This window comes from Chelonia mydas, chromosome 2 (genome assembly GCF_015237465.2).
Source record: "Chelonia mydas isolate rCheMyd1 chromosome 2, rCheMyd1.pri.v2, whole genome shotgun sequence".
Taxonomy (NCBI): domain Eukaryota; kingdom Metazoa; phylum Chordata; order Testudines; family Cheloniidae; genus Chelonia; species Chelonia mydas.
In genome coordinates this window covers 244,343,918-244,488,096 of record NC_057850.1, presented here as the reverse complement: position 1 = coordinate 244,488,096, position 144,179 = coordinate 244,343,918, and the positions used below count along the sequence as shown (strand labels likewise).

Below are 144,179 nucleotides of genomic sequence, written 5' to 3'. Positions count from 1 at the left end.
TTGAGGAATTCCACCAGGATTTCAACAATTTCCACCCACCATCAACCTCAGTCTGGACCAGTCCATACAAGAGATCCACTTCCTAGACACTACAGTGCTAATAAGCGATGGTCACATAAACACCACCCTATACCGGAAACTTACTGACTGCTATACTTACCTGCATGCCTCCAGCTTTCATCCAGACCACATCACATGATCCACTGTCTACAGCCAAGCTCTAAGATACAATTGCATTTGTTCCAATCCCTCAGACTGAGACAAACACCTACAGGATCTCTATCAAGTGTTCTTAAAACTACAATACCCACCTGGTGAAGTGATGAAACAGATTGACAGAGCCAGAAGGGTACCCAGAAGTCACCTACTACAAGACAGGCCCAACAAAGAAAGTAACAGAACTCCACTAGCCATCACCCACAGCTCCCAACTAAAACCTCTCCAGCGCATCATCAAGGATCTACAACCTATCCTGAAGGACGATCCTTCTCTCTCACAGACCTTGGGAGACAGGCCAGTCCTCGCTTACAGACAGCCCCCCAACCTGAAGCAAATATTCACCAGCAACTACACACCACACAACAAAAACACTAACCCAGGAACCAAACCCTGCAACAAACCCTGGTGCCAACTCTGTCTGCATATCTAATCAAGGGACATCATCATAGGACCTAATCACATCAGCCACACCATCGGGGCTCATTCACCTGCACATCTACCAACGTGATATATGCCATCATGTGCCAGCAATGTCCCTCTGCCATGTACATTGGCCAAACCGGACAGTCTCTACGCAAAAGAATAAATTGACACAAATCTGACATTAGGAATTATAACATTCAAAAACCAGTAGAAGAACACTTCAACCTCCCTGGTGACTCAATAACAGACTTAAAAGTGGCAATTCTTCGACAACAAAAAAACTTCAAAAACAGATTCCAGTGAGAAACTGCAGAACTGGAATTAATTTGCAAACTGGACACCATCAAATTAGGCCTGAATAAAGACTGGGCGTGGATGGGTAACTACAAAAACTAATTTCCCCATACTAATTTCCCCCTACAGTTACTCACACCTTCTTGTCAACTGTTTGAAATGGGCCACCCTCATTACCACTACAAAAGTGATTTTTCCTCCCTTGGTATTCTACTGTTGAGAATAGCTTATTTCCACGTTAATTGAATGGTGTCATTAGCACTGACCCCCCACTTGGTAAGGCAACTCACATCTTTTCATGTACTGTGTATATATATACCTGCTACTGTATTTTTCACTCCATGCATCTGATGGGTTTTAGCCCATGAAAGCTTATGCCCAAATAAATTTGGTAGTCTCTAAGGTGCCACAAGGACTCCTTGTTGTTTTTATTAAAACCAGAACACTCTTAAAAGTTCCGGAACAGTTTTGCAGATAATGCTTTCAGTAGTACAAACAGTTAATAATCTGTTAAAAAAATAAATCAATGCACATTTTCGTCATTTAGGGAAGAAGTAGGCCTGAGCTGCAAAATTTGGGTGCACATCTAGATCTGAAACTCTCCAATGGTCTTTTTTTTCTTCTTTTTTCAGAGTGGAGTTGGAGGAGAGAAGAGAATTTGCTGAGTCCAGTTTGATGGATCTATGTAGTTTAATGGAAAAACATTTCTCTTTCTACGTATGTACTCATTACCATTGCACTCAGACTACACAGCTATCATTGCAGTATAATTGCCCATGCAAGTTCTAAAAGAAACACAAAGGTTCTCGGTTTCTCTTCATCTCCCTAATAGAGGGATTTTTTTAAACAAAATAATTATTGTGGGAAAGCAAATTAATATGGTCCCATATTAATGTACTGCTTATTAAACAGAAAGGAAAACCTTTTCATGGAAACCTCCTCAGACACACACAGCCACAATTATCTTTTAAAATTCTAAATCAAAGCAAATTAGCAGCCTAGTGCTGAGCAGTAAACTTGAATTGATTAGGCATTTCATAGGCAGGATGTGACAGAAGTTTTTGAAGAACTCAATTGCGATTTGTGAATCATGCTTTTTCTGTATTATAAAGAGCTCACAACACAATGATGACAGCTAATGCACACAGGGCCAAGGCTTCAAAGGGACCTCAACCGAGCATCGAGATTTAGCTTGGCACAGTTGGTCGAGCTGAAATGTTTAAACTCCATGTTACCAGCTCTCGTAGTTTTATCCCAAGTCTCATTATATTCGGTGTTTTAATTAAAGCCCCAGCTCCTGGAGGCCTTTGAATGCATCAAAATCTAAGCCTTCGGAATTTTCAGAAGTAAGGGTTCAACCTCAGGGTTCAAGAAAAAAGGCTTGAAAATGTGATACCTGAAATCTCAAAAGCCATTAAGTAAACCCAAACTGCTATTTTAAGTCTTCAATTTTTAAGCAAATCTCATTATTCTGGCCAGACCAACTCCTGATTTTCAGTGCTTCGGGTTGGCAATATTGTAAACTACCTGACTGGGAGAACAGTCTATCATCTGTGTCATCAATTGATTGTGGGCATAATTATATCTATAATATGGCAGGGTCAATTTGAGGCAGGCTGTGAAAATTCTGACCTAGAAAATCAACAGTTCAGTAATAGTTACCTGACCTGGGTGGCATTTATGTCACTTGGCCACAAAGCTTTAAGTCACACGAAGCTTCAAGTTTAAGCTTTCAGCCACGAAGCTTTAAGTTCAGCTGGAGCAAAGATGTCCTTCGGCACCGTGCTTGCAAGAGTGTAATGGAGGATCAGAGGGCACTTTACACTTACTCTACTCTTCATTAAAGTTGGGCAATTAATGGGCTTGCTGGGTTGCTCCGAAGCTGCTTGTGTTCATTCACAGCATGCTAAGGCCAAAGTTTTCAAGTGGGGCTCAGTTTGGCAGACGCCCATTTTAGCTCACAAGAGCATGCACCTGTCATCCATTGCAGGTGCACGTTTCGTAGTTGGAGTAGTTTTCAAAGGTAAAAGTGGCAATTTGGCACCTCGTTTCTCTTGGTTTTCAATGGAAGTTAAGGACCCAACTGCTATTTGTACTTTTGAAAATGTCCCTCTTGAGGCTAAGTAGCTCCCCATCTGCCAGTCCAAACAGTGTGAGGTCTAACTACTATTTGAGCCTGCAATCAAGTGTGGGTACAAAATTGAGCTTGGAGAGAAGAAAAGAAGCTTCTTTTCTGGTCCTAAATGTGCTAATCCAAGATGATGATTTTAAATGCCCAGAGCATGCTAGGTGTTTTCCAGACAAACAGAAGACATGATCCCTCCCCTGATAACCATGTGGGCTAAACAGACGTGACAAGAGACTGCAAAGCCAAAGGGAGTGGGATAGGACCAGGGTGAAATGACAAGGACATGACTTTATGTAACCTGGTCTATCAGCATCTTGGTGGTGCATTGTCATTAGAATATAAGCATCTTGGGAAGGGATCTCCATGTAGAGCTGCCAAACAAGCTTGCACACCTAACGGAGCTATAGATTATAAATAATAAATCTGAGCTAACAATAAACGGATGGAGAAATCTGGTTTCTCGTCAGCTCTTGATTTTCTCCAAGACCGAAGCAGGAACCGAACATCTGGAACATGCCGTTCTGACAGATTGTAAAGTATAAGAAAGTCAACGAACAAAATAAACCAGCATTAACAAGCTTGTCAAAGAGGAACTGAAACAGGGTGCTGTTGCCTTACCTAGGTCCTCAGAACATCCCCCTTTCCTTCTGCATCAAAGTAAAACTGTCAGTGCTCACCAGTTCCTTTGCACTGAGTCTTCAGGTCAGTGTAGTTGTAAGGAATTGTGTGCCAGAGAGCAACAGCGTCAGCCAAAGGTGACACAGGAGGTAGCTAATGGATTGCAGATAGGGACATGCACAAGTGGCAGACACACTACTACTAGTCATATATTACACCACACACAGAGTACACAGCCACAACAATCCACTGTGGTCACTTTTAGAATTCAGATTTCCCCACCCTCACCCTCAAAACCAACTTTGTAAGAAACAGAAGCCCAAAGGACATCTTCCAGAAGATTCACAGTAGCTAAGGGACTGCAAAAGCCCCGTGTGATGTGCCTGATGCTGCTATGCAGAGGCCAGTCAAATGGAAGGTGCATGTAGGTTTCCTACAAATTGTCCACAGATTAGCGGGCATGATGTTACAGGGCCATGAAACCAAAATCACTTTTCCTTTTCAATTGACTTGTGTGTCTATGTGCAGCTAATTCTCCCTGGGGCTCCCTTCCACTTGATTGTTGTTGGCTCCGCTCTCTTTGAATAGGCCTGGTAGCTATTTGCGTAGGAGGAATGGAGCCTTGAGGAGTTGCCAGGAATGATTACAATGGAAGCAATGCCACATCATCATGCCCCTGCTGACAATTTGTTCAAAGTGGCAGTCATGGATCTACAATAGGGGCGGACAAACTTTTTGACCTGAGGGCCACATCGGGTTTCCAAAATTGTATGGAGGGCCAGTTAGGGGAGGCTGTGTCTCCCCAAACAGCCAGGCGTGACCTGGCCGCCGCCTCCTATCTGACCCCCCCCCCACTTCTCGCCCCCTGACGGCTCCCCCGAGACTCCAGCCCCATCCAACTCCCCCTGCTTCCTGCCCCCTGACCACCCCCGGACCCTCCACCCCTGACTGCCCCCTGCTGCCCCATCCAACCCCCCCTCTCCTTCCTGACTGCCCCACTGGGATCCCTGCCCCATCCAACCCCCCTCTTCCCTGCCCTCTGACTGCCCCAACCCTTATCCATACCCCTGCCCCCGACCGCCCCCCCAACTCCCCTGCCCTCTATCCACCCCCCCTGCTCCCTGCCCCCGCTCCCTGACTGTGCTGCCTGGAGCACCGGTGGCTGGTTGCGCTACAGCCGCGCCGCCCAGAGCGCCAGGTCAGGCTGCGGCTCTGCAACTGCGCTGCCCGGCCGCCCAGAGTGTTGTGCCAGCAGTGCGGCGCGCTGCACTGAGGCTGCGGGGGAGGGGACTAGCCTCCTGGGCTAGGAGCTCAGGGGCCAGGCAGGAGGGTCCCGCGGGCTGTAGTTTGCCCATCTCTGGTCTATAAGGTTCTATACTATGAAACTTTTCAGTAAAGAATATGGGTTATTCCCCTGCCAATAAGCTGCCGATGTCAAGGAACTTTAGTGTTAGAAAAGTTGCCTGCAGTAAGATACATACAGTATATCTGTCAGTCACGGAGGCGTACACCCCATGAAGTCAAGATGAGCCACACCTACTAAAGATCCATCTGAGCCAATGAATTCTGCATGCAAAGTATGTTAGCCAAATAGGAAACAGCAGTGATACAGAGGAACACCACAGATTGTTCCAAAATCCATTATATTAATATTTTGATGTAACCGCCACAACACACCTGCCAGTTGAATGTGCTTCCCAATTTACAGATGGAAAAATGAAGGCAGAGATTAAGGGTCTGATAATTTTTTTTAAATGCATATACAATTGCTTGGCTAATTTGCAAGCAGAATTTCTGTGCTTACAAGCACAGACTGGATGATTGTTCATGCAAGTCAGAGGCAAAAATAGCTGTTTCCCTTTACGCATATTTGCAGCAATTTTTGTACATGTTGTTGCATGCGCTTTCCGGGGTGCGGTGGTGGGGAGGGGTTGGTGATTTGACAAGGCCACGGGGAAGGGAGTGTTAAAGCTGGGAGGTGGACTTGTGAGTTTCTAGCTCCCAGTCTCGCAATCATTAGGTAATGCCTCTGTCTACTGTGGGCTAGGTCTGCGATACAATTGGTATTCAGTTAGGCCCTGATTCAGCACTGCATTTAAATAGGTACTTTAAGCATGGAGGTAGTCCCAACAGAAGCTAATGCAACTCACGTGCTTAAGCTATTGGGGCCCAGTACAGTGGCACTTAGGTTAATAGGAGTCTCTCCATTGATTTCAGTAGGGGTTAGGTCAAGCCCTGGTTGAATACGGATAGGACTGTTCACATGATTTAATTGCTTTGCTTTGCTTAAATTCAATTCTTATGAATCAAAGATGGGGGTGATAGGTATTCCATGGAGCCCTCATTCATCTACTGGCTGTAACCAGCAAGGAAGCTGCCAAGGATGTCAGAGCTAATTCTCAGCTCTCATTGCTTCTCTGTTTGATAAGCAGCCAACCAGAAAAGGAGGCATGGCTACATATTGGTACGTTGCTATTTTTCCTAAGCAATCTAACATTATGCTAGTTTTAGTGCCTAGTTTGACAGGAGAGGGAAAGTCACTGAGGAACCCGAACTGTTTATCGAGCTGGGTAATTTGTGCCTTCTGTTTTTTCTGCATTCTGTGTTAAGCCTTTAGTGCTGCCAAGACAGATGGCCATTCTATCGTCAATTCAGTGCAGACTGCTGCAGAACATCCTCCCACCCTACACACAGTGGTCTCAAAGATGGCATCTTCACCTTCGTTCATTCTCGTTCTCAAGCTAACAGCCAGGTCAGTCTGGCTGGAAGTAGTGTTTGTGATTTGTGCACGGGGGATGCGGGGAAATAACTTCTGAAGAGTTAGGAGAATGAAGACTTGATGATTAAAAAGATTAGGTCAGTTTTTGGTAGACGACCAAAGAAAAGCCAAGGTGATGCATGAAGTTGTGCTAGTGATTCAAGTTGCAGTGGGGGAGGTTTAGGTTGGATATTAGGAAAAACGTTTTCAGTAGGAGGGTAGTGAAACACTGGAATGTGTTACCTAGGGAGGTGGTGGAATCTCCTTCCTTGGAAGTTTTTAAGGTCAGGCTTGACAAAGCCCTGGCTGTGATGATTTAGCTGGGGATTGGTCCTGCTTTGAGCAGGGGGTTGGACTAGATGACCTCCTGAGGTCCCTTCCAACCCTGATATTCTATGATTCTATGATTCAGGAGCTAGCTATTAAGTCAGTGCTAAGCCAATGCCCTGCACAGTGCTGGAAGCACAATGATGATTGAGCTTCTGTTTCTTGTGTTTGAGATCCTGCCCACTTGCTGTCACTAAGCTCCTACCATGTGGCATTTATCACCAAGATAAGTGTGTTAGACATTGCATCCTGGCAAAAGCCCATTGTGGATATTTACTGCCTGGCTACACTCCACCTGGAACTTTCATCTGGATCTTGATAAATTGGAGAACTGGTCTGAACTCAATAAGATGAGATTCAGTAAAGACAAGTGCAAAGTACTGGGGTTGCTTGTGATTTTGGGGGTAGGGGGGGGAGTAACAGAGCTCAACAGCCCAGAGGTTCACTTCCCGTTTATGTTTTGTGTTGCTAAAGCTCATGCTTCAGGGTTTCAGCCAGCCACCAGCAGGGGTCAGGAAGTGATTATCCCCCATCCCAATGTATTCTGGGAGGGTTTTTTAAAATCTTCTTCCTCTGAGGCATCAGGGATGGCCACAGCTGGAGATGGGACACTGGGGCAGGATGGGTCAGGGTTCTGAGGTGGCACCGAGTACTCTGTCTCTCAGCTGCTTAGGTCACTGGTTCTTGCTCACATGCTCAGGGTCCAACTCATCACCATATGTAGGGTCGGGAAGAAATTTTTCCTCGAGCTCAGATTGGCAGGAACCTTGGGGGTTTTCACCTTCCTTAGCAGCATGTGGGTGTGGATCACTTGCCAACATTATCTGGGTATAGCTCATTTAATCAATTCTATGCCATTGCAGTGTACTACGGCCACTGGTGCACTTGGGTCCCTCCTATTCTCTGTATGTGGCACAGAACAGTCCAGCCTCCTGTGGGCTGTAGTACTTGGTTTATTTTAGAGAAGAAAAGGCTGAGGGGAGATATGATGAGAGTCTTCAAATATGTAGAGGGTTTTATAAAGAGAAGAGTCATCCAATTGCTCTCATGTTCACCAAGGGCAGGACAAAAAGTAATCGGCTTAGTCTGCAGCATGGGGGAGTTAGGTTAGATATTAGGTCAAACTTTCTAATGATAAGACTAGTTAAGTACTAGAACCAGTTAGCTAGGGAGTTTGTGGAATCCCCATCACTGGAGGTTTTTAAGAACAGGTTGGACAAAAACCTGTCAGGGATAGTTAAGGTGTACTGGGCCCTGTCTCCGTGCAGGGGGAATAGACTAGATGACTTCCAGAGGACTCTTCCAGCCCTACATTTCTCTGACTCCATGACAGATGACTTCTCAGGTTTGAGACAATTCTAAATATTGCAGAATTAATCATCATAAATTAAAAATGCATTTTGAATGTGGCCAGCAGCCCTGCTACTCTGTACTGTGATCCTGTCCAAGCAAAGCAAGGACATATAGGTTTGGTTAGTACTGACTGGGAGACGTCTTTAAAATACACCATCAGGGTGATGCAGGAAGTGGTGTTGGTAACTCAGGAGCTATCAGTCAATCCTCTAACTAACGAGACAAAGCTCAAATATGTTGAGGGAGCTCTGGGCTGCTAGAGTTGCCATTTTTAAATTAAACTTATGATCTGAACACATGTGATGATCACCCTTATTCTTAATAAGGGTGTCCTGGCAAAATGCAAACTCCAATAATTTTGTTCAGTCCAAGGGTCTGATTCGTATTGAAGTCAAGAGGAGCCTTTCCATTGACTTCATGAGACTTCAGATCAGGTCCTGAGTGTTTCACTGTTGTACAGTATTCATCACCTCTTTTCTTAAACCATCTATGATTTTGGTGAGCTGTTACACAGCTGCTGCATTTCACCCCCAGCAGTAACTGCATTTCAGCAGGTGATTAAATTATCCTTGTGTAGGGCTGGTCAGGAACTGGAATTTCCATTCTAGAAGAAATTCTGACTTTTGTAGAGGGGGGAGGGAAGACTGAATCAGAACAAAAAGCCAAATTTTCAAAATTTCCCACGAAATGAAAATGTCATTCCAACTGTGTCAAAATGTTTTCCTTCTAGTTTATCATTTTGACCATGTATATAATATTTTAATATAATATAAAAAGTCTAAATGAAACATTTGGACTTTTTCCTTGCAAAAAAAAAATGCAATTTCATTGAAATCCGCATATTCCTGCAAAATGTTTACATTTTGACAGAACTGCATTTTGTGATGGAAAATGGTAAAAAAAATTCCAGCTGCCTATATCCTTGGGAAACAGTTTTGGGACTCAAGATGAAAAGGCACAATTCCAATATAATATCATAATTTAGCAAATACTACTTACAGAACATTTGAAAAAATGGAAGAAAATATTTGCCCATGGTCTTCTTGATGAAAGAGACCAAAAACACCCTACAAGGGAAAGAAGTGGAATGCTATTAAAAACAAGATTTTAATTGGGAAAAAATCCACAGCTTTGTTAATTAAAATTTTGGAAGAATGTCTGTTTAGAATATTAGACACATATGCTTGAAAATGAGTGCAATTCCCCTCTTGCAAATAATAGAGGATTATCTGCAGTGTGGATTGAAGAGAAGGGTTTTGCTCAGAGGATTCATGGTGCATTAAGTCAGAGGTTTCAATGGACAGAAAATGCTTATTCTGACTAAGGGAGGAGAGAGATTGCTCTTTAAAGCCACAACGCTTATGGTTCTGGGCCCTGATTCAGCTTAAAATTAAACATGTGCGTGCACGGGCACTGACTCTTGTTTCTGTTGGTGTCTGCTTCTCCCCGCCCCGTGAGCAGTGGGCGGGGCCCCAGGGGGAAGAGGCCAAGCAGGGACGGGGCCTCAGGGCAGAGCACGGGCGGAGCGGGAGGCTGGGCTACAGTCTGGGCCAGGGCCCACAAAAGATTAATATGGCCCTGCAGGTGCTGAGCTCCCCCTATTTTTTTGGTGGGTGCTTGAGCCCCAGAGCACCTACAGAACCAGCACCAATGTGTGCTTGAGTGTCGTACTGAACTGAGGCCCTGGTGACTGTTTGGCTGGCTCAGTGCCATAAACTTGAAGAAAACAAAATCACTAATATGTTTTCGAAGGGAGGAAAGGATTCGCTCTCTCTCTGTCTCTCTCAGCATATGCGCAGTGTGCCCAGCCATTTAATTGCATCGTCAGCAGCCAGGTGAAGCGCTGGTAGCCCATGGTCGAAGTCAGTCAGCAGACACTCATCAAGGGTGTGCAACGTGGTCTGAAGTTGACTGCATCTACATCGCGGGTCATTAGATAAACCCCATTTGAAGAGACTGACTGCACTATTGCCCTGTCCTGTTTGAAACTGTTTCAGGGATGACCACAGGTGCCGGGGTCGGTCTAAACCTGGTGGGGCAGATGGCTGGGTCGGTGACAAGAGAGTGATTAACAACTGTCATTGCTGACCACTCGTTACACCAGGAAAGGATTAAAAATGCCACACAAATACCAATGAAGTCTGTTCTATTCACAACAGGATTTGGTTACAATTCTCTGCCACCTGAGAGAAGCTCCCCTCAGTCTTCATCTAGGTTCCTGTACTGGCAGCCAGCAGCACAGCCTCTGAATGCCACACACTGGTGCCCTATTTGGGCGGCCCAGTCATGCACCTCTACCTGTGGCTGAAATCAATGGAACTCTTCACGTGACCAAGGGAGGACTACTCACACCAGTAAAGTTTGGATTGGATAATTTAACTTTCAATCCTATCACATGTTTATTAGATGGGGACAACCTCCCCCTCCCCAGTCAAAACTGAATAATTATCCCATTCTTCAACCTCCCAAAGATAGCACTTTTTTCTTTTTAAATCCTGTTTTAGAAACTAGAGATGTAGCGATCAACTGGATAGGGCACTGCTATGACCTGTTGTATGACCTGGCTCAAGACACTATACCTCACTGTCCTTCCGTTTCTTTCCCATCTGATGCCTCGCTTGTCTCTTTAGACTGTAAACACTTCAGGGAAAGGGCTGTCATACTATTCATTTGTACAACACCTAGCACAGTCGTGATTCGGTCACAGTGGAGACCTCCAAGTATACAAATAATAGCAACAGATAATGCCATTTGCACTTGGAGAGTTAAAGGAGAGGTATGGCTGGACAGGAGGCTATTTTGCTGCCGAGCTGAGGATTGTCATTTAAATAAGTTTTACAGGTAATTTTAAAACAACACATAAAAGGTTGCAAGGAAAGCAGTTTTTCCATCTCTAGCTGAGGATATTATTTGGACTTGGCCAGACCAAGCCAACATTGCACCCTGAACATTCCCTGTAAATAACAACTGGATATTTGGGGAATAAAATGGACTTCACTTCTGACCAGTTTTCCTTTAATGTGTTTTCTACTGTAAGACAAAAAATTAGCAGTTTCCACAGTAAACTGTTTTTTCCCTCTATTTAGGTTACAAATTGCTCTCTCAGAGAAAGACATTTAATTGCTAAACTTTATGAGCCGGTATATTCAAAGGAAGAAAACATAAATCATACTCACGTGCTTTACAAATTAAAAAAGCATGGTATGGCATGGTAAGACAGGAAATGAAGTCGTATCAGTCACTGCTAACTTTCAGATAGGGCATTAGACATTAGGAAGAAGTATGCTTTAAAATGTGAGGGAACCGGGAAATTTATCCTAATACATCACCCCAAAGCATCTTTTCTTGTCAGGCAGCACATCATGAAACGAAGTTGTGGAGAAGCTGCTCGTAAACAAGCTGCTTTATTTCCTTTCTGGAGAAAAAGCATTCGGCTGATGACCCCATGTACAGGAGAGGAACAGACTAGATCACAGGGAGGAGCCAGTATGCGAGCCGGAAATGAGAGCTGCTGGCGGCAATGCAAACCTGAATGATCCTGAAGGGGAAAAAAAACAACCAAACCATCAGCTGTTTTTGAGTTTAGATGGAGACAGCAGGCAACCAAACACTCCATCATTGAGGTCAATTGAAATTATTAACTTTTCACATACATAACTGGAGTGGGGCAGCTGCCCCACTCCTATGCCAGATTGGGCTACAGCAGGCCAGAGCAGCTGCGCAAGGTGGCAGCCAATCAGGGAGGGCCTGTTAGAGAGCCAATCAGGGCTGAGCAAGAGGCAGTCAATCAGGGCCAGGCTAGGCCCTATATAAAGGCTGCCAGGTGAGAGGCAGTCAGTCTTTCCCAGATCTTCAAAGGGGAAGGTCTGTCTCCTGAGTGAGGAGACCAGCACCTGGGCCAGTGCAGCACTGCGCAGGCTTGGGGGAGCAGAAGGGAACTCCAGCCCGGTACCTGCCAGACTGCAGGCCCTGACAGAAGGTGAAAGGGGGCCAAAGGAGAAGTGGCCCAGGGAGGAGAGGCAGACATGGGGAGTGAAGGAAGGCGGGGAGGCTGCTGCCAGAGGGTCCCTGGTTTGGGACCCAGAGTAGAGGGCAGGGCTGGGTCCCCCCCTTGTATTACACCTGGCTGTTAGAAGTGGCCATGGTGGACTGCACCTGACCTCTGACAAAAGGGGTTAGACTTTGGAGGTGTGGTTGGCCACTGCATCTGGGGCGAAGCGGAAAGACTGCTGTCAACCCACCCCCGGAAGGGGGTGAGTGTGGACTAGGGGGCACTGCCAGAGGGCAGTGAGAAGGAGCAACGGGGGTCCAGATGCCAACAGAGGGCGAGAGATGGATGGGACACCACCAGCGGAGGGCGTACCACATGGACTGAACTAATTCCTGGAAGAACCAACAGGAGGCGCTGTGGTGGTGAGTCCCAACCCTGTCACAATAACCCATAACATTAACCACCTGGAATTATTTGAATTTACCTCAGTGTTAACTGTACCAAGACTAAGAAATGAGAATATATGGATACCTTGCCCTTTGGGAGGTGATGAGAGAGGAGGAAGTAGAAAGAGTGAGGATGCATGAGTGACATGGAATAGGAGGTTGCAGAAATCTAACTGGCCTGATGTTCTGCAGCTGGATGAAACCACACATTGTCACACATGAGGACACTAACACAAACAAAGATTTCTGGAATTATATTTTACCCTTAACAAATCAGGCAGAATCAGAATGGTATTGACCAGAAAGAAAAAAAGTTATTTGTTTTTTTTTTTTTTAAAATGAGCCCCTAAGATTGAACAGATTTCCCTTAGATACTAAACTTCTAAAAGCAGGAACTGTCTTTTGGTCATATGTTTGTACAGCACCTAGCACCATGGAATCCTGGTTGGAGCCCTTCACTGTTACCATAATACAAATAAAATCCTCTTCAGAAAGTAAGTTCTAAGAGCTCACACTAAAACTCCCATGGACTCCCGCAGGAGAAGAATTTGGCCAGCACCTAATGCTTATGAAAATTCCACCCCTACACTAGATAAACACTTAGTAATAGCATTCTGTGGGTTAAGAGAGGAATAGAATTGATAATGGCAGTAGCAAGATTCAGCTACTCAACCAGAGTGAAACTGTCCCCTGTGTAGATGATCAGCTCAAGGCATATATATATTCCTCAAAATAGGTGTGGTGGGGTATACAAACGCCACACTGGGATGGAAAAAGTTAGAGCAGTACTGGGCCCAGCTAGCACCACCCCTCCAAGCCTGCAGAGCATGCTTAACTGGAGACAGGGTTAAAAACTGATCAACCCAGCTCAGAAGGCTGGAGAGGAGTGTAAACCTACCTTGAAGGCTACTGCCAAAAGGGGCTAGAGAGGCCTTCCTGAAGTACCAGGACTGTATGCTGAGCCTGGTTGGGGCTGATGGTTTGGTTTCCTTTTCCTTACCTGGGAGAGAAGCAGTGATGGGAAGTGGCCCAGGGAGGGTAACTCAGAGGGTCCCCCCAGGGGTCAAACACTACTGACCTTCCTAGGGCTCTGGGTCAGAGCCTGGTGGAGCGGGCAGGGTCCCCTACCACTGCCCCATGACTCAGTAGATGCTGACAACTGGGCCTCTGAGCCCCCTGAGGACATTATTGGAGGAGGACATTGGTGGAGAATGTGGGCAGCTTAGGGATCTAGGCCCAATAGTAGGCCAAAGAGAGAAAACGGCACAGACAGATACTGAGAATCTGCTAACGTGCATTCTTGAAAACCACCAGCAGCAGCAGACGGCCCAGCAGCAGCTACTGATTAGAGAGATGGCTGCCCATCAGCAGGAGCAACAAAAGCAACTCATCCAGCAAATGGTAACACTCCTACAAGCATCAGGAGCAAACTCAAGCCTAACCACTGGAGGAGGGAACACCAGTCCAACTTTGCCCATCCCAGTGAAGCTGACCAAAATGGAGCCCATGGATGTCCTTGATGCATTCCTGGTCACTTTCAAGCAGGTGGCTGTCGCAGCCCAATGGCCCAGAGAAAGCCATCCTATTGGGTTCTTACTTGACCAGACCGGCCCAGACCACCTATTGAGATCTCAACAAGATGACTGTCCTGGACTACACAGCTAAGCAGACGCCTTCAACAAATCTACCAACAACGGTTCCACCTTGAGAAATTCCCTGCAGTGCACGGCCATGAGCAGTTGCTCAAAGCCTGAAGTAACACCGCTGTCAGTGGCTCCAGCCAGAGGGGTATAGTGGGGTCCAGGTGGCAGAGAAGATCGTCATGGAGCAATTCACCCAAATCCTACCAACGGGAAGACGTGTGTGGGGTGAGACATTGGCTGGGGCAGTATCGTTGGCAGGGAACTACCTGATGTCAGTTGAACCAGAGGCTGAAACACTGAAAGTCCGTCTGGCTCACCTTGGATCCTGTTGGAGCACCAATACCTGAATACTGACAAGGTAACAGGGAGCTTGGGTGCACAACCCTACTGGGGGGGGGCACAAATCCACCCCACATTGACCAGAAGCCCCCACTTGGCCCTTTGAATGACCTCACCCAAGGGGATTCCCTTTCTTGGGAGAATCAGCCAAGAAACCAAATATTCCCAGTGGGAGTGCTTTGCATATGGTCAACAAGGACACTTCAGAAAGGACTGTCCATTCATGGACTGTAATTACAGGCATGACTGGCAGCCAATAGCCAGGCCTGAAAGAGGAGCCCTGGGAAGATGTGGGTCCCAGTACAAGTGAATGGGGTAGCCATATAAAGGCTGATGGACTCAGGCTATAGCCAGACCTTAGTCCAGGAGAGGCTGGTGGGGACCGGAGGTAAAGGTGGAGATATAATCTACCTCCAGTGTATCCATGGGCACATACGACCCTACCCAATGTGAGAAGTACAACTGACTGTACAAGATGACGTGGAAACAGTTCAGGCTGGAATGGCAACAGACCTGGCCTGCTCAGTCATACTTGGGGGCAACTGGAAGTTCCTCAAGGAAGTGGTCAAAGGGTGGTGGGACACCTCTATGGCGAAAGTGGAGCCAAGGCCTGGAGACCCAGGAAGGCAGGATATGGCCACAGTAGCTGAGGAGGAGCCACGGGAAAAACATGACTCAGGAAGACAAAGACCTAGGAGAAGGACCATCCACACGGGGAAAGGGCCCATCATCTGGACCCAACTAGGGCCATAGGAGTGCCCTACTGTCTGTCAACCTCAACCTGATGTCCAGCGATGCAGACTTTGTGGAATAAAGAAATGACCCCACCCTGAGCTGAGTTTGAGCATCTGGCCCATGCAGATGATGAGGTACTGGATCCCCAGAGTTGAAAGAGTGGCCCATTTTGAACTGATAGGGGAGAGGGCATACCACATGATGAAGGATCCCAAGACGGGGGAGGTAAAGATGCTGCTCCTAGTAGCAAGGAAGTACCGGGGGGGAAGGAGGGGTACTACAATTGGTCCATACAGCCCCATATGGGGGTCACTTGGGGAGGGAAAAGACATTTTGATAGGATGACCCTGAGATTATACTGGCCAGGTGTCCACCTGGAGGTGCAAGACTATTTTGCTGCATGCCTGGAATGCCAGAGGACCAGAAGGCGGTCCCAAAGGCCACTACCCATTGTGTGAATTGGAGTCAACATGGTGGGCCCATTAGAGAAATCCATTGCGGGCACAAATATATACCAGTAATCTTGGACTAAGCTACCAGATATCCCAAGACTGTCCCATCTGGTCTGCAACAGTGGCTGCCATTCCTAGTGAACTCATAAAACTATTTGCCAGGGTGGGAATCCCAAAAAGAAATATTGATGGACCAAGGGACAAATTTCACCTCCTAATTGATGAAGTAGCTATGTGACCTAATGAAGGTAAAATCCTTAAGGACATTGGTGTACCACCCCCAAATTGACAGGCTGGCCGAACAAGTTAACAAAACTTGTTTAACAAACAAAGAAATTCAAAGAAAATTCTGAGTTTGTAACCACTGGGACTGCCTGATCCCTCCTCTTTTGTTGGCAGCCTGTGAGGTGCCCCACTGGGTTCTCCCCATTTGAATTATTATATGGGAGACACCCAAGGGAGATCCTGGACCTCCTTTGGGAAACATGGGAAGAGCAAAGCACCAGGACAAGCAATGTAGTGAGGTATGAGATACAGCTGCAGGAGAAATTGAAGACAACCTACAGAAGGTGCAACACACCCAGGAACAAACCTATAACAAAGGGGACCAACTGCACGAGTTGCAGCAGAGAGACCAAGTGTTACTCCTGCTACCAACCCAAGTCCAAGTTGTTGATTAGGTGGCAAGGCCCCTTTGAGGTGATAAAAATGGTAGGGGCGATCAATTATGAGTAATGTTAAGATTTAGTCATGGGTAATTTTAGTAAAAGTTATGGATAGGTCACGGGCAATAAACAAAAATTCAAGGCCCCATGACCTGTACTATATACCCCTGACTCAATCTTGGGTATTCTGGGGGCACAGCTACTGCTCTGGAGGGGTGGCCTCCAGGCACCTGCTGGCCCTGTGCCGGCCTCCAGGGCACCCACTGGTGCTCAGGGTGGGCTGGGGTGGGCTTGAGGGTGCCCACTGGTGCTCGGGGTGGAGGGAGCTCCAGGACTGCCGCTGGGGGTGGAGGGTGGCCTGGGACCGCTGCTGTGGGGGGGCAGCCCAGGACCGCCGCAGGGGGCAGCCTGGGACCACCACTGTTACAGGGGAGGGCGGTGCTGCTCTGGCAGCCCTGGGGTCATTCTCATCTGCCAGCTGCAGAAGTCACAGAGATCCTGGAAAGTCACGGAATCTGACTTCCGTGACAGACTTGCAGCCTTAATTATGAGATCCAGAAACCCGGGAAAAGGAAGTCTGACCTGATACACCTGGATAATCTGTTGAAGGCCTGGAAAGGGCACGAGGGGCTCCCCATCACCCAATTTTCCCCTCCTCCAGTCCCAGAGCTCAGGCGTCAATCCCACAAGGCTATGTGACAGTGCCTGTAGGAAAGGGTCTGCAGCCCTCATAAGAGCGACAAGCATGCCAGCTGATTGAATTGTTCCCAGAGGTGTTTTCAGGTGTTTTCCCAGGTGGACCTACTTGATGTTATATCATATAGACACCAGACATGGGAGGAAGGTATGTGAGAGCCTAAGGAAGATGAGGGAGACAGTTCACCAAGTTATGATAGAACTGGGAGTCGTTGAAGAGTTGTGCAGTGAGTGGAGGAGCTCCATCATGCTTGTACCAAAACTGGAAGATAAATGCCATTTCAGGAAGGTGTTTGCAACACCTAACTTTGAGGCACTTAGAAAAATCACTGGAACAACAATGGGATCAACAGAGACTGAGTTGGCACCTACACTATACATGGAGCAGATGTGTATCCACATGTGGAATACACATCAGGATCAGCACTCCAAGTTTTTCTTTATTTGAGATGTACAGTAAGTTTCCCTTTTAGCATGTCTGTTTTCTTCTTCTTTCATCCATATGTGCTTCTTGTGAATTGTATCTAATTATTACTCTGTTATTCCTTTAGCCCGATTGGGTTGGTATTTCTTTACTCTTCCTGTGCATATACCTTGAATTTGAAGCTTGTGTGAGGAAGGATTTTTCCAGTGGTTAGGGCTCTAGCCTAGGACATGGGAGACTTACATTCAACTCCCTGCTCCACCAGACTTGTGACCTTGGGTGTTGAGGATAAAACCATTAAAGATTGCAAGGTGCACTGATGCTACAGTGATGGGGGACATATCAATACTCTAAAAGAGAGAGAACTGGATTCTCAACATATGTGAGGGATAAATGGATTCTCAGAACCAAAATGTTAGTATTAACACAGTCAGAATGAAGACTTTCTACAAAGAATACCCAGGAATGTTATGAGCTAAAAATGTCTGCTTCATGTTGCTGTTTACATTATTCTGGAAGGGAACAATCTGCTCACTTTGTCCTCAGAAGGAGAAGAGCCATTAGGATCAAGTCAGACACCAAGGGTATGTGTGCAATGCAAGCCCAGGGTTAGTGGAACTTGAGTTAGCAGACCCTAGTCTGTTAACCCAGGGCTTGAGTATCTACACTCATTTGTAACCCTAGATTAGGACTCGTTGAACCCTGGGCCTCAATCTGGAGCTCCAGTGTCTACACTGCATTATGCAGGCCTGAGTCCAACCACCTATATCCCAGACTTCCTAGTGCCATCCCAAAATGTGGTTCCTCTAGCCCTTTGTTTTTTGGTGTAGTGTGGGAAAACTGGACTGCCTACCAAACTTGACTGTCCAGAAGACAAAGTCAGTCTGTAGGATTGTGGAATACTGTTGCAGATTCCCAGAGCATGAGTCCAGTGGGGCTGTGTCTACACTGCAAAGCAATAGGGCTTGAACCCTAGGACCCAGCTTGACTCCGGCTCAGCTTCCACCCCCTTGGGATCCTAGGTCCCTGGTTCCAAGCCCTGGACTAGCATGATTTGTGTGTAGATGGAAGGGGGGTTAGGTTTGAGCCTGATTTCAAAAGCTGGGCTTACATTGCAGTATAGGTATCGCCCAAGTAACTAACTCCATAAAATGCACCATTCTTTGAAAATACTCTCTCAAAATCTAATATTGGAATCCTGCATCAAATCCTCCCTTGACCACCAATCATACACCCAACATCTGTGCAAGCCAGTTGGCTCTGGACAGCTCCTGTGGTTCTTGAAGGACTATTTCTTGGCAGATTTTTTTTCTTTTACTCTAATTGAAAGGTTAATCAAAATCCTTCATATTGTATGTTGGCTACATAAACACTGTCTCCACTGATGATGAAACAGATGCTTTACAGCTCACAGTTCTCAGGGGGTTCATTTGTTCCATCATTGCATTCACTTTTCTTCAAGCTACTCTATGCAATAACTGACAGTATTTTGGATAGCTTTCATGAAATGAAATTGTTACCTTTAAGAGGCTACAACATTCACCTCTTCTCACTGTTCTGTATTTCTGGTAAACAGTAATACATCAACATCATAGCTGCTGAAGAGAGAAGAAATTAATCTTAAAGGTCAGAACAGTTATAAAAAGATACAAGTAGGGCCAAATCCTATTTGTTCTATTTCAATCCCTAGGCAAAATTTCTATCCCATTCAATGCTACATTTCCCTGAGTAAATATGACAGGATTTGCACTGCAGTAGGTAGCTCTAACAATTTTAGCAGTAAGATCCCAGTCCTGCAAAGGCATATGCATGTGCTTAATTTTATGCACCGTGAGTAGTCCCACTGATTTTTGCCATGAGTAGTTACACACACATGAACAGAGGCAGCTAACAGGAGAGTTTCAGAGGGAGTAGCTCCAGCAGCAAATTCTGTGCTTGGAGGTAGTGGAACTTGGTGAATGGTCTGTCTGTGGGCTGCTGGTCTGTGTATACAGGTTGTGTAGCTGGGCCGTGGGCCTGAGTAAGCCCTTGGAGCTTTGATCACTGCCTTGCTAAGGCTGCAGGGCGCCAGCAGTGTCCTGTTCCCTTTCCTGCCTGAAACCAGAAGGAATTTCCTATGCCTGAAGCACAAACTGGTGGCTGTGCTGGAGGGAAAGACTCTTGAATGGGAGGACAAGCTGAGACACTGTTGAATTCCTGGGCAACCAAGTTCAGGAAACACCAGGAAGGAAGAATAGAGTTGGCTGTAAAGAAAAATCTGTGCGAGAGGGAGTCAGGCAGGAAGCCTGGCAGTTCATAACCACCAGAAGTGAGTATTTGGCACTGGTGTGATCGCTGCTGCAATACTGCGTCCACTGCTGGTGCCCACAATTCAGTTGATAAACTGAAGAGGGTTCAGAGAAGAGCCATGAGCATGATTAAAGAATTAGAAGACATGCCTTATAGTGATACTCTAGAAGCTCAAATCTAGTTAGCTTAACAAAGAGGTTAAGGGATCTTCTTCTTGTGTCCTCATACTGCTTCTTGCTACATCTGTGCACATATGATTGCCCAATCAATGCACTCCACCAGGCCATTGGAAGAGCATTCATGCTCAAGCAGATGGCACTGCAGGAGAGGCTTCATATTTTGAAGCTCTCTGCCAGAGTCACAGGCATTGGGGCCAGTGGCATAGCCCCACTTGATCATTGCATCTCTAGTCTGGCTAGCTCCAGTGTGGAGTTGATTAAGATAACACCATATAGTCCTCAACTGATCTGTAAAAAGTGGAAGGTGGGACTGATCTGTAGCAAGTGGGACCTAGAGCACACAGGCTATAGGGTCATTCTCTACTCTTTGCCATAACTGTCACCCAGACAAGGGTTCAATATTAGGTGTTTAATGGTGGCAAGAAAACTTCGTTGTGACTTCAGTCGACTAAGCATCCTGGTTATATAGTGGATGTCTTGGATCTGTGCATCACCTTGTGCGCTTGACTCTTAGCAAGTTTATGGAATATATAAGGAGCAATATCTGCAAGGATGTAGAGGCTGTTGAAGTGAGAGAGCCTAAGGCATCCTGCAATATAGTGGCCCGCAGTGTGAGGGGATCTGGCCCACACTGCACAGACTTATTCAGCAGAGAAGTAGAAAAGGGCCAGTGCTGTTCTGTTGATTGGAGAATGGACAGGTCAGCATCCCACTTTGATGTAATCAGCAAGCTGATTACGTTTCAGATGCCAACCTTGGCTTTAGTTTTCTCAATGTGGACTCTACAGGAGAATGCACAGTTGAGTAACTCTGAGTTATACAAGATTTATGGAGTTTGTGCTCAGTTTTTGAGCCAGAATGCACTGACTTGTGACTTTACTGGGTTGGCATGCAGTTTGTTGGCTGCCTAGTATTTGTCTAGGGTGCTAAGTGCATTCACCAGAGTACTCTCTAATATGCCAAACTTCTTAGGCTGTGTGTCACAGATCATCTGCGCAGATAAAGCATCTTGTGCAGGGTAGGTTGGCTGGTCATTTGTGCAGATGTTGAAAAACCTAGATGCTAAAACACTACCTTTCGGGGGGGGGGGGGGGGATGACCCATTCTTCTGTTGTTCCCATTGGCTGTGTTTTCCACAAGTTCATGAAGAATCTTCTGTTCTCCAGTATGGTCTGTATTAGCTTTGTGAAGTGGTGGCTCTTCATCACCATTGATACCTTGGCAAGGAGCCCGTGATTGACTGTATTGTAGGTGGCTGAGAAACCAACACACACTGCTTCCATAATCAATCCCTTTTCATATCCATCTTTGATATATGGTCACATTTGGAAGCTGTCCAGTATATAACTGACCTGGGTGAAAGCCAGCCTGTCGTATATAACAGTAGTTACATCAGTAGGTTAAGGGGTGACTTGATTAGTCTATCAGTACCGACATGGGTGTGATGGGGCTGTGGGTTGCAGCCCTGCCTTTACTAAAAGTACACTGAGACCTTCTTGTTTGTGAACACCACTGTGTAGTTTAGTGTTCTAATCCCTCCTCCCATACATAGTGGTGTCTCCACACCATTACACACTATATCTCAACTTTCTAACCCTTTTCCCAAAAGGGGTGTGTGGTAAGGTGTCACTGGTTCTCCAAGCCTTCTATTTCTCTCCTTCTCTTCCCCCCCGAAGCACTCCTTCCTGTGCCCTTTTATACGGCTTCCCTATTAATGGGCTAATTGACTCATTAGCCCCAATCTGGCCTGGTAATCAAGTACACCTCTGTCCAATTAGTATTAATTAGGTTCCCCTGGAGAAGACCTAAGAGTGACTAGGAGTGCTGACTTAAATGCTAGCCTTCAGCACTCTGCCACAATTGGGAACAAATATTTAGTAATGGGTTCTTCAGTCTAGCAGAGAAAGGTATAACAATCCAATGGCTGGAAGCTGAAGCAAGACAAATTCAAACTGGAAATAAGGTGTAAATACTAATTAACCATAGGAACAATTTACCAAAGGTCATGGTGGATTCTCCATCACCAACAACTTTTAAATAGAGTGGATAATTTATTTTTTTTCTAAAAGATCTGCTCTAGCAATTTTTTGGGGGAAGTTCTATGGCCTGTGTTATACAGGAGCTCAGACTAGATGATGATCATAATGGTCCCTTCTTGCTTATGAACCTATTAATTGCAGGATCAGGGCCTAAATTTGTTAGATTAATCTTTGTAGTGTACTGTGAAGACATGAAGTTTTCTAGAACTCAGACTGGCACAAATGATTATGCATTGAAAATATTTCTGCTTCAGAACAATTGCTTTAAATGCAAGGCCAGGAGCAACAAACGCAGGGTTTTTTGTTTTGTATAACAAAAAGCCTCTTAACCCCCACAAACTGATGCACAGCACAGAGAAAATGCTTTTTAAACAGCATACAACAGCTAGCCCATCAGTTTTAATTTTTACATCACAATCTGTGAAATTCATAAACATACCAAAAGGGAATATTACCCCATTCAATTTAAAAGTTTTTTTTTTTTATACAACCGTAGAATAACAGAAGTGTAGGACTGGAAGGGACCTCAATAGATCATCTAGACTAGTCCCCTGCACTCAAGGCAGGACTATAAAAACAAACCACTCAAATGGTCTAATCTAATCTTAAAAACCTCCCATGACCGAGATGCCACAACATCTCTGGGCAATTTGTTCCAATGCTTAACTACCCTGACCGTTAGGAGGCTTTCAGCCCATTGCTGCTTGTCCTACCCTCAGAAGTTAAGGAGAACAATTTTTCTCCCTCCTTGTAACAACTTTTTATGTACCTGAAAACAGTAACCATGTTCCCCCTCAATCTTCTCTTCTCCAGACTAAATAAACCCAGTTTTTTTTCAATCTTTCCTCAGAGTTCACCTTTTTTAGATCTTTAATAATTTTTGTTGCTTTCCTCTGGACTTTCTCCAATTTGTCCATATCTTTCCTGAAATGTGGTGCCCAGAACTGGACACAATACTTCAGCTAAGGCCTTCTCAGAGCAGAGCGGAGTGGAAGAATTACTTCTTGTGTCTTGCTTACAATGCTCCTGCTAATGCATCCCAGAATTATGTGGTGTGTTTGGTGTGGGTTTTTTTTTCCCCCCCAAGAGTGTTACACTATTGACTCATGTTTAACATGTGATCCACTATTAATCCCAGATCCTTTTCCACAGTACTCCTTCCTAGGCAGTCACTTCCCATTTTGTATGTTTGCAATTGATTGTTCCTTCCTAAGTGGAGTACTTTGCATTTGTCCTTACTGAATTTCATTCTGTTTACTTCAGACCATTTCTCTAGTTTGTCCAGATCATTTTGAATTATAATTCTAGCCTCCAAAGCATGTGCAACCCCTCCCACCTTGGTATTGTCCACAAAATTTACAAGTGTACTCTCTATGCCATTATCTAAATCATTGATGAAGATCTTGAACAGAACTGTAACCAGGACAGATTCCTGCAGGACTCCATTCGATATGCCCTTCCACATTGACTGTGAATCACTGATAACTAGTTTCTGGAAACAGTTTTCCAACCAGTTATGCACCCACCTTAGAGTAGCTCCATCTAGGCTTTATTTCCTAGTTTGTTGATGAGAAGATCACGTGAGACTTTATCAGAAGTCTTAGGCTGTCTACACTACAGCCTATGTTGCCAAAACGTATGTTGCTCGGGTGTGAATATTCCATCCCCTCAGACATGTTACACCGACATAAGCATTCATGTGGACAGCACTATGTCGGCGAGAGAGCTTCTCCCACCGACATAACTTACACCGCTCATGGAGGTGGGGGTTTTTATGGTCACAGAGCTCCCTCCCATTGGTACAGCTGCACCACTGAAGCACTGTATGTATAGACATATCCTTACTAAAGTCATGATACCACTTCCCCCATCCACCAGGCTTGTTACCCTGTGAAAAAAGCTATTAAGTTGGTTTGACATGATTTATTCTTGACTGTTTCTTATCACCTTATTATGTTCTAGGTGTTTGCAAACTGATTGCTTGATTTCCTCCATAATCTTTCTGGGTACTGAAGTTTAAACCGATTAGTCTGTAATTCCACAGGTTGTCCTTATTCCCTTTTTTATAGATTGACACTATTTGCCCTCTTCCGGTCCTCTGAAATCTCTCCCATTTTCCATGAGTTTTTGAAGATAATCACTAATGGCTCAGATATCTCCTCAGTCAGCTCCTTGAATATTCTAGGATGTATTTCATCAGGCCCTGGTGCCTTGAAGACATTTAACTTGTCTATAATTTTTATCTTGTTGTTTCCCTAATTTAGCCTCAGATCATACCTCATTTTCACTGCCTTTCACTATGTTAGACATCAGATTGCTGCTAACCTTTTTGGTAAAAACTGAAAACAAAGAAGTTGTTTAGTAATTCTGCCATTTTCAGATTTTCAGTTATTGCCTCTCCCCTTCCCCCCCCCCCCCGTCATTGAGCAATGGGCCTATCCTATCCCTGGTCCTCCTCTTTTTTCTAATTTGTAGAATGTTTTCTTGTTACCCTTTGTCTCTAGCTAGTTTAGTCTCATTCTGTGCCTTCACCTTTCTAATTTTGTCCCTACATGCTGCTTGTTTGTTTATATTCATCCTTTGTAATTTGTCAGTTTCTCCTTTATGTAGGACTCTCTTGAGTTTCAGATCATTGACAATCTCCTGGTTAAGCCAGTGTGGTTTATTGCCATACTTTCTATCTTTCCTACACAGTGGGATAGTTTGCTCTTGTGCCCTTATAATGGCTCTTTAAAAAACTGCTGATACACAGCAGAAATTCCTTCTGAATGAAAAAAATAACCCATCAGGAAATACCCAGCCACTTGACTCCAGCTGCATTTTCGCACCTCTTATGTGACTCCCAGAAGTATTAAAATTAAACAAATACTGTGACTGTTGATTTAAACATCAACAATGAGAATTATTTCACTGATTAAACCCTGCAAGAAAGAGATCATATTACGAAGAGTTGCACAACTTGCTGAGTGGCATCCAATTTTGGTGTCAAAGAGGTGGAAGCTTGGAGAGTCTTGGGTGTGTGTGTTTTTTTTTTTTTTTTTTTTTCCCCTGTTCTGATCCTGGCTAACGTCTGCTCCCTTTCAGCCTCTCTACCTACCCTGAAGCAAGAGACAACTTATTTCTCATGGCTTTGTCACTTGTTGATAGGACAGCCATAACAAAACTCATGCCGATAAAACCTTTGTCACCATCATTATTTTCTGTGCTCCCCACACACAAATCACTACTCAGAGTAAAAAGATACAAAGTGAAAACTACAATGCTAAAGAAAACTTAAGTGATAGTTCAGGGACCCATTTTCCATGGTGGTAAGAACCTAGGACAACAAGGCTGTTTCCTTAAATATCCTCACACTTAACTCTCAGATTCTAGAAGAGTGCAGTGTACCAACATTCACTGCTTTCTAAATAGTTTCAGAGCTCTTACTGACAATGTCCACATGCCCAAGAGTGAGACTCTGCAGAGGCAATTCTCAATGAAGAATCAATATTTATTTTGAATGATTCATGTTTCAACAACAAAAAATTTCAATAGATATCACTAGAACTGGCAAAAGTCATGAAATTTTTTTAGCAAAATTTTTAACTCAAAATTTTATCCAGCTCTAAGATCAGCAGTAAACAGACTGTATAGTTTGAAGATGTCATGTACTATAGTAACCCCAGGGAGGAGCAAAAAATGGTTAAGAAATCACATCAGAGCGCAGGACTCCAATTCAGCAAGGTACTTAACCATACGCCTAACTATAAACATTCCCAGAAGGGAAGCAACAGAGGTCAAATACCACAGAGATTTTATGTATTCTCTAATAAAGGAGGACTTGTGGCACCTTAGAGACTAACAAATTTATTTGAGCATAAGCTTTCGTGAGCTACAGCTCACTCTGATGAAGTGAGCTGTAGCTCACAAAAGCTTATCCTCAGATAAATTTGTTAGTCTATCTGAGGATAAGCTTTTGTGAGCTACAGCTCACTTCATCAGAGTGAGCTGTAGCTCACGAAAGCTTATGCTCAAATAAATTTGTTAGTCTCTAAGGTGCCACAAGTCCTCCTTTTCTTTTTGCGGATACAGACTAACACGGCTGCTACTCTGAAACCCATGTATTCTCTAAAACTATGTACTTTGTGTTTTAAATACTTATATAAATTAAATAGTATTTGCTTCACCAGCAAACATAGAAACTCTTCAGGGGAGAGGTAAACATAACTGCTTGTTGATTAAGCAAAATATAGGTGCTCTCAGACTGTTATCTATTTGTTGATAAGGATTAGGAATCTAAAGCAATAAATAAGATGTAATGGCATGTGTATTGCAAGAACAGTTCACTTTTGATAAAATAAGTGAAAATTGAGAGATTTTAAAAAATATTTATTTCATAAAATTGATTATACAGAAGAAAGTTATCACAACAGAGTTACGAGTGTGTGGGCTGTAGTCACTCCCTCCTCCAAGTTTATAAATGTGTTGGAAGGAACACATTTATACACTTACAAGAATTTCCCTTTAATTTACCTGGCTTTTATATATTAACATAATCTTACACCACTTGGAAAAATGATTCACTGTCTTTTACCAGAGTGCCATAACTGCACAATATTTAAAAAAACACCACTAAAATTTAGAGTAAAACACTTATAGTACATTTATTTAAAACTTGGGAAAAATACCAATATAAAAGAAAATAGAGTAAGAAATAAAGTACAAAACATTTTCAGTCTTCAAATCCATAACTTAAGAGACAGCAAGCCCTTTTTTAATTTTTATTTTCACATCCAAATTTTCCTTTAGGTTGAAGTACCATAGTTAAAATGTTTAAAAACTAGCAAACTAATTATGATATCTAAAACGGGATCTTTTAAAACAGTAGTATAATACAAAACATAGTAAATTATGTTTCCTCATAATAAAATTACACATCCTAAAAAAGATGCAGTTTATTTTTGCTTTCCTGCTTTGAACTGCTCATCATCCCAAGGAACACAGCTGGAAAACAGCACTCACAGGAAGTATTAGTTACTTTACACGGTGGCTGGAACAGCTAGATTTAATGCTCCAAGGACTCCGAAGCAATAAGGCATTTTACTATCCATCAAGTAAATTTATATGTAAGTTTGTTAAGGGAACACAACTTTGAAAAATCAGTGCAGAAAACATTTACATAAAACATTAACTCGAAGTATACTACTTGCTTTTCTTAGGTGAATATTACTGATAGCTCCAGGGTTTACAACATTCTGGACTAATGAGCTATTTGCTACTTCTAGAAACCACTGACAGATAACATTAAGCAAAAGTATAAATTCTATGTTCAATCTAATTTTTTTTGTGTTCAGAGTAATCTTTTCTAGAATATACTTCAAACAAGCCACAAATTTTTAGGATTCCCCCCACACCCCAATCAATTACATTGTATTTATGTAGTGCCTTCTTTATCCATCTTTGATACATTATTGCAATCCAAAAATGTTTAGTTTCAGTAATCCAGATAAAATCTGACATTTTAAAATTAATTATTCAGATCACTCCCCAACTCACCTACCTCAAAGTGTTCTCTGCTTTGGGGCATCGGAAGTAATCTGTCAAGTACTGGGAAAACAGCAAGTATGTTTTCCACAAATGCACCCAAGTCTTGAATTTAAGACAAAGCAGGCAGTGTCTAGATAGGTCTAACTGTGCAAAAAGGGAGGAGGATGAATATGACAGAGGAGATTACACATATGAGTGATTGTAATGCCTTCTGTGACTGGAAAAAAGTCACCAAATTCATTCCACTTTAAATTGAACCTACATCTCCAGAAACCACAGACTAACGTCGTAACTTACCTTGTCTCCTAGTATATAAATACATTTAGTAAAACCACAGAACCTTTCCCAACAATCACTGAAGCATTTCTTGGTTTTCATATAAAAAGGATATGATTCATAATCCAGTGTTTGAGTAAGTACTCCAGTCAGAACAAACTCAGCATTATGGACATCTAGAAATATTACAAAAAATATAAGATTAATATACTACAGAGAGAGCCTTCTTCATTCTACATCACAAGGAGCATGGGGGAATCAGCTGAGATATGTCCACTGACAGACCTAGAATTGAACACTGAAGAACTGGAAGATGGGCATTCTCTTAGGATTGTTTTACTGTGACTGTATTTCCTCTACCAGTGCAACACAGCTCAAGTCTACTGACTTGGCCTATCTGCTTGACCACTTGCCTGAAATGGACCCTGATCCTGCGCAAAGTTCTGTTTGAGGAAAAACCCTGTAAATCACTGAAGCACCACAGGAGTGCAGTTCTGTCAATGAAGAACTACAGGAGCACACAGGGAGAGGGGTCTGTCCACATGGAGTTCAGTGCAGGATCAAAGCTTTGGTTAGGAAGGTGTTATAGTTTTCTTCTTTTGTCTGAAGCGTGATTACGGTTGGTTATTGCACTGGGTCCGTATTTGTGGCTACTGCATGTAGATGTTCAAGTACTGTCTGTGTGGATCCCGCTATTGGTGTTTGGGCATCTCATGCAGGCAGGTTCAGAAAGTTTGGCCAGCAGTGTCAACTGGGTCCACACATGCACCCTGCATGTCCCAGTTTCCCAAACCCAAGGGCATAAAAGGGAGTGCAGCCCCAACTGCCTTCAGTTCCCTCTGACTGCCTATGGCAGCGAGCTGGAACTGCCTACAGTCCTCCCTGCTACACACAGCAGAGTCAGAACGTCTCTGTTTATCCCCTCTCCAGCGCAGGATTAGTGTGTGTTCTTCTGTCCTATTGACAAATTTATTTTCTTCAGATCCTTCACGATTGGTATCAAGGCAATTCCCCCACCTCACACCAAACACAGACCCAAGTGTTTAAGCCCTGCCCTTCAATGATGGCCTCATATAGTCATAGGTGGGTCTATGAAATGGTTTCTCACCCTGTGGTTCTTAGGGGGACACATCTCAATGGGTGCTCCACTCTCGGTGTACTTGTGCCCCCTGTGCCTTTGATCGGAGATTTCTCACAGCAGTGTCCGTTCAGCCTGCACATGCACTACGCTAGGGTGGCCAACCTGTGGCTCCGGAGCCACATGTGACTCTTCAGAAGTTAATATGCGGCTCCTTGGATAGGCACCGACTCCGGGGCTGGAGCTACAGGCACCAACTTTCCAATGTGCTGGGGGGGTGCTCGCTGCTCAACCCTGGCTCTGCCACAGGCCCTGCCCCCACTGCCACAGGCCCTGCCCCCACTCCACCCCTTCCCGCCCCCTCCCTTGAGCCTGCCGTGCCCTCGCTCCTTCCCCTACCCCCCCCCACCCCCCCTGCATGCCACAAAACAGCTAATCTGGATGTGGGGGTAGGCGCTGATCTGCAGAGCTGCTGGTGGGCAGGAGGTGCTGGGAGCGGGGTGGGGGGCTGCTGATTTATTACTAAAAAGAAAAGGAGGATTTGTGGCACCTTAGAGACTAACAAATTTATTTGAGCATGAGCTTTCGTGAGCTACAGCTCACTTCATTGGATGCAGCTGTAGCTCACGAAAGCTTATGCTCAAATAAATTTGTTAGTCTCTAAGGTGCCACAAGTCCTCCTTTTCCTTTTTGTGAATACAGACTAACACGGCTGCTACTCTGAAACCTGATTTATTACTGTGGCTCTTTGGCAATGTACACTGGTAAATTCAGGCTCAGGTTGGTCATCCCTGTGCTACGTAGTCTCATGCTCCACCCTGAGTGCAGCATATAGCGCTGTGCAGAACTGCCCTCAGTCCCTTCTCTGCTGTGAAGCTCCACAGCACACAGCTCCAAAGCAGAGGGGAAGGAGGGCAAACAGTGAAGCACCTGTAGGGAAACACCTCTCAAAGAGCCAGTTACTGCACTGAGTAACCATTTCTTCTTCTCGTTTGAGTAGTGTCTCTGTCTGTGCTCCATTCTAGGCGACGACTGAGCAGTTCCCCTTAAGGAGGAGGGGGCTTCAGAGTTAAGTCCATATTGAATAAAGTATAACAAAGCTAAACACAGCAGATGGGGGGGGGGCACAATTGAAAGGTTTGGGGGGGTGGGGGGAGGTGACCTCCCCACGTGTTGCCTCTGCTTCCACTCCCTGACTCACCTCAGAAGGTGGTCTACAAAGCTGGCAGTGGGAAGTGCTTGGACTCCAGCAGCAGGGATGGAGAAGCAGCCCCGTACACCGAGGGGGAAGGAGCTCAGCCTGCAGCCAGTCACCCTGCTTCTTCCTCCCTCCCCATGCTGCATGGACAGACAGCGAGTGCAGCCACCAGGGGAGCTGCTGCTGCTTTGCTGCTGGGCGCCCCAACAAATCGGGGCGGGGGGGGGGAGGGGAACGACACATGACCCCACATGCCCGCCCCTCCACACGTCATCTCTGAAACACAGCACCAGAAGCAGAGTTGTGAGGTTTTGCATAGTGCTCAGCAAAGGCATGTACAGGGGTCAAAGTTGCAGTGCTACATTTTCAGTAATGGGAACATTCTTCAGAAAGGCTTAGACAGACCACGCAGAATGAGTACGTATGTCCAAGAGTGCTTGGAACTTGCAAGACTGATAGCAACAACTAAAACAGCCGGATATCCATTTGGAAAGCCTTGAGACTGCAGACCTTTCTGATCTGTCTGCAATTGAGACAAACAATTTGGGACACTTTCTGAAAGATCTAGTCCCATCAAGACAGAAGGCCAGGGCTCTTCTCACGGGTAGAAATTCAGGAGATATTGTCATGTGACTATCTTTGAAAAATAAAGTGAAAGGGGGGGGCATGCCATAAGGGCCTCTATTTCCCCAACTCGTCGAGCTGACGTGATGGCTACCAAGAATGCCATTTTCATTGATAAATGGAGAAGTGTTCATGTAGCCACTGGTTTGAACAGAGCTCTCATAAGACATTTAAGAACCAAGCTAAGGTCCCAAATTGGAGTAGGGTTATTGACTTGCGGAAAGAGATTTTGGAATCCCCTGAGGAATCTCATTGTAACTGGGTAAGCAAGCATGGAATAATCCTTTATTGAGTAGTTGAAGGCTGTGATGACTGTAGCTGGACTCTACTGGAGCTCAGCAACAAAACCAAGTTTTTTTTTTTTTTTTTTGTTTTTTTTTTTACTTTCAGGATGTATTCCAGTGTATCTGACAGCAGTGAGGTTACTAGTGGAAAGGTCACACGAAGCAGTGATATTTTGTCCATTTCTGCAGTAAGTGTAGCACCCTGACTGCTTCCTGCTGCATAACTGTACTCTTTGTACTCCATCCGAACAGGTTGTCTCTGAACCTGTGAACAATCGACTAGCCATGCTTTGAGGCAAAGAACTTAAGAGATTGGGACAAAGGATATTCTCATGCTCTTGGGAGATAAGATAAAGAATGGTCCAGAGAATGATTGGTGAACAAGCGGCCAGCTGTATGAGGTAAGAAAACCATGTCTGTCTGGGCCATGTCTGTCTGGAACTCTTAGAATAACTCTGCCTTTGTCCTTTTCATCTTGAGCAGAATTTTGGATATTAGAGGAGTCAGAGGGAAGGCATACAACAGACCTGATGTCCACTGAAGATGAAAGGATTGGTGACCCTGCCTGCCTCTGGAGAGAAACTGAGCATATTTCTTGTTTCTGGCCATGGCGAACAGGTCTATCCAAAGGATGCCCCATTGCCAAAATATGTGGTGAAATGCAATGGAATCTATTTCTCACTCATGGTCCTGGGAAAAGTACTTGCTGAGTGTATCCACAGTCACAATCTGAGCACCTGGAAGGTAAGCTGCGGTGATGGTTAAAATAGAACATGCCTGATATGTTGTCCGTCATGACCTTTATGTGTTTGCCCCGATCAATGGTAGAAATTGGATCACAGGCATATGATGTCCCTGAGCTCTAGGAGGTTGTTGTGAAGAGAGGCCTCCTGAGGGGTCCACCTGCCCTGGGCTATGTGGGTGTCCAGATGTGCTCCCCAACCTAATAGGGATGCATCGGTCGTTATAACAATCATTGATGAATGGCAGGCGAAAAGGACTCCTGTGCAGACGTTGTGAGATTCCTTCAACAAAGGTGGGTATGGAAAATAATGTGGTTAGTCTGGGTCTGCCTGGTGAATAAACAGTCCTGAGCCACCCTTAAAGGCAATGCATTCACAGTCTTACATGGTCTATAAATGAAAGTGTCAGCTGCTATATGTCTCAACAGCTGTAGACAGTTCTTGACTGGAGTCTGTGGGCTCGTCTGGATTGTGCTATGTTGGATAGGGCCATGAATCTGTGCATTGGGAGGTAGGATCTTGCTGCTACTGAATCAAAATAAGCTCCTATGAATTCTAACCCTTGTACAGATCAAGGACTTTTGAATGTTCAATTGTAGGTCCAGGTCAAGGAAGAGGTTCATGGCCTTGCAAGTAGCCAGTGAAGTTTTGTCATGAGAACAAACTTTCAGAAGCCAATCATCTAGGTAAGGGAACACCAGAATTCTACTACTGATGTAACCTTTGGGGCAAATGAGAGACCAAAAGGGAACCCTGCTCTGAAAGTGGTCCTGACCAACAGTAAAACATAGGAATCTTTTGTGAAACAGGTGGATCGCTATATGGAAATATGCACCCTGAAGGTTGAGGACTCAGACTCAATCCCCTTGGTCCAGAGATGGCATTACTGCTGCAAGTGTCACCATTTTGAAATTCTGTGCCTTCACAAATGTGTTGAGTTGCCTTACATCTAGGATGGGTTTCCAACTGCAATTCTTATTTTTGGAACCAGGAAGAACCTGGAATAAAAACCCTTCCTTCTGTGCTGCATGAGAACAGGCTCTATAGCACCCAAGAGTAGGAGAGCGTCTTTCTTATCTTAGAAGAGGCTCACGAGAGGGTTCCCTGAAGAGGGATGGGGAAGGGGGATTGGCAGGAGGAAGAAAAGTGACCTCGATTGGAGTACTTGATGGAGATGATTTCCAAAACCCACTTGTCTGTAGCGATAGACTCCCAAGCCTGCCGAAAGTGGTAAAGGCAGTCTCTGAAGGGAGGAATGCAGGTGAATCATTGCAGTTGGTATGAATGGGGATGGGAGCTCAGTACCTTGACCACCCCGTCAAAACTGGTTTTCAAGGTGGAAGGGTGAGAGGTCAAAGGTTGGGAAATGAGTACTTTTCTCTCCTCTAGAACCTCTGTCTCTTGTGTTGAGGTTTATATGATCTCTGGGAGCTTGAAAATTGGACAGGGCGGGATCTCTGCACTGTGTGGGACTTACTAAACTTTCTCTCGTGGGTAGGTATATAAATCCCCAAAAAACACAAAGTAGTCCTAGAGTCATTTAACATGTGCAGAGATGTGTCTGTGCTGTCAGCAGTTTAGTGCCTTCAAACGGGAGGTCTTTGACCATATTCTGGACCTCCTTTGGAAATCCAGAGAGCTGCAGCCAGGAGGCCCTCTTCATAACTACTGCTGTAGAAACTGAACGAGTGGCAGTATCAGCAGCATCGACAGAGGCCTGCAGAAATGTTCTGGCAAGAAGCTGGCCTTCTGCAATAGTTGCTTGGAACTGCTCTTTGTTCTGTTGGTAGATGCTCAGTAAAGGAATTCAGCTTGGTATAATTTGTATAGTTGTACTTTGCCATCAATTGCTGGCAGTTGGCTATTCTGAACTGTAAAGTAGCTGACAAACAAGATTTTCTACTGAACAAGTTGAAACTCTTATGATTTCTATCATAGAACAGACATTTAGTGTGGTGCTGCCTTCTATGTACATTAACCACCTTGACCACCAGGGAGTTAGGAGAGGGATATGAAAATAAAGATTCTGAATACTTACAGGGGACATAATATTTCTTATCCGCTCTCTTGCACATGGATGGAATTGTGCACAGGGTGTGCCAGATACCCTTTGCAGGGTCTAGGAGACCTCATTAACAGGCAGGGCCACGTGGGCCGATTAAGCTGCATGAAGGATGTCAAGCAGCTTATGATATGGCTCTTTAACCACCTCATGAAGGATCTTCAAAGAATCCACGAGTCTCTTGATAAGGTTCTGGAACTGCCTGAAATTGTCAGCCAGGGATGGTGGAGGTAGCTTAACAGCTTCATCCGGGGATTAAGGAGAGATGTTGGCGGGTGGAAAGACCTCTTCATTAGCCCTAGCTTCCTGTTCCTCAAAGGCTTCTTCCTGAGGTTCTGGTCTCCAGAGAGAGAGAGAGAGAGAGGGTGATGAAGGCTACCTATCTCTCTGACAGGTGGTACTTGAGGCCCTAGAGAATTGCTGATGGTAGGCCACTTAGGGGCCCAGTATGGCCAATGGGGTGGTGCATATGGCATGGGTGGAGGCATCCATGGGTGCTTCTATCAGAGAGATGGTGGCTGTGGACATCTCTCATGAATGTGGTTAAATTCCTTAGAGGCCTCTGGAAAAGTGCCTTTATAAGGGTGGAGAGGGCAGCCTTGGACAGATATTTGAGAGACCGAGGCAAGATCTTCATCAGAATCCTCCTTTTCCAGATCACTCTGGAGTGGTGGAGCACTGGAAGAAACAGAAGGTAAAACTGTCTGTACTGGACGGGTGTCAGGAGAGCTGCAGGTCGTTGGTACTGAGAGCAGATCAGAGTCAAACAATGGCGAGTCAGGCATCTTGGAAACAGCGAGGTCTTGGGGAAAACAAAACTCTTGCAGTACCGAGAGTGTTGTCAGTACCACGTCCATGGCCTGAGCCGAAGTAATGGTGGCTGAGGGAGTTGAGGGGACTATGTGTCTCAAATGCTCTGAGGTGAGTCCAGATGGAGCCTGAGCGAGTACCAAGTGAGAAGAGGTAGAGCTCTTCTAGCTGCCTTGCTTTCCTGACTGTACCAATGGCCTACTGGAGCCCGACGATCTGGAGTCTTTAGGCTTAACCGTGTCCTTGGTACTGAGAAACCAGCAGCCTAGTGGATGCCAGGTTGGAGACCAATGGGTGCTGAACTAGCTGGTGTCCTTGGCCACTAAGGCTTCTCTGAGGTAGATTCCATTCCTGGAGAACTCAAGGCACTACCTTTGGAAGACTTTGAGAGGAACCGTGGGTTCTCCTCTCAGATGGGAGACAGTAGAGGTAGCCCACTTATTCAGATACCAGCATATAGCAAGGTGCAGCGAGGTTCAGAGACTGGGTGCAGCAAGTTCTCCATCATGAGGAGCTGAAATTTGATCCTGTTTTTTCTGGCTCTAGATTTTAATGCCAGGCAGAAGTTGCACTTTTGGGATATATGAGATTCCCTAAGGCAATGGATGCACTAGGAGTGTCTCTCACTCACCGGCACTGCCTCCCGGCATGATAGGCAGCATTTGAAATCAGGATAACCAGGCATGCCCATAATATATATATTTCTAGTTATTGTTAATGTGTAGTTATATATGAATAACTACACACTAACAACAACTATTATAAGAGCTATGGGGTCCCAGTTGAGGTAAACATCAACATGGATGGCTGCTAAGGCTCTGTCTCAGACTGAGGCAGTTAAGAAGAAACTGAGGGTGGTTCGCCCACAGAGTGCTATATAACCACGGTGTGGAGCATGAGACTGGGTAACACACATGCACAGGCCAAATGGGCACTTATCTGAAATCTCTAAACGCGCAGAAGGAGCAAGAACACCTAGAATAAAGTACCCAGAGGGACACTACTTGAAGAAAAATTGATTACTCTGCCTTGGAGACACTGACAACTTCAAAATCACATTTCTATCTGAAAATGCTGTACCTACTATTTAAATTATGAGGATTTTAGGAGATATACTGAGATCAGAAAATAAACCTAAAACAGAGAAAGATATGCAGTTTGTACATTTGTTGCTAGTCAACTGCATTTTCTGTCTTATGAATTGGTATGATGACATTACTCAAGCACTACTGAGTTGGGAAGGACTAACATGCAGTCTTTTTGGTCCTGGAAGAGTATTCTGCAGTAGCAGAGCTGAAACTGAAAGGCAGCAGAAAATTTGCACATAAAGGTGGCAGGAAGGAGAAGGTAGGGGTCTGACCTATTGGGGGACAGTAATGGGTCTGCTCAAGCATCAGCAGGTGAACAGGAAAACCCCTATATATTCTATTTTAGAACCGAGGACATAATATTAAAAAGGTGCTTCGTCATATTTGATTTTTTTTTTTTTTTTTTTTTTTTTGAAGTAGACCGTATTCCTTTAGCTGCATTTTAATCTAGGACTGTTCCCAGTAATAGGTGCATGTACTTAAACAATGAAAAATAAATACAGTCAGCAAATTTATGATTTGGAATTCTATTAGCAGTTCACACGTACCTATGCCTCTGGCAAAATATTCTCGACATAAGTGAAGATCATTTTCACAGGATATCAAGATTATCGCTGACAAACTCTACATTAAAAAAAAATACTAAATATGAGTTCAAATAAGAGAACAATATATTTTATACATAATAGTTAGAAAGCCAAGCGATACTGTACTCACTTTGTTCTGTTTGTGTTCCATAAGTTTTCGAAAAGAAGGTTGTTTGGATAATACTTTCCCTCCTGCACATTCCACAATTGCCTTCATGGTGGAAAGACTAGGACAAATTCCAGGCGTAATGTAAAAATATTTTCCCTAAAAACAAACAATGTTTTAAAAAACATACACATACACCTATCAATAAGATGTAAAAAAAGGGGAAAGTAAAGAGTACAACTTTTGATCCTTTAGCACCTAATGTGTTGTATAGTGCTGACATCCACTATAATGCAAGGGTCATTTTATAAATTATGAAGCAGATCTTCAGCTGGTGTAAACTGTCACAGCTCCATTAAGAGCTATGACAATTTACATGAGATAAAGATCTGCCCCTATTTACCTAAAATCTTTCTGTGAAACTTACAATAATGATCATAAAACCTTCAAATGGTAAATATTTTCTGAATGAATATTAAACAGCAATTAGGTAAGGATGTAAAAAGAAACACCCCTATTTCAACTGTGTGGTTGCCCAATGGCTTGCAAAAGGACTTCTACAAAGAAAAGGTAAGTCTTATTGTCCAATTTATAACCACTAAATTTCTATTTCTATATAATTTCTGTATCTAGCTATCTAATTTCATAGACAATTTCTTACTGTCCAATTTATAACCACTAATTTCTATTGTCTGCCAACAAAACTACAACTAGTTTTCTGCCTGCTTGAGACTCTTAATACAGGGGATCATATACAGCGTATTTTATCTGTTCCTACTTGCTAGAGGGAAGATGTGTTCTTGCCATCTGAACTGGTGAAGAGATGCTATTTTAACTTCTTTGATCCTCCAGCCAACTTTACTTCCAGAAAAAAACTGAAGTTTTATATTATTTTTGGCTTCTGAATTTCTGACTGAAGTATGCCAGGTGCAAAAGGTTTTATGCTAGATCCCTCACGAGTTATTTTGACATGCCTAAAGTGACAGATTTAAAAAAAAAAATGTCTAGGTAAATTGGTCTCTGTTAAAACAACACTTCCACTCCAAATCTCAAATTGTTTCGTATAATGCACAATCCTGGGGCAAAGTTCAGGAAAGTCATCTTTTAAATGAGATATGTCTCATTATGTATTGCTTTCAGGACAAAGGTGAATGTGTTTTCTTGTTTGCTGTGAAAACACAGCACAGAAAGGCCAACAGAAACAGTTTTTCTTTAAGTATAAGAATAAAACCAACAGTGAATAGATGTAGTGTATTCCAATAGCAATACTATCTGACATATGATTTTAGTAATTTCCAAGTTATTTTATTGTAAGTTTTTACATGAAATATTTAGAAATCTACCTATACAAATATTCTTAGAAGAATCATATCATTCTGCTCTTAACAGGAGTCTGAAAGTGAAGTGATTGTACAGATGAAACTAGTTTGCATATATGTTTTCTATTAAGAAGTCAGACTGCTTTAAAAGATTATGAAACTGCATTACAACTTTGGCTCTAAGTGGAACTTTAATTCAAAGCTAACAATAAAAATATCACACTTGTATCAGCATTGTGCAATAAACATATATATAAGATTGTTTCCCCTATAAGTGCATGTATAAATTTCAGCTATAAATAGCAATAACACATTCTAGAGAGTTCTTTCGTTTGGTTTTAGACACCCAAGTTTTTAGCCTTTTGTGTTACTCTGCCTTCTTGCAGAGGAAAGCTGTCTTATTACTTAAGCACATGTTTGGGAAAAGCATCGATAATTATCAGAAAAATGTACTTAAGATTGATCAAATGAGCGACCAAGCATGTTTTGTCCTTTATTGTAGCAATGAAACAAAAAATATGTATTTACGCATGTTATTAAAATGTGTGTACCTTAAAAAGCGGAGCCACTTGTGCTCTCTTTAGAGACTCCTCTAAACTGAAGCAGAAAAGCACCTCAGCTTCTGCATCTCGGAGCATGAAGTTCTGCTCATCTGAAAAAGAAAATATACACATTACAAATGTGACAAAGGAAGAAAAGATGTCAACGTAACTCTTTATCCAGATTCAAACCCTATTTCAAACTTAGTTATAAAAAACTAATGGTAAAAAAATTATTAAAAATCTCACTTGTTTTGATGTGACATGAACATAATCCTATTGTTTGTAAGAAAAAGCTGCCTTTTATTGAAGTCAAGCAACTAAAAAATGTTGTACATTTAAAAGTCACGACTCCTGTATAAAATGTGTTTTTATTATTATTTAATTTTACTATTATTATTGAGGATCAACCAAAATTACTGACTGACAAAAATTCTTAATATTTCTTTATTTTTGTTGTGTTTACTTTGTCCATTTGACAGCATTTTCTATCCTATATGGGCCCCACAATTTCTGTACTGGAGAGCTTCAAGCCACATTAATGCATTTATCCCCATTTATGAAAACAAAGGCACAAAGTGGTTAACTGAGTTGTGCCCAAGACACAAAGAAAATATGTGACAGCCCATGGAATTGACTCTCAGTCCACAGCCGTAGCCACCTGGCAATCTTTCCATTTGTTTCCCCTGCATAGTCAGTCAGCATTCCCTTTTGCTTGGGCGGGATTTTCTTCCCTCAGGTCTTTCACTCACACCCCATCCCTACCCTCATACCAAAATAGGAGAGGGAAATTATTTTTTTTTTTTAAAAAAAGCATAGTAAAATCAAAAAGACAGGTAGGGTGACTTGGGATAGATGTTGTACCTGAAAATACATAACTCCTTTTACTACAATCGATTAGATTTCAAATTGATAGTCTCCCTTCAGTTCTATACAGTGTGAAAATGTCAACTTCTCCTCACATTTTTTAGTTACACCTTTTAATAGCTTTCTTACGGTTTATTGTTTTGTTTGATATGGCTGGACAAAGCAAGATAAAACTCACGTTTATAAACAAGAAAATATTTCCTGCTTATTATCTATAGTTTTAAGTCTTTGCAGTGGTTTGGCAGCAACACCATGTGTTTAACTAACCAAATAAATAAAAAGTTCAAACACATATTATATATATTATACATACACACACAAGTACTGTGAGCTTTTACAGGTAGTCGTCGTACATGTAGGTAGCAATGACAAAGGGAAGGATAGAAGAAAGGTGCTGGAAGCCAAATTTAGGCTGGTAGATAAGCGATTGAAGTCCAGGACCTCCATGGTAGCATTTTCTGAAATGCTTCCAGTTCCACGCACAGGGCCAGTTAGACAGGTAGAACTGCAGGGTACCAATGTGTGGATGAGACAATGGTGTAGGGAGGTGGGGGTTTAGATTTATTAGGAACTGGGGAAACTTTTGGGAAAGGGGGAACCTATACAGGAAGGATGGGCTCCACCTAAACCAAAATGGAACCAGATGGCTGGCACTTAAAATTAAAAAGGTCATAGAGCAGTTTTTAAACTAAGGGCTGGGGGAAAGCTGACAGGTGCGGAGAAGTACATGGTTTGGACAGAGACATCCCTAAGGGGAGGATCTATAAATGGAGATTCTCTATGTCCTAGTAAGGAGGAGAGGATGGAAGATGATAAAATATGGGTAGGATATGATTAGAAACAGTTACATGAAAAAGAGTCCCATTCAATTACAACATGTCATGGCAGACAGCTAAAAAGTGACAAGTTTTTAAAATGCTTACATACCAATATTAGAAGTCTAAATACTAAGATGAGTGAACTAGAGTGCCTCATATTAAATGAGGACATTGATATAAAACAGGCATCACAGAAACTTGGTGGAACGAGGATAACTGATGGGACACAGTAATACCAGGGTACAAAATATGTCAGGAGGACAGAACAGGTCGTGCTGGTGGGGAAGTGGCACTGTATGTGAAAGAAAGGGTAGAATTAAATGAAGTAAAAAATCTTAAACAAACCAACCTGTCCCATAGAATCTCTATGGATAGTAATTTCATGCTCAAATAAGAAGAATATAGCAGTAGGGATATACTACTGACCATGTGACCAGGATGGTGACAGTGATTCCGAAATGCTCAGGGAGATTAGAGAGGCTATAAAAATAAACTCAATAATAACGGGGGATTTCAGCTATCCCCATATTGACTGGGTACATATCACCTCAGGACAGGATGCAGAGATAAAGTTTCTTGACACCTTAAATGACTGCTTCTTGGAGCGACTAGTCCTGGAACCCACAAGAGGAGAGACAATTCTTGATTTAGTCCTCAGTGGAGCACAGGATATGATTCAAGAGGTGAATATAGCTGGACTGCTTGATAATAGGACCACAATATAATTAAATTTAACATCCCCGTGGCAGGGAAATCATCACAGCAGCCCAACACGGTAGCATTTAATTTCAGAAAGGGGAACTACATAAAAATGAGGAAGTTAGTGAAACAGCAATTAAAAGGAACAGTGCCAAAAGTGAAATCCCTGCAAGCTGCATGGAAACTTTGTAAAGACACCACAATAGAGGCTCAACTTAAATGTATACCCAAATTTAAAAACATAATGAGAGAACCTAAAAAGTGCCACCGTGGCTAAACAACAAAGTAAAAGAAGCAGTGAGAGGCAAAAAGGCATCCCTTAAAAAGTGGAAATTAAATCTTAGTAAGGAAAATACAAAGGAGCACAAAAACTCTGGCAAGTGAAGTGTAAAAATATAATTAGGAAGGCCAAAAAAGAATTTGAAGAACAGCTAGCCAAAGACTCAAAAAGTAATAGCAAAAAATTTTTTAAGTACATCAGAAGCAGGAAGCCTGCTGAACAACCAGTGATGCCACTGTACGATCAATATATATATACACACAAGCACACACACTTCCAGTCCTAAATGCACTTTTATCCACAAGTGCATTGGACTCAAGCTTTCATCTTTACTTAAGAAAAATTCCTGTTAAGCACACCTCCTAATTTAATTTAATAAAAGGGGTGGATCAACATTAGTTATTTTTTCTTTGTCTACATTACAGTCATGCCTACCAACATAATGCATAAAATGTGCACTTTTGTTTTTGACAATTTTTCCAAATAAATAAATTAATAAATCCCCTCCCACCCCCCCAACCAACCTGGACACCTAAAAAGTAGCAGAAGTGCAAGTGGGTGAAGCACTCGTTAAAATTACGGTTGGCTATACCAAAAACAGAAATAAAGAAAAGGGAGGGAGGGTTATGAAGGCTTGAAGTAATATTAGTGCATACTATGCTATTTGATAATTCAGAAAGTTTAAAAAATAAGGAATAATGTTATTAACAGTTAAGAAAAAAGGAACTAGTTCTCTTTCCTTTGGGTAAAGTAATTGGTATTAAACCATGCGTAAAGCTGAACGCAGAGGGCTTTAATTGAAAGAGAAAAAGTTAATAGAAAACCAAAGTGAATTTTGTTCCTGTGATAGCACTAAACCGATAGCAGAACCCTTATTCAACCATGAAATATTTTTAAAAAATTAAACATTTTGTCAGTTCTAAAATACAAAACAGACTGCTAAAGTCTTAGCTGTCAACTATGTGGAGAATTATGTTTGAAGTTTTACATACAGTTTATTCAGACAATAACTGAATGCCTAATATCACATTCCAAAAAGGCTGTCTAAACAAAGTCAACCACCAAAACATATGTTTTGTTCAAATATAATTACCACCCTTGCATACTTTTTTTTTTTTTTAAAGTTCAGTTTATCGATAGTGAATGAGTGATTCTAGTATTCACTTACCAACAAATTTCTGGCATTTGAAACACTCTTCTAACCACTCCGGCGTTACTATGTGCTTGACTACTGAAATTGCTGTCAGGAACTTTACAGTACGGGTCACTTTGCTGGCAACTAAATGTGTACATTTCTGTGCAGATTCTGCTACTTCACCCCCAAGAATGTAGAGTTTCTGAAAGTTAGAATCATAGAATTATAGAAATGTAGGGCTGGAAGGGATCTTCAGAAGTCATCTAGTCCAGTCCTCTGTGCTGAGGCAGGACCAAATAAACCTAGATCATCTAGATTACCTAATCTGTTCTTAAAAACCTCCAATGATGAGGATCCCACAACCACCCTTGGAAAACTATTCCAGTGCTTAATTATCCTTATAGTTGGAAAGTTTTTCCTGCTATCTAACCTACATCTCCCTTGTTGCAGATTAAGCCCATTATTCTTGTCCTATCTTCAGCGGAGATGCACTACAATCGACCCCTTCATAACAGCTCTTAATATATTTGAAGACTATTAGGACCGCTCCCTCCCCTCCATCAACCAATTCTTCTTTTCTCAAGACTAAACATGCCAATTGTTTTTTAACCTTTGCTCACAGGTCAGATTTTTCTACTCCTTTTATCATTTCTGTTGCTCGCCTCAATTCCAACCAAACTAGGAACTGAATACTCACTAAAAACTAAATGTTATCTCATCCACAGCATCATTATGAAAAACAGCAATATTATGCAATACAAATAAGGTACCGATTAAATAAGAAACATAGGATATTGGTGGCTTGGTCTAAAATGCACATTAACAAGAGGTCCATCATAAACTCATTCCTGTATCTATTAGAACTGGTTGGAAAACTGAATTTCCATCAAATGGGAAATTCCACATTTTAAAATTGAAATTTCTTGCAGAAGAAAAATTAAAAAAAAAAAAAAAAAAAAAAAGATTTGGAATCATCAAAATATTCCAATTCACTAATGTCCAAACATTTTGATAATGTTAAAACAATAAAATATAAATAAAATACAGCTGAAACAAAACATTTCAATGTTCTCAAAATGAAATGGGAAAGTCAAAATGAATCATTTTGGACTTTACTGAAAATTTCATCAACATAGACATGTTTTGCAGTAATGTTTATTTTGACAAAACTGTACTTTTTGACAGAAAATTGTTTGGCCTAAATGTTTTGACCAGGTCTAGTAACTATTAAATGAAAATATATATTTTTGGAGACATGTATCCCATACTAATCACAAGAAAATTACAAATAGATTCTCACAAATGCAGTGAAATCTACCGTGGTACAGACTACTGTGAACACCACTATTTAACAAGGAACCAGAATTATTACTATCAAATATAGCTCAATCATGAGCATAGTTGTCCTCAATTCTTCCTGTTTGAACTAGAAATACTTCTCCCCAGCCTGAATTTACATTTTTAAGTTTACGTTAATAAAAACATTAAAAAGGATAGAGTGGGAAGCATAAAGCAGTCATCAACACTACTGCAGCCCAGAGGCTGCATTAGCTGCTATGTAGTTCTATAGTGATGCTCTGTTGATTGCTAGTGGTGGTGGTACTAAGGTAGGCAGACTCCGTGACACCCCAGCAAATCCTCCTCATATCATGCTTACTTGGGCGATGTTCAGGCAAAAGTATCTGGGCCTGAGGGAAGATGTGGAAGTTTCATTCCAAACCAATGAAACACCCCAATATTCACTTTCTGTAGAGCACATATATGCATCTTATAAATGCCAAACTGGTACATCTATGAAGTGTACACACTTCCTACATAAAATAAATAGGTGATTTTTAAAGTTTCAATAGGTTTACAAATCTATGCCATGTAAATATCAAAGACAAAACAATTGTACCAACTGTGAGCTTTTGTTTAGATAAACATTATACAGTGTAAATAGAGGTTACTGTTACTGGAGGTTCTTCGAGAAGTGTGGTCCCTATCTGTGTTTCACACATGGGGATGCATGCGCACCATGTGCCTGAGTCTGGAGATTTTTACTAAGCAGTGTCCATTGTTCTGCATATGTGCAGTTGTTCTCCTCATGCTCTGAACCTAGGGTATATGTGGGAGGCGGTGCAGAGTGGCGCCTCTCCAGTTCCTTCTCCTACCACAAATCCAGTTATGATCTACAGCAGAGGGGACGGAGGACAGGTAGTGGAATACAAATAGGAACCGCACATCTCAAAGAGCCTTTAGTTACAGGTTAGTACCCTCCTTTTCTTCTTCGAGTGGTGGTTCCTATGTGTATTCCACATGTGGGAGATGAGCAAGCAGTAGTCTAACAGGAGATGGGTGCACGGATGCAGAAATGATGGCTGACTGTAATACCTCTGTCCTCATAGTTGTATGTGTAGTAGAAGACTGGACCAAAGTGTAATGTTTTGTGAAGGTGTGAAAGGAGCTCCAGGTAGCTGCCCTATAGATCTCTAGTAGAGATGCAGTAGTCTAGTGTCACATACATGCAGTAGAGGTTGCTTGCACTCTGATGGAATAGGCCCTCACCCTCTCTGGGGCAGGGATGTGAGCTAGTTGATAACAAAGGATAATGCAACCAGAGATCTATTTAGGAAGTCTCTGTGCAGATATAGCTTGACCACTCAATCTCTCTGCTATAGTAACAAAAAGTCTGTGTGTCCTCTAATTACCGTTTTTCTTTGCAGATAAATGCCTGTGCTTTTAGGATGTCCAGAGATTGAAGCTTTCTCTCTCCTCATCAGAGGCATGCAGTTTTGGGGGAAAATATCTGGAAGTGGATGGTTTGATGAATGTGAAACTCTGGAATTATTTTGGTGATGCATTTTGGATGAGGGCAAAGAGAGACCTTTTATTTATAGAAGGTAGTATATGGTGGGTCTGCCATCAGTGCTCCCAGCTCGCTGACTCTCTTGGCTGATGTGATGGTGCCTAGGAAGGAAACCTTCATTGACAGATGAGATATAGAACATGTGGCTAAAGGTTCAAAAGGAGGTTTGGACAGAGAAGAAAGAATGAGGCTGTGGTCCCAATGAAGAATTAGCTTCACCAGCGGTGGGAAGGATCTAAGAAGTCCTTTCAGGAATCTAGTTGTCATGGGATGAGTGAAGATAATGTCAGACAATATGACAACCATACTATCAGGATATCCTGGGACCAGATGAGTGGGAGGAAAGCATTGCTGGCCGGGTGGACTGCTCTTAGTTCCAGTAAACTGATAGGCACCCTGGACTCCAAAGGGGTTTGGATGCCTTGTGCAGTATATTTGTCCAGATAAGCTCCCCAAACTAAGAGGGAGGCATTAGTAGTAATAGTTGCCTTAGTTGTGGGTGTGAGGAAAGGAGTCCCCACTCAAACTTTCTCCAGCTTTGTCTACCAGATAAGAGAGGCCAGAAAATTGGATGAACAGTTATTCTGGCATGGACATTGACTTTTTCTGGTGAGAAGATTGACTGAACCTAATTTTGCAGGCAAGAAAGATGAAGCCTGGCAAATGGTGTCATGTGTGTGCATAAGGCCATGTGACCAAAAAGGGAAAAAGGCAAGTTCTGACCGAAGTCAGAGGTCAGAGAATGACCTGTTTTATGAGAGGTTTCAGAGTAACAGCCGTGTTAGTCTGTATTCGCAAAAAGAAAAGGAGTACTTGTGGCACCTTAGAGACTAACCAATTTATTTGAGCATAAGCTTTCGTGAGTGAGCTGTAGCTCACGAAAGCTTATGCTCAAATAAATTGGTTAGTCTCTAAGGTGCCACAAGTACTCCTTTTCTTTTTTCTGTTTTATGAGCTCTTCCATCGCATGGAATATCTTGATAAGTAAATAGGCTCTTGCTGTAGTTATGTCCAAGGTGGCTCCCATGAAATCTATGGACCTTGTGGTAGTCAAAGTGGACTTTTCTTGGGTGACACTAATTCCGAAGGAAGATAATAAATGGAGCAGGAATTGGGTAGCCAACTGGACTTCCTTGTATGATCTGCCTGTCATAAGCCAGTTCTTAAGTTACAGGAAGATGGTAAACCAATTTCCTCTTATCCAAGCTGCCACCACTGAAGATTTTTGTAAAGACCCAGGGTTCCGTGGCTAGCCCAAACTGGGCTCTGTATTGGTAATTGTCTTCACCAAGAAGGAACCTGAGGAACCTTCTGTGGGATGGGTGAATGTCTATATGAAAATTAAAATTCAGCATGGTCACACTGGCATCAATAATTCCCTCCATGGAAGAGGGCAAACTATTTAACAAACGGTTTGCCCTCTTACAGAGAGGGAATTATTGATGCCAGTGTGACCATGCGGAATTTTAATTTTTGGATGAATAATGTATTTAGTTAGCACAGAATATGAGAATCAGACTCCATCTCCCATTCATTTTGTGGACTAACATGTATGAGGAGTAGACTCCTTTCCCTTGATGCTGAGATGGAACTCTTTCTATGGCTCCCTAGTGGAGAAGGGAGTCCACTTCTTATGCAGAATTTCCTCGTGTGACTAGTCCCAGCAAAGGAGCCGGGAAGGAAGTTTGTGGATAGGGATTGACAGAAACTTGATCAGATAGCCATAGTGAATAATTTCCATCACCCATTTGTCCGTTATGAAAGCCCTCCATTTGTGGGCAAACTGGATATGGTGGCCTCCAAAAAACTGAAGGGTAGGATGATGTGGCATCAATAAAGGGATACAGGTCTCAGCTGTCCCATCAAAAGAAATTCTTCTGGTGAGAGTAAGGTGTGGCAATTGATGATGCAGGAACTGTGTACCTTGGCCTTTGTATTGTCTGTTTGTGTGGTGGTTCCTGGGAGCGCTGGTGGTAAAATGACTGAAGAGGTGGTCTGTACCATTGCTTATGATGGTTCCTCTTAGGTTTATGAATAGATACCCAGACAACAAACCGTTGTCCTCAAGTCCTTGAGAGAGTGGAGAGATTCATCAGTCTTTTCATTGAACAGGTTGACTGTATTAAAGGGGAGATCTTGAATGGTACTCTGCTCCTCGCCAGGGAAACCCGAGGATTCTAACAGGAATCTCTCCTCAGGACAATGGCTACAGCCATCCCTCTGGACACAGTGTCTGCAGCATCTACTGCCACCTGGAGAGAAGTTTTGGGTATTAATTTTCCTTCATCAATTAAGGACTGGAACTGAACTCTATCTTCCTGAGGGAGCTTGTCCTGAAAATCCAACAAACTCTGCATAATTAGTGATGTTGTATTTAGGAGGAAGGGCCTCATAATTTGAAATTCTAAATTGGAGTGAGGCAAAGACCTTTCCTCCTAGAAGGACTAGTCACTTGGCACTCCAGTCCAAGGGTGTAGTTTTGGGGTGCTGCAGCCTGGATCTTTCAGTGGCTGCTTGTACCACCACAGAGTTGGATGATGGGTGAGAGAATAGAAACTCTGCCCCTTTAAATGGAACAAAGTAGCGCTTCTCAGCACTCTTTGGGGTGGGAGCGCAGGAAGCAGAAGTTCTAGCTGGATCCAGGATGGCCTTGTTGATAGGGAGGGCTGCTCAACTGGGACCCAAAGGTTGCAAGATATCCAGCAATCTATGTTGGGACTCCTGAACCTCTTCAAGCTGTATCTGGAGCTTGGACACCACGCTTTGTAGGAGCTACTGATATTGCCTCTAGTTGTCAGGCAGAAATGGTGAAGATGGGATAACTGCCTCATCTGGAAAAGACAATGAAATTGCTCCCAAAACCATCGGAACTGTCGGATCCAGTTCAGCTCAGTCTTCTACATATTCCGATGGGGCCAGTTGGTGTTGGCCAGGTTATGGCATGTAAGGTTCATGTACTGATCCTGGGTAATCCCAGTACGAAGGATAAACCAGCTGAGGTGAACCCCATGGCATTGGGTGCCACCTGTTTCTGAGAAATTCATAGTTTGATTACAGGATGAAACCCTGATCTCTCTAGGCCCGTTTCTGCATGATAGGGTGGGGCTCTTCTAGAACCTCTGACTCATCGGATGAAAAAACTGGATCCTGGCAGAACCAGTGATACAGTACCCAGGTTCAAGGGTGGGAGAGGAGAGAGACCCCATGACCGCAAAATAGCTTCCTCTTCTGCAGCAGTTATGTCTGTGAATAAAGGCGAACCTGAGAGTAGGGGGTAGTGAGGATAGGGGAGAACAAAGATGTCCTCCAGAGAGACGTAGGTCTCGGACCATCTAGGGGTATGGAGAGAATCAGCTGGTGGAACTGTCGGATCCAGTGTTTCCCTAGTCACATTGGAAGCTGGATCCCTCCAGGGCCGTGATGTTATTGGCAGAGTATGATCTGGATGTTAAAGGGAGTGGCAGTGAATGCTTTTCTGTCAGCATATCAGAACCAGTACTGGAACAAATGGATCCATTCTCCTTTGTGCCACTTTCTCCTGCTGAGGTGGTTTACTTTGGCCTTAATCTTTAGGACCAGGGGGAAAGAACTCTCCCAACTCGAAGGGGTTGGGGGTGTCTTTTTTTCTTTGGGGCAGCCTTGGAAGAATGTTGTCTCTGTGCTTGTGAATGCCCCTTACTCTCATGAGAAGCCTTCACCTTAGGCTTAGAAGTCTCAGTCTCGAGCCCTAAGCTTATGCTTGGAGGGACTCTTCCTGTTGACTAAAGGTGATGTCTAGGGGGTTGTCCTTAGCCCGGATCTGACTGAGATCTCATGGCCTTTTCTAAGTCTTGACTCGCACGAGTTCTGGGAGGGAAGGAGCAACAAATGTTGCATTTGGTCAAGATGTGAGCCTTGCCTAGGCTCTAAAAGCAGTGCTGGTGTTTGTCACTCACTGAAAAGGAGCGGGGGGCGAGAAACACAATTCTGTAACCCTGGGACTCTGGGCATAATCCTAGCCTCCCGTGGATGATTTCCCCAGGATGGGGAAAAACAACTAACTAACTATACTAGTACTTAACACTAAAAGAGTAAAGTAGTAAAACTATTTACAATATTTATACACAGACTGAGGCAGGCAAAGGACGAAGCTGTGGACACAGAAGATTCTGACTCAGGCCATGCGATGATACGAAGGAACTGCAGAGGCTCCAGTCCTCACTGCCCCTTATACCCTTGGTTCAGAGCACAAGAAAAACAATTGCGCATATGCAGATCAATGGGCGCGACTACTAAAAAGTCTCTGGACTCAGGCACGTATGTACCCATGTGTGGAATACACCTCATTGGGCTAAAAGTTATGAGGGAGGTCCTCCTCCCTGAGAGGGGTGGGGCTTAGGACATACCTCTCTGCTTGGCATCTCCCATTGGTTGGCTTAGGCAGAGATCCATTTAATGTGCTTGCTTTTGTGACTCCCATTCTGATGAGTCTATCTCTCCGCATGCATTGTATAAGGAGCCTGAGCACCTAATTCAGGCTTTGAGAATCCCAGGGATTTTCTAGGCATGGTTAGGCATGTTGAGGCTGAACATTGCTACACCTAAGTTCATTTCTGAATCTAGCTCCAAGTACATAGCAAGGTTCAAAGAGGGACTGGACTTTTATATGGGTAACAAGAATATCCAGAGTTTTAACAATTAGTAAGTTTTGGAATGGATATAAAGCCTCATGCTTTAAAATGTAAAACAATGTCTGTGAAGAAGCAGGATTAAACATTCATGGGAGACAGATAACTCGGAGTAGGCAGATGTGGGGTAATCTTGCGCCTTCCTCTGAAGCATCTGGTTCTGCACAGAGTCAGAGACAAGATACTGCACCAGATGGACCTTGGGTCTGATTCAGTATCGTAATTCATATGTTCCTCACCTGAACTTGGTCATTTAGTTTGCTATTGGAGGTACAGAAGGTACCCCCACCCCTTTGAAAATGAACACGAGGAAAGAAAAAATTAGACACAAGCATGAAGTACTTGAGTAAGGCTAACTTGGATAGAACTAGCAAATAAAACTCAATATACCGAAAACTATACTCTACTATTTTAAAACCATTCCCTACAATTTTCTCTCTTTATATCCATTAGGCCTGTTCTGCTAAAGTCTTGCAGACACAAATTAAACTTGATGTATTCGGGAAAATAATCTAAAGTTGCCGAACGTTCCAACATATTGTGCATAAGTGACAAATATGAAAGTCACCTTGATATACTGCTGGACTTGTGTAGGCTCAAATCCTGTGAAGAGCACCATTGGGGTCAATTCTGGTGAGAGCTTTTTAGTAGGTGGTGGTATGTCCTCAATTCTACAAAATAGAAAAATACAGGACATCATGAAGACTGGGACCAATGTTTTTATTTTAAAACCACTGAAGCACAATCTTGCAAACTTTTACTCATGGGACTACCTGCACAAGTAAAGGTTTTCAAGATTTATGACTTTTTGATAAAAGGTTGCCAACCTGAGAACAAGATGTGTTTAAGTTGGTTCAAGGCACAGACGGAGCACAGTCCTGACCCAGTGGAAGTCAGACTATCTCCAAAAAGGCTTCTTAAGCTGCAGCACTTTTCCAGAAACATATTGGATACCCTGTCTGCTTTCCTTATTTACACTTGTAGATAAAGTTAAACATTTCACCATTATAAAGGACTGTAGACTTTACACAGTGAATGGCAGAATGATTCCTTAGAGAAAAATCACCAATGTCAAACCAATCATCCAGCATGATTTTAATCTAGAGTTAAGCATTTACATTAACAGGCAACATATTGTTTGTGCCATGAATGCTAACCCTTTAGAAGTCTCTGCTCAATTGCTGGGCCCAGTTTTGGAGACAGAGTGAAGAAATCTTTCACAAGATGATGTAGTCTCGGATTCATGAAAGGCTCATGAGTTCACTTTTTAGTGTATTTAAAAAGAGGCCTTTGCAATTATTATGTTTTATATGAATATGGTGTTTCCATTTCACTTTCTTTTGTCCATTCTCTCTTCCCCTCCCAACCTTTTCTATGTTCTCTTTGTTCCTTTGCCTTTTTAAATCCTTTTTTCAGTTTTGCTTTCTATTTTTTACTTCCATGTTTTCCTCTCCACTTCTCATCCCGTTTCCTCTCACTGTCTCTGCTTTCTTCCCTTTACCTGCTTGTGAAGCCCCCAGTTCTCTGCCTCTCTAATTTCTCCCCCGCAATTTCTCCAAATCCTCTCCTCCCCTCTCTCTTCTAGTTCACTACCTGGGTGTACTCTCTTTTTTCCATCTCCTCCAGTGCATAGTTGGCAACTAGGGCTGTCAAGAGATTTAAAAAATGAGTCGCGATTAATCCCACTATTAAAAAAATGATTCGCGATTAATCCTGCTGTTAAACAATAATAGAATACCATGTATTTAAATATTTTTGGATGTTTTCTACATTTTCAAATATATTGATTTCAATTACAACACAGAATACAAAGTGTACAGTGCGCACTTTATATTTATTTTTGATTACAAATATTTGTACTGTAAAAAACAAAATTCACCTAATACAAGTATTGTAGTGTAATCTCTTTATCATGAAAGTTGAACATACAAATGTAGAATTATGTACAAAAAACCCTGCACTCAAAAATAAAACAATGTAAAACTTTAGAGCCTACAAGTCCAATCAGTCCTACTTCTTGTTCAGCCAATCGCTCAGACAAACAAGTTTGTTTACATTTGCAGAAGATAATGCTGCCTTGTTTACAATGTCACCTGAAAGTGAGAACAGGCACTTGCATGGCATTGTTGCAGCTGGCGTCGCAAGATATTTACGTGCCAGATGCGCTAAAGATTCATTTGTCCCTTCATGCTTCAACCACTAGAGGACATGCATCCATGCTGATGATGGGTTCTGCTCGATAACGATCCAAAGCAGTGTGCACCGACGCTTACTCATTTTCATCATCTGAGTCAGATGCCACCAGCAGAAGGCTGATTTTTGTTTTTGGTGGTTTGGGTTCTGTAGTTTTCGCATCAGTGTTCCCCTTTAAAGACTTCTGAAAGCATGCTCCAACACCTCATGCCTCTCAGATTTTGGAAGGCACTTCAGATTCTTAAATCTTGGGTCGAGTGCTGTAGCTATCTTTAGAAATTTCACATTGGTATCTTTGTTGCATTTTGTTAAATTTGCAGTGAAAGTGTTCTTAAAACGAACATGTGCTGGGTCATCTGAGACTGCTATAACATGAAATATATGGCAGAATGCTGGTAAAACAGAGCAGGGGACAAACAATTCTCCCCCAAGGAGTTCAGTCAAAATTTCATTAATGCATTATTTTTTTAACGAGTGTCATCAGCATGGAAGCATGTCCTCTGGAACGATGGCTGAAGCATGAAGAGGCACATGAATCTTTAGTGCATCTGGCACGTAAATATCTTGCGATGCCAGCTACAACAGTGCCATGCAATGCCTGTTCTCACTTTCAGGTGACATTGTAATTACGAAATGGGCAGCATTATCTCCTGTAAATGTAAACAAATTTGTTTCTCTTAGCGATTGGGTGAACAAGAAGTAGGACTGAGTGGACTTGTAGGCTCTAAAGTTCTACACTGTTTTGTTTTTGAGTGCCGTTATGTACCAAAAAACCCAACATTTGTAAGTTGCACTTTCATGATAAAAAAAGTGCACTACAGTACTTGTATAAGGTGAATTGAAAAATACGATTTCTTTTATCATTTTTACAGTACAAATATTTGTAATAAAAAATAATATAAAGCGAGCACTATACACTTTGTATTCTGTGTTGTAATTGAAATTGATATATTTGAAAGTGTAGAAAAACATCCAAAAATATTTAATAAATTTCAATTGGTATTCTATTGTTTAATAGTGCGATACTCGCAATTATTTTATTTTAATTGTGATTATTTTTTTGAGTTAATCGGGTGAGTTAACTGCGATTAATTGACAGCCCTAGTGGCAACATGTAGAAAATTTTTGCCAGATACAACCATCTTACTAAGTAAGGGCTTCGATGGTCCCAGGCGGACAATTAATGGACAGTTTTGTGGACATTCTCCTAAGTTTTTTAATAGCAAAGGAAACAGAAGCCTGTGCAAAAGGAAGTTAATGAGCTTTTGTCACTGGTTGCCAGTTATTCTTACCTTGCCCGTTTAGAAGAAGGCTGAAGACTTGATTCATTTTGCTTTGGTTTCAGGGGCAATCTCACACCCTGCAATTAGACCACCATACATTTGTGTCTGAAGTAAGCACAAACTTTCTGATTAGCCATCCTAGTTTTTCTGTTTCACAATAAAACATTTAACTCCTATATTTTAAAGCAGCTGTTCTCAACCAGGGCTCTGTGGACCCCTGGGGGGGCCACAAGCAGGTTTCAGGGGGTCTGCCAAGCAGGGCCGGTGTTAGACTCCCTGGGGCCTAGGGCAGAAAGCAAATCTGTGCGGTGCTGAAGCCTGGGGCCCCGAGCCCTACCACTGGGCCTGAAGCTTGAGCAAATCAGCTTTGCGGGGCCCCCTGTGACATGGGGCCTCAGGCAATTGCTCTGCTTGCGACCCCCTAACACCAGCCCAGGCTTTTATATATAGAAAAACAGTTGTTGTGGCACAGGCAGGCCGTGGAGTTTTTATAGCATGTTGGGTGGGGGGGGGGGGGGGGGGGGGCATCAGAAAGAAAAAGGTTGAGAACCCCTGTCTTAAAGTATATGAAGGCAACTAAATCTACATGTAGATGAAAAATATGTGCTAGCACAGGCTACATTTCAACTGGCAACCTAGAAATTGAAGGCTGCATATCCTATTGCTGCCTACTTAGTCAATCAGTCCCTCCATAAATATTGTGGTAAGTACCAAATAGTGCAGACACACAAGACCATATTCCTAAGTATCTAAAATCCATTTAAAAAACTGGAAGACGGCATCGGGCTTAAGGTCAGGTGTCAGGGATACTTTAGTACTGGTTTTGTCCACTGCTGAGTGCTTGAAAAAAAATGGAATTATTTAAAATATTTTGACAGCTAAAAAAAAAAGTTCAAATGAATTAGAGGTTAATCAGCTCTTGCTTACTAAAGAGTATGATAATAAAACTGACATAACAAATAATCCAGAACAGAAAAGATAAGGCAAGTATTTTGTGTGCAATGTGAAATTTTATCTAAATGCCATCTGTTGTACAACTGAACTGTATATTCATTGGTGCAAACTAGAATTAACATAAAATCGAGTCAAACATTGTGAAATTGTTAAAAGCTAGAGAAATGCTAGTCTAAAAGTTTTCAAGATCATAAAATAGGTTAATGTTATTATACATTGACAAAAAAGGAAATTCAGAGTGGAAGTTGTCACTTCAACCTTAATTTTTGTATTTACATTAGTCTAAATAAAATAAAAGAACTTTTACATAGTCTACAGTATGGACTGCACTATCAAGAAAACGTGAGGAAAATGTGGAACGGTCATTCTAAATTTCCTTGCTTTTGACAGTTTACACTACAGTCTTACCACATTTTTTTTATCAATACAACTTTTTAGAACATAATATTCTTAAATAAGATAACAAATGCCTTTCACTTGGTACCAAGTCCGTGATTTTGGGACTTGATATTGTGTACTCATAACAGTACTCAAAGCCATATGAATGGAACAATTCTGCCTTAATTTTGCGCAGTATAAATATTATGCATTAAGGCCAAGATTTTCAAAAGTGACTAATGATTTTGGTTGTCCAACCTGAAACGTATTAAAAGGGGCCTCAGGTTCAGAATGTGCTGAATACAGATCCTTTGAAAACCAGAATCCTTTAAGAGATTTCAAGTGGGCACCCAAAACTGCTTGGATTTTGCGAAATGATTTCTTTTCTTTTTCTGCTGAAGCATGACAATAAATTAACATGGAGAACGTTATCAAATATAGCAAGGAGGCTTTTTAAAAAAATATACTTTTATACCCATCCTGATTTTCACCTACTCTCTCATACATGGATACAACAAAGCCCTAGCAATAACTAGTTGAAAACACAACTGAAAGACTACGTCAACATACCATTAGTAGCTCTGATGATACCTTCAATGGCACTCTCCAAGCATCTACAAGAGGTGAAGAAAAAACATATAGGACTGTGTGAGTAATTTGTTACAAAAATAGAGATGACATAGTCCAATATGACTGAGTACAATTATAATTTTGTCCAGTAGGCTAATCTCTGTGGTATACAGGATATTGTGAATGGAAATTCCCACTTACCGAGGAGGTTTAAAATTAGATGCTGAGTAGGAGAAAGTGGATCCTGAAGATTGAACACTGTATATCGGCTATGCTGAATCTGCCGTAATGCTTCAAAATTTCCAAGCAATATATCGCAAAGCCACTGTGCGTTTACACATGGTATCCTCCATTCTTTGGCTTTCTCATACTTTAACCCAGTAGGCCTTATTGTGCGGAGGGGGGAAGGGGGGGGAAATATTCACATTAGTAAAAAGGTACTTCCTTCAGTAAGTTCTAGAATGCCAACATTCTCTTTTCAGCCTACCCTGTGGATATTTTTTATTGGTAGTTGCAGCCAAATACTGTTTTTCCTAAGAAATGTTTTTGCTATACATGTGAGTGGTTGGTGAGCTAGAATTTCTGCCCAGAACAGAAGATCTAAAATGGCTCTAGTTGAAGACCTCTTAACCAATCAGTATTAACCATTTACTTATAAATGGCCTAATAACTGTACCCTCTCTTTAAAAGAAATAACTTTACACTTAATGGCTCAAAAGTTAGCTTTCTAAAGTCAGAAGTAAAAAATTGTAATTACTGGAATATAACAGGACTTAGAAATATAATTAATAAAACTGGGCATCCATACTGCAGTTGTCTGGATCACTCCAGGAAAAAAATAATTAAAACATAAGTGCCTTTATTATGAAATAGCTATAAATGAATAACATAGCAAGGAAGTCACTAACATAATCAAGGATAGTTTTGTAGCTAGACTGGAAATAGGTTACTGAAGATTTGAATGCTGTTGAAATAAACCACTTACTCTTTACAGATGAGAACTGTGTTGCTGCGACACAGATAGCCTGTGTATTTGGCCCCTGCTAGGTAAGCCATTAGTTTGAGATCATCTCTGTCACTATCAACAAATCCGGTCACTGAGATAATCTATTGTAGAAAAGAACGAAAGTTACAAATAATAATAGTAATAATAAATAATAATAATAAAAGAACTAGGCAGTATTTACATAGATGCACACAAAGGTTGCAAATAGATAAGAGATTATTCTTCTCTAGCCTGGTGAACTTGTCAGCGTGTCTCAATGAAATGGAGATTACTTATTGTAAGTGGAAGTTCTTGGAGAGGAGTGATCCCTATCTGTATTCCACGTGTGGGTACACATGCACACCGTGCACGTGAATCCGGAGAGTTTAACAAGCAGTATCCGTTGGACTGCACCTGCACAGTAGGTCTCCTTGTGCTCCTGAGTGAGGGTATAAAAGGCAGTGAGGGTGGATGCCCCCCACCCAGTTCCTCTTCTTACCGCAAGTCTAACCAGATCCAAAGCAGGGGGATGGAGGACAGGTAGTGGCATGCAGATAGGGAATCACACATCTCAAAGAACTTGCAGGTACGGTAAGTAACCTCCATTTCTTCTTCGAGTGCTGGCTTCTATGTATATTCCACACGTGAGTGAGTGGCAAGCTGGAAGGGGGTGTGAGGAAGCCAGAAGCAAAGATGCTTTCAATACTGTAGATCCCACTGCTGTATCTGCAACAGAGGCCTGGACTTGTGCATGGTGTCTAGGAAACATGGATGGAGCTGGCAGCTGTATCTATATCCTGCATTGGGAGTTCCTGTACAGATCTGATAGTGGTGGCTTGTATTCTTGTGGAGTGGGCTGTGAGCTAGCCTGTAGCATTTGACAATGAAGCCAGAAACCCACTTAGAAATTCTTTGAGAAGATATGGCCTGACTTCAGGATCTCTCTGCAATTGCAATAGAGTGTTTTGGTGACTTTCTGATAGGTTTGGTTCTTTGCAGGCAAAAAGCCAGAGCATGTGGGATGCCAAGGGAGTGAAGTCTCTTCTCTTCAGGAGAAGCATGGGGTTTTTAGAAAAAAAAGACAGATAAGTGAATACACTGGGTGATGTGAAATTGAGAGATAACCATGGGGAGAAATTTAGGCTGGAGGCAAAAGGATACCTCTTCCTTCTGAAAGACCTCTGGGGAGGATCTGCCATGATGGTTCCCAGTTTGCTGACCCTTCTGGCCAAAGTGAGGGCCACTAGGAACACTACTTTCGTGGATAGGTGGGACATGAAGCACATTGCTAAGGGTTCCAATGGTGGTCTGGTGAATTTTGACAGCACGAGGTTAAGATCCCATAGCGATATAGGTTTAATAACTGGCAGGAAGGCATCAATGAGACCTTTCATGAATTGTGTCATAGCTGGGTGGGTAAAAAGAGAGTGCCCGGCTACTGGAGGGAAGAAGGCACTAATGGCTGCAAGGTGGGCTTATAACAAGCCGATCAAAAGACCAGACTTCTTTAGAGACAGGAGGTAATCTAAAACAATCAGGATGCTTGAAGTGACTGGGTAAGACTGATTGTGCTGTGCAAAGGTGGAGAAATGCTTCCATTTAGCTAAAGAGCAAGTCCTAGTCAAATCTTTTCTACTTTGGGTAAGTGTAGCTTGGACCAGGGGAAGAACAAGAACGTTCTACTTCCAACGGCCATTCAAACACAAGGCCTTGGGGTGGCGTGAGCTCAGGCAGGGGGTCTTTGATTCTGCCCCTGTCCTGCATTAGGAGTTCTGGGAAGGGGTGGAGCTTTACTGGAGGGTGGGCTGACATTGACAGCAGCTCTGGGAACCAAAACTGCACCAGTAGGGTGCTAGGAGAATGACGCTGGCCTTGCTGCACCTCTTTCTCAGGACCTGTGGAAGCAGGGGAATGGGAGGAAAGGCATACATGAAAATGTTTCTCCACAACAACAGGAGAACGTCATCTTGGAAGTCATGGCCTATGGCTCCCCTGAAGCAATACAGGGGAAGGGGTTTTTTGTTTGGGACGCAAAGAGGTCCCAGGAGATGTGCCCCATTGCATGAATATGTCTGTCAGAATAGGCTGTGGATTTCCTACTTGCAGTCTGCCTAGAAGTACCTGCTGAGGTTGTCTGCTAAGGAGCTGCGAATACCTGGGAGGTATGCTATCTGGATAGGAATGTTGAGCTTGATGGACCAGTTCCAAGCCTGACTGCTTCCAGACAAAGTGGGAGAAATCTTGCTTCTCCATTTGTTTACGTAGACGAGGCAGTGATATTGTCTGACATCACTTGGATATGGAAGGCACATATAAGTGGGAGGAAGGCCTTGCATATGAGGCGGAGTGCCCACAGTTGCAATTATGTTGATGTGTAGCCTAGCCTCCTGTGGGGTCCACGTGTCCCGTCAGTGTGACTGTTCAGGTGGGTGCCCTACCCCAGAAGGGAAACATCTGTTACAATGGTGTCAACAGGAGTGGGAGTAGAGAAGGGGGCTCCCATTCTCACCTTTTCTAGGTTCGACCGCCATATGAAGGAAGCAATGATCCTGGAAGGAATGATCATCTTGGCGTTGATGTGGTGCTTGTTGGGCAAGTAGACTGAATTGAACTGGGCCTATAGGCATCATAGATGAAGCCTGACAAAGGGTGTCACATGAGTGGCCTCACTGGGATAGGCACATTCTCACTGTAGTCTTTGGTCTGCAGGATATCAGAGAAATCAGGTTGCACATCATTTGAAATCTTTCTGCAGGGAGGAGGGAAGGCATTTGTAGAAAAAGAATCCAATGTTGCCCCAATAAAGTTGAGCATCCTCGTGAGGGATAAAATGGACTTTTCTCTGTTCAGACAAATCCCCAGGGATGCGAGAAACTGAATGAGGAATTGTGTAGCTGACCTGACCTCCCATCGAGAGCATCCTACCAGGAGCCAGTCTTCCAGATATGGAAAAACTGTACGGCCCTGAGGTCTCATCTGGGCTGTCACCACAGAGGCAGTAGTAGGGATTCCACATCCTGTTAAAGAATCACCTCGTAAGAGGGGTCCCTGAAGGGGTACCAGGAAGGGGGTTTGTAAAAACAGAAAGAGAGGAACTTTATAGAGGATGCCTGATGGATGAGCTTCAAAAGCCAACTGTCCATCATGATTAGCTCCCAACTGTGGGCAAAAAGAGTAAAATGGCCTACAAAAGTGGCAGGAGAAGGGGTATGTGGCAGCAGTGATGGTAAGCATGGATCTAGCGTGGATCCTATGAGGGGGCTGAGAATGGGTCACAATCATGGTGGTAGAGAGGGCTGAAAAGCAGAGCCTCTGAGTCTTCTGTTTGCATGGAGACTTGGCAGGACATTGGTAGTAGAATGCGTGAGGAGGGGGAGGCGGTCTTGGTTTATAGGTCTGACTCTGGTGCCTCCTCTTTGGAGCTGGTATGTAGATCCCCAGGAAATGAAGGGTTGACCTCAAGTCCTTTAACGAATGAAGAGTCTCATCGGTTTCCTCGTCAAAGGGAAGATCCTGGATACTATTCTTTTCCCTGGGAAAGATCAAGGATTGCAACCAAAAATCCCTTCTCATAACCATACCAGTGGCTAAATTTCTTGATGCTGTATCCACTACATCAACTGCAGTCTGAAGGACTGTTTTTGCCACTAACTTGCCTGCTTTAGAAGGGAGAGAAATTGGGGTCTGTCTTCAGGGGAAAGTTTGTCCTGAGAGGCTACCAGCCTAGAATAGTTGCTGAAGTTGTACTTAACTAGCAGGCCTGGGAACTGACAATGCAAAATTGCAAGCAGCAGAAGAGAAGACCTTTCTCCCCAGAAGGTAGAGTCTTTTGGAGTCCTTGTCTGATGGGGTGGTCCAAAAGTATTGTGACCTAGTCCTTTCTGTAGCAGCCTATATCACCAGGGAGTTGGGGGTAGAGTGGGAGAACATAAATTCGGCTCCCTTTGCCTGGACAAAATAGCCCCTCTTGGCCCTCTTAGGTGTGGGGGCGCAGAATACTGGAATATGCCAGAACAACCTCACTGGTTCCAATAAGGCTTCGTTAACTAGGAGAGCCAACTTACTTGGGCCCTGAGGCTGCAGAATGTTCAGCTGTTCATAGGGTGCCTCTTCAGCAGGTATAAGGGCTCTACATCAGCATTTCTCCCACTCCCACATGCCGCGGCTGTGGCACTGCAACTGTTCTCTCCTTCCTAGGGCCCTGAAGCTAGACTAGACTAATTTACACCAGGAGCACAGCAGGACCCTAGCTGCATCAGAATACGGGGAGCACAAAAGGTAACTTCAAGCTTATTTTGTTCCCTCAATATACTCCCGGCTCAAGTGCAGGACCACAGTAACTGAGATCTGGGACCAATGAGATCGGTTTCTATACTGCAATGAACTGAACAGTACTGACTGACTACTTGATTTCTTGCTGTCTGACCCCTACGAAGTCCTCATCAACCTTTCTTTATTGAGAATGCACTCAAGATTAAAGGAATATTTTAACACCCAAATTAATAGGTTGCTTTTGGCCTTTACAAATCCTGCTTCAGGCATCAATGCAAACATTAAATTCTGCTCACTGAAAAATTTTCCAGCCTTCATTGCCCAGTTAACAGAAAGCATCATCCTAATATAGCTATCTCCTATGCTACATGTCCCTCCTTACTTGAATTCAAAATCTTCTCATAAAAGTTACAGGAACTGAAACTACTGTTTTGGCCCCAATCATGCAAACATTATTCAGTGACTTCATACACAAATGTTTGAAGGATCAGGACCTGTATGGAGAAAGTTCAATGTCTTGTGGAGGGTTTTGCCGTTAGTGTTAATGAAAGTGGTGCAACTAAGACGCCATCCACTGTACTCAAAAAAATATCATTTCTCAACCTTAAGTGTCAAAATCCAATCTCTTGAGTTTGTGAATGGTTAGTTATCAATCAAAGAACAGGTTTCATTATTCTTTTTGGTCCTGCAAATTGGGATTTCCCAATGCTGAGCATTAAAAACAAAAACATAAAAACTGCTACAGTTGCAAGAACATTAGGATCTATGAAGTTAGAGAAAAGTGATCACAGTCTAGTGGTTAAAGAACAGGGGACCTAGATTCTAATCTCGATTCTTGCTGTGCCATCCTGGACAATTTGCTTAATCTCTGTGCCTTAATTTCTTCGTGTGTAAGAGGGAGAACTATTAAAGGGTGTTGTTGTGAGGCTTAAAACTCATTAATGCGTAAAACACTTCGAGATCAGTGGATGGTACATACCATAGAAGTGGAAAGTTCTAACTACCACTTGTAAGAACAAGAGAAAATCCTTTATTTACATGTATCTGAAGCCAATTCCACCACTGGGAAAAGGAGTCCACATTTTACTTCAATTAGGTATTTTCTGGATATGTACTGGATACTTAAATGCTGCCCCAATACAACAAATATTCAATACTCGGTGCAATTAAGCTTTTAAAGAAAATGCTAGTTGTTTTAACTTCAGGTTTTCTTACGTGCTGAGAGCATGGTTTTCCTCCTGGTGGGAATGCCACTGGAAAATGAAGGGCTCGATGTGGTGGTATCATTTTCTTCTTCTTCAAGATGGAGTTCAGCCAGTGTGCTGTGATGCACCTCTTCCTTTCTCTCACAGCCTACCAACACATGTATATACAGTTAGAAGTTGTTACTCTAGCTTTAACTTATATTAAAAACAGTGTGCTAGGACACCCATGTAACCCATTAAAAAGGCATGTTTTGCTCTTTTGAGCTCCCAGAGGATATACTACTTTTCCCCAGCCCTTTAGGTGCCGTCTTTCACACTACATCTCCTTCAGACATACTATGAACATGAGACCTGGGTGTTCCAGAATATACATTTTATTTCTCTTGTAATATTATGGAGGAGCTGGTCAAAGGAAACGGTTACCTATAGTAACTATAGCTCTTTGAGATGTGATGCAGATGTGTACTCTACTTAGGTATGTACACACCCAGAGCACCAGAGCCAGAGAATTTGCCTAGCAGTACTAGTTGGAGGGTGATGCTTGCGCCTCCTGGGTGTAACCCCTCCCCTGGCTTCACAAGGCAGCACCGCCGCGACCCTCCTCAGTTCCTTCACACCAAAAATCAAGAGTATAGACTCCAGTGCAGAGGGGATGGAGTGGATGTGGAATACACATTTATATCACATCTTGAAGAACCACAGTTACAGTAAGTAACTGTATCTTCTTTGAGCAGATTCAGACGTGTATTCCATTTAGGTGACTCACAAGCAGTACCTGCAGTAGGTGGGGCCTGGCATCTACTTAAACAAGGACTGCAGGACTGCTCTAACAAAGTTTGCATCTGTTCTGGATGCCGCAGGAATGGCATAATGGTTGGTAAATGTATGCACAGAAGACCAAGTGGCAAACCTGCAAACATCCAATTCTGAAACGTCACTTAAAAACAACATTGACATAGCCTGTGTCCTCAGAGTGAGCTTGCACCCACTGAGAGGGCATAGCTCGTGTTATTTCATATGCAATCTTCATGCAGGAAGTTATCGACCTGGAGACTGTCTGTGAAAAGACTGCTTGTCCCTTCATCCAGTCTGCATATGACATGAACTGAAAAGGCAAAGTATGAAAGGGTTTAGTCCTCTCCAGATAAAAGGAGAGAGAGCGTCTAACATCCAGCGAATGAAGACGCTGGTCCTCCAAGACTGAATGTAGCTTGGGACAGAAGACAGGTAGATACACTGGTTCAAGTGAAATTGAGACAACACTTCAGGTGTGGCCACAAGGTCACTTTGTCTTTAGAGAACTGCATGTAAGGAACGGACACCCCAGGGCCAGAACCAGAGACAACGGTACAGACACTCGCTAGTTTCTACGCAGTACCACTGAGAGCTCTGAAGAAACTGCTCCATTCTGTATGCTGGGAGTGGCACAGTGCCGGTCCATACTCTTCTTAGACAAAGAAGAATCTCTATAAAATCTGAAGCAGTCCCGACTGCTCTTATGAGACCTTTTCCTTGGCGAACTCGAGGAGGGCAAATGGCTTCTTCATCCCTTGGGAGAGATGCCAGCCCTAAAGCAGGGAGCGACATTACTCTCCAAGCCAAAGGGTGACCTCTGATCCAACATGGGCCTCAGTGCTGAAACAGGCCTCAAGGCCTGCTCAAGGAGGTGATGCTTAAAGGAAAGGTCTCTAGCCACCTGAGTCCTTTTAGTGAACAATTTACAAACTGAACACCGCTCCTTGGCGTGACCCTCACCCAAACAGAACAAGCACCTTGTGTGGGGATCGCTGATGGGGATTACCCCTCCCCCCAACAGATGGGCAGTGTTTGAACCCTGGTGAGGGTATCATCCAAGATAACTAACTACACTAACTTACTAACACTAATAGGATGCTAACTATACAACCATATACAGAGAAAGCTCTCAGTAACGGAGAGAGGATTGTGATGTGAAACCACGAAGAGCTCTGATTCCAACCCCCATGTGTTGAACTGAGGGGTCAGTGCAACCCCATTATTGGTGCTGCTAGGCAAAATTTTCTGGCTCTAGCGAGCCGGTTGCATGCACACCGAAATGGAATACAGTATGTGGCTGCATCTACTCAAAGAAGAACTCTGTAGTTAAGGTTTGTGTTCCATTCTTCACTTAAAGAGACAATCTATGAAAAATAGAGCATATCCTCCTCAAACTTACGGCACTTACTATTTGAGCACAGAATGATTTTTCTGAGAATGTACAGGTAAATCTATTAGTTAGCTTATGAGTTAAAATACTAAATTAAAAACCAGGTCCCTTGAAAATTTACCATTTGTATAAGTCTTTTCCTTGTCCCATGTGATTTTAATAATGGAACACAGACTCTTCAAACTTTCCCCATAAGAAAAATTAATTGAAATCTTATTCATGGATTCTGTTCCTAGACAAAAAGCTATGGTAAGATGCAGTTACGGCTGACAGGAAGCTAAGGATAACAAATATTACAAGTTATAATTATCCCCAAACCGAAAATTATAAACCCAGGAAATTCAGAGTGGAGGTTACACTTAAAGGAAATCCAAAACATGTTAAGATAAGAAATGCACAACGGAAGCGCTCGACCATATCCCATAGAGGCACCACACAATAACCATATGTAAGCATTTTACTGTTTGTGGTCCTAGATTGAACTAATATTAAAGGAACGTTACACTTTATTCATGTTTTTCCTCCCCTTAGGGTACCAGAACTAGTTGTTTAAAAATCATTTTTGAATTTTGATTAACCCCCCTTACTATTATTTTATTAATTAATGTGGAAGACCATTTCTTATAAAGCCTATTAAAAGGTGGATTGAGAGAAACAGTGCCAGTATACACTCTGATTTTCTCTTGTAGCCACTGTACCAAGTATTAGGGTTGTGTGCATTTTTTTTGATTAAAAATAGAATGTAAAATGTATGCGTTTCAATGCAAGTTAGGTGCAGCCCACGTCTCCTGACAAATATGCAACAAAGCCTACAAAGGTTTTACTGGTATAAAATTAGTTGCAATTTATATAATTTAAACATGTATGTGTATTTGAGGATAAATTGGTCTGGATTTTATGTACAAGTACAGTCTAATCGGTAGATTTTTTTTTTTTGTACAGTAATGGAGTTCCAAAAAGGAATATAAATTTTATACTGTATGGTTCCACTTTATCATTTATTTTCAATTGTATGTACAGATCATGTATCTGCTGAAATACTGAACATTGTAGTCTTACTTATAAAACAACTTCCATTTAAAAGGAAAATGGTGAATTAATGAGATCAGATCACAAGTTGTCAGAAAGACAAGCACACAGCAGGTTAAAAAAGAAATAATGAAAAAAATGTAAATATTTAACGTAGAACTACTCTAAAAATCTATTTTCTAGTCTTAAATTGCAGGGTCTCATAATTTCTCCAATTCTTTGTATTAATACTCCACACTGTGAATCTAATAACTGTGACAGTTTCACATATGCTGTCAACTTCTTTTCCCACTGGAGCTATGAAGTTATTAATACAGTGACAAATCTTGCACTCTTTACTGAGACAAATTCCCAGAAACAGCAATGGAATGTGTTCTGTGTTAGTGAAAACTGAAGAACTTGACCAATAGTGTGTTATTTATTCTGTACAATAAAACCTGCAAACACTGACATACTTCAATGATACTTCAGTACATGAGCATGTGTCAACTTATGTTATTAATTTTGCTTACCTGAACATACATATTACTGACTTGGCTTTCACAGAGAAGATGCGTACATCTGCTTGTAAGCGTAGGGTCCACAGTGCCGCCATGTGCTTGAATGATCTGGTAAACCATTAAAACCAAATTTTTAATTAAAATGTTCGTTAACCTAACAAGCCCACAGTTCCAAACAGATTCCTCTGCTTAACAGACTTCATGTTAGTGGAGTGTTTTTACATCTTAAGTGCTGGCCTCAGTTAAAAAACAATTGCATACTTGCAAGAAGCAAGAAAGTTTTGCAAACAAAGCCAAGTTCTTCATACATCAATCCATCAATATGACAAGTGTGTTCTCTTGCTTATTCATCTTTAAAAACACATTCATTCATAATGATTTAAAAATGCATTACTTGGGAACAGCTTCTCTTTGTATGAATTTAAAAATGACAGTTAACTGTTCCGTAATTGGTGTTCTTCGAGATGTGTTGCTCGTGTCCATTCCATATTAGGTGCTCGCCACATGCACCGGAAGTTTTTCCCTCAGTGCTATCTGTAGAGGACCGGCTTCGGCACCCTCTGGAGCGGTGCGCACAAGTCACGGTATAAAGGGCACCACCGGCTCCCCCCACACTCAATTCCTTCTTGCCGGAAACTCAGACAGTGGGGAAGGAGGGCGGATCATGGAATGGACTTGAGCAACACCTCGAAGACCACCGGTTATGGAACAGGTAACTGTCTTTTCTTCTTCAAGTGCTTGCTTATGTCCATTCCATTCTAGGTGACTCCCAAGCAGTACCAACGAAGGCATGTAGGAGTTCATGGACGTGTAGACTGCCACACAGCTCTGCTGAACCCAGCGTCATCTCTGGTCTGCTGAGTGATGGCATAATGCGCCATGAATGCGTGAACCGAAGACCACACTGCGGCTCTGCACGTGTCCTGGATGGGAATGTGCGCCAGGAAGGCGGCAGAGGATGCCTGGTCTTTGGCCGAATGGGCCCTCATGATTGGTGGTGGTAGGACCTGTGCCAGCTCATAACACAACGGTGGGCAACCTGCAACCCACACGCAGCTCATCAGGGTAAACCACTGGCGGGCCGCAAGACAGTTTGTTTACATTGACCGTCCGCAGGCACGGCTGCCCGTAGCTCTCAGTGGCAGCGGTTTGCCGTTCCTGGCCAATGGGAGCTGCGGGAAGAGGTGTGGGCTGGCCACCGCTTCCCGCAGCTCCCATTGGCCGGGAACAGTGAACTGCTGCCACTGAGAGCTACGGGTGGCCGTGCCTGCGGACGGTCAGTGTAAACAAACTGTCTAGCGGCCAGCCAGTGGATTACCCTGACGAGCTGCATGCAGCCCGCGGGCCACAACTTGCCCACCACTGTCGTAACAGGACCGGATACAGGAGATGATCCGGTTGGAAATCCTCTGCGAGGACACCAGAAGGCCCTTCATGCTGTCCGCTGTCGCGATGAAGAGCTGGGTCGACCTGTGGAAGGGCTTGGTACGCTCCAGGTAAAACCCCAAGGCACGTCTGCAGCCTCCTTTCCTCACTAGTGGTGTGTGGCTTGGGACAAAACACCAGGAGGAAGATCTCCTGGTTGACATAGAAGGAAGACACCACTTTCGGCAGAAAGGCCGGATGGGGTCACAGATTAACTCTGTCCTTGCAAAACACCGTATACGGCGGCTCCGATGTCAGGGCTTTCACTTCTGACACTCGTCTCGCTGATGTTATCGCCACAAGGAAACACCTTCCATGACAGGTGGGAAAGGGAGCAGGAGCCCATAGGCTCAAAGAACAGACCCATGAGCCTAGAAAGAACCAAGCTAAGATCCCACGGTAGCACAGGAGCCCAGACTGGCGGGAAGAGCCTCTCGAGGCTTCTCAGAAATCTGATTGACACGTCGTGCGAGAACACCATCTGACCCTGGATAGGTGGGTGGAAAAAGGAGATGGCCGCAAGATGCGCCATGATGGAAGAGAGGGCCAGTCCCTGGTTCTTAAGATGAAGCAGGTAATGTAAGACAGATTGTAAGGAGCACGACAGAGACAGGTTATACTCAGGTGCCCAGTGGGAGAACCTCGTCCATTTGGTCAGGTTGGTTGCTCTGGTGGAAGGCTTCCTGCTTTCCAGGAGGACTTGCTGGACCTCATCAGAGCAGGCCTGCTCCTCCGGGTTCAACCATCCAGCATCCATGCCGTGAGGTGGAGGGAGGTGAGGTTGGGATGGAGGAGGTGCCCATGATCTTGCGAAATCAGACACGGTCGGTCAGGAAGGGGCTAGGGAGTGATTGCTGTTGGGTTCATCAGTGTGCTGAACCAATGATGGCGTGGCCACGCCATGATGACTGATCATGATGACTTGGGCCTTGTCTCTCTTGATCTTTTGACAGGACTCTGCTAATGAGCAGGATCGGTGGGAACGCATACATCAGACCCCCCATCCCCTGCTCTCCAACCATGACAGGAGGAAGGCGTCGGAGAGAGAGCCCTTGCCCAGACCCTGCAGGGAACAGAATTGATGACATTTTCTGTTCTGTCTGGTGGCGAACAGGTCCACTTGCAGAGTTCCCCACCTCTGGAAGAGCATTTGGGCTACCTCCGGATGCAGCAACCATTTGTGGGGAGAGAAAAAAGACCCACTGAAGTGATCTGGTCATGTTGGGGAGGTGACAGGCCTCCAGGTGCATCATGTGCTTGATGCAGAAATCCCAGAGTCAGAGAAGCCTCTTGACAGAGCTGACTAGCATACTCCCCCTTGTCTGCTGATGTAAAACATCGAGGCCGTATTGTGGGTCAATACTCTCACCACCTTGCCTGACAGATGTGTCAGGAAGATCCCGCAGGCCAAATGTACTACTCTGAGCTCCATGATGTTTATGTGCAACATCATCTCCTCCGGGGACCATGTCCCTTGGGTCTGTAGCTCGCCTAGATGTGCTCCTCAACCGATGTCCGAAGCGTCCGATATCAGTTCGACAGAGTGGAGCAGGCTGTCGAATGGAACTCCTTCCAGGACTGCCTTGGGATTGGTCCACCATTGCAGGGAGGTAAGTATCACTGGTGGGACAGTAACAACCTTGTCCAGGTGATCTTTGGACTGGAAATAGACTGTCACCAGCCACTGCTGCAAGGGTTGCATTCTGGGTGGACAACATATGGACATGCTGCCTTGTGGCCCAGCACATGCAGACATACCCTGGCTGTGGTTAGAGGGAACGCAGAGACCCCCCGCGATGAGGTCCAACATCGTCTGGAACCTCTCCTGCAGCAGGAAAGCTCTGGTGCAGGAGGAGTCAAGCACCGCTCCAATTACCTCTATCCTTTGCATCGGAAATAACATTGACTGACTTCTTGTCATTCACCAACAGGTCCATGGACTGGCATGTGACCTGTAGCATCGCGATGTCCCTTTGGACTGGAGATCTGGAGTGGCCTTTGACCAGACAGTCATCGAGATATGGGTATATTTGAATACCCTGATGCCGGAGGTAAACTGCTGCAACCAACATGCACCTGGTAAACATCCTCGGTGCTGTTGCTAGGCCAAAAGGGAGAACGGCAAACTGGTAGTGGTCCAATCCCACTGTGAAGCACAGGAAGCTTGTGTGTCCTTGGAAGATCACAATATGAAAGTATGCATCCTTCAAGTCGAGGGCAGCATACCAGTCTCCCAGATCCAGGGAGGGGACGATGGAGGCCAGGGAGACCATGCAGAACTTCAACTTCTTTAGATATTTGTTGAGGTCTCGCAGGTCCACGATGGGTCTTAGAAAGTACCACGAACAGAATCCCTTGTTCCTGTACTCACGAGGAACTTCTTCCACCACTCCCAGCTGCAACAGGCCCTTCACCTCCTATGTGGAGAGACTTTCACGAGAAGCGTCCCTGAAGAGGGACAGGGAAGGGATTGGGGGTGGGGAAGAAAGAAACTGGAGGGTATAGCCCTGGGCCTCTGCGTTGAGGACCCAGCAGTCTGAAGTTATCACGGTCCATGCAGGGAGGAAAAAAGAAAGGCGGTTGCAGAAACATAGGGAGGATGGATTTGGGGTACAGTCTGGTAGGTCGCCCTCAGATGCACCCTCAAAAAGCCTGCTTGCCACCCTGCCTGTTGTGATAGGCGCCCAATTGCGTAGAGGGCGGAGGTTGGTGGCTCTGGAGACGTTTGTGGCCTCTGCTCTTCTCATGAGCTATCTCCTGCCTGGGTTGGCTCCTTTGGCCCTGGGGTATTGCAGCTTGAACCGCTTATGGGCTGGGCCTGGGATGTAGAGCCCTAGGATTTTCAATGTAGCACAGGAGTCGTTCAACCTATGTAATTTATTGTCTGTCTACTCATCAAACAGAGCTTGGCCATCAAAGGGAAGGTCCTGTATGGACTGCTGGGTCTCCGTCAACAAACCCAAGAGAAGGAGCCAGGAAGCCCGACACATGGAGATGGCTGAGGCCATGGTGCGTGCCGCGGAGTCCGCCACGTCCGAGGCTGCTTGCAGGGCTGCTCTGGCTGCAGCCTTGCCCTCATCGAGAATCGCCCGGAACTCCTTCCTGGTGTCCTCGGGAAGCGAATCCTCAAACTTGGCCATGGCTTGCCACATATTGAAGTCATAACAGCCAAGGAGGGCTTGGTGGTTGGCCACCCTCAAATGGAGGATGAATAAACTTTGCGTCCGAACAAATCTAGCCTCTTTGAGTCTTTATTCTTAGGAGTAGCTTCTGGTTGGCCTTGTCTCTCCCGCTCATTAACGGTCACTACTACCAGGAAGCTTGGGGCCGGGTCGGTATATAAGGACTCATGATCCTTAGCCAGCACAAAGTACTTCCTTTCTGCCCTCTTGGAGATGTGGGGCAGGGATGAGGGGGTCTGCCACAGGGCGTTTGTGATCTTAGACACCCCTTCATGGAGGGGCAGAGGCACCCTGGCCAGTGCAGTTGAGCAGAGGACATTGAATAGGGAGTCCAACAGTTCCTCCAGCTCCTCCGCCTGGAGCCCCAAGTTAGAGGCAACTCTTTTCAACAGTTCTTGATGAGCCTTAGCATCATCCTGAGGAACTGGGTGAGAGGCCCCTGCAATTGCCTCAACAGGTGAAGATGAAGAGGAAGCTGGTGCCATGGGGTCTGCGTGAGACTGAGGGGTTCCCTCTTCAGAAATGGCTGATTCTGGGGGAGGGCGGGATACCGAGGCCGATGGTTTGTTCAAGGCCCCCGCCACCGCCCTGAGCCCTTGTGAAGGCTGGGTAAAGCCCCATGGGTTACATGGGTACCAGGCAGCTGGCCACTGGCTCTGGGGTAGTTGGCAGTACCGCCGATGTTTTGGTCCACCAGCAATGACTCCTGTCCGGTGCTGGAGCTCAAGGCCGAGTGGTTGCTCTCAGGTGACCACGAGCGAGTAGATCGGTGATTCCGATCGCTGTGGTGCCAATTGCTGTGCCTGGAAGGGAAGCTCGCCACTCGGGACGAGTCTGTTCTGTGGGTCCTCAGAGACCAGTGATGTTCAGTGAATCAGCCACGGCCTTCCAGCAATCTAAGCCTCATGCTGCTCAACCAGCACCAAGATCTGGAGCGGGACCGGGAGCTGCATTGGGTCAGTCTCCAGAAAGACCTTCCTCCCGACCTAGGGGATCTGTGTTGCAAGGACGCGTACCGACAACTCCACTCCTGTGACAGACTGTCTTGGGCCCGTGACCAGAGATGAGCCATGGGTGAAGCACTGGGCGGATTTCTATAGACCTGTGCCAGGTCACCGGCGAGGTGCCTCTTGAGTCCTGCAGGCGGTGCCGTCAGTCTGGACACTGGTAAGGGCTTTGCCGAGCTTGCCTCTCTGCCTTCAAGGCCTGGTGGTTCCGTCTCCCACGATGGGGAGTAGTGCCGCTGAGTCAGGGAGTTATAGGAAGGACCCAAAGCGAGTTTACCCTTAGACCGGGGTACTACTGTAGCCGGTGTGGGCAGCACCAGTAGCACCAGGATATCCTGTGCTGTCTGCAGGGCCTCGGGCATCGACAGGACCTTTAACTGACAAAGGCCCTCATCACTGTCCAGAGTGGCAGGCCTGGGTTGGGCGGGCTGGACCACTCAACCTGAGCTGGGGCCCAACTCCCGGTAGGAGGTATTAAGTCGCCCTCCTCGGGCCTCGGCTCCCCTCTTACCCTCTCCTTCCCCTTGTGGGACGTAGGAGATCTTCCTCTCCCGGTCTTCTTTTGCTGGGGAGGGGGATTAGCGCTGGTCCATCGACGGCGCCGGTGGGGAGCTCTGCACCGACACTGTGGTGCTCGGGGCAGAGTCGGACCTCGACTGCTCTGGTGCCAGAGTTAGAGCCAACTCCATTAGGAGCACTTTGAGATGGATGTCTCTCTTCTTCTTAGTCGGAGGTTTGAAGGACTTGCAGATATGGCACTTGTCACTGATACGCGACTTGCTGAGACACCTTAAACAACTATTATGCAGATCACTGACAGGCATTGGTTTCTTGCAGCGATCGCAGGGCTTAAGCCTGGGGACCGAACCTAGACTAACTCCCATTCAGGACTAACCAAGTAAATCACTCTAACACTAACACAGTATGGGAAACTTAACTATGTACAACTATTTTACAAGAAAAGTTTGAAACACTGAACGAAGTGAAAAAAGCTAGCCGAAGCCGCAGACGTTACAGAACCGTCACTGGTGACAAGAAGGAACTGAGGGTGGGGGGAGCTGGCGGCATCCCTGATACCGCAGCATGTGCACACCACTCCAGAGGCTGCCAGAGCTGGTCCCCTATGGAAACCACGGAGGGAAAAACTTCTGATACCAGTGCATGTGGCAAGCACACATACCTAATATGGAATGGACATGAGCAAGCACTCAAAGAAGAGCTATTAGTATTTGAATGAAAGGGAAGAAACGGACTATAGTTTACACTTTTTCGCTGAACGACAAAAGATGCATTCTCATCTTTAGAAGTATTAGAAAAACAAATATGTAACAACTATTAGTACTCTTTAGAAAACTGAGCAGGGCTTAGCTATAAAATTAGCTTACAAAATCATGCATTCAGCCTGGATAGTAAACACAAAGTCCATACAGAACATTCACTGTTAACTGTATTTTATTATGCAAAATTCGATGTGGATGATCTTGGCAACTTTGTCTACAACCTGTCCAGCAGAAGCTCCGAGAAGATCAGCCTCCTCTCAATTAGAAAAGAACAGGGTTAGGTTTTGCCAATATTTATTCATCAGCAAAGGTGAAAATACATCACTCTCCCATCTCATTCACCTCCATCAGATATGTGCTTCACAGCCTACTTAGGCCCATTTAACAGCTGAAGTTATTATGTGTGCACAACTTGCCAGAAAACGCTAAATCGAGCTGCCAATAGCAGCGTTAACTGAGCCATATTGCATATGTAGCATTTTCTATTCCTGTTTTGTCTGGTTAACTCTGTAGTTTAATATTACTGTTTATGTCATAAATTATATAACAAAACATCTGGAATGTGTAACACAAAGTCTGTAGTGTTTTAATACCACAATACTTGCAATCTTTGCATTATAATGATTTTACTTTATCATATTACATTAATTTGGTTCTTTTGAATACGGTGGAATCTTACCCGTTTCCAGGTTGCTAACAGCTGTTTGTCGGACATCTGTTCTGGATAATCAGCAATTGCAAAAACACAGCCCAACAGGAAATATTCTTCTGGAACTAGAACAGTTTGCAGATGAAAGAATAGCAAATTGTAAACTAAAGCAGTTTGGAGGCTACCATTTCAGACCACATTTGTTATATTAAAATTTCCCACTATCAGCTATGGAATAAATGAAATTTGAAGTTTCTTTCTTTCTTTTTAAAGAATTTAATGCTCAAAGGTTCTAGAACTGGACACCCCAGACACTGAAGTCCTGCTTATCAACAATTCAGCTCAAGAAGTGTATTTTCCCCCAATGTGAAATGAAAACTACGTCAACCAAGAATTATATGCTGTTAATTTCACATAAACCACTACCAGTCAGATGGAAAAACTTTTCAGCTGATACCAAGACGGGCAGGAGCTGAAACAGAAATCTAGAAGTGAACGGTAATAGAATATCAATTTCTCTCATGAGCCATCTGGTTTCCCCAGCCTTTTGAATATTCTTCCTCAACCTCTCTTCTTGAAAATTTCCCTCCCTGCCTCTCAAAAAATAAAATTGTGTTTTGCTTTTATATGTACAGTACACATGGACTAACACTGTAGTCACAGAACAATATATGCATTTAGATGGTAGTGGCGAAAAAAAAAAAACCCAGAAAATAAAAATATCTCAATGCGTTCACCTTTCATTGAGTACTGGATAGTCTCTAGTTATTATTATGTGTTTATAGTAGATTATATTTTTGATCAAGAACAAAATTTTAACCCAACAAACACTTCATATGACTGGCCATCACTTTCAGGATTATAAATCAATCGTTACTAACTCTCTAGGGCTGGATCATGTCCAAACAGCTGATGCTGTTGCAGCTGTGGCTGCTGTGGCGGCTGGTGATGTTGTTGCAGTTGCTGGGCGGGCACCTGATGTTGGAGTGGCTGAGATGTTTGAGTCAAATGTTGCGGCGCTTGAGTTTGCAGTTGCTGCTGTTGATGTTGCTGATGTAATCGCTGTAAATGCTGCTGCTGCAACTGCTGTTGCTGAATTTGCTGCTGTTGCTGCTGCAGTTGTTGCTGTTGAATGTTCTGCTGCTGTATTTGCTGTAACTGCTGCTGCTGCAACTGTTGTTGCTGTAACTGATGCAACTGCTGTTGCAAGGCATGCTGCTGTTGGAATTGCAGCTGTTGCTGAGGACGGTGAAGTTGTTGCTGAGGATGTAGCTGTTGCTGTGGAAACTGTAGCTGCTGTGCAAACTGGTGTTGCTGATGGACTTGCTGTTGCTGTTGTGAAAACTGATGAGGCTGTTGCTGTGGGAAAGGTTGTTGAGGAATCTGTGGTTGTTGCTGCTGCTGTTGCTGCTGTTGCTGCAACTGCATGAGTTGTTGAGGTTGAAGGTGTAAAAGAGGGTGGTGCTGTTGCTGCTGTGTTTGATGCTGTTGTTGTAATAAATGTGTTTCTGGAGTTAATTTCACTTGGCTAAACAACACGGCGTTTGTATGTCCCTGTTGGCTATGGTTTACTTGTTGTTCTAAACTTTTTGTAGGTGCTGAAAGGGATTGCAAGATCTAGAAAACAAAGATTAATGTTGTGACCTTTCAGACATAAAAATATAAACAACAAATTTGAAAAATATTTAGCTTTTAAAAAAATGAATATAATATGCCTATGTTTTACATACCTTTCAAAGTAAACAAAATCCTTCATTTATGTGTTATTATATCATCACTATTAGAGCATTCAAAAATGGAAAGAGCATATTTAAAGGAATAATTGCACTACAAATGGAATAGCTAAACTGTAAAGAAAACATGAAAGTGGAAATAACTCCAAAAATCTGTGCAGAAAGTCCCAACTGTCTAGGTTGTTTGGGAAGGGGAATTCAGCACAGGCCACCTTTTTCCCTCCAAAAATCTTTTTGTGGGCATCCCAAAATGGATCATGCTGTAACAGCACAAACGCTAGCAGTCGCAATGCAGTCAAAGGAAGTTGTGATGTTATGAAACTATCTATTCTGATATGGCCTTTACAAAAAAGTTTAAAAGTTGCTAAAATATGAGGGGGATTTCTTTTTAAACTTAGTCTGTCTATGTTAATGGCAACAGTCATATACTTCTGGGGCTTAATTTTCATTTTGTACTTTGCAGTTCACAATTAAGAAAGATTGCCTCACACTTAACAGAAGCTCAGATGCCATATATATTTAATTTTGTTAAAAAAAGGTACTCGATAACAGAAAAACTATGCAAACTGTCAATAATACCAAAATGTGTACTAAAACAGCAGATACTTTTCTAACATTAATAAATAATCAGCTTCAAAAAGCCACAGAAAGATACAGTAGTCTCCATGAACTACTAATCTACAAATTTCATAAAAGTCTTTCAAAACATGAAATATTCATGAAGAGGAATCTAGAAGTTATACTGAAACAATCAAAAACTGGTTTATTGGACTACTTCACTACACAAAATCTGAATTTACTGATGAAAAAAGACTAAAATAAATTGTATTTAAAGATGGCAAATTAAGATGATAAACTATCCTGTTCCCCCGGCTTTCTTGTTTAAAAAAAAAAAAAAAAGGAAGGTCAGGAAGCCCACTTTCATTTTTGTTTAATACATTTTCACTTTTGGCGCTTCTGTAACTTCAGTCTTCCCATACAATAGTAGACAGAAATGCCTTCTGTGCTGGCGCCAGCCATCTTACTCAATGCAGCACAGTATATGAGGGCCAGCAACCATCACAGTACCCACAAGCCAAAAGCAAACATCCCTTGTTAAAAGAGATGCCACTACTCAGGGTCGGTACTTCATTTGGTGTCAGGACTGATCAGCAGGCAGTGCAGAGCTGCCCATAAGAGACAGTTATGTGGGCCTATCACTTCAAGATTCTGAACATATCAACAGATAATGAATTAAATTAATGAATTTTGTCCTCCCAAATTCCCTGTTAGATACAAAAACACAATTACCCCATTTTACGGATGGGAAACTGAAACATAGAGGAATTAAATAATCGTCTCACGGATGCATGGGAAGCTTGTGCCAGAACCAAGCACTGAACCTAAATCTCCCGAGCCCCAGTTTTGTGTCTTAAGCACAGAACCATCCTTCTTTCTAGAAACAAATCCTTTTGAGATGACCTCCTGCACAAAGTCTTTACTACAGTAAATTTTATTATAAACATTTTTTAAAAAAATCTCTGAGATTGTACAGGATGCAGCGGGAAGAGGGAAAACAAGAATTCTAGTGGAAGGGAAATTAAAAGCACAGCCAGCATTAGATTTTCCGTTTCAAATCAAACAGAAAAACACAGAAAATCTTAAAGGTCTGATCCTCCTGTCTTACACAAGATCCCCATTAATATCAATGGTAGTTTTTGCATAAGGGCTGAATAACTGGTCCTAGTTGTGAAACACATATCAGCAACATCAGTTAAAATCTGACATAGACAGACAAATAGGTTAAAATGAAAGCTTAAGTGAAATTCGCATTAATTATACTTGGTTGTTCTACTGCTACAAAAGAGGGAAAAAACATCTATTTTAAAAGTTGCTCAGTGTCTTCAAAGGCCAAATTATTAAAAAGACCTGCTTGTACATGCATTGTTGTGTATGCATGTGCAATTGAAAGCCAGATACTGGCACAAGCAGAAAGCCAAGGAGACACCCAGTGATCTACACACACGTGTCTGATTTACTCAAGCAATCAACAGTTAAGCATGCACAAAAACTTAGGACTGCAACTTTGTGTGTGCATCTCATGCCTCTTTAAATATTATATATAGGTCTAATTTACCTTTGCAAATAAAAACAATTGAGAATTTAGCACGTCATTCCATTTTTCATTTTGTCTGATAGTGCGTAGGCAATGTTATGTGGTATGCACTGCTCTGCCCACCAATGGAAAGGCTGTCAGACATCGTAGGCCCCTTCTGATTCCATCTTAAAAGGAGAAGATGGGGCTAGGACATCGGTCCTCAATCGGGGTACCTGTACACCTGGGGGTACGCAGAGGTCTTTCAGGGGGTACATCAACTCATCTAAATCAGTGTTTCTCAACCTGGGGGGGCTGTGACCCCCCCTAAGGGTTGCGGGACAGGTTTAAACAGGTGGCAAGTGCAGGGCTGGCATTAGGGCATGGCAAGCAGGGCAACTGCCTGCAGCCCCACACCACAGGGGGCCCCACGAAGCTAAGTTACATGCTTCAGCCCAAGACTGCAGGGCTTGGACTTCAGCCCCACACAGCGGGGCTTGGGCTTCAGGGGTACGGTAGTTTGGAAAGACTGAGAACCACTGGGGTAGGATTTATTATACATTAAAAATATTACATTTGTTCCTCAATCCCTTCTCATTTGTTTCTCTTATCCACCTGTTATATCTTTTAAACTGTAAGCTCCTTGGGGCAGTGACTGTTGTGGTCTATGTTTGTGTAGCAGTTCGCAACAATGGATCCTGACCTCACGGAGGCCTCTAGAGGCTATAATATAAACATTACATAATAATAAACACACACAGAGAGGATAGCTTTGGAAGGATCCTAGTATGCAAGGAGATCTGTATATTGATTCCCACCTCATCCAAGCACAGAATCCAAAAGGTCCCATAGTCTGCAGGACACACAGCAAACAAAGGTTATATTTCAAGATGTGGGGCAAAACTCTCAGAAGTGCCTAAGTGACCTATGAGCCCTAGTCCCATTTTCTAAATTGACTTAGGTACACAGGAGCTTTCAATGTGATTTAGGTTCCTGAGTGATTCAGTCATTTCTGAATATGGGATGTACCTTCGTATGTCACTTGGGGTCTGTCTACCCTGTAATGCAAGCCCAGGGTTCAAACTCAGGTTCAAGGCAAAGCACCCATCTGTCCACATATAAATTGTGCTAACCCAAAGGTGAGACCCAGGGTCCCAGGACCCCATTGGGGTGGGAGAGTTCGAGCCTGAGTCAAACTGGGATCCAGGGTTCAAGCCCTATCACTCTGTAGTTTAGATGCAGCTCCACCGGACTTGTACTCTGGAAGACTACCAAAAGTATCCCATGATCCCATGGCCTGACTTTCTTTGCGTTCTAGATAGTCAAGTTTGATGGACAGTCAAGTTTTCCCACACTGCACCATGAGCAAAGGGCTAGAGCGGCCACATTTTGGGAGGGCACTATGAAGTCTGGGATATGGATGATCGGACTCAGTCCTGAATAATGCAGTGTATCCTCTAGAGCCCTAGTTTTGGAACCAGTTACAAATAAGCGTAGATGCTCAGGCCCTAGGTTAACAAACCCAGATCTGCTTACTTGAGTTCCACTAACCCTGGGCTTACACTGACGTGTAGACATACCCTTAGGCACTTTTGAAAGTTTTACCCTGGTCCAACTGTTGCATATTCAAGTACAATTATCTGAATAAAATTCACTGTCTATAAGAGTCAAATAAATTCACCAGCACCTTGCCTTTCCCCACTTCTATCCTTTCAACATGCATTCACTGAAATCTAGTAGTGTGTTTATTTCAATGCGTAATCACTCATTTCATAATCTAGTTCTTCTAGAAAAGAATAACCATAGCTATTTTACACCAAAACTATGTGGATTGCACTGGAGATAGAACTTATAAATTAGGACTTTTGCAACTGTACCTTGACTGTACTGCATAGCAATTTAACATTACTCAGTAGTACTAAACACTGAAAATGCACAATATGAATCAAACTGCAGCTCTTTGAGAGAACCATCAACTTTAAAATTTTCTGAGTATAGTACATGGCAATTTATTGCACTGAATAAAAGTATTGAAGGACACAAAGTTTGGTTTAATAAACAGGCTAACTAGCTTGAAGACTGTGAATCACTTTGTGCTCCTGCCAACACTGAAAGTGCCTAATATGAATCTTGGTATCAAATGCTGGAGTTAAATCCTGATTTTTGTAATATCACTATATTCCACCAGTCCACAAATTTTTCCTTTTGTAAAGCTAAAATACTAATGAATAGGTTTACTACTGGGGCAAAGTTTAATCTAGCTGTATGTAATCCCTATGTAACCTGGGAATATTTTACCCCCCTTCTCATATTTTGAGGATTTTGAAAGGAAACAAAGTTCTTTAAAATGTTAGCCCAATATTTTGTAAATTAAAAATCCAACACTTACATGTGCTACATTTGATGGTCTATTAATCTGCTGAATATCAGCACTATTAGTAATGTTTCTTAATGTCCGCACTGCTGGACTCCACGTAGTCATCATTTCTGGTCGTTCAGAGCCTTGGGTACCTTGAACGGAAGCCATAATATTACCTCTGATTTCCGGAGGCAAAATATTGCCTGGTACTGGTGGGACATTGGCACATAAATTAATTAACCCAGAATCCTTGCCTTGAGGCAACCTGCGCTTGGCTGCAGCTGTCTGTGGGACTTCAGCTGGTGTCCAGTTCAAATTCCTTTCTTGCTTTTCAGGAGAGGAATCTGAGGAATCATCAAACATCAATTCCCCTTTTGTTTTATCAGCACTAACAGATTTTGGTGAAAATGCCTGGTCACCCAAAGGCGATCCTTCTCGAGATGATGCTGGGCTTGATAATTTTTCATCAGTACTAGCTTCATTTTGAGAATCTTGTTCCTCATTTTCTGCGTCTTCCTCTTCCTCCTCCTCTTCCTCCTCATATATAATTAGACGTGGATGATAGGATATCTCTTCTTTTTTAGCTTTATCAGATATAGAATCTAGTACCCAATCAGGTGTCACAATTTTAATGCTCTCTCGTTTACAAGCGCATTCATATTTTTCCTGTGGACGAGGCATAAGAAAAGACTATAAATAAAATGTATTAGGTATCCCCTCCCACACATAACCAGACAAGATTTAATTATTTCTAGTGATATGAATAAATATTAGCTCTGAATACGATTTCATATACACTTAGCCGACACCATCACTATCCACTTTTATCTTGGTGTCACAGTGTACATGACTACACTGGAATCCGTAAAACAGCAACAACTGAACATTCACAAATTACACTTTAACAAAACCCAAACTAAGAACCAAGAAAGAAGTGATGAGACATATTAAGTCAAGTAAGGCAACTGCTTTCAAACAACCAACCCTTACCCTTTCAGTTGAAATCTATTAAAACTTATGTAATTATTCATTCACTTATGGATGCACTTTAACAACTGCCATGTCATTAGTTTGTTCTGCCACTAGCTTTAAAAATATGGTCAATAACCGTGACAGTGACATTTTTAAATAAAAGATCACTCTTGCTGAGAAGTGGTGCTGAATGGTTCTCATCCTGAGTAAAAGGATCCAAACTATTCAGAAGATATACCAATCTGTTGGATGATAACATCCAGTAACCTCTCTTACCATAGTGTGGCCTGCGTTACACTAAAATATTAGGTCGACCAAGCTATGTCACTGAGCGGTGTGAAAAATCCACATCCTGAGTGGAGTAGTTAAGTCAACCTAACGCCGGTGTAGACAGAGCTAGGTCAATGGAAGAATTCTTCCATCAACCTAGCTACTGCCTGTTGGGGAGATGGACTACCTATGCCGATGGGAGAACTCTTCCCTTGGACGTAGACAGTGTCGACACTGAAGTGTTACAGCAGCACAGCTACAGTTGTGCCATTGTAGTGTTTCAAGTGTAGACAGGCCCTAAAACTCAACAGTCACTGGTGGCATATATTAGTCATCAGATTTTAATATTAACTTAAAATAAAAAAGACAGTAAATTAGAACTTCATATGGCCACACATAATAAAAGTGTGTAACAAATTACAATATAATTTCTTCAAACAAGGGACTTGCATTAAGAACTAATTCAAAACCATATTTTAAAAACGAGCACCATTTTTATTTTTCAAAGCCCAACGATAATCTGAACAATTTTTTAAACAGTTCCATTCTTGACCAATCATAACTTGGCAAAAGACATTTTTCAAACTTAAAATATTTAGCCTCTGGATTGAAAGAAAGCATAAGAATTTTCAACTGCCAAAGGTAAATGTTTTTAAAAAGTTATAGGTAACTGCAGGTTCAGAGCACAAGTGCCTTCTCAAGCTTAATCGGAGCACTGCAATAATATAAAACAGCTCCTTAATTAGCTACTCCTGTCTGCTATTAAAGACATATTTCTCCTCTCTTGGAGTGGAGAATTTCTTTTGTTGTTCACAGTTCGATTTCTCTGTATCTAGTGAACGTTTAGGCTCTTCCAAATGGAAGAGAGAAAAACAGATCAAAACCAAAGTTGTGACAAGCACATTATGTTTTCCACAATGTTCTATAAAGCTGTACAGTGCAAAATCTGGAAACTAGTTTAATAAGTTTAATTTATAATGCATCAAGACCAAATATAACTGAAATAAATGTAATTTGAATCTAGTTCTCCATGAGATAAGTGAAACCAACACTGATCAGACTGTACCTGTTGATGTTTTAAAGTATTAACATCAGTATCACCATAAGAAAACATTGAAGAAAACCAAAATCTGGCATGTCTGTGAGTTGGAAATACCAATTACTCAATGTTCACTTTATTATTAATGGAAGAGTCCAATATATGAATCATAAGTGTGTTCATGCAAACTAAACTGTGAACTTAAACATTACATTTTAAATAAGACAGGTAAACGAATCACCAATATACAAGGGTTGTTAGGCTTTAAAAGCAATCCAGCACTGACATAATTGCTCTGTGTGTGCGTGCGCGCGCATATAAAAAAAAAATCTAGCACTGTCACATTCTAGATATTTTCAAAAGGGACCTAAATGAAGTTAGGCATTCAACTAGTGGGAGTTTGGTCCCTAGCATTCTTATACTCCTTTGAAAAACTCAGGCTAAAAGTATATTTTGCATTTCTTTCCTCCATTCTTTGGTGGTCTTGTATATTCAGACTGTATCTCTTCAAGGCAGGGGCTCTCTATTTCTACGTATTTTTAAAGCACCTGGTACATTCAAATTATGATCCTGACTGGGACCTTTGGATGCTACCGAAATAAAATAAAAATAACTATATTAAAAATCCTAAACATAATCTGAAAGATTTTTTTTTAAAATCAACTAATTGTGAGGTTAATATGCTAACTGTCCCAACCACCAGAAGTAAGAGGGCCACTCAACACTGATTTCAAACAAACATTTTCCCCACTTATTAGATCACAGATTGCTGTCTCCCATGCCAAATGATACCTGTACCATGAGACTGTTGACATCAGAGCCACAAAGGAACCTTAGTGGATCTTATAGCTAGCCTAAGAGGATCATAAGATGCTGGAAGGTGGCAGGTGCCCCATGCAGTCTAAAAGGAAGAAGAACAATAAATATATTGAAACAGACCCTCTGGTGTAGAGAATGCCGTCTCTTCTTTCGCATCTTTGGCAAGGGGAATCTGCCAGTATCCCTTTGTTAAATCAAGGGTGCTCAAAAATTGGGCATTGCCCAGGCAGCCAACTAACACATCGATACGGGGTATGCATCGAACTTGGATATCTCATTCAGCCAGCGAAAGTCATTACAAAACCTAGTGGTGCCATCGGGTTTGGGTACCAACACAATTGGGCTTGACCACTGACTGTGGGACTCTTCAATGACTCCCAGCTCCAACATCCTTTTTACCTCTGCCTTGATCTCCTCCCTTTTTGCCGCTGGGAGCCGATAGGGCCTTAAAGTTACCTTTGCCCCAGGGTCTGTGATAATGTGGTGATATGCTTCGGTGGTCCGACCTGGTTTGGTTGAAAACATGGTATCAGTTGATCATCTCAGTTACCTCCTTCTTCTGGTTTGGCGTCAGGATCAGGGTATATCCAGATCTGCTCCTGCATGTTATTTCCCTGGAGCGGGGTCTCTTGGGCCACTACACACGTCTCTCGTTGGTGCCAAGGCTTTAAGAGGTTAATGTGATAAATTTGTTCTTGTTTCCGGCGTCCTGGCTGCTGCACCTTGTAGGTTACTTCCCCCACGGGTTCAAACACCTCATAGGGCCCCTGTCATTGGGACAAAAGCTTGCTTTCTGTCGTGGGTACCAACACCATCACCCGATCCCCTGGTTGGAACTGTCGGACTTTTGCCTGGCGATTGTAATGGGTTCGCTGGGCCTCCTGCGCCTTTTCCAAATGTTCCCGTACAATAGGGGTGACCCGGGCTATCCGTTCTCGCATCTGCAACACATGGTCAATTATATTTCTCCCCTTGTCAGGTTCCTCTTCCCAGATTTCTTTTGCAATATCTAGTATGCCACAGGGGTGGTGTCAGTGTAATAATTTAAAGGGGGAAAACTCAGTTGAGGCCTGAGGTACCTCCCAGATTGCAAACATAAGGTAGGGTAGTAGGGTGTCCCAATCCTTCCCATCCCAACTTACCACTTTCCTTATCATTGCCTTGAGGGTTCGGATAAACCTTTCTACCAGCCCATCGGTCTACGGATGATAGACTGAAGTTCTCAGGGTATGTATATGGAGCAGCATACTGAGGTCCTTCATTAGCTTCAACATAAATGGGGTACCTTGGTCTGTTAAATTTCCTTTGGTAGCCCCACTCGGGCAAAGATCCCCACCAACTCTTTAGCTATCGTTTTAGAGGCCGTGTTCCGCAGGGGGACGGCTTCTGGGTAGCGAGTAGCATAATCCAGAATGACAAGTATATATTGGGGCCCCGGGCTGTCTTCTCCAGGGTCCCACTAGGTCCATGGCTATTCGCTCGAAGGGGACCTCTATGATGGGAAGGGGTACTAAAGATACCCTCAAGTAGGGATGGGAACAGTGCAGCTGACATTCCGGGCAGGATGCACAGCACCTCCGCACTTCATGTACTCCGGGCCAGAAGAATCATTGCAGGACTCGTGCCAGGGTCTTCTCTACCCCCAAATAGAGGACTATGGGCCAGACTTAATACAGCATTCTGGTGTTTTTGAGGTACTAGGATCTGCTGTACCTTCTGCCCCTGTACTGGTGCATCCCGGTATAAGAGATTCTTCTTCATTATGAAGTAGGGTCCTGGTCCATGGGTTTTCCCTTCCATGGGGACCCACATCTATTTCAGTCACTTCCTTCCTAATGTTGTCGTACCTTGGGTCTTCAGCCTGGTCCCGTCCAAAACTTCCTCTCCTGGGGCTAATCTGCCCGAGATCTAGGGAGCCAGTCTCTGTTGCCTCTACTGGTTCAGAGGCATTAGGGTCTGGGTCAGACTTGGGTGCTTCTCCCTCCTAGGTGGTGTCCTTTTCAGCTGCTTGGGTTCACCTACCTACAAGAGCGACCCTCTGGCTTTGGGCCAGTATTCTGGTTCCCAAGGCCTTAGCTGCCCTTCTTTCCCTTTTCGTCTTTCTACGCTGTCTGGGAGTGGAGAACAAATTTGGGGACATTTCAGAGAAGGTTGGGGGTTGACAGTCTACTGTGGATGCCTCACTACTTTCAGGGCTTCCCCGTTTCTCCAATTCCCCGACCGGGAGTAAGTCTTCAAACCCTGGGAAGTCCCTCCCTATGAGCACTGGGTATGGGAGTTTAGGGACTACACCTGCTGCTACCTCAGTAATGTTCCCCTGAATCTCGATTTTTACTGGGATGGTGGGATAATAACCAACTGTCCCATGGACACGTTATCCCTGTACGCTTAGCCCACAGCAGCTGACTACGCTTCACGAGGTTCCCTGAGACAAGCGTGATAGTACTCCCCGAATCAACCAGTGCTGTGGTCTCTACCCCATTTAGCTTTACTGGTCTGGTGTACATATGTGGGATTAGTGAGACCCCCACAAGGATGATTAAGGAGCATGGGTCTGCCCAGTTCCCCAGGTTACACTGCATAGGCTCCTTGGCATTGGGACACTGTGCAGCTATGTGTCCCCACTCCCCACAGGCGTAACATCTGTATGGAGCCCTAGGCATTCCCCGGTCTCTTGGTTTGGGCAGTCTAACATCACGATCCTCTTCCCCCTCAGTGCTCCGACTCTTTGTGGATTCTGGTGGGCCTTCAGCCCCTCTCTTTTTCCCCCTGGGCTCTCCTGGTGATCCAGTCACCTGAGCTCTAGGGCTTGGTGCTGCTAGTTTAACCCGGCGTGCTTCTTCCTTAACTGGTTGGGTCAGCTCCCTCGCCGTCCTTCGCCTTTCTACCAGCGTGACAACCTCATCGTAGGTGGAAGGTTCGTTCTGGCTTACCCAGGCACGAAGGTCTGGCAGTAGTCCTCTCATGTACCCGTCGATCACAAGAACCTCTACTACCTTCTCTGGACTCTGGGATTCAGTTCGTAACCACTTTCGTGCGAGATGGATGAGGTCAGATAATTGGGACCATGGGGTTTTGTTTTCCTGGTAGCTCCACTCATGATATCGCTGGGCCCGCACTGCGGTCGTTACCCCAGATCTGGCCAGGATTTCTGCTTTCAGCTGGGGGTAGTCTGCTGCAGCCTCTTCAGGCAAATCATAGTAGGCCTTCTGGGCCTCCCCACACAGGAATGGAGCAAGGATGCGAGACCACTGTTCTCGGGGCCAAGCCTCCCGCAGGGCTGTCCTCTCAAAGGCCAGGAGGTATGCCTCTACATCATCCTCCTGCGTCATTTTCTGCAGCAATTGCTGGCCTGCATGATCCGCGTCCCATCATGGCCGCGGTTCAGCTCTGTAAGGGCCTTTACCTGGTTTACCAGTTCCTGCAACATAGCCCGGTCTTGAGCAGCCTGATCCATCAGCAGGCGATTAGTCTCTTGCTGCAGCCGCACAGCCTCCTGTTGGGCGGCTGCCTGGACACGGGTAGCCTCCTGCTGGGCAGCCGTGGCTTGCATCAGTGCCTGCACTACATCCCCCATTGTGGTGACCTCCCCCCCCCCCAACATCCTCCTTCTTCCGCTGCGCTGTGCACATCAAATCCCATTCCTGACACCAGTTGTGACAAAGTTCCTCCTCTATCTTGGTGGGTCTTGTGCTTATTGGAGGATTTGCTAGCCTTGGAGCTTCATGGCAGCCCTCAGTTTGGCCATTTTTGTGAACCCACGGTCCAGGTTGACTCCTCCTGTGTCTGACCAGTAGTTGGGAGGTTTGGGGGGAACCCGGGCCCGCCCTCTACTCCGGGTTCCAGCCCAGGGCCCTGTGGAATGCAGCTGTCTAGAGTGCCTCCTGGAACAGCTGTGCAACAGCTACAACTCCCTGGGCTACTTCCCCATGGCCTCCTCCCAACACCTTCTTTATCCTCACCATAGGACCTTCCTCCTGGTGTCTGATAATGCTTGTACTCTTCAGTCCTCCAACAGTATGCATTCTCACTCTCAGCTCCTAGTGCCTCTTGCTCCCAGCTCCTTACACGCGTACCACAAACAGAAGTGAGCTCCTTTTTAAACCCAGGTGCCCCGATTAGCCTGCCTTAATTGATTCTAGTAGCTTCTTGATTGGTTGCAGGTGTTCTAATCAGCCTGTCTGTCTTAATTGTCTCCAGAAGGTTCCTGATTCTTCTGGAACCTTCCCTGTTAGCTTACCAGGGGAAAAGGGACCTACTTAACCTGGGGCTAATATATCTGCCTTCTATTACTCTCCTGTAGCCATCTGGCCTGACCCTGTCACAATATGCCTCTAACTCAAAACATAAAACATAGTGTTTATAAGCTTTTTAGGGCAGAACGTAGGGCTTAGATCCCGCAATACATAGCACGTACGCAGACCACTGTGCTATGTATTGCGGGATCTAAGCCCTACGTTCCATATCCATCTGTGATAGAAGACCAAAAATAATGAAGCCCTATAGCCCAAGGAAGGGGAAGGGGAGAGCAGCTAAATTCTCCTGTGAACAAGCACAATGGCTGCTTTACTAATAGCATATCATCCTGCCAGAGCAAAAACCAAAGTCTGGGAACACTATTAGTTTTTTCTGCACCATTTGATGAAAAAGTTAATGTGGCAGGTAAGCAGATGGAAGGAAAACTGAGAAATGACTACTGTATACCATACAGTGGAGTCGCATCTTACACAGGGGTTAGGTTCTAAAATCAGCACGTAAGGCGAAAATCGCATATAGTCAAAAACAGAGAGAGATGGAAGAATGAAAGAATAAAAAAGTGAGAAAGACTACTTCAATGTCGTTATGCGCAAACCAGAGTGCCTCAGGATGGCCAGGAGTTTTGTCTATGATCAGCAATGCTTTAAAGTCAAGTCCTTTCTCTTCAAGGTACCGCTTGACCTCCGGAACCAATCCAGAAATAATGCTGTTGTCACCCAAGCCTTTTTATTTGATTGCCAGAACACAGGCAGGAGATTTTTGTTCTTGCCTTTTAGGGCACGGGGATTTGCAGCCCTGTAGAGCAAGCCCGGCTTTATTAAATGCCCAGCCGCACTGCCACATAACAACACAGTCACATGGTCTTTAGCTGCTTTGAAGCCAGGGGCTTGTCTTTCTGATTTTGAAGTGTAAGTGCGGTTGGGCATTTTTTTTCTCAGAAGAGCCCAGTCTCGCCAGCATTAAAACTTGTTCCGGAAGATAGCCCTTTTCTTCTATGATTTTCTTTAAATGTTGGGGTAGGCTTTTGCTGCCTCTTCATTGGCAGATGCAGCTTCACCCGTAGTCTGAACGTTTCTGAGGTTGAAGCGGTTCCTAAAACTGTTAAGCCAACCTTGGCTGGCTTTGAATTCCTTCTCATCAGAAGGCTCTCCCTGTTTGGCAGGAGGTTTGAACAGTGTGTAGAGGCTAAGAGCCTTTTCTCACAACGTGTTGCCATCAACAGGCACACATTTATGGTTCATGTCTTCCAGCCATAAGTTTAATGCCTTTTCAGTCTTTACTAAAGTCTTACCATGCACTTGGCTCGTCACCTTAGCAGTTATTGGAGCACTTGATGCCACGGCTTGACGAATTTCTCTCTCGAATCCTGATGGCACGGATGCTACGTTCGTTGCGGACATATTTACGCGCCACGGAGACCGACATACCGTCTCTCGATAAGTCCAACACAGCCAGTTTTTCCTCCAGCGTTGGAACAGATCGCTGTTTCTGAGGTTGGGCACCAGATGAAGTAGTTGGCTTGCGTTTAGGGGCCATGTTGTACAAAAAATACGTATCTTTAAACACTAGAATTACACTCAGAGTGGCAAGATGCTCACCAGATTGGCGGGCAGCGATTGATCCAGCAGGGGTCGATTTATAAACCGACTCCCAAGCGCTCTCCTGTCGACTCCTGTACAGTACTCCACCGCCACGAGTTATTGTTATTTTTCTTTTTTTTTGCCGAGTGCATACAGTTGAATTCACATAAGTTAAATGCGCGTATGATGCGACTCCGCTGTGTTAAGATGAATCCTCTAGCAGCAGCAGGAGTATACTACATGTGTGGCATTAGACAGGAAGAGAAAGGGGAAAGAATTAAAGAAAAAAAGGGGATCATATGACATGCAAGGTGAAAACCCGTCCCACTTTCCACCCTCTCTCAGATTCTGACAAACATGCTCAGGTTCCCTGCCACAAAACAACAAGAAAACAATTTTTTCAAAAGTAAAATTTGCTTTCAGTGCTCATATAAGGTAAGGAGGGTATCAATAAGGAAGATGAGTTTCTGAATGGGTTTAGGTCCTTATGGCTAAGCACCAGATACATACTACACAAATTTACTAGACACAGAATACTATCATTCCTCTGACTATTCAGATGATCTACTGGAGGGAGCTAATAAGATTGTGGACAAATTTTAGAAGCCTACTTTGACAGTCTGTGTCAAGGAACCAGGAGATTTTTTAATGTGAGCAAAAAGCAGGTAACCTGTAAAACTTATAACTAAAAATAATGTAGTTATATCTGAACACTGAAGAAAACATAACAATGGGACAAATTAATTTCACTCACTATTGCACCAATGATCCTCGAATGAATTGTTCAATAAATATTTCTATTAGGCACTGAAGGGAATACTTATTTTGCTTAATCTAAAATAAACTTGTTAAATGCACCTAATATTTTTTAATACAAGACAGTTTATTTGCAAGTAAATGCAAATAAATCATATCTTCCACTCTGTTTCTGGTGCTTAGATATTACAGTGTAGATGTGATACTTCCTGGGGGGAACCAGGATTGTGAGACACTTCACTACCACCTGCCCTTAGGGTGAGAAGCCTTGTCTATGCCTGCCATGGGTCAGCTTCCTGACTCAACCAGCCACAGGCAACACAAGCTCTCCCCTAAGCCTATGCAGGCCCCCCCCCCTCTACCTGTTAGAGAAGGAGTGGGCAAATTACAGCCCTCCGGATGTTTTAATCTGGCCGTCGAGCTCCCGCTGAGGAGCGGGGTCAGGGGCTTGCCTCGCTCCACGCGGCTCCGAAGCAACAGCACGTCCCCCCCTCCGGCTCCTAAGCATAGGGGCAGCCAGGGGGCTCTACACACTGGCCCAGCCCAACTGCCAACCCGCAACTCCCACTGGCCGGGAACCATGGCCAATGGGAGCTACAGGGGGGCACCTGCAGACGTGGCAGCGCGCAGCTGCGCCTCTGTGTAGAAGCCAGAGGGGGGACATGCCACAGCTTCTGGGAGCTGCTTGAGGTAAGCGCACCCTACAGCTTACATCCCTGACCCCCTCCCGTGCCCCAATCCACAGCCCCACCCCTGATCGCCCTCCCAACCCCTCAGTCTCAGCCCAGAGCACCCTCCTGCACCCCCAACCCCTCATCCTCAGCCCCACCCCAGAGCCCTCACCCCCTCCTGCACCCCAACCCCCAATTTTCGTGAGCATTCATGGCCTGCCATACAATTTCTATACCCAGATGTGGCCCTCGGGCCAAAAAGTTTGCCCACCCCTGTGTTAGAGATAGGCAACTCCTGTGCCTTCCAAGCATCTCCCTGGAGTGTCTAGCCCCTGCTCAACAGGCCATTTGCAGTATTCACGGATTCATTTCTCTCAAAGAAGCAGTATATCCCAGCTTCTCAGTTACAACTTAGATCACCACTCCACTTAACATACAGCACTCAAACAAGTTTATAAATAAATACAAGCAACAGTTTTATTTAACAAAAGAATAGAGATTCAAGTGATAGCAAGTAGAAGTACTGGAAACAAATGGTTACATATAAAAGAGTCCTAACATGCATTCTAGAACCTATAAATACTTCATGTCTTATAGACCAGAAGTTCACCCCCAAAGCCCTTCTAGCATTTTTCATCCACGAAGGCTGTGATCCCTTTTTCATGAGACAAGCCATACTGTCAGCTTGTCTCCTTGGTGAAGGATGCTGGGTGTTTCTTGATACCCTTAGACCAGTGGTTCTCAACCTAGTTACTACTGTGGCCCGCAAATGCGGCCCACAATATGTTATGTGGGCTGCATCCAATACTACCTGTATGGCCCTGAGGATGTCACATGGGCTGCTGCTGTGTGTTGATCAGGCCGCAAGCTGACCATGGGCCGCAGATTGAGAACCACTGCCTTAGACATATTACTACAGTCTTTGTTCTTATTCATACACAAGACATTCCCTGCTGACTGTTTTTTCTTGTGGTCTCCCTTTCTCGTGGGCTTTGCAATCATTTAATTAGCATCTGGCTCCATATGTAAATAGGCTTCCATTATAAGACACACAATATATAATGACCAGATAGACAAATAAGTGTCTGCTACTTCTTGAAAGGAACCTGTTTAAGACAAGTCACCTTTTGGTTTCCTGCCTTAACTTCAAGGCTTTGAGAACATAATTTCCAGTACAGAGAAATAACTCCTTAAATACTATACTTACATACATTTCAAAATGATCATGGTGACCAGTGGGTTACTGCCTCTTGATAGACACCTCACATGCCACCCTTAGGTGAACTTAATATGCATATATCTGACCCAGAGGACCCCTGTAAAACCCTATGCATCCCCTTTACCCTCTGGCACTAAGAGGTTCCTGGGTCACAATAGACATATCAGTCATTTCAAGGCTTCTGAATCATTCAATGTATGCTTTGGATACCAGTACTATGTATGTACTGGAACCTATTAAACTGTACTGGTTGATATAGTGTTTTAGTTTTATTTATTTATTTTGGAGGGGGGAAGAGAGGGAGGAATACTAAGATTCCTGCACACAATCAATAGGAACACCTTTTCCTCCTCCCAACTCCAGGCCACAAGAGGCCCAAAGATTTCCCAGATTAATTTTATAGCTGTGAAAAAAAACAAATATCACACTGTTGATGGGATGGTAGTAAATTGAATCAATGTACTGCATACAGACACTATGTACTTTGCAAACATTTATAAAAAAATTTATTTCTCAATCAAAAATTTCCAAACTTGACAAAGGTCTACACAAGTTTAGAGTATATATTTTAGACCCCCAATTCAGCAAGCCTTCAGACACACGCTTAACGTCACAATTTTTTTAGACCATTCACATCCATAATGTCAAGCATGTGTTGAAGTACTTGCAGGATCAGTGCCTAAGTTACCAAAGCACAAAACAAAAACCAAGGAAAACCTTGCTGTATCAGGTAGCTAGAAATGTCTAAGTAGAATTTTTTGTGGTTTTTTTTTTTTTTAAATATTTAATTATGGTTTGAGAACAAACACACTAGGACTTTTTTTTTCCTGACATAAGTAATTATACTGGAACTGCCATAACTAGAGCATTACTAATAGGACACTATAAGACTCTGTACTGGTGTTGTCTCCATGTGCCATCTTTGGCAAATCCCTTAACCTCTGTTATTCAGTTTCCCCATCTGTATAAAGACAATACCACTTACTTAATCTGAAGGTTAGCTGGGGTTTGTGAAGAGCTCTGAATATTAAAAATTATGTATAAATGCTCAGTATTTTTCATCAAAATATGGTGCAGTAATTAGTGGGACAAAATAACCCTTCATCTTCCTCCAAGAGGAAAATCCTTTGGGGATTTTGTTATTTTGGGTTTCCTTTTGGATTCTTCTCCCCATACACATACACCCCTAAAACGTCAACAAAATGGAAGGCACTGCAAATCTTTTTTCAGTGCTGGTCCAGTAATAAGATTATAGAGTCAATATGTTGTTTTACAGTATTTCTACTCTAGCCTTGTAATTTTTCTTCAGGAATGCCACTCAGTCATTATAAAGGACATATACTAACTAATGCACATGCTCTACTGACTAGTGTATATGAGTAACTAGGAAGGCAACTGTAAAGCCAGTTATTTATCAAATAACTATTTGATGTCTAAAGTTTGTATGCAGCTACAAATCAGATTAGAAATACATAAATTGAAGCTGGGATACCTTTTGAATTAATCAAACTCAAAGCTTTAGGGAAAATAAATATGAGACAATTAGCTGCAAAGCATTAACATGACCGGTTCAGCTGTTCAAATCCAGCAAGCAATTTGAGACTCTAAAGAACTTCAGGAAAGGTGAAAATTGTTTGATTATTCAGAAGCAAATGAGAACTACACCAGGAAAGATTGTACATGTCATAAACTCTTACCCCCTTTGGCTCAGGCACAACCAAATGAGTACACTTATTATTGAGGCTCAGCTGGCAATCCCCTCCATAAAAAGTAATCAAAGCCCACAGCACACTTCGGTCTTCAGATGAAATCTAATAGGAAGTTAAAAATAAACCTTTTAGATCTATGCAACAATACTTCTTTTGCTTGAAGAGCATTATTATAGCTTGTAAAATATTGTTTAGCAATTTGAATAACGTTCTACTTCCTACCATTTTTAAATAGAGGATTAGTATGAAAGTTTACACAAAACACTGAAGGATAATTCCTTAACCCATACAATGAAAAGAAACTTTAGAGATGTTCCTCACTTTTGCTAACCTGAAATTAAGGTATTATTTTGGGGGGAGAAGGAGCAAGTAACAACTATAGTACTAAAATGCAAATATCAGGTTTTGTAGATTCATTTAAGACAGCCTGTTCATTTAACTTCAACCATTACCTTACAAAACTAGCTACTCGAAAAAAAACCTCTTGCAAGTAAAGTCCATAAAGCAGTCCTTTTTATCGTATCAGCATTCTCCAACCTAGGGAATGTCATTATTGAATAACAACCAAAAATCTGTTGTTTATCCAAGGCAATGGCTACCTAATTCCTAGGCATTTTATGTAATTGTAATGACCAAGACACCTGCAGCCTTAAACAAATCCCAATTTCAACATTCTTCAGATTTTTAACAATGAGGATAAATTCATTTGAAGTATTAATGTCTGTTACGGAGAAAGGCACTAACAAAGTAAAATAGAATTAAGACCAGGAGACCACATTTAACAACACAAGAAGACAATCAGAAGAGCCTGTTGCCTCTAACAGATTACGCTCTATTCTGCCTGACATGCCAGGTAAACCTGGACAATCATTCATATGCAACAGAAAATTAACATTTTCCTGAAAGCACCAGCAATAGCAGCAATATAAAAACCATAGGGCACCACCCTGTAAAGGTGACTGCACCTGTTCACACACTGATTTCAATAGGAATGCTCACAGTGTTCAGAGTTAATCAAATGAATACATCTTTCCCAGACTCTAGCCTAGCCTGTCTCAAATTTTAGATGTGGTACTTCCAGTAAAGTGTTAGTGCACGGAAGAATAGGTATAATCATAGTGATCAGTTATTCTGCTTAGTGCATGGATAACAAGCAAAACAAAAACAACCCAGAAATAAGAAGTTGTACAAAATTTACAAGTAAAAGACACTCAATTCCTGCATGCTGCTCTCTGCATACTATAGTTTCCCTTTATTGCTAAATGCCATATAAATCATTCCCCTTTTATGCTAAGTGTTGAATGATTCTTGGATCCCCATGTCTGATATCCAATTAAGTATTTAGTCATATGCTGCTCAGGTAGTGGTTCACCTATTGTACACCGAAAAAGAAAAGTCATGGTACATATAGAAAGATAAGGAAAACAAGAATCAGAATACAAAAGTATACAAATGTATTGTAATTATTCTAAGTTATATTTCTTTAAAATCGTTATATTCTCACCTGAGAGAGACAAGCAGTGACTCCAAAAAAAATCTGACATGATTCTGGAGAGAAACCATTCACCCTGGGAAACAGATGTCAAGGACATAACAAAACCAAAATGGAAATTTCTTTAGGGGTTTCAGAAGAGAATTAATGATATTATGCACAGCACTTTGCATAGATTTTATCATTAAAAAAGCCAAACCAATAAACAAACAAACAAAAGCTAGTCCTTCAAAGTGAGAGTTTTTTTTCTTCAAGTTGCAAGTTTCAGTGAAAATTCAAAAGTTTCTAGTCAAACTGATCCAGATTACTTCGAACTACTGTGGGGGCCCAAATGGCACTCCTCCTGGACAGCTTTCTCAGCACATTCTATCCCACTAAAAGAAAAAAAGAAAAACAACAAAAGATATGAAACCATCAACTTATTTTTCAGACATGTATCTTGTCTTTATAACCAGGGGCCCTCCATACTGGAGGATCACAATCACATAACTCTGCTTGACTTTTTGATATTTTATTCCTGCTTGTCTTATGATTTAGCTCCTGAACCTAACACTAACACACTCACTGGGACCACTCGTATGCGTCGAGTTAAGCATGTACAGAATAAGGACCTTAATTTTGACTTAGTTTTGTTCCTCCGCCCCCACCAAGTGTTTTGGAAGGGAAAGGGAATCATAAATATTATAAACAATACTAAGATTTCGTCTTTTGGATTTCATTGTCTTTTCAGAGTAGTTGAAACACAGCAGTGAAATGGTGCTTTTTTTGTAAAAAGTCCAACAAAATCTAATTAAAAATCTATTTGTACTTCACAATTTATACAGAAAGTGTGTGTACACTTCTTGCTGATATACTCCTGTTCTCTGCACAGTTGAGGGCACCAGTGAAACTCATGAGATGCTTGGAAGTTATTCACTGAGCTACTGCTGCTCAATATGCTATGAGCAGCTGCTAAGCCAGAGACTGGATCATCACACTTCATCCAAGCAGCAGAGGATTCTGCCTTAGCTCTTTTTTCTTTTTTAGCGATATCAAAGTGAAACTTATAAGAACTTTCACCAGAAAGGTATAACGTTCCTCATCTGACCACAGCTTAATAGTACTATACTAGAAACAAAACAAAAAAAACATATTCAAAGATGGCGATAGCATGCTCATTATTGTACATTTCTATTGGCTAAACCTGTAACAGGTAGTCTGGAAGAGCTCTTCTTCAAATGTTTACAACGTTCAGCAGAACTCTGAGGATAACAAACATTTACAGTCATTTTATGTAGTACTCTCATACGCCTCCATGGCTTCACTTTTTTCCCCCTTTAATATACACAGGAGAGCTTTTGCCTGGCCTTGGTTTCTGATTGAAAACACTGATTAGAGAATGCTGGAAACTGCCAGGCAACAGAAGGAAAATTCTTCAAATTAAATCAGCACCCCAGAATACACAGGACATAAACATATTAATAACACTATGCAAATTTTAACCACAACTTGCATGTTTAAGAAAAAACAGATATTGTTGAGACATTATTTTATACAGCTGATATAGATATAAATACACACACACTTATACTGTAACTGACATCACAAAATGCAAAAACTGCTATGATTACACCTTTAATTCCTACATTACCATAGAGTGCCATGAACATATACGGCACCTTGTAAATAATAACTAAACCACAGGGACTGAAGACCGTACATAGCAAGTGGAAAGCTGTCAATGACTGCCACAGCACACTAAAATTTACAAGAATATAACCAGTTTTACTGCTGTTACAGATAGTGTTCAAACAGCAATAAGACTAATGAAAAGTTTTTATACGTTTCACTTTAATACTGCTTAGAAACATATAAGGCAGAGGTTCTGCTACTTGGTGGAGGTCTATTCCCTGCATTAGCAGCTGCTCATAGCATACTCAGCAGCAATAGCTCAAGAGTTCGAGTTTCAATGGAGATCTCACTTGTATACCGAGCAAGAGTGAAACCGATCCTTTTCATTCTGCCTCTAAGAAAAATTACAAGAAGAACAAAGGTGTGAAAAGTGGGAATGGAAGACAAAAGAACGAAAGAGAAAGAAAGAACTGTAAAGCTCCCATTTATTTGCCAGTTGCAAAGAAGGAGAAGAGTGCAGACTATCTCCTACCATCTGTCAGAGCAGTAAGAAAGAGAGAAACTCCTCCCACTGCCTCTTCGGTTGCTAGTAGGAGAAAGTATAATTGCCCCTCTTTTCAGGATGGTAAAATAGGAAAAGTGATCTGTGCTTACCTGAATATTTCTTTTCTTTGAGTAATAAGAACAGCAGATCCATTACAAATGTGTATGTCAGCCTGCTTGCAGGTTGGGGACAGAACCAGATTTGTCAGATGCTGGCACCAGGGGAATGCCCTGCTCCCATAAGTTCCCTCCCACTAAGATAACTTCTACAGCCAGGATAATTCAATCTCAGTTCTGGTCACCCCATCTCAAAAAAGATACATTAGCACTGGAAAAGATACAGAGAAGGGCAACAACAACGATTAAGGGTATGGAAAAGCTTCTGTATGAGGAGTGATTAAAAAGACTGGAACTTTTCAGCTTTTCAGAAAAGAGACGACTAAGGGGGGATATGATAGAGGACTATAATATCATGACTGGTGTGGAGAAAGTGAATAAGTATTATTTACTCCACATAACACAATAACCAGACTCCCCTCCCCACCCCCCATGAAATTAACTGGCAGCAGGTTTAAAACAAAGGAAATATTTCTTCACACAACGCACAATCAACCTGTGGAACTCGTTGCAAGGGAATGTAGTGAAGGCCAAAACTATAACACTGTTCCAGATACATTCATGGAGGATAGGTCCATCAATGGCTATTAGCCAAGATGGTCAGGGATGCAACCCCATGCTTTGGGTGTCCCTAGCCTCTGACTGCCAGGAGCTGGGACTGGACGACGGAATGGATCACTCAAGATTGCCTGTCCTGTTCATTCCCTCTGAAGCACCTGGCACTGGCCACTGTCAAATGACAGGATGCTAGGATAGATGGGACCATTGGTCTGACCCAATATGGCTGTTCTTATGTAAATCTACCTTCCTAAATAGTAGGTTGTGTTAACTATATTTTCAGAAAAAAGCATAAGGGTTTCTCCTACTACAAAGCATGGTAAATTGCACTTAACAACAACAAACCCAAATCTTTGGATGTCCATTGCCATCTCTATTCTGTATGATCCATTTGTGTGCAGGATGGGCCAGATCTGGGGACCTTGTTACTCTAAGAAAATAAATTTCCATGTAATCACAGATAATTTTTCTATTCTTCATTCCAAGGGCCACAGAACTCTTACAATGGGATTTTTATAGCCATGTGCCACCAGGGTGAGAAGCAGGGCAATCCTTTTAATATGGATATCCAAAATGAGGTAGTGCATATATTATATCCTCCATCTTCCACTGGGCAGTAAGCATGGAAAAGACTTCTGCCAAAACTAAGGAAATGGCATTCACTAAGACTGGATGACCGGATGACCAATATGCAAAATTTGGTGAAATTATGTATTGAGGGCTATGTGGCAGTCTATCAGACCTCGATATTGTATAGGAGACATGATTACTCTGCCCTGAGACTGTCAGTGCTCCTAAGGACTGGACTTTGAAGTTTAACAGAACAAGTCTGTTATCTATGGAAGGAACAGTGCTCTGAGACCTCACTTAATCACTGTGTTCTACCTGGTGGATGCTGTACTCTCTCTTTCTGGAACCTTCCCTGAAAAGAATCAGGAGAATCTACAAACAAACAAAAAAGCAGAGAATATACAACTGGAGCTAGATCTCTGAAAACAGATAAGATTGGGTAAGAGGCAGAGGAGGAATCTATCCAGTAATTCCAGGTATCATATACACTTTAGAGCATAGAAGCATGCCTGTGAATGAGTTCAGAATTCATAACAGGCTCCAATAAGAACTGGATTTTTGTTTCTGATACTACTTGCTGCCCATTATGGCCATCTTCTGTTATTCTTCTAAGATGAAATCTTGTACTTGACAGTATTTATCCTCATCCCCAGTCAATGACTGACTTCCTTGCTACCATATGTGTGCGTTTGTCCTGAATCCAAGATAGTCCAGGAACCGTATCACTCGGTGTGTTTGCTTCAGCTTTGTCTTGGTACAGATTCCTCATCAGAAAAATTGTCTAGAAAAAGATACGCAAATTTCCTTCTTCCCTAAATCCAGTATTATTGATACCATGATCCTGGAGAGAGTCCGTAGGGAACACATTGAAACATCAAATGAAAATGATCCAAGTTGGGAAAAGATAAGAATTGTCTGAACATGGTAAAATGGGAATGCTCTGAAAACAAACCTCCTTTAGATGCTTCAGACAGGGCCCTGCTCTGCTTCTCCCTGGTTCTCTGAGGCTAAAAATAGGATGAGGAGCAGGCTGTAATCCATCACCAGATGCACATGACTGATGACTGAATTCATGCGATAGCTTTGCATGGGTTGCTGAGACTGGGAACCAGATAAAATTGTTTCTGTAATTCTTGCGTAGCTCCATAAGGTATGACCTCTGGACAGTGTCCTGTGACCACATTTGATTAAAGCTATAGATATCCCTATAGATGCTGGAAAAACCTCAGAAGGGTACGGGGAGTTCAGGGGAAGCTCCCAAAAATTAAAATGCAGCCCTGGGACACTAATCTGGTGTAATGAACCAAACTGTTAGTCTGAACATTTGAAACAAATTTTGTAATTTTCCTCAGAAAAGCTCTGCATCCAGGGGATCTGGTTGAGCCACCTGCTGCTGGGGAGGCAAAAAAGAAAACGGAAGGAACTTCAGAAGGCAGGGCATTTCCCTGCTACCAGTCTCTGACAGGTCTGGTTCTGCCCCTACTCTGCAAACAGACTGAAATACCAATCGTAACAGAGCTGTGGACCTCAGCATGAAGACGACATGCTCCAAAAGAACTTATCAGACAAGTCAAGAATGACATAAAATATAGGAGCCCAGCAGGAACAGATACAGGAATGATCCTCCCCATATGGGACATGCTCTTGCTGTCTCTGAATAAGTAAACAAACTCTGCAGTACAGCATTCAATGTGGAATTTCAAAAGTGATTAAGTGTTGGCCTAATTCTGCTGCCAGTGAAGTTGTGGAAGTAGTAAGGCCAATGCTGAGCACTTCTAAAAATCCTATCCTATCATAGGATGTTTTCAGATTATTACTTCTCACACTTTCTAGCAGCGTCCCCTGGACCCATAAGGGGAGCACCCTCAACAGCTATCAACTTTTTTATCAGATTCCGGCAAGTAGCTTTAGTCTACTGGCTAGTAGTTATCTGGTAAGTATTTCAAGCCCTTTTAAACATTCAAAGGGCAGAAAACGCGCACTGCATCTTTGGCAGTCAAAAAGAATTCTATCCTTTTACACCTTTAGAACCTGGTACAAAGGGAAGAAAAGGTAACACAAGAGTCTGAGCCCATCTGCCAGGCAATTCTCACGGAAGGAAAGCATCAGCCTGAATCACTGTCTGTTATAAAGGCTCTCCTAGGACCAAATTTTCAAACACGCTTCAAACTTCACCCTTGCAAGAAGGTTGCTTCATTACCCAATCTGCATCCCTGGACAAACAGGCTATGCACAAACTGGTGAGGTAGGCAACTACCTGGTTCTCTGTGCACACGCAGACTGCTTATGCACAAGTGTAGAGGCCTGTCTGAAAATCTGGCCACCAACATCCAGAAATTACAATGATAACATGGTATTTTTCTGGTTACCGGTGTCTCCACAGCTTGCATTTTACTAAATGTAGAGATTGTAAAAAAATTCTGAATTGATGTCCTAAAGACTGTGCTGTATCTGCAGGAGCTGCATGGCTTCCCCACACTGCCCTGCCAATGTGCAAATCCTTCCTTTTCACAAAGCTATTACTCTATATCTCACCTATCAGTACTCATCCTGCACAACATTTTCAAAAGACGAGCCTGGGAGCCTAAATTCATAATTTTGCTAGACCCTAAAAATCAGGAACAGACTAGAGACCCTGGATTTATGGTTTATTACAACATTCTATAACCGACAAACAACACCCCCTCACCAACCAGGCTGCTTTCCTCCCAATGACTGGAGAGGTGTTAATGGATCACTTCACTTGAATGGTCCCTTGAAATATGTAGTAACTACTTAAGCTAAACAATTTGTTCTACCTTGTATTTAGCTGTGACACTCAGAGTAAGTTTCCCAGACTTGAAGAAGAGCTCTGTGTAAGCTTGAAAGCTTGTCTCACTCACGAACTGCAGTTGGTCCAATAAAAGACATTACCTCACACACCTTTTCTCTCTACTATCCTGGCACTGACTTGGCTACAACACTGCATAAATCCTTCTCTGGACATCCCTATTGGCAAAAAAGTGTAAGAGCTTGTCTACACTTACCGGAGTTCAACACACAGCGATCGATGCATCGGCAGCGAATCGATCTCCCGCTGACTCCCGTACTCCACCGGAACAAGAAGCCCAAGGGGAGTCAACTGCACAGTGTGGACCCCCTGGTAAGTAGATGTAAGTACGTTGACTTCAGCTACGCTATTCACACAGCTGAAGTTGCTTAACTTAGATCGATCTCCCCGCCCAGTGTAGACAAGGCCTTAGTGTCCATGTCCATTCAATCTTTGCCTTAGCAGAAAAGCCAAAATGTTAAGTAACCTGTGGCCTTCAACTAAAACAACATCTAAGGATGGCATTGCTACAAACTGAAAAATACACTAAAATTTTAAAAATCTACACCTTAAATAAACAGTACATAGAAATAATATAGCATGGGGAATGCACTACCACATGCTCCAGTGTTATGAATGCTATTAAAGAAGTCACCTGGCAATATGGGCAGCAACCTGGCTGGGGGAGGCTAGTGCCCAGTCCTGCCCCTTCCACCCAAAGCCTCGCCCCGGAGAGCCGGGAGGGCGGGTGGCACAGCCCCAGCCCTGGAGCACTGGGAGGACAGTGCAGCCCCAGCGCCAGCCTGAGCCAGGGCCACGGTAGAGAGTCAGAGGAACTGGCAGGAGGTGTCTGGGGTTGGAGTGTAGGCGAGGCCATGCCTGCCTGTTTCGGGAGGCCTGGCAATAATCATTACAGATAAATTATACCACCATTTGTACATGTTCAGATCTTTAGAAATTCACTTATTTGACTGAAATTTCCATACTTTGCCTCTGCTGTAAGATTATTTGTTTTGAAAGTGTAAACTCTGAAAAAGTGAAAAAAAATCCCCACTTTTCATCATTTTAAAAGAATGTACTGCTTTTCCCTTCTTCCCAAATAATTCTCAAATGGCTCAGCTTTGAAACTTGCCCTGCTAATAGCCTTCACAAACCAGTATGTCCATGACCAAGCTTTTAAAACTTGGCAAAATAACGTGATTTAAAAAAAAAAAAAAAAATCACTCTTGGACATACTAAATCAATCATCTGCTAACCATTTCTGCAATACCTAATTAAGGCCTATCACTCTTTGTTACATTAATACTGCATGTTCTCCCCAACCAATCTGACATGCATAGGGGTCGCTACTCATGGGCTGCTGCTCGGAAAACTTGCTGCAGAGATACTGTACATAGTTCATTGAAAACAAAACCAAGTTACTGCAAAAGAACGGCCACAAATTGAGGGCATTAAAAAAATAAAGGGATAACCAATTTAGAGTATCTGGACCATGGACCAATATACTGCAAATTCAAAACTTTCATTAAAAAGAAATAATTCTGGCCCCTTTATACAAAAGATACAACCATCACAACATAAAGAGACATGCTGCTACTGAGTTAACCCAGACTTGAAGAAAACTGTCTCAAGGCAGTACTAGAACCAAATGCTGGGGAACTTGACACTTTATTCACCTTCACTGAAGGTTTAACTTAAAAGCCTGACTGAAACCACTGAATGCTGATAATGCTGAAGGTGTCTTTGCAAGTCATCCATGCAACTCCCACCCCCCCCACCCCCGTCTTCATTTTTTATTAAATGGAAATACAATACATTATAAAATACAACACTTAAGTCAGAAAAGGTTACAAAATTAAAGTAAGTCAAGAAAGTGAAAATTTATGGTTATACAGCAACACTGACTCAGCCAACCTGCACAGTGTCTTCTGATGCAGATTTTTATAGCATAAACACAGATGAAGCTACATTCTTAATCAGAAAGAACAGGAATAGATAATACTAGACATATGAAGTGTAGCTGAGTTACCATTTATTATTTGCATTGTGATGACACTATTATTAGACATTTTGGCCCTGATACTGCAAATGTGTACGCATGTGGTTTACATTTACTACCACAGGTAGTAACAGTGGGACCACCTGCATTAGTAAGGTTAACCACACGTGTAAATGCTTGCAGTATTACAGCCTTATCTTCTGTATTTCCTGATTTTTTGGCTTTAACAGTGTGCGCATATTGCTGCAACAGATTTTAACACTTAATATGCAAAATATATACTTTAATTTTTACATATTTTTCATACGTATGTTACAGTTTGAACAACTCAATAGGAAGGATACGGCAGAAGAGCTCCACACTGAACAGACAAAATCACCCAGGAAGGCTGCAAGACAAAATTAATGAAGTATATTTTTAGTGAAGTATCTGCAGCAACACACACAAATAATAGTTTGATTTCTGTCTGTATTCATTTTAAAACCACTCTTCAGTTCTACACCTTTCCTCTTAAGATCACCAAGTGCTTTATAAACAATTTACTTAATCCTCACAACAGCCCATGTGATATTACTAGCTTTTAAACACAGATAAACTGAAGCACAAAAAATTAGTGGTCACACAGCAAGTCAGCAGCAAAGACTGGAACAGAACCCAGGTTTCCTGACTTTCAGTCCCCGGCTTTAAACACCATATATTTGGACTCCCTTAAAGATATGAAGAATTCAAAATATATGTATTTATTTTGAGGATTTAATCCTCTCCCCGCTCCCAAAGATTCATTTTGTTTTTCCTTAAACTTTTTTCCAGCTTTACCTTTTCCATTTTCTCTATTTCTTTTCCCTATTTTAGCCACACACTATAACTACTTTTAGTCCCTTTGATTTCCCTCTCTCTTCATACTTAGGCTTATCTTCTTGATTTAAAAAAAGAAAAGGAGTACTTGTGGCACCTCAGAGACTAACAAATTTATTGGAGCATAAGCTTTCGTGAGCTACAGCTCACTTCATCGGATGCATTCAGTGGAAAATATAGTGGGGAGATTTATATTCACAGAGAACATGAAACAATGGGTGTTATACACACTGTAAGGAGAGTGATCACTTAAGATGAGCTAATACCAGCGGGGGGGGGGGGGGGGGGGGGGGGGGGGACCACGACCTTTTGTAGTGATAATCGGGGGGGACGGACGACCTTTTGTAGTGATAATCAAGGTGGGCCATTTCCATCAGTTGACAAGAACGTCGGGGGGGGGGGGGGGGGGGGAGGAGGGAAGAGAATAAACATGGGGAAATAGTTTTACTTTGTGTAATGACCCATCCACTCCCAGTCTCTATACAAGCCTAAATTAATTGTATCCAGATTGCAAATTAATTCCAATTCAGCAGTCTCTTGTTGGAGTCTGTTTTTGAAGTCTTTTTGTTGTAATATTGCGACTTTTAGATCTGTAATCGAGTGACCAGAGAGATTGAAGTGTTCTCCGACTGGTTTATGAATGTTATAATTCTTGACATCTGATTGGTGTCCATTTACGTAGAGACTGTCCAGTTTGACCAGTGTACATGGCAGAGGGGCATTGCTGGCACATGATGGCATATATCACATTGGTAGATGTGTAGGTGAACGAGCCTCTGATAGTGTGGCTGATGTGATTAGGCCCTATGATGGTGTCCCCTGAATAGATATGTGGACACAGTTGGCAACGGGCTTTGTTGCACGGATAGGTTCCTGGGTTAGTGCTTCTGTTGTGTGGTATGTGGTTGCTGGTGAGTATTTGCTTCAGGTTGGGGGGCTGTCTGTAAGCAAGGACTGGCCTTTTCTCCCCCCCACCCCTCCTGCTGGTATTAGCTCATCTTAAGTGATCACTCTCCTTACAGTGTGTATGATAACACCCATTGTTTCATGTTCTCTGTGTATATAAATCTCCCCACTGTATTTTCCACTAAATGCATCCGATGAAGTGAGCTGTAGCTCACAAAAGCTTATGCTCAAATAAATTGGTTAGTCTCTAAGGTGCCACAAGTCCTCCTTTTCTTTTTGCGAATACAGACTAACACGGCTGCTACTCTGAAACCTTCTTGATTTACAAGCTCACACTATGATGTTATCAGATCAGATTAAACAGCTTAGAAGTGCTGCCCTTCTACTTGATAAATGTTTTAAAAAAAAGTTGGTATTACTACATGAAATTAAATTATTTAAATTAAAGCCATTAGGAAGTGGAAAGCACTGTTAATGCTTCTAAGCCCTTCTTCTGCACCTAAGACTTACAGCAATCTCCTTGTTTGTGAATACACAAGTAAGCCACAGAGCATTCCATGCAAACAATCAGCCATAGCATACAATGTGTCTGCAAGTGCCCCAGCTGAACAGATCCATATCTACTGTATACAAAAGCAGGGGCACTGAGTTACCAGAAAAGATAAAAGTTAGAGAAGCACCATGGACAGGGGACCAGCAGTGGTGGATTAGCCACTGGGCCAATGGAATCTCTGCCCAGTGGCCCCGGCCAATTGAGGGTCCCCAGAAAAATGGGTGCCCCCGTGCCGCAACCTGCTTGGCGCTCCTGCTGGGGAGGGGGGAAGCCCACGCGCCCCGACCCTGCTCCCTGGCAGGAGTACTGGGCAGGGCAGGAGCCCTGGGTGGGCAGGGGATTTCCCCACATCAGTTCCCTGGCAGGAGCGGAGGGGGAACAGAGGACCCCCACTTGCTCTGGCCCAGGGTCCCACAAACCCCTAATCTGCCTCTTGGCACCAGAATGAGTAAGAATCTGGAACCTGGGGTCTGTTTCCCAGCTGTGTGTGTGAGACTGGCAGGGAAGTGTCTCAAGGCCACACAATTTTGTGCCAGTTTCCCCATCTATGAAGTGGGGTGTGTGACCAAATGCAACCCTGTATTTACACCCAACACACTAGTTTAATAATCATTGTATAACATACGCCTTTTGATGCATCATTTGAAATCTAACAACTCACTGGTCAATAATATCATGGTGAAATGTGAGTAGCAACATTACATGTAAAGTTATGAATATAAGCTGAAACTATGACTGAAATGTGTTTACCAGACAAGTCTGGGAGGAGTAAACTTGTTCCTTAAAGACAAAGGACAAGCTAACGCCTCTAGCCAGGTTCCATCAAAGCTAACTAGCAATCACTGGTCAAGTGGCCATTCTTTGGCACTGGCGGGGAGCAAGAACAGATCGATCTGCATTTTAAGAAGTAACATGGAACCTCTCACCATGAGACTCAATGTCTCCATCCTCAAAGTGAAAAGAAATTTTATCTAGGGGTAACCCTGAGGAAGATGCATTTCTAAGGGTGATTAGACTATAAGTTTCAGAGTAACAGCCGTGTTAGTCTGTATTCGCAAAAAGAAAAGGAGTACTTGTGGCACCTTAGAGACTAACCAATTTATTTGAGCATAAGCTTTCGTGAGCTACAGCTCACTTCATCGGATGCATACTGTGGAAAGTATAGAAGATCTTTTTATACACACAAAGCATGAAAAAATGGGTGTTTACCACTACAAAAGGTTTTCTCTCCCCCCACCCCACTCTCCTGCTGGTAATAGCTTATCTAAAGTGATCACTCTCCTTACAATGTGTATGATAATCAAGGTGGGCCATTTCCAGCACAAATCCAGGGTTTAACAAGAACGTCGGGGGGGGGGTGGGTAGGAAAAAACAAGGGGAAATAGGTTACCTTGCATAACGACTTAGCCACTCGCAGTCTCTACTCAAGCCTAAGTTAATTGACTCCAATTTGCAAATGAATTCCAATGCAACAGTCTCTCGCTGGAGTCTGGTTTTGAAGTTTTTTTGTTGTAATATCGCAACTTTCATGTCTGTAATCGCGTGACCAGAGAGATTGAAGTGTTCTCCGACTGGTTTATGAATGTTATAATTCTTGACATCTGATTGGTGTCCATTTATTCTTTTACGTAGAGACTGTCCAGTTTGACCAATGTACATGGCAGAGGGGCATTGCTGGCACATATCACATTGGTGGATGTGCAGGTGAACGCCCCCAGACGTTCTTGTTAAACCCTGGATTTGCGCTGGAAATGGCCCACCTGGATTATGTGTATAAAAAGATCTTCTATAATTTCCACAGTATGCATCCGATGAAGTGAGCTGTAGCTCACGAACGCTTATGCTCAAATAAATTGGTTAGTCTCTAAGGTGCCACAAGTACTCCTTTTCTTTAGGCTATAAGTGAGGGTCAAAAACAACCCAGGTATTCTAACTTTCTTTCTCTCCGTATCTGTCTCTCGCTCTCTTTCTCCTAAGACAACAAAGGAACCAGACTCTGGAATTTGAAAGGGTTCTGACCTGAGAATTTGGTCAGCCCCATTGCTGGGAACATGTGTAAGGATTTTACCTCGAACTAAGTCTTGTTTGCTAAGTTTTAGTTACCAGAAAACATTTTATCTTTATTTCTCTTTTAACCATTTCTGACTTTAATGCCTCATACTTGTACTCACTTAAAATCTCTCTTTGTAGTTAAAGATCAAAACTAATCCAGTGTTACCAAAAACAATGAGGAGTCCTTGTGGCACCTTAGAGACTAACAAATTTATTTGGGCATAAGCTTTCGTGGGCTAGAACCCACTTTATCGGACGCAAAGAGTGAAAATACAGGAGCAGGTACAAATACATGAAAGGATGGGGGGGTTGCTTTACCAAGTGTGAGGTCAGTCTAACAAGATAAATCAATTAACAGCAGGATACCAAGGGAGGAAAAATAACTTTTGAAGTGGTAAGAGAGTGGCCCATTACAGACAGTTGACAAGAAGGTGTGAGTAACAGTACGGACAAATTAGTATTGAGGAAATTAAGTTTAGGTTTTGTAATGACCCAACCACTCCCTGTCTCTATTCAGGTCAAAGCTGATGGCAACCAGTTTGCAAATTAATTCCAGTTATGCAGCTTCACATTGGAGTCTGTTTTTGAAGTTTTTGTTGTTGAAGAATTGCCACTTTTAGGTCTGTTATTGAGTGACCAGAGAGACTGAAGTGGGGGAGGGATAGCTCAGTGGTTTGAGCATTGGCCTGCTAAACCCACGGTTGTGAGTTCAATCCTTGAGGGGGCCATTTGGGATCTGGGGCAAAAATTGGGGACTGGTCCTGCTTTGAGCAGGGGGTTGGACTAGATGACCTCCTGAGGTCACTTCCAACCCTGATATTCTATGATTCTAAGTGTTCTCCAACTGGTTTTTGAATTATATGATTCCTGATGTCAGATTTCTGTCCATTTATTCTTTTGCATAGAGACTGTTTGGTTTGGCCAATGTACATGGCAGAGGGGCACTGCTGGCACACATTGGTAGATATATCACACTGGTAGATGTGCAGGTGAATGAGTGTTCTATTTAAATCCAGTGTTGTATTTAAGTTGAACTGTTTGGGTAGCTCCAGTTAAAAAGCAAACTGTTGGATACTGATCCCTTATAGGGGCAACAGACCTCTAACATCTGAACTGTCCAGGAGACAGCTGGACAGTGAAGAACACACGTTTGGGGGAAATTTTGGGACTGGGAGTGGGTTGGGGTCATCCTCCAAGTGGTACCCAAAGCTGGTGGAAGCCAGAGAGTGACTGGAGCGTGGCTGGCAGGCTGCAGCTATACAGATGCTCAGGGTGCGACCTGCATACTGTTTGACTGTTTGTTAAGGACCCAGGTTGGGAGCTACAGCAGCAAAGCATAGTGAGGCACCCAATGTTGAAGGCAGGTGGTAACACAACCCCCACTGATCTGGATTGCACCCCAGAATGTGATAGGGAGAAATGATACTCCCCTTCCACTGATCTCACAGATGAAAAGCATTGTAAAGAGAGCTGTATTAGTAAAAGTATTATCATCACTATTACTAAACTGAAGAGCCAAAATGGACTTGTTTGATTTGTGTTTAAATAGAAACCTGCTCCTAATGGTATTTCATTTTTGACTTCCACTATGTCCTGTTAGTTTTCTTGTATTTCTACAGTGTCATGTAAATCCATGTACTACAGTAGAACCTAAAAGTTACAAACACCTTGGGAATGGAGGTTGTTCGTAACTCTGAAATGTTCTTAACACTGAACAAAACAGTATGGTTTTTTTTTCAAAAGTTTGCAACTGAACATTGACTTAAGACAGCTTTTAAACTTTACTTTGCAGAAAAATGCTGCTTTCCCTTTTTTTTTTTTGGTGGGGCGGGGGGTACTTTATGTTTAACACAGTACTGTATTTGCCTTATTTTTTTTTTTTGTCTCTGCTGCTGCCTGACTGAAGACTTCCGATTCCAAATGAGGTGTGTGGTTGACTGGTCAGTTTGTAACTCTGGTGTGCGTAACTCTGAAGTTCTACTGTACAATATATTACGAGCCACCAGAATTCAGTATTGCCAACTTCTAGCATTAAAAAAAAATAATAAAAATCATGAGTCATGACCTCTCATCCCCAAACCATAAGATTTTTAAAATAATATATTCTAAGATCTTTATATTGACTTTCTGTCTCTTAAATAATTAGGTTCACATTTTCAAGCTTATTTCCACAAACATGAAATCAAGAAACATAGCTTTCATTAAAAAAAAAAAAAAAAGTGAGATTCTGGTATATTCACAAGACTCCTGCACTTTCAGAAAAAGCACCAAAAGACTCACAATAACATCACAAAAGCTGGCAACACTGAGATTTATATGGAATCTACTTAGGCTTTACTTTTTAAAAAAATGGGTCTCAGAATGTGCATGTGAAGAAATGTATATGCAGACTACTTTTTATAATAGTATTTTATTGCCAGCAACTGCAGACAGACTTTCCCAGGCCAAATAACTGTAAAGTGACTAGGACCACAACACCCTAGATAACGGAGGAAGAAGAAAGGCGAAGGTGATAAAAAAAATTGGGAAGGACAATGAGAACAAACAGGCAACTAATAACCAAAAAAAAGGGGAGAAGAGCACAGTGCTGGTAAAAGGGTTATACGAAGCTTTGAAAACCTAAAACAAGTTGGGCACCAAATTTAGAGCAGGTTAGACACCCCCTCCCCATTTTCTTCATACATCAGGTGAACGTGAATGATACTTTAAAAAAAAAAAACCCAAATTACAATGAATTACAGTGGAAAACAATTATATTAACATTTCTACTGTGTTATACAGTAGTTACTCACCTTTACCACAGGAAGATCGAAGACCTCACGAGATTCTCCAACCTCGGGATTGTCCCCATCTTCCGAAATAATGTGTGAAGCCAGTGCATTATAAGAAACCTCCTTTGCTTTCCCAGCTTTCAGAAGCTGAATAACCTAAAAACCAAAGAGCAAGACAAATCAAAAGGTCATCTGATAATTTTTGGTTTGAGAAAAATATTAATGTAGCAACACTAACAACTCTTGGGGGTTGGAGAAGTAATATTTCACTTAGTTCTCTTCTTATTTGCTTATAGAAATCATAATTATGTTGTAGGCAAGGCTGGTAGCACTGCCTAACATTAAGTTTGCTCCACACTGCCCATTAAAAGACCCTGTTTTCAGTTGCTTATAACTTTGCCAAACTTTAACCATTTGGCTGAAATTTTACATGCAGAATTATACTGAATTATTTTGGAAAATTTCATAAATACGTAAGAATGACCATACTGGGTCAGGCTAATGGTCCATCTAGCCCAGTATCCTGTCTTCTGACAGCAGCCACTGCCAGATGTTTCTAAGGGAATGAACAGAACAGGCCCTGTTGTCCAGTTCCAGCATCTGGCAGTCAGAAGCACAGGGACACCCAGGGCGTGGGGTTGCATCCCTGATCATCTTGGTTTATAATCACTGTTGGAACGATCCTACATGAACTTGTCTAGTTCTTTTTTGAGCCCAGTTATACTTTTGGCCTTCACGAACATCCCCTGGTAATGAGTTCCACAGGTAGACTGTGCATCATGTGAAAGTAGTACTTTCTTATGTATGCTTTAAACCTGCTACCTATTAATTTAATTGGGTGACCCCTAATTCTTCTGCTCTGCGAAGGGTTAAATAACTCCTCCCTGTACACAATTTCTCCACACCATTCATGATTTTAGAGACCTCTATCCTATCCCCCCTTATTAATCTCTTTTTCAAACTGAACAGTCCCAGTTTTTTTCCATCTCTCCTCATATGGGAGCTGTTCCATACCCCTAATCATTTTTGTTGGCTTTCTCTGTACCTTTTCCATTTCTAATATACCTTTTTTGAGACAGGATGACCAGAACTGCACGCTGTATTCAAGGTGTGGGCGTACCATGGATATATATAGTGGCACTATAATATTTTGTCTTATTATCTATCCCTGCCCTAATGGCTCCTAACATTCTGTTAGCTTTTCTGGCTACCTTGGCACAGTGAGTGGATGTTTTCAGAGAACTATCCTCAATGACTCCAAGATCTCTTTCTTGAGTGGTAATAGTTAATTTAGACCCCATCATTTTGTATGTATAGTTGGGATATTTTCCAATATGCATTACTTCGCATTTATCACCAATGAAATTCATCTGCCATTTTGTTGCCCAGTCACCCAGTTTTGTTAGATCCCTTTGTAACTCTTCAGTGTGCTTTGACTTAACCAGGGGTTCTCAAACTTCATTACACCATGACTCCCTTTGGACAATAAAAATTACTATCCAGGAGGGGGGACTGAAGCCTGAGCTTTGGTCCTGGGTCCCAGCAAGTCTAAGCCAGCCCTGGCGCCCCCATTAAAATGGGGTCGTGACCCACTTTGGGGTCCCAATCCACAATTTGAGAACCACTGGACTTAACTATCTTGAGTAATTTTGCATCATCTGAAAACTTTGCCACCTCACCTTTTATCCCCTTTTCCAGATTGTTTATGAATGTTGAACAGCAATGGCCCCAAAACAATTCAGTCGTTTACGAGAACCAGACTAGAAACTCATACATTGTTTTGTCCATGTTAAAAAATTCTGGCAACCTTTTTATTTGAACCGCTCTAGTGTCCCGATGCTTTGGAGCAGTCTGCTGAGATTGGGAGCTGGAGGGGAAGAGACAGCTGGTTGGGCAAGCAAACTGGGGTGGAGAGCTCATAAGGGATATGTTGGAGGAGGACTGGGACAGAGAGCCACATTGCTGGTGGAAGCAGGGGATTCACTGAGATTGGACAGCTGAGAGCAGAGTAGGACCAGTGTGTACACAGGGATGGGGCAAGGAGACAAATCTGACAAGGAGCTATGACGTGAGGGGAGAACTAGGATTGGCTGGGCAAAGAGATTGGGATAAGGAGCAGGGGGCAGGAGTGGGAAGATGGGAGACACAGATCAGATGAGGAGCTGGAAGAGGTGAATGGGGACTGGGTGTGGGAATGGGGAGAGACTGTGATGAGAATCCTGAAAAGGGCAGACTGGGGCTGAAAGGGTAAGAACAGTGGGAATGGGACAAGGAAGTAGGGGTGGGAAAGAGACAAAACTGAAAGAGGGTAGAAGGGCTCATGCTTGGGACGAATTGCCAGAGAGTCTGTGCCTAGTAGGGTACATTCCACTCCACAGGCTGGATTAGAACTTATGATTGCTGAGGCTAACTATCCCTCTGTTGTCAGCAAATATCTATGAAACCAACTGGCAAAGGTGCTGGTCCACACAGAGGATGACAAACTACTACTGCTATTAGTTACTCCATAATGGAGGTCTGTTCCAACAATAGCAGAGATCTCTTCACTGGATCTAAAGATTTCAACCCTGCTGATGACCACTGTGGGTGTCAATATAATACCACATGTTAGAATTTCTGTTTTTTAGTTTGCTTTTTTAAAAACCTAGAAAGTTACACATAAAAAGCTATACTGAAATACCACTATTAACATTGCCAGGTCAAGCACTCAAAAGTTAGGAAAAGACAAAATTAAGACTGCATTTGTAAAATGGGGATAATACCGTCCCCTCACCTCACAGCAGCATTGTGGAGATTTAATTAATATATGTTTGTGAAGCACTTTAATACTACAGTGAGGGGCACCACAGAAATACCCTTGAGAAAATTAATAATTCTGTCTCCACAGCAGAGTTTGAATAGTGTGCAGTAAACAAGGCATGGGGTCACACACATTGAACAATGAGGATAAAACAAAATACTGAATAGCTAGCCGCTTATTAAGTAAGCAACATCCATACTTGCAAGGAATGAGGCAGTGGTCTTATGGGAAAAATAATACATGATCATATAATTAAAAACTTTTCATAATGCATATGCATAAGGGAGCTGAATTTAGGTTGCACAGGCAACATTAATTCTGGCATTTCCTACCTTTTGGGTGCTTTACTTTGCTACTTTAATAATAAAAACATTTTTGGTGCGTGTGTTTAATAGTATTATAACTACAAAAACAGAACAAATCTAGGTAAATTGTCTCTGAAAACTCTGCCATTTTTTATTTTGTCTCTGATGCAAGTGCACCCTACCATTTAGAAACCTCCTACCCTGACACCACCACCTGCTCCCTCCATCCCTCCACATGTATCCCTGCAGGTGGTACTTCAAGTTCTGTTTTATTTTCACTCCTGGAATGTTTGTGATTTCTTAGAATGATCTGATTGGGGCCTTGTGTGCTACTTACTGACAATCAGCCAAAACTTTGTGAAGAAGTTAGACTGCAAGAATATTCTGATTTACTTTACTTTAAAAAGTAGAGAAAAGTTCTTTTAATCAACTCCAGCAGTTAGTTACGATAGGTTTTTTTTATACAATTCTAATACTTACAGAGATGAATGTTTCAAGTTTATCATATGAAACTATAACAAGTCCTAAAAAGCCCCCAAATCACATTTTTCACATGCAAAAAAGTAATAACTGCCTGCTTTAACAAAGTTATGTGCAAATATAGTAACTAAGTAGGCTGCTCACAGGCCTAGTCCACACATGTTAAAGTGTATTCATTTTCAATCCAAGAACACAATGACAAGGTTCTCTGTATGTTCTCCATCCCCCACAAGCTAACTTTCTGCATAAAAGCCAACATGACCAGTATGCTCTGGAGCTGGGGAGAGAGCTGCCACTGGGGTCAGTGCCCATGGTCAGGTGCTGCGGGGAGGAATTATCAGTGGATTCGGTGCCCATAGTTTGGAATTTGGTATGGGGGTGTGTGTGAAGGGGGTATGTCAATGGGGTCAATCCCTGCAACCTGGAGTTGGGCATGGAGGAGAGGGAGCAGTCAGTGCCCATGGCTCAGAGCTAGTCGGAAGGGTCTGTCAATGGGGTCAGTGCCTGCAGGCTGACTCCGAGCATACAGGGTGAGAAAGACTGCCAGTGGCTGTCACCTGGAACTGGGCATGGGGAGAAGGGGCCTGCCAGTGGGATCTGTATTGGCCGCCTGCTGATGGGCAAGGGGGAGGCTGCCTGGCAGCGGGGTCAGTGCCCACGGGCTGGCCTGGGGAGGGGCAGAAGGCGGCTGTCGGGGGGGGAGGGGCGGGGCTACAGGCTGGCCCCAGGGAAGGGAGGGCTGTGGGGGAGTCTGTATCCGCGGGTTGGCCCAGAGGACGGTGGGGGGCTGTCGGGGGAGGGGTGGAAGGGGCCGTGCCCACGGGCTCGCCCAGAGAGGGAGCTGCCGCCGTCGGAGGGGACCGGGGTCAGCGCTGCCCCAGCGGCCTGGGGCACTGGCTCGGCCCGGCGCAGCAACAGCAGCAGGCTCCCGGCCCGCCTCTGTTCCGCAGGAAGTCCCTCTCCCCAGCCCCGTCCCGGCAGCTCGGCGCAGGCTGCTGTGGGGCCTGCGCACCGGGGGGCGGGCGGCCGGCCGGTTCTACGGCGCGCGGGGTCGACAGAGGCTGCAGCCCATTCGCCCGCACCCCCCTCAGAGAGGGCGCGAGTCCCTCCCCACAGCTCCACCTTTGCGCGGCGCGAGCCTTAAAGCGGCGCGAGCTCCCACGGCTGTCACCGGCGCGAGCCGCGCGGGGAAGCGGTGGAAGAACCCACAGTGCCCAGCGGGGGAGGGGGGGGCGACCCGGTACCTTGGGGTCGATGTCTCCCACAGCGAAGAACTTGACATCTTTGAACATCTCCTCGGGCACTTTGAGCTCCTCCCCGCCCGCCGACATGGTCCCGTCCGTGCGGAGCCGCGGCCCGCGCTCCCTGGGACCAGCCTGGCGCTCACGTCCCCTCCCCCGTCAGAGCAGCCGAACCGCGGGAGCAAGGCGCGCGCTGCGGAAGGCACCATCCCCCGCCGGGACCCGGGGGGAGACTGAGCCGAGCTGTCCGATCAGCGTCCCCGACTGCCGCGGAGTCCGCTGGCTGCGCCTCCGGGCACGGGCTCTCCCGGAACCAGGGCCGAGCGCCTGCGTTCAACCACGCCGCGCAGCCCGCCACTCCCCCCTCTCGCCACGTTCAATGGACTCTCCTCCACAGCGAGCGGGGCAGGCGGGGGGGCTGCCTGGTCCCGCCCATTAACAAACAACAGGGAGGCTGGAAGCCGCTCCCCTCGCAGGCCCCGCCCCTCCCTCATGCTCTCCCTCCCCGTGTCCCCTGCTCCCCCGCCCGCCCCATGCCTCCCCCTGCTCCCCCCCCTTTCCTGCCTCGGCCCTTCTCCCCTCCCCCACCTCATGCCTGGCTCAGACCCACGCCGCCAGCTTTCTCCCCCATCCCCTCCCGTCAGCTCCCCCCCCCCCCGGGCACACGTGGGCACCTCCGGAAAGGAGCCTCCACTGCCCCGCCCCCGCCCCCGGCTGGGGGTTGCTCCGGCTCACACAGACCGGCCTGCTGTGGGGGAGGGGGAGGTGTCTGGCGCTGTCCCTCGGCCTCCCTCCCCGCTGTGCAGGCGGATGGCGCGGTCCCCTCGCCCCGGCAGGGAGCCGTCTGCGAAGGGAGCTGTCGCTCAGGGAAGCTTCTGCGCAAATAAATGTGTGGGTCTCTAAGGGGCTACAAGTCCTTAAGCGTACAGGGGCACACCCCTACCCGTGCTGCCGGAAGAGTGCTGGTGTAGCCGCCTGTTGTCGGGGTGGCGGGAGAGCTCTCCCGTCCACACACTAAAAGCAGCTCCCTGGGCATCTCCCACGGACATAGCTTTGGGCACACACGTGCTTATGCTGGCAAAAGGTACGTCACTTGGGATGTGACCATTCCCCCCCACCCCCCATACCTGAGACACAAAAGTTTTGCCAACATAAGTACTAGTGTAGACATGGACTAACTCAGGCCTTTCCAGTCCCCAGTGCTAGGAGGGAGCAAGCCCATCTATTGCCCTTCTCCCTGCCCTGTGCATTCCATGGCACCCAGTTACAACATGAGAGTGGAGCTGCTCTACTCCATTTTAAAACACTGGTGCATGCAAAGATTCAAGTCCTATATGTTACCTCTGGCTTCTTCATCACTCCAGGCTCCATTCTCTGTCCATGGGGACCTAATCAATATTCAGTGACTAATCATTGCCTGCTGTGATAGGTCAGGTACTATAGATAATGTCCTAATGAGTATTAATATTTGTACAGTTTTACATATGTCAAGCAATCCAGTAGTAAATGCCTCAGGAAACAAAGTATTCTCCTGGGTTCTTTTCCCAGGTCTCAGAGTAGCAGCCGTGTTAGTCTGTATCCGCAAAAAGAAAGGGAGTACTTGTGGCATATTAGAGACTAACAAATTTATTTGAGCATAAGCTTTGGTGAGATACAGGTCACTTCCCAGGTCTGCTACTCTCTGTTCCTGAACTTCAAGCCCTGATTCAGTAAAGCATTTCAGCACTTGCTTAACTCCCTGTGATGTCAATGGGACTTTAGACTTGTAAGTGCTTTGCTGAACTGGGACCTCAGTTTCCTCAGTTGTAAAATGTGAATAATTTCTACCTCACAGGGGTATTATGACAGTTAAGTATTTACGGCCAGATGCTGCTACCCTGACATTCGATATTACAGTAATTCACTCGGAGTAGTTTAATTGAAAAAGCTACTTGTGAATTAAAGGTGCTGCTCAATGAGAGTTAGTGGTGGCAGAATCTGGCTGCTAATGGTTGTAGGGTGCTTTGAGAATCTTGGATGAAAAGTCGGAGGAGAGTGAGTTGGGCGGGGGGGGGGCGGAGGGTGAGAAAACCTGGATTTGTGCTGGAAATGGCCCAACTTGATGATCACTTTAGATAAGCTATTACCAGCAGGAGAGTGCGGTGGGAGGAGGTATTGTTTCATGGTCTCTGTGTATATAATGTCTTCTGCAGTTTCCACAGTATGCGTCCGATGAAGTGAGCTGTAGCTCACGAAAGCTCATGCTCAAATAAACTGGTTAGTCTCTAAGGTGCCACAAGTACTCCTTTTCTTTTTGCGAATACAGACTAACATGGCTGTTACTCTGAAACCTGAAATGCTAGGATTATTACTTAGTCACAACATTTTATTAGGTTACGGAATACATGAACAAAAATTGCATACTATATAGCAGATATCAAATGCATGCTAATTTAAAACAACAAATTTACTACAGATAGTGACGGATTTATTAAACACATACTGGATACAACAGACAAGATACTAAAAAATATACCAGGCATAATATACAGTATACAACGTAAGGGCAACATAGAAGGAAGTAAGACAATTCATAGGACAGTTACAGGTAGAATTTTTTAAATTATCTTTAAATATTGAAGACCCAATTCTGCTCTCACTCACATTGAAAAGTATCTTACTCTGGGAGTAGCCCCATTGAATAAGAATAATATTCTCTCAAAATAAGCTACTACTCAATTTGAGTAAGTGAGGCAGAATTGGGTCCTAAATAATTAATGCTTAGATATGCTTACTTGCTGTTATACTCCAAGTTGTTTAATTGCTATTTGTATACAGGTCACCCCCAAATATTTCTATTAAAATTATTATTTAATTTCCTGATACATTTTTCTTCTTAAAATTCACATTTTCCATGGAATATTGTAACTACTTCAAAATTAGCAATCACATATGGTTTATGGCTATTATGGTCTAAGTCCTTTTAAACATCATTTAAAACAAATCTTAAAGAATAAGTATTTTAGCAGTTGTGTTGCTATTTGTAGATTTTGGCTTCTCTCCTCTCCACTCTTTTAGAATTGCTCTGACCAAACTTATTAACAATCTTCTCATGGCTAAGTCTAAACATTTATTTATCATCAGCACAGTTTATTGTTCTCTCTTCTTAAGCTTTCTCTATGCTGTTGGCTTATAAGTTTCTGTGCTAGTGTCTACTGCATCTCCTCCTATCTTCCTGATGGGTCTTTCTGCATCTTCAGTGGATCCTCATTCTTCCCTCTTCCCCAAATGTCTGTATCCATCAGGTTTCTGTCCTCAGTTCCATCATTTTTTATTCTGCATACTCTTCTCTTGGTGACCTCACTCACTCCCATGGCTTCATCTGCCGTCTCTCAAATCTAATTGCCAAATTTGTCTCTTTACCAATGACTCCTCCTCTATCATCCAGTGTTATATCTTCAAGTATCTTGTACTGAATGTTCCACTGTCATCAACCCCCACCAAAAATGAATTTCTTATCTTTCCTCCTGATTCCTCTCCTCTACCTATCTTCTCTATCGCTATTAACAGTTCCCCTTCTCCTTCCCATTCTCAGGCTCACAGTCTTGGTGTCATCTTCAGCTCTTCTCTCTCCTCTTCCTACATAGCCACTCTCTAAGCCCTGTCCTTCTTGTAGTGTCATCAAAATCCATCCTATCCTCACTAGCCACACTGCCCCACTGTATGGTCCACACCTTGGTTGCTGAAACCTCTCCTCTCCCTTTGTAACTGCTGAAGTCAAATTTCTCCCCCTCTGCTCTCCCTCCATCACACACTTCATTCCTTGAATCTGTTTGCTTACTTTGCCTCTTACTGGATCAAATTGAAATTCCTTGTCCTCTCTGTCAAGACCTTACACAATCTTGTTCCCTGCTCTCATTCCTTTCTATTCCTGCCTTTGCTCCCAATTCTTCTCCCAATCAATTCACTTTATCACTCCCTATATCTCTTTCACTCCTGTTTTTGTGCTTCCTATATACTGTCCCTCAAAGTCGACAACAGTTTACCACCACATCCATCAAGACCCCCCCCCCCTTTTTTTCAAATCCCTCCTTAAAACCTACTTGTTCCAGGAATCCTTTCTTCCAACTTCTCTTCAGCAATCTCTCATCACACTCCCTTCCCTGAACTGTTGACCTATGTCTTGCATTTCTTTCTTTTTGGGTATCTTAGGGCCCAGTTCTACAAAGCCTTACTCACATTTTCATTACTCATGGAAGAAATCATTGTGACTTGGATTTTCCTAGTACTAATCCTTTAGATTGCAAACTCTTCAAATCAGGCACTATGTTTTACACTGTTTAGAAAGCACATTGCAAATAGACAGCGCTATGTACATGATTTTTAATAATAAATACCCTTGCCCAGGCCTCTGCTTCAGTAATGCTAGGCAGAGGCAAGCTGGGCCGCTTTGATTTTCCAATACAATAGAATCTCAGAGTTATGAACACCAGAGTTACAAACTGACCAGTCAACCATACACCTCATTTGGAACAGGAAGTATGCAATCAGGCAGCAGCCGAGACAAAAAAAAAGGGGGGGTGGGGCGGGGCAAACAGTACAGTCATGTGTTAAACGTAAACTACTAAAAAAATAAAGGGAAAGCAGCATTTTTCTTTTGATTAGTAAAGTTTCAGTGCTGTATTAAGTCAATGTTCAGTTGTAAACTTTTGAAAGAACAACCATGTTTTGTTCAGAGTTACGAATATTTCAGAGTTACGAACAACCTCCATTCCTGAGGTGTTTGTAACTCTGAGGTTCTACTGTATTTATTCAGCAAGACAAATCAGGAGCATAAGAGAGCCACCTGATATTTAAAATCCCATCAATCTGACAGCCTCTTTAAAATATCAGATGTTAAGTATGCAAGGTCAGAGCCCTGCACATGTTTAAATCATTGAGACCTATCACTTAATGCCCATTAATAAGGTGTCAGTCTTAACCAAACTGTTTTTCCTGGCCAATTATGATAAAGATCTCAGGATGAAGTTTAATTCCATCTGGGCATGTTTAATGCAATGTGAATAAAAAGGGGGAAAGTCCATAAAACTGCACCACAGACAGAAATCCATTTTATAATCTTTAGTCTCTGAAAAGGGTGCATTTAAAAACAATGCCTTCCAGTTGTAAAGTTTTTCCCAATATGTAATTTACAGTTTCTCTACTGCAGCCTTTTTCTTTCAAAATATCTTCCTGATGGATTGGTACATTTGAAAAAACCCAAACTACTGGATATTTAGAATGAGGAACACTTCCCCGCCCCCCCCACCCCCCAAACAGGTTATAAAAACTAAACATAGATAAGATTTTAGGGACAAAAGCTTTAAGTTCTAAAATCGGAAGACTAAAACTCAGGTCCTTGATCCTGAGATTCATGACAAAACCGCCATTGTCATGGAGCAGGATCAGGCCCAAAGATTATACCAGTAGAGTATCACAAATTTTTCTCCCTGCCTTTTGCAACATCAATGATTGCTTCCATTTCCTCCCCATTTTTAATAAATTCTGTTTGAATGCGATCAATTTTAAAACAAAAAGGGGGGGGAGGAGGGAGAAAGTAGCAAACAGTAATACATTTTTTGCAAAGGGAAATAGTTTCCAATTTTCTCCATTTGTTTGAATTTGTCTTTTCCCAGTCAGCAGAGGCTCCTTTCTTTCCCCACAGTACATGAGTATCTGCCTTCCATTGAAGTCAATGAGAGTTACTTGTACCCTGAGGGGCAGAATCGTGCGATGAGATTGGGAACATTAGTGCTGGTCTTAATGTAGAAGGTAGTTCTTTTTCAATTCAAGATTCCTCGGGGCATTTCAAGAGACAGTTTTTAATAGCATGTGAGACTTTTTAAAAATTTCATTTATTAGTTGGGCTGGCCTGAGAGACTTATGGGAAGCCAATTTACAGAGTTGTGTAAATCCATTTCTGATATGACAGTCACAGTAGTCTCTGTCAGAGACTCTTAAAAATGAAATATATATGTAAAGTTCAGGAAGTTATTTAAGCCAGGTTCATAATTTTGCATGCATATAGAGATTTATAAACGTTTGAAATAAACTGAAATTTCTGTGGGATTTTTAGAGATTCTTGGCCTGATTTTTTCCTTTTACACCCGCGTAAGTCTGGAGTAATGCAACTGAAGCCAATTAGGAGACAGATCTAATAGCTCTGTGCTGCAGTAAAACTGCTTGTGAGGAAGAATTAGGCTCTCTCTGCCTTCACAACATAACTGAGACACAGTCTCTCTTTCCCACCCCACCCCCAAATTACTTTTTATTAGAGAAAAGAAATGTTATTCTCATACACATCCCATCCAGACAGTTAAGGACTTTATTTTGCTTTAGGTTTATTTTGTAGCTGATTTTTCTGCCAGAAATGGTGAAGTCAGAGAAGTCAACTGACAAATCTAGCTAAATCTTATATCCTGATATTCACATCTCTTTTTTCTAGCTTCCAACTTCAAATATAGGGCTTGATCTTGTAAATTATTACTCATAATGGGTGAGATTGATACCCTGACTGATGCAGAGTAGTATCTTATTCCATGAGCAGCCCCACTGATTTCAGTCTGACTACTTATGAATTAAGGTGCTACTCAATACAAGTAGGGCTATCAATCTGTCCACATATTAATATCTTATCTTTATCCACGTGAGTAGTCTGGTTGGCTTTAAGGTGACCACTCACGTGGTAAAGATTACTCATATGATTGGATATTCTTCTGAAACATCTGCTCTAGGAATTATTTTGGAGAAGTTCTAGCCTATGTTACACAGGAGGTCAGACTAGATGATCACAGTAGTGCCTTCTGGCCTTAGAATCTATGAATCTATGAGTAAGAATTTGCAGGCTCTGTCCCTTAATTAGTTTCTAAATTAGAGGGGGATTAAATTAACTAACCTATTTTTAATACTCTGTATATTTAATGAGTCATCTTCCAACAAGTTATTTTCCAGTTTATGGCAAAAAAAATTACATCAAGTTCTGTATTTATGTTTATAACCTATTTTATGATTAGAGAGAATAGAGAACTAGACTAAAAAATCCTGATGGTAAATATTATACCCTTCTCACGCCCCCCCCCCCCACAAATATTTACTACATATTAATTTCAAACTCTGTTTACAGGCCAACACCTGGACCAATGTCCAATCTGTGTCTCTAGCATGATGTCAATAACAGTTAGTGACAAACATTCTCTTTCCAGCACTGTTAGGGTTACAAGTTTCTTCAGCTGAAATGGGGGCAATTCTTCACAATAAGAGGATTCAGTGAAATCATCGTTAAATACTAATCTAGAGGAACAACTCTGGGGGTGAGTGCCCATTCACTCCTGTCTACTGGTGTCTGCTGCTAATGTACACAGGACTGGGTGGACAAGGCATAAAAATCTGGAGAGAAAAAGTTACACACGTATCAAGTCTAAAGGTTTTTGTTCTGTTTCATTTTTTAACTACAAACAAATCCCATCCCGATTTCCTTCTTCCCCAGGAACAGGCTTATCAGTTGTAGCATTTTGTAATTATTTATCTTTCCAGATTAAATAAATCATATTGTTGTATTTTATATTACTAATATATATTTACACATGCAATAGAATATACACTATATAATATGTTGTATATAATATTTTGCATATGTATTATATAAGCAAATAAACATACACCATAACAAGAAACTGTCCATGTAATAATACCAATTTTCATATATCTTCCCTCACTCACTTCAGACATCACTTCTATATGAATGCCAGGAGTGAACTCCAGGTCCATTGAAATCAATGGGAGTTTTGCCATTGATGTCAATGAAACCAGGATTTCACACAAGCTTAATATATATGGAATTAAGGAACATTTACAGGAAAAAGTCCTTTTGTATATTATATACTTTAAATCTGATTATTAGACAATAAGTATGGCTTTCCAGTATTCCTGTGTTGTACTAAATTTCCATTTGTAGACCCTGATCCTTCAAGGTGTCTGTATTATCAATCCCAACGTTCAAGACTCAGCCCCCCAAAATCAAATTGGTTTAAAAATCATGAGTTTGTTAAAAAGCAATAAATTTCAGGGGAAGGGGGGTTATTTGCCTTTGGGTTTTTGAGCCTTTAGGGTTTACATTTTCCAGCGTTTTTCCTCAACCATGAGGGCTAGAAACTTCGTTTTATTTATATGAGAATTTAGATTCTCATATCATTGCATGACTACGGCTGGGGCTTGTTAGGAAAAGCTGAAGCAAATGTTAGGAAGAGCTGAAGCAAACATCATAAGAGTTGGCAATGCTGAGTGGCTTCTTGTGAGGTACTGAGCTTCCTCAACTCCCATGGAGGTGCTCAGCACCTTACAGAACTGGGACCTTACTCTGTTGGAGAAACATATGAGACTTAGGCCCTGCCTATAGTGAGGTTTTTGCACTGATGGTGTAATATGCCCTCATAAATTACTAGAGTAAGTGACACCTGTGCAAATCCTGTTTTGCACTGGTGCGGTGTGTCTACATTGGAGTTTGCACCAATGTACCTGCATCAATGTAGTTACAACTGCACAAATTTCCAAAATCCACATGTGCCCTGAATAGCAAACTTGCTGCATAAGAAACATATCAAATCCCAGTGTAAAGTATGCATACATTTATGGCCACATTTTTAAAGGAGTTTCAACCTGACCTTCACTTTAGCACAGCGGTTTTCAACCTGTGGTCTGCAGACCCCTGGGGGTCCACAGACTATGGCTAAGATTTCCAAAGGGGTTGGCACTTCCATTTGAGATTTTTTTTTAGGGGTCCACGAATAAAAAAAAAAAAAAAAAAAGGTTGACCACCACTGCTTTAGCATGTACACAGAATCACTTTGTCATGACCTACAGCTCCCAAATCAGGGCTGCAGGGTTCCTGGAGGTCACCACACTTTACGCATCCACTGGACAGCTTACTGGCATCAACTAGAACTGAGACTCCATGAAGCCCAGCTTCAATAGACACCTCCACCCCCGGGGCCCTGACTGGTGGAACATTGAAGTGCCTGATTCGACTGCTCCCCTTACTTTAGCCTGAAGGAGGAGCAGAAAATTGTCTGGGCTCTACCCTGATTTGACCTGCTCATCCAATGCTACCTACTCCTGTCTCTGACCTGACTCCTGGTATCTGACTCTTGGTTCCTGATCTTTGATGTGTATCCTGATCCTGATCTCCTGGTTTCCTGACTCAGTCTGATTCCTGGTATCAGACTCTCAATTACCAACTCAGCTCCTGGTTCTGAACCCTGGCAAGTGGGGGACCCAGCCGCTACTCTAGGCTAACCACTAGGCCTGACAGCCCTGACACTTACATGTACAAGTGCTAGTGTGCAGACATACATGCAATTGGCAGGATTTGCATAAACACTTGCATGCCGTTCATATGTGCAAATGGCTTTGCTTGACTATATTATCTGTGTGCACAAATGATGGATCTCTCTTTCCCAATAAACTGTATTTTCACAAAAAGATATATTATCCAAGAGGTTTGTTAGTTTCAAGCTGTTGAGCTGTTTGTCAAAATAGGCATGCTTGCTATATTGTCAGCAAGCTAATTTTTTTCAGTGTGAGTTAACACTGATAAGAATCTTTTCTAATCATTTGAACCTAAATCTATAAAAATATGTACAGACAGGACTAAACTCTGGCTTGAGATGTACATGCACATTTCTATTGTCTTCAATGCACAGGCAAACATGATATAAAATTTAAAACTTGTCTTTCATCTGTGCTGTAACACTAGGGCTGTGTCTACACTGCCACTTTCAGTGCTAAAACTTCTGTCATCCAGGGGTGTGAAAAAACACCCCCCTGAGCGACAAAAGTTTTAGCGCTGAAAAGCACCAGTATAGACAGTGCTTTATTGCTGGGAGCCACGTTTCCGGTGATAAAGCTACCACCGCTCATTTGAGCTGGATTTTTTTTTTTTAAATCGTTGGGAGAGCTCTTCCACGGCGATAAAGCATGTCTACACTGCCCACGTCACAGCGTGTAGTGTAGACATACTCACTGAAAAGCATGTGAAACTGATGCTTTCACCCCCAATTGTTTGTCAGCTTCAGAGCTGCAGTGAGAATGGTTTGTCATGTGTTTGAGATTACAGAGGCTACAAAAATAGAATACTCAATAATAATGGGGGATTTCAACTATCCCCATATTGACTGGGAACATGTCACCTCAGGATGGGATGCAGAGATAGAATTTATGGACATCATTAATGACTGCTTCTTGGAGCAGCTGGATATGAAACCCACAAGAGAAGAAGTAATTCTTGATTTAGTCCTAACTGGCCCACAGCATCTGGTCCAAGAGATTAATACAAAACTACACAAAAATTAGGAAGCTAGTTATACAGAAATGAAAAGGAACAGTCAAAAGAGTGAAATGCCTGCAAGCTGCATGGAAACTCTTTAAAACCACCATAATAGATGCTCAAGTTAAACGTATACCTCAAATTAAAAAAACAAACAAACAGTAAAAGGACCAAAAAAATTCCACCATCACTATACAGAGTAAAAGAGGTGGCTAGAAGAAAAAAGGCAAACTTTAAAAATTGGAAGTCAAATCCTACTGCGGAAAATAGAAAAGAGCATAAACTCTGGCAAGTCAAGTGTGCAAGTATAATTAGGCAGACTGTAAAAGAATTTGAAGAGCAACTAGCAAAAGACACAAAAACGAACAGCAAATTCTTTTTAAGTACATCAGGAGCAGGAAGACTGCCAAAACATCAGTTAGGGCCAGTGGACAATCGAGGTGCTGAAGGAGCACTCAAGGAAGATGAGGCCATTGCAGGGATGCTAAATGAATCTGAGGAAGTGCCCCAGATTGAGGTGTCACTAGAGAAGATTTTGGAACAAATTGATAAATTAAACAGTAGTAAGTCACCAGGACCAGATGGTATTCACCCAAGACTTCTGAAGGAACTCAAATGTGAAACTGCAGAATTACTAACTGTGGTACGTAGCCTATCGCTTAAATCAGCCTTGTACCAGATGGCTGGAGAATAGCGAACATAATGCAGATTTAAAAAAAAAAAAAAAAGACTCCAGAGGTGATCCTGGCAGTTACAGGCTGGTAAGCCTAACTTCAGTACCAGTCAAACTGGTTGAAACTACAGTAAAGAACAGAATTATCAGACATATATATGAACACAATATGTTGGGGAAACGTCAACACAGATTTTGTAAAGGGAAATCATGCCTCACCAACCTATTAGAATTCTTTGAGGGGGTAAACAAACATGGAGTAGGGTGATCCAAAGGATATACTGTACTTGGACTTTCAAAAAACCTTTGCTTGAGAGCTTTTGGTTAGGGACCTTGTCAAAATAAGCAGTCACAGGATAAGAGGAAAGGTCCTCTCATGGATCAGTAACTCACTAACAGATAGGAAACAAGGGGTAGAAATAAATAGTCAGTTTTCACAACAAAGAGAGGTAAATAGATCTGTACTGGGATCTGTGCTGTTCAACATATTCTTAAGTGATCTGGAAAAAGGGGTAAACAGTAAGAAAGCAAAGTCTTCAGATGATACAAAATTTCTCAAGATAGTTAAGTCCAAAGCCGACTATAAAGAGTTACAAAGGGACCTCATAAAACTGGGCGACTAGGCAACAAAATGGCAGATGAAATTCAATGCTGCGTAGCCTTTTATTTTATTTAAAGTGAATTTTGTCATGTGGCATGACACCACCATGGTTCGGCTCTACAGTGGCTACTGTTTCAAGCTCAACAGAGTGAAAGTCACCTCTGTTACTTGCTTCAGATTTAGTCTCTAGGAACACAAGACCAAGGATAGTGACCACTCATACATTTACAAGTACAAGGTCTAGTCTGTTTTACAAGTGTTATTACAGTTACAATGAACGTTATGATTACACAAGCATATAGAAATTCTATAAAGACCCATGCACAAGTTACAAATATAGTTATACTCACATCCTTAACAATAGTATTAGGGTCTGATGGCTGCTTTGCCAATTGATCATCAGTAGAGGGATGGTTCCTGATGGAGTTTCCCATAGGAAGCTCAATTTTCCTAATCTGGGCACCCTCCTTTTATTATATGATTCTGACTATAGCTCATTAGCATTTATGCACATAGTGCACCCTGTGATTAGGGCATATGTTAGAAAAATGTGACTACCGGGTATCTTGTAAGCAAAAAATTAATTAATTTGCTGTTAATTTTTTACAATATCACCCATTGTTACATCTTTTCCCATAATCTTGTGGTATAGGGTCTGTGATGTTGCACCCCATAATGCTTTATAGAAATATGCTTATGAATGTAAATATGACATAACTGGAATATGCATTATGCTAGATACACCATGTAACATATCTCTGCAAAGGTTATGATCTACTGGATATACCTATCCTACTTCTATGCAGGTATCATTTTTGTATTTGAAGTTATGAATATTGGCTGTGTACTTGTTTGATTTTAAGTAGCCTTAGTAAGGCATTTGGTCAGCTTCTTAAGAAAGGAATTTGAAAGTTAAGTGCCCAATCAAGAAACACTGAATGAACAATGGACCTTGTAAGACTCCAATCTGCATAAGAAGTCTATCTGGGGACTTTCAAGGTAGCATGTGAGCAATGGCTGCCACCTGTAAAGTTCTGAGTCATGCATGGACATGACTTGCCCATGTGACTCCAAAACTCCATCTTGCAGCTGGATTCTGCATAGGAGAGAGGAAGCACTCTCCATCCACAAGAGAAAGTCTATTTAAGCCCCTGGGAGACCCCTCCATTTCGTCTTCAGCTGGCTCAAGAGATAGCCTCTCCACCCCCAAAGGATACCTGAAAGAAACTGGAACAAAGGACAGTAACCACAGGGGTGTGAGTGATTGCGGGACCCAGACTAGAAGGAGGCTAGTCTGTAAAAGAAGCTTGCTGGAACACCTCTGAGGGTGAGATTTAATCTGTAATCAGTTTCCTACGGCATTAGGCTTAGATTTGCATGTTTTATTTTATTCTGCTTGGTAATTCACTTTGGTCTGTCTGTTATTACTTGAAACCACTTAAATCCTACCTTTTGTATTTAATAAAATCACTTTTTACTTACTAATTAACCCAGCGTATGTATTAATACCTGGGGGGGTGGGGCAAACAACTGTGCATATCTCTCTATTAGTGTTATAGAGGGCGAACAATCTATGAGTTTATCTTGTATAAGCTTTATACAGGGTAAAACAGATTTATTTGGGGTTTGGACCCCATTGGGAGCTGGACATCTGAGTGTTGGAGACAGGAACACTTCTTAAGCTGTTTTCAGTTAAGCCTGCAGTTTTTGGGGAATGTTGTTCAGGCCTGGGGCTGTGTTTGTAGGAGGTTAGCATGTCTGGCTCAAACCAAGCAGCACATTGAAGTCCCAAGCTGCCAATGAAAATGGGCTTAGAGGTAGTCTCAGCACATCAGCTGGCAGTCCCAAGGGGGTTTCTGTGATCCAACCTGTCACAGGGTTATTCTTTGGTCACTTACTTATGTCAAGCATATCTTAAGCCTATGGCCTAGTATGGCGAAGCTAAAATCTTTCAGTCCTCAGCCTGCAGGCCTTGCGTTTTCCTACTTACTTAGATACACAATATAAAATTATCCCTTCTAACTACTAACCAATCTTATGTGTCTATAATCCTACAATTAACTCTATTTAGCATACAATGATTATATATGACATAACGTGTTAGTTAATCATAACATCAAACAATAAATGAACAATAAACTAGTCATTGGCTACAGTTCACAAATGCAAAGTAAAGGACATTGGAAAACAATCTCAACTATACATACAAAATGATGGAGTCTATAGTACCTGTTAAAACACACACAAAAAGAGATTTTGGAGTCATTGTGGGTAGTTCTCTGAAAACATCTGCTCAGTGTGCAGTGTCAGTCAAAAAACCTAACAATGTTAGGAACCATTAGGAAAGGGATAGATAATAAGACAAAATATAATGCTACTTCATAAATCCATAGTATGTCCACAGTTTTGAGGTCACCCCATCTCAAAAAAGATATAATAGAATTGGAAAAGGTACAGAGAAGGGAAACAAAGATAATTATGGGTATGGAACAGCTTCCATACAAGGAGAGATTAAAAAGACTGACTGTTCATCTTAGAAAAAATGACTGAGGGGATATGATAGAGGTCTGTACAATCATGAATGGTGTGGAGAAAGTGTATAGGGAAGTGTTATTTATCCCTTCACATAACACAAGAACCAGGGATAACCTGATTAAATTAATAGGCAGCAGGTTTAAAACAAAGGAAGTAGTAGTTCACACAATGCATAGCCAACCTGTGGAACTCATTGCCAGATGATATTGTGAAGGCCAAACATATAATTGGGTTGAAAAAAGAATTAGATAAGTTCATGAAGGAGCGGTCCAACAGTGGCTATTAGCCAAGATGGTCAGGGATGCAACCCCATGCTCTGAGTATCCTTAAGCCTCTGACTGCCAGAAGCTGGGACTGGACAAGAGTGGATGGATCACTCAAAACTGCCCTTGGTCTGTTCATTCCCTCTGAAGCATCTGGCACCAGCCACTGTTGGAAGACAGGATACTGGGCTAGATGGACCATTGGTCTGAGCCAATATGGTCATTCTTATGTTCTTATGACAGGTTTTTTTGTTTTGTTTTTTTAAGTACAACACAAAATTACTTGTGAATGTCAAAGAACAAGGAGTACTCTTAACAGAACAATGTATAGTTGGGGGGGAAATGTTTTTATAAACACATCTAATATTACAAATATAAGCAGAATCACCCTTAGCAATTTTGGGTGGGCCTAGAAAATAATTCTTGCTCCCATTCCCCCCTTCCCAAATGTAACAAAAAGCACCATGCTACTGTAACCCACACACTTTCTGGGTAGGGTGTTCTGTCCAATTTAGTGGCACCGAGACCACTTAAAGAGAGAGATAAAATGAGTCTCCTCTACAGTCTTAGCTAACAGCCAGTTGGCTTTTAGCTCATGCAGTAGAGGCTCATGCACTAAGCTCCAGAGATCCCGGTTTGATCCTGTCCGCTAACGACCAGGGTCTGTCGGCGTTACGCTACTGTGCACAATGTTGGTTTGTGAACTTTAGGGAGGACTAGAGAGTTGATTTTTAGGTTATGACTTAAGTACCCTATATAGGATGCAGAGGCCTTGAAAGTCATAATACATTTAAAATGAATTCTGTCCCTGTTTTGAGTACAGGGCAAGAGAGGAGTGCAATTATGGTTTTAGGAATTCTCCCAATGCTGTGGTTGAGAACTGAGGTGCAGTGCATCTAAATTAACTTGTCACAATATTTGAGGCCATTATTCATAAGTTCCCCCCAGCCAAGACTGATTTTGCTCCCTTTTTCTAACAATACTACTACTACAATTATGAATTTCTACATATTCGTTAAGTTTCTCAGTGATAATACTCAGTGGAGGGAGATGTCTAATTTTTCATACAATCCTCTCTTTTTTCAGGTATGTGAAGACCTCATGCATTCAGAGATTTTGCAGACGGACAAACTAATATCCACAAAACAATACAGAGTACAGGATTGCTTTTAAGTTTGACTGCCATTTATACAGGCCTCAAAAATAAAATGAAACTTAGAAACAACAAAAGGGATTTATTGAGAAAAGAACTAACTCCGTTCCATTTGTGCATGTAACTTACTATGTGATCCAGATGATACCAACATCTCTGCTTATTGTTAAATTCTATTTATGTAAATCCAGAGAAACTCAATTAAAGATGGTGGAGTTACAGAATACATCGTAGTGTGGGGTGGATTTGATTTGGGTTGACCTGCATAGCTCATTCACAGCTTTGCCTCTTGTGAGTCATGTGAACATGCTGAACTCATGCTGATAAAACCTTTATATCACATTTGGTCTCTTGCATCGTTTTTCCTTATCATCCAGGCTACTTTCTTTGTTCTTCTCACAGTAAGGGAATGGGCAACAGCCACCCCACTCACAGTGCTGGTGCCACAACTAGACTCAAAGAGTTCTGACAAGATGTTTGTGATGGCCAGATTCTGCTCTCATTTACACAGGTGTAAATATGCAGTAACTTGATTATCTTCAATGCAGTTTCTCTAGATTTCATAGATTCTAAGGCCAGAAGGGACCATGATGATCATGGGATCTGACCTCCTACTAGCGTAACTGAGAGTAGAATTGTTCCTCTAAAATAGCCACAATGACAGGTTCACTACCCCTCTTTCCTCACCTCCCTCCCAACTATTGATGATGCAGTGACACGTACTGGGTGCTTAAAAGACTTTACTTCTTGCCTTTCATTTTTCTTACTGCAGGGGAAGTATGTCAAGAAATTAAAATGTGACACACTAGCAGTGATGCCTATGTAGATGTAAGCAGAGTCAGGATGAGCTCTACCCTGACATCTGGTGGTGAATTGTGGTGAGTTGCGGAAAAGAACTTCAGGGGCTGATCTTGTTTGCATAGGCACACCCACCACGCCAAGCATGAGCTTACAGCAGCCCAAATGGTCACTTTGGCTGCTGTGGGATCCCCAGTTTCTCTGTTATTGGGGCAGGAAGAATAAAGTGTTGTTACCCTGATTATGTGACTCAAGGACAGTGGAACGGTTTTATGACAGAGGGACTCACCATCAACGAAGTAGCACTCACTAGACAAGGGACATGGGTTCCAAAACCCAGTGAATTGAGAAAAGGTGGAGACAGGTATTTGTACTTGGGGATGTGGGCCTTTTTTGAGGGTCTGAAATACCAATTTGCGCCTCCTTCTCTCTCCACTATAGAATATCAGAGCTAATTTTGATTCCATTAGGAGTCTAGTTACAGGCTGCTGAGCTGAATTCACTTTAGGGCCAAAGGTGCACCAGCACTGAGGCTCCTCTACTACAAGCTGAAATCACTAACGAGCTAAAATTATTAAGAACTGAAATCACTGAGTGCTGTGTTAAGTAGTGAGGGGGGGGCCTGAAGATATATTGCTGAGCGGCTGGTGGAGCGGAGCAGAGTAGTTTGCGGGGCGGCTGATGGAGAGGATAGCAGGGTGGCTGGCGGAGAGGAGCAGTGGGCAGTGAAGACTTACGGCAGAGTCACATGGAGAGGCACAGCAATCGGCCGTTGACCCGAGCAGTGCAGCACGTGAGATGCCCCCGCTATATCTCCCCCCACTTCCACCCAGGCTGGGAAGTAAACTCTGCAGAGGAACTTCTAAACTCTGCAGAGGAAATTCTAAACTCTGGGGGCTGCACTGACCACGGTCAGAGAACTGTGGTTGGGGTGACTGGTGGCTTGCTGGAGTTAAGACTCTGAGGGGAAAAGGACACTGTCAAACTTACTTTGGGGGTGGGTCTTTTGCTCATGGTCTGTGTTATGAATCCTGTCTGCGGTGTTTCCCCAACATAATGCCGCATTGTTTCCCTCCTTTATTAAAAGGCTTTTGCTACACTCAGACTCCGTGCTTGCGAGAGGGGAAGTATTGCCTCAGACACCCAGGTGGGTAGTATGTAATTGTCCCAGGTCACTGGATGGGGGCTCAAGCCGGTTTTGCCTTCTGTTATTAAAACGGAACCCTTAGATACTGAACCTGGCCCTTGTTGCTGCCAACTCTGTTACACATACATAGATGAATATGCATGCACACACATGCACAGCTGTTTGTCCTCCTTCAGAATATTATGTGCACAGCTGTCCTCTACTGGACAGAATGTCAGCGCTGCTCATATCTGTCACCCCCTAGTGGCTGAAGCCTACAGAGGATATCTGAACTTACGCTACTGTACTACACAAACAAGAACGTTTCACGTTACCACAAATTATTTATAGTGGGGCAGAACAGAATTTCCATTGTTGTGGGGGATTCTCCTCTACCTCAAAGATTTTAAACCAAGAACATCTCAATTATTCAGCAGCATTATTACAAAATATTTACAGTACATAAGAATGGTCCTACTGGGTCAGACCAAAGGTCCATCTAGCCCAGGATCCTGTCTTACGACATCAGCCAGTGCCAGGTGCCCCAGAAGGAATGAACAAAACAGGTAATTATCAAGTGATCCATCTCCTGTTGCTCATCCCCAGCTTCTGGCAAACAGAGGCTAGGGACACCATTCCTGCCCATCCTGGCTAATAACCATTGATGGACCTATCCTCCATGAATGTATCTACTTCTTTTTTGAACCCTGTTATGGTCTTGGCCTTCACAACATCCTCTGGCAAGGAGTTCCACAGGTTGACTGTGCGTTGTGTGAAGAAATACTTCCTTTTATTTGTTTTAAACCTGCTGCCTATTAATTTCATTTAGTGACCCCTAGTTCTGGTGTTATGAGAAATACTAAACAACACTTCCTTATCTACTTTCTCTACACCAGCCATGATTTTATAGACCTCAATCATATCTCCCCTTAGCCATCTCTTTTCCAAGCTGAAAAGTCCCAGTCTTATTAGTCTCTCCTCATACGGAGGAGAAGTATATGGTATTGTATCTGGTTAAAATATACCACAAGCAAAATCAATAAATGCAACTTGACTTAGGAGCTGTATTTTAGCTTAATTAATTAGACTGAGGTCTAAAACTAACTGCCTTTTTATTATGTTGTAAGCAGAACACATTATACACTAGCATATTGGGCACTTAGCCACTAATTATCTGCTATGTCTCAATGCAAAAATTTGAATTATTGATTTTGTATCTAAAGTAAGTCTCGTTTAATGATCTCAAGTTCTTAGTATTAACCAAGAGAGATAGAATTGCTTTCTGGGACTCACTTCCACGATTTCAATTATTTTACACTTTTACAAGACATATGGGGGCAACAGATGTGATGAAAAAACGAAAGGGCCTGATTCTCAGTTCCTCCAGCCCTGCAATCAAGAAAGAAAGAGAGGGATGTAAGGGGAAGTTGACTTTAAATCACCTTTTTTCTCCCTAATGTCTTCAGGCTGGAATTCAAGGTTTTGAATTTAACCTATAAAACCCTCAGTGGTTTAGGACCAGGTTAGCTGAGAGATCAGCCCTCTCCTTGCAATATACTGCCACTGTTGAAATCAGCAGACACACTTGGGCAGGAGCTCGCCCATATAAGCAAGAAGGAGCTATTGGCAAGGAGTCATCTGTGAGGGTGCCTCAGTTTTGGAATTCCCTTCCTCCTCCCGTCTGGCAGAGCCTGGATGGATTTCTTTGCCTTAGGAACATGTTGCAACGTCCATCTTTTTTCCCCCCCTCTTTGTTAAGGTTGTTGAAGAGGGCATGGGTCAAGGTGGGCATATTTATGTGCAATCTTTGGTTTATGTGGTAATTTTTAAAGTAGGGGCAGAGCTATAGATGTATTTGAAAAATGTAAAAAAAACCAAATAAATAATTATTCTCGGGCTGTTCGAAATCTTAACCTGAATAAGTAAGAGTAGCCTCAGGGCCCCAGGACTTGTCTAATTTGCTACTGGATTCTCAAGAGTTCTGAATGGAAGAAATTGTAACATTTGGCAGAATGTGCCACTGCTGTAATAATCTTCCTTCTGGGTGTCAAATGTATTTGCAATTTGCCTCATGGCCCATGTAGGTGATTACAGTGTGAAGGTAAAATACATCTGCTTTAATGTATTCTTGAACTCTTACATTTTCACTCATTTTGCTATAGCCTTATCTTCAATTACACTCCTTTTCATAGGCCACAAGCTGCTATGTGCTATAAGACCAGTCTGACCCAGTGTATCCAAAATGTCAGTGAATTAAATCAAGTTTTTATACTTTTCAACCTCAACAGTTATCTCATGATGTACATAACAAATAGGTAATGAGATTTGCAATTTATTAGGCACTCTGGTGCTTATCAATGTTTAACGATTAGGCTAAACCACTTTGCTGCTCACAGTTGTAATTATATATTTTTTTCTCTGCAGCTGCAGGGCTGTCAATAGATTTAACTCATTCTAAAATTTGTGTACTTAGAGAACTGGATTCATTTATACTTTCTCCTCCAAAAGGGAAATTTCCATGTCCACATTTTCCCTACAATATAAGATTTTGCCTCCCACATAGCATGATAACTTTTTCACCCTTTGTCCCTGATTCAGGAAAGCACTAAAGCATGTTTTTAAACTTTAAACATCTACTTAACTCCTGTAGACTTCATTGGGATTTAAGCACATGCTTAAAGTTAAACACAGTGCTGTCCTGAATAAAGATGCTTTGCCGAATCAGGGCCTTAGAAAAACTGATCCATTTTGATTTATTTCTATTTGCAACATATGCATCTGTCCCAAGAGTTCTACCCATCATTTATACTGTGCCAGACAAACAAAGCTCACAAAATTAAATTATAACAATCCCAACTTGGATCAATACCTGTGTAAATAAATCAGATTAATCACGGAATACAAAAATATCCATCTTTCCTAGAAAAAGACCAGCCTCCACATGCCTCTTGAATACTCTGAAAAGTGTGCCTGGCACCTGATGGTCAAACATATTGTAGCTATCCAGCCTAGTCCCTGCAAGTCTGATTGGATAAAGGATATAAGCAGTGTAGCCTTTCCACCACAAGCCTACAATTCCACTAAAGGAAACAAAAATTAATTCACAGAAATATAGCAGGTTGAGATCTTCAAAGCAGTCTAGGGGATTTAGACATCTAGATCAGCTGATGAAAAGTGCCATACAAAAACTAGGCATTAAAATTATATAAATATGAGTCCCTATATTAATTTTTAATGTCTATTATTGATTTTAATGGAAGACATGTGTCCAAATCCCCTAGTCTGTTTTTTGCAAATCTCAGCCTTATTATTTTATTGATGATCACAGAGAACACCTACCTTGTACTTCTATAAAACAAAACAAGACACATTGCTGGTTAAAGTTTGTTCACATACATAACCAAAGCCTTAATACTAAATCTGACCTGAATAAAATAGTCCAGCTTTGTATGTATCAATAACTGTCCGTGAGATGCACCTTAACCATCTTTTTGTGGTTCTCCACAACCCATTATGCTCTTTTGTAATACTGTTGCCATTAATCCGTTATTATAATGCAGCGTTTGTGGGGCATGCCACCAGAGGGTGCTAAGGACTATCTGGGAGCACAGATAAATGTATTTATTATTCTCCAGTATCCGCTTTCATTTAAAAAAATAAATATTTAGCTGTTACGATTGCAAAGAAAACCTTCAAAACGATGAAGTGAGCATAACTGATACAGAGGTATCTGCTTGAGTTTGCAAAGGTCCTGAAACAATACTGCCCCATTCATTCCAGCAGGTGCTAACTGAGATACCCACAAAGTCAACAGTGTTAGCTATTTCACTGCTCATCAAAACATGGAAGAAAGGAAAGGAATATCTCAAAATATCCCAGCAATGCCAGTGTAATGGTTCACTTCATAAGTCACAAAGAGGTGTCAGGGGATCACAACCACCTTCCCAGATTGCTAAATGCGACATGCTGCTGGTTAGACCCCAGCTAGATGGGGGCTGGAGGTGGGGAGGTCCTGGTATGAAAGGTTGAGAAAAACTGGTTTACTTGAAGACATTTCCTGTTAAACTCACACGTCTCTGCTCACAGACAACAGGATTTTTCATGATCTCGGAGGAGGCAGATGACTGTTTACAAACCCTTGTGCAACCTCCTCAACAGCAGTCAGACTAAGAATTTAGGACTTTTTGTAAACACTGCATTGGGAGTTCCACTTCACGGCCGGTGGCAGGATACATTCCCAAATTATGCAAAACTATTCCATAGAATCATAGGATTGGAAGGGACTTGGAGGCCATCTAGTCCAGATTCCTGCAATCATGGCAGGACTAAGTATTATCTAGACCAGGGGTCGGCAACCTATGGCACGCACGCCAAAGACGGCACGCATGCCAAAGACGGCACGCTGCTGCCTGCCGGGTCCCAGCCGCCGGCCCCGCTCAGCCCGCTGCCGAACCCAGGCCAGCAGCAGGCTGAGTGGGGCTGGCGGCCGGGACCCCGGCAGGCAGCAGCATGCCATTAAAAATCCTGCCCACCCTGGCCCGCTCTTCTCTGCCCTTCCTTCCCTCCCCCCCCCCGTGGGGGCAGGGTGAAGAAGCTTGGTCCTGGCGGCTGCTGCTGCAGGACAGGCAAGCTCCCCCCTCCCCCGCCTCTTCCCTCAGCGTGCTGGGTTCCTGCCCCTCCCCCTCTCCCTCCCTGCCGCCCATCAGCTGATGGCCCTTGCGCGGGACGGGGAGAAGCGGAGCCACAGCGAGCTCACTACTCCGGGGAGGGGGAGGAGGCGGAGATGAGGTGGGGGCGGGGCTTTGCAGAAGGGGGGGGTGGAATCAGGGCATATCCCCTCCAGCCCCCTCCCGTGAGCCACTCTGGGCAGGGAGCACCCCCACAACCCTAGCCCACACCCCCAGCCCTCTGCCCTGACCCCTGCACCCCCTCACACCCCAGCCTCCTGCCCTGACCCTGCACCCTCCCACAACCCCAGCCCTGACTCCTGCACCCCCACACATGCCCCCAGCCCCCTGCCCTGACTCCTGCACCCCCACACATATGCAGCCCCCGCACACCCTATGCCCTGACTCTTGCACCCCCCACATTCCCACCCCCACCCTGAGCACCAAATGGGAGCACCTGCACCCCTCACACAAAATGGAAGCTGCCCAGGTAAGCACTCCACACCCGAACCTCCTGCCCCAACCCTGAGCCCCCTCCCTCATTCTAGCTCCTGGCCAGACCCTAGACTCAGTGCACTCCCACCCTCAGCCTGCTCCTTCACCCCCAGCCCTGTGCTCAGTGCAGAGAGAGAGAGAGGAAGAGAATGGGCTAGAACCAGGGAGAAGGTAGATACCCACTCTATGTGGGCAGGGCCGGGATCCCAGACCGGCAGCGGGCTGAGCGGGGCTGGCAGCCGGGACCCCAGACCGGCGGCGGGCTGAGTCGCAGTGGGCTGAGCCTCTCAGCCCACTGCTGGTCTGGGGTTCTGGCTGCCAGCCCCTTGCCAGCTGGGGTCCCGGCTGCAGGCCCCGCTCAGCCTGCTGCCGGCCTAGGTGAACGGAACCCCAGGCTGGCAGCGGGCTGAGCGGGGCAGCGGTGTAAGATCAGCATTTTAATTTAAATGAAGCTTCTTAAGCATTTTGAAAACCTTGTTTACTTTACATACAACAATAGTTTAGTTATATAATATATAGATTTATAGAGAGAGACCTTCTAAAAAACATTAAAATGTATTATTGGCACACAAAACCTTAAATTAGAGTGAATAAATGAAGACTCGGCACACCACTTCTGAAAGGTTGCCGACCCCTGATCTAGACCATCCCTGATAGGTGTTTGGAGATTTTTAAGAGCAGGTGAGACAATGATGGAGATTCAACAACCTCCCTAGCCAATTTATTCCAGTGCTTAACCACCCTGACAGTTAGGAAGTTTTTCCAAATGTGTAACTTAAACTGCCCTTGCTGCAATTTAAGCCCATTGCTTCTTATCCTATCCTTAGAGGTAAAGGAGAACAATTTTTCTCCCTCCTCCGGGTAACAACCTTTTATGTACTTGAAAAGTATTATCATGTCCCCTCTCAGTCTTCTCTTTTCCAGATGGAAAAAAAAACAATTTTTTTCAAATTTCCCTTATAGGTCATGTTTTCTAGATCTTTATTAATTTCTGTTGCCCTTCTCTGGACTTTCTCCAATTTGACCACTTCTTTCCTGAATAGTGGCACCTAGTACTGGACACATACTCCAGTTGAGGCCTAATCAGCAGAGAGTACTGCGGAAGAATTACATCTCATGTCTTGCTTATAACACTCCTGCTAATACATCCCAGGATGACGTTTGCTTTTTTTGCAACAGTGTTACACTGTTGACTCATATTTAGCTTGTGATCCACTATGACCCCCAGATCTCTTTCTGCGGTACCCCTTCCTAGGCAGTCATTTCCCATTTTGTATGTGTGCAGCTGATTGTGCCTTCCTTAGTGGAGTACTTTGCATTTGTCCTTATTGAATTTCATCCTATTTATTTCAGACCATTTCTCCAGTTTGTCCAGATCATTTTGAATTTTAATCCTATCCTCCAAAGCACTTGCAACTCCTTCCAGCTTAGTATCATCCACAAACTTTATAAATCATAGAATCATAGAATATCAGGGTTGGAAGGGACCTCAGGAGGTCATCTAGTCCAACCCCCTGCTCAAAGCAGGACCAATCCCCAATCAAATCATCCCAGCCAAGGCTTTGTCAAGCCTGACCTTAAAAACTTCCAAGGAAGGAGATTCTACCACCTCCCTAGGTAACGCATTCCAGTGTTTCACCACCCTCTTAGTGAAAAAGTTTTTCCTAATATCCAACCTAAACCTCCCCCACTGCAACTTGAGACCATTACTCCTTGTCCTGTCCTCTTCTACCACTGAGAATAGTCTAGAACCATCCTCTCTGGAACCACCTCTCAGGTAGTTGAAAGCAGCTATCAAATCCCCCCTCATTCTTCTCTTCTGCAGACTAAACAATCCCAGTTCCTTCAGCCTCTCCTCATAAGTCATGGGTTCCAGACCCCTAATCATTTTTGTTGCCCTTCGCTGGACTCTCTCCAATTTATCCACGTCCTTCTTGTAGTGTGGGGCCCAAAACTGGACACAGTACTCCAGATGAGGCCTCACCAATGTAGAATAGAGGGGAACGATCACGTCCCTCGATCTGCTCGCTATGCCCCTACTTATACATCCCAAAATGCCATTGGCCTTCTTGGCAACAAGGGCACACTGCTGACTCATATCCAGCTTCTCGTCCACTGTAACCCCTAGGTCCTTTTCCGCAGAACTGCTGCCTAGCCATTCGGTCCCTAGTCTGTAGCTGTGCATTGGGTTCTTCCGTCCTAAGTGCAGGACCCTGCACTTATCCTTATTGAACCTCATCAAATTTCTTTTGGCCCAATCCTCCAATTTGTCTAGGTCCCTCTGTATCCTATCCCTGCCCTCCAGCGTATCTACCACTCCTCCCAGTTTAGCATCATCTGCAAATTTGCTGAGAGTGCAATCCACACCATCCTCCAGATCATTTATGAAGATATTGAACAAAACCAGCCCCAGGACCGACCCCTGGGGCACTCCACTTGACACCGGCTGCCAACTAGACATGGAGCCATTGATCACTACCCGTTGAGCCCGACAATCTAGCCAATTTCTACCCACCTTATAGTGCATTCATCCAGCCCATACTTCTTTAACTTGCTGACAAGAATACTGTGGGAGACTGTGTCAAAAGCTTTGCTAAAGTCAAGAAACAATACATCCACTGCTTTCCCTTCATCCACAGAATCAGTAATTTCATCATAGAAGGCTATTAGATTAGTCAGGCATGACCTACCCTTGGTGAATCCATGCTGACTGTTCCTGATCACTTTCCTCTCATGTAAGTGCTTCAGGATTGATTCCTTGAGGACCTGCTCCATGATTTTTCCGGGGACTGAGGTGAGGCTGACTGGCCTGTACTTCCCAGGATCCTCCTTCTTCCCTTTTTTAAAGATTGGCACTACATTAGCCTTTTTCCAGTCATCCGGGACTTCCCCCGTTCGCCACGAGTTTTCAAAGATAATGGCCAATGGCTCTGCAATCACATCCGCCAATTCCTTTAGCACTCTCGGATGCAACTCGTCCGGCCCCATAGACTTGTGCACGTCCAGCTTTTCTAAATAGTCCCTAACCACCTCTTTCTCCACAGAGGGCTGGCCATCTACTCCCCATGTTGCGATGCCCAGCGCAGCAGTCTGGGAGCTGTCCTTGTTAGTGAAGACAGAGGCAAAAAAAGCATTGAGCACATTCGCTTTTTCCACATCCTCTGTCACTAGGTTGCCTCCCTCATTCAGTAAGGGGCCCACACTTTCCTTGGCTTTCTTCTTGTTGCCAACATACCTGAAGAAACCCTTCTTGTTACTCTTGACATCTCTTGCTACATAGAAATGTACTTTCTATGCCTTTATCTAAATCATTGATGAAGATATTGAACAGAACCGGACGCAAAACTGATTCCTGCAGGACCTCACTTGATATGTCCTTCCAGCTTGATTGTGAACCACTGATAACTACTCTCTGGGAACAGTTTTCCAACCAGTTATGCACCCACTTTACAGTAGCTCCATCTAGACTGTATTTCTCCAGTTTGTTTATGAGAAGGTCATGCAAGACAGTATCAAAAGCCTTACTAAAGTCAAAATATACCACATCTACTGCTTCCCTCATATGTACAAGTCTTGTTACACCCTGTCAAGGAAAGTTATTAGGTTGATTTGACAATTTATTCTTGACAAATCCATGCTGTTACTTATCACCTTATCTTTTAGATGTTTGCAAACTGATTGCTTATTTGCTCCATTATCTTTTTGGGTACCAAAGCTAAGCTGACTGGTCTGTAATTCCATGGGTTGTCCTTATTTCCCTTTTTATAGATGGGAACTATATTTGCCCTTTTCCAGTCCTCTGGAATCTCTCACATCTTCCATGAGTTTTCAGAGATGATCACTAATGGCTTATCTCCTCAGTCAGCTCCTTGAGTATTCTAGGCTGTATTTCATCTGGCTCTGGTGGCTTGAAGACAACTAACTTGTCTAAGTAATTTTTAACTTGTTCTTTCCCTATTTTAGCCTCTGATCCTACCTCATTTCCAGTGTCATTCACTATGTTAGTTAGCCAGTCACTGATAACCTTTTTGGTGAAAACAAACAAACAAAAGTTATTAAGCACTTCTGCCATTTCCACATTTTCTGTTATTGTTCCCCCCACCCTCCCATTGAGTAACGGGCCTACCCTGTCCTTGGTCTTCCTCTTGCTTCGAGTGTATTTGCATAACATTTTCTTGTTACCCTTTATGTCTATAGCTAATTTAACCTCATTTTGTACCTTGGCTGTTCTAATTTTGTACCTACATGCTTATGTTATTTGTTTCTATTCATCCTTTGAAATTTGACCTAGTTTCCACTTTTGGTCGGACTCTTTTTTTGAGTTTCAGATAATTGAAGATCTCCTGGTTAAGCCAGTATGGTCTCTTGCCATTCTACCTATCTTTCCTACACAGTGGGATAGTTTGCTTATGTGCCCTTAATAATGTCTCTCTGAAAAATTGCCAACTCTTTTGAATGTTTTCTCCTTAGACTTGCTTCCCATGGGATCTTACCTGTCAACTCCCTGAGTTTGCTAAAGTTTGCCTTCTTGAAATCCATTATCTTTATTCTGCTGTTTTACCTCCTACCTTTCCTTAAAATCATTAAGTCTGCCAATTCATGATTACTTTCACCTAAACTGCATTCCACTTTCAAATTCTCAACCAGTTCCTCCCTATTTGTCAAAATCAAAACTAGAACAGTCTCTCCCCTAGTAGCTTTCTCCACCTTCTGAAATAAAAAGTGGTCTTCAATATATTCCAAGAATTTGTGGGATAATCTATGCCCTGCTGTGCTATTTTCCCAACAGATGTCTAGGTAGTTGAAGTCCCCCATCACCACCAAGTCCTGTGCTTTGGTTGATTTTGTTAGTTAAGCCTCCTCCACCTCTTCTTCCTGGTTAGGCTGTCTGTAGTAGACCCTTACCATGACATCAACCTTGGTTTTTACCCCTTTTTTCCTTACGCAGAGACTTCCAACAAGTCTGTCTTCTGTTTCCATCTCAACCTCAGTCCAAATATACACATTTTTAATATATAAGACAACACCTCCTCCATTTTTCCCCTGCCTGTCCTTCCTGAGCAAGCTGTACCCTTCTATACCAATATTCCAGTCATCCATATTATCCCACCAAGTCTCTGTGATGCCAGCTATGTCATAGTTGTGTTTATTCACTAGCATTTCAAGTTCTTCCTGCTTATTCCCCATTCTTCTTGCGTTAGTATACAGATATCTAAGATACTGATTTGATTTCCCCCGTATTTTCTCTCTGGTCTCTCCCTTATCACTGCTAAACGACCAATGCTCCCTCCAGATTCCGACCCTTCTCCCAAGTCTCCATGTTTTTTACTTACCTGTGGGCTTTTGTAATCTGCCTCCATCGAACCACACATGTGCTTGTCTAATCTCCCAGAAATCTGTGTCTGGAGAAAGACCTCCCCATACACAGCCCCCCACCTTCCATGCAGAAGCAGGACAAAACCACCTCTGCAGCACTGTCCCCCCAACTGGCCCTACTTATTTGCCCCTCTTTGGGGGATCTGTGTAGAGGGGTGCTGGGGACAGGAGGAGCAGCAGCACAGGAGAGCGTACCATGGCACTAACCTCTGCTCTGCACCCAAAATTTCTGCAAAGGAATCCCGGTGGGTGCTGACACTTTGTATTATCTCCATTTAAGTCTCTTCCATAGCAGAACAGCTCGAGCGGGAATTGTGTTTCCAGCGGCCCACAAGGACGGCTCCAGGCTCCATGCAAAAGTGGGGATATCCTTCCTTGTGGATTCCTAAAATATGCAAGTTTGGAAGATTGGGGCTGGCCTCCAAAATCCATGCGCTGTCCCCTTCCCACTAGATGGGATACTGTGAGGAGAACCCTGTGATGGGAACCTTATGGAGTTTTCTTTCCCCCTACAGCTTTCCTGTTTTGTTTTTTTCTGTGCGAGAGGGAAATCTGTCTCATAGAACTTACATACAGAATGCATGGAAAAACACATCTTTACATGGACCTATTGATGGAATTAGCTGTAATGTACTGTCTATGAATGTGAGACACAGTCCTGCAAACCCTTACTTGTATAAGCAGTCCCTACTCACTAGTACACCCAATTATTACTCAGTGTGAGAGAGTCTGCATGATCAGACCCTACAGTTTAATATGTTGTTAGCTTAGGAATGACTGGTTTTAGTTGTAGAAGGCTCCCAGTTGCTTTTGTGGTGGGCACTGATCTAAATGTCTAAATAAATAGCTTCACAAAATATATCCAGGTATCACTTCACCCACTCATGAAATGCATCCATGAAGGTACTTCACCATGTCTCAGTACTATGGTTTCAGAACATGGAGTGTTTAACTTACTCAAATTAACAGCAATTTGCACAATATCAAAAGGCTGAAACAGAGAAATCTACAGGTTTCAGAATAGCAGCCGTGTTAGTCTGTATCCACAAAAAGAAAAGGAGGACTTGTAGCACCTTAGAGACTAACAAATTTATTTGAGCATAAGCTTTCGTGAGCTACAGCTCACTTCATTGGATGCATTCAGTGGAAAATACAGTGGGGAGATTTATATACACAGAGAACATGAAACAATGGGTGTTACCATACGCACTGTAACGAGAGTGCTCAGGTAAGGTCAGCTATTACCAGCAGGAGGGGGGGAAGGGAACCTTTTGTAGTGATAATCAAGGTGGGCCATTTCCAGCAGTCGACAAGAACTGAGAACGTTCCACCCCCTCCCCTGACGTTCCCCGCTCTCCTGCTGATAGTAGCTAACCTTACCTGATCACTCTCGTTACAGTGTGTATGGTAACACCCATTGTTTCATGTTCTCTGTGTATATAAATCTCCCCACTGTATTTTCCACTGAATGCAGCCGATGAAGTGAGCTGTAGCTCACGAAAGCTTATGCTCAAATAAATTTGTTAGTCTCTAAGGTGCCACAAGTCCTCCTTTTCTTTTTTAGAGAAATCTACAAGTCTGATGAGAACTGACAACCTTTACTTAAAAGGCAAGCAACTGAGCACACATTCCATGTCTAGAGGAAAAAATGTGAATGTGGATCTGATGCATATTAGCTCAGATCCATCTCCTGGATCTCAGATTATTCTCCTGAAAGCAATCCACAATATGGGAAGGCAGCACACTGATAAGTCAATTATGCCAACAGAAACACTTGGCAGGTAAACAAAGCAGTAGTGGAGTGGCTGTTCAGGAAATGGTATTGCCAAGTAACAAGGAAGCTTTCAACTGCATATCAAGAAACCAGGATTAAGGGACTACAGATGGGGAAAAAATATCCCTTAGAAGACATCTGCATTTTATTTCTGATGTCAATGGTTCTTTCATTACTATGCAGGTTGACACTGCATTATAACAACAAAACGAAATTGAGAGCACTGGGGAAGCCCAAAGGCCAACACAGAAAACTATTTAGAATGCTTTCTGTCTTCATCCTTCATGAAAGGGTAAAGAAATCAGACCTTCAGGATGACATCTTGACTGGTAAGAGAAGGGTCTTAAAATTTATATAATTTCTTCTCTGGTGTTCTGCAGAACATTGCCACCGTCCAAAAGGATTTATATAAATATAGGTCATCAGCTGCCTGGGATGAAGCAGAATGACAGTCAGGAGAACACACACCAAGCAGTCCATTTGCAGTCTAGTGACATCACAAACTTTCCCACAGTTTCACCAATTTACTAGCACCAATGCCAGTTTGCCACCAAAATGCCTAAAGCTTGTGAGAAACAAATCTCTTCTAC

General features: G+C 43.2%; 1 protein-coding gene and 1 long non-coding RNA gene across 7 annotated transcripts in view; both read right to left on the bottom strand.

The window, feature by feature from the left end:
- Nucleotides 1-26,369: 26,369 nt before the first annotated feature.
- PAXIP1 (PAX interacting protein 1) lies at nucleotides 26,370-114,204 on the bottom strand. Of its 6 annotated transcripts, XM_037891088.2 has the most exons (22): nucleotides 113,793-114,196; nucleotides 108,985-109,119; nucleotides 102,171-102,214; nucleotides 93,632-93,695; nucleotides 92,116-92,229; nucleotides 79,090-79,501; nucleotides 78,866-78,987; nucleotides 73,551-74,286; nucleotides 72,700-72,794; nucleotides 65,139-65,234; nucleotides 61,423-61,560; nucleotides 55,936-56,057; nucleotides 55,152-55,336; nucleotides 54,951-54,994; nucleotides 53,058-53,125; nucleotides 50,141-50,243; nucleotides 42,091-42,259; nucleotides 38,271-38,371; nucleotides 36,425-36,559; nucleotides 36,256-36,331; nucleotides 27,936-27,996; nucleotides 26,370-27,123 (listed from the first exon to the last, which is right to left on the bottom strand). In XM_037891088.2, the coding sequence occupies exons 1-22, from the start codon at nucleotides 113,877-113,879 to the stop codon at nucleotides 27,108-27,110; spliced, it is 3,123 nt and encodes a 1,040-aa protein (XP_037747016.1). In that variant the 5' UTR covers nucleotides 113,880-114,196; the 3' UTR covers nucleotides 26,370-27,107. The 6 variants fall into 6 exon arrangements, 5 of the variants coding, with proteins under 5 accessions (XP_037747016.1, XP_037747015.1, XP_037747018.1 ...); XM_037891087.2 differs by having other exon boundaries at nucleotides 78,866-79,501; nucleotides 113,793-114,197; XM_037891090.2 differs by lacking the exons at nucleotides 78,866-78,987; nucleotides 79,090-79,501 and having other exon boundaries at nucleotides 113,793-114,194.
- An 18,074-nt stretch (nucleotides 114,205-132,278) lies between these two features.
- LOC122464774 overlaps nucleotides 132,279-144,179 on the bottom strand; it is a 14,867-nt gene continuing 2,966 nt past the window's right edge. The window contains exons 3-4 of the long non-coding RNA XR_006289125.1: nucleotides 142,023-142,200; nucleotides 132,279-132,666 (exon numbers count right to left, since the gene is read on the bottom strand). This is a non-coding gene — a long non-coding RNA (uncharacterized LOC122464774). The remainder of the gene's footprint in view (nucleotides 132,667-142,022; nucleotides 142,201-144,179) is intronic.

What these genes read in the sequence shown, in the direction of transcription:
- PAXIP1 (XM_037891087.2), bottom strand. Translation starts at nt 113,879, where the DNA reads ATGTCGGCGGGCGGGGAGGAGCTCAAAGTGCCCGAGGAGATGTTCAAA. An exon ending in GAAAACCATGCTCTCAGCAC is followed by an intron (nt 56,058 to 61,422) that starts GTAAGAAAACCT and finishes TTTCTACAATAG; the next exon opens with ATTATCTCAGTGACCGGATT. An exon ending in TATCATCAGAGCTACTAATG is followed by an intron (nt 53,126 to 54,950) that starts GTATGTTGACGT and finishes GTCTAATTGCAG; the next exon opens with GGTGTGAGATTGCCCCTGAA.